The sequence below is a fragment of the Cloeon dipterum genome, chromosome 3 (genome assembly GCF_949628265.1).
Source record: "Cloeon dipterum chromosome 3, ieCloDipt1.1, whole genome shotgun sequence".
Lineage (NCBI taxonomy): Eukaryota > Metazoa > Arthropoda > Insecta > Ephemeroptera > Baetidae > Cloeon > Cloeon dipterum.
Window position 1 is genome coordinate 9855601 of NC_088788.1, and position 137788 is coordinate 9993388.

The window sequence follows — 137788 nt, forward strand, 5'->3', positions numbered from 1 at the left end:
ATTTGATTTATTGGCATTGGCAAGAAAATCGCTAGGACAGCTCTTGGTTAAAACAGTCCAAAACCGTTTTAACCCAGAAACGTACAAAAAAATCATATTTAAATTCCCACCCATTAGTTTCTTCTTATATACTTGTTAAAACTGAATAAATTAAATCAGCCATCCCAATGTACTACTTAGTTTTAAAAAGATATCGCATTTTCATATAAATTGCCGTGCTCAGCGTTTAAGAATAAATTTCAAATTAAATCTCGTTGTAGAGTGCGTCAATCAAACCCAACCCTGGAGATTTGAACGAAAGGATCTGCGGATGTATGTAATCAAGCGAGCGCAGAAGCTGGTCGGTGCGTCAAATTAAGGAGAAAAAATCAGTCGGCCGCGGAGATAATAAGAAGCGCGTCGCGCGGCGTCTCGAATAACACGTTCTCGTCGCTGTTTTTTTTTTTTTCAATTTCTCGGCAGCGCGCGCGGCACTAATTAATCAAGTCTTAATTAACGCGGTTAGAGCCTATTTGTGCCGGCAGGTGGCACAAGGCTTTCTTTTCTCCACGCCGCTGCCACCGCTGTTCTGTTCTGTGAGCAGATTGAATAGTTAATTTTTTTAACCAAAAGCACACTCGATGACAAAATTTAATAATATTACACTCCGCATATGGTGCGAAAAGCTATTTATTTTATATTTTTTACATCATACAGTCATAGTGGGAAAATATTTTACCACTCTTAAAAATCTGAAGAGCTCAATATCCCAATTTCAATTTTTGTTAGAAAGATTTACTTAATGAGAAGGAAAACACTTTTATTTATAAAATATTTTTCCTTTATAAGACGTTTAGGAACAATCTATATTAAAAATGTAGCAGGTAATTAAATTAAGTTAATTTAGCAATTGCAATAATTTAAAATATATATTAAAAAATAATAGTTAATATAAAATAAAACTTATAGTTTTTAATTGTTAATTAAATTTTGTATTATTTAACATTGTAATGGCAAACAAACATTATAATGTTAAACTTTGTTTTAGTAATTTTTAGGAATCATTTGTGCTACTTTTACAAATATTGAGTTTTTTTCCAACAATCAGTCTAATTAAAAAGTAGGGTTTCTATCATTTCATGAAACAGAAAAAAATCTTTTTTGGATGTTAAAGCGATTGTTCCTAAATTTAAATCATTAAAAAAATTGTTCAACAGTATATTCAGGGACGGACTGGACAATGTTGAAAAATCCTTACAATTCGTCCTGGTCCCGGCAAAATTGCGCAACGTTCAACAGACACCCAAATTTTCATTGTTGAATTGATTGTTGACCTTTTCTTGCAACAAGAAAACTCGCGTTTGGTTGTTGAAAGTTACGCAATTTTGCCGGGACCAGGACGAATTGCTGGATTAGAATTTTGAATTACTAAGACAAGTGCTGTAAATTTTATGGGGAAAAAAAACAAAAAATTTCAATTTTCTTTCGTTCCCCATCAGTTATTTTTTTATTAAAAAAAAAAATCAAAAAAGACCATTAAAACTACAAAAAAACCAGTTGGTGCCAAGTTTACTGGTTAATTAGATCTATTTTTTTATGAATCTAGTAAAAAATCAAAATAAAGGTCAAGAAACATGGAAGCTCAGATTTAGAAAATTTCTCGAAAATTTGCACATTATTTTTGCAACTTCCAGTAGCGTGACAGTTCCTGCCATTTGAAAAACTACGAATCTAATCTTTGAATGAATTGTGTCTCACATTTATTATTAATAGCTTTGTCTCACAATTTACAGGTGAAAATTTAAAATTTGAATTAGCCTTAAAAATAACAAATTTGAAATTTTTGAGCATCTGAGTGTTTGGTCACCGTCCGGATGCAAATAATGTGCACGGCCGGGTCGTGTTCGGCGGGCGTGCAATTCGACTTGGACGCACCGAGAGCGAGCGGACAGCAAAGAGCGAGACAGGCGGAGTCACCTAGGCGGCCCCCACTCCGCGGCGGGGCCGACTCCCTCACTTGGAGAGTCGGCGGGGCTCACGTCAGTGCGAGAGCGAGCGCGAGACATAGACCACTGCCCTGGCGAACGAGAGAGCCAGCCCGTGCTGAGAGAGTTAAAAGTTGAGAGACTCGGCGTGTCGGCCAGGCCACCCACCGGCGTCGAATGTGCTGAAGAGTCGGCGACGTCGGCCGCCGGCATAACACACCCTAACCCACCCACCCACCCCCGCCGAACGGGAGCAGAGAGTGCAAACAGAATAATTATTTTCTAATCAGTGATGTGGCTGGAGAACGCGGTGCCGGTGCTGATGCTGCTGGCGCTGCTCGGCGCCGCCGGCGCCGCCCGCGGCCCCAAGAACATGCCGCCGCTGCAGGAGGAGCCGACCAGGAAGCGGCCCGTCATCTCCACAGGTCAGTTTTTCAATTATTATTTTGTCGAAGGCGAGAGAAAGCAGCCGAGTTTGCACATTTTTCCGAGCGCGCGCACACATTTCCATGACCTGCTGACTAAAGTCGCGAGCGAGACTCGTTCTTTTTGCACTCTGCATTCGCTCTAATCCGGCGTCAGCAGCCGTGGCATTCGCCAGCGCCCGCAGTTCCTCCTCGTCCCAGCAGTTAATTTTGCAGCTGAGCCTTCCATTCGGGCTAAACTCCCTTGACAGCTGAATCAGCAAAATTTAAACTGTTTAAAACTGCCGGGAAATGTGAAAATTAAATTTATTTGCGTATAGAAACCAGTATTTTAAACAAATAGGTTTTTTCTCAGCCTCAACCATTCATTTTAAAAAAAATTAAATTCATAAAATTTTAGATGCTGAAATTTTACTTGAAGAAATTGGTATAATCCTAATTTTTGGATTCCAAGCAATTTAAATTTTTAAAATTTAATTATATCCAACGGTTAAATTGTTCCCAATTTTACGCAAACCATCAAAAGGGGCGAAAAAAAACGTCAAAAACCTATCTAAATTTGTGTTAAATGTGAGTTTTTGGTGGAAAAAGAAAATTTAAATTGTTATTCTCTATGAAAATCGTTATTATTCATTAAAAATTCTTAAAAAGGCCTTTCTTACGTACAAATTTTATTATAAAAAAATCTTCGCCTTATGAACATGACTAGGTAATTTTTTTCATATAAATTACTAACAAATTAAATGAATTCCTTTTTGAGATAACCAATCTACAATTTTATTAAAATGAGATCAAATTTAAATTTTTCACATAAATATCCGAACCGCAAGAAAATAAATTTTAAATCATAAAAATATTTTTCCTTCCACGAAACTAAGCGAGAAATATATCTGTGTCTATGTTCATTTGAACGCTGTGAAACAACAATAAAGACGGCTCCTTTGGTAGCATGAATCACCGCTCACCTTGACCCTGTGCACCGCCAAAACGCTTCACTGCTCGATCTCGCTTCTTCCAGCCGACACTCTCTGGCATTCGATCTGCACAAATTTTTGCGCGGCTGCCGTTCTCGGGCGTGAAGATGACTGGGCACTCGTCCTTGGGGAAAGTTTTTTGCGCGGAAGAAAATTTTCATTCAAACCCACCTGACGCGCGCGGCGGAATTGTGTATATGGAAATGGAAAATATAGAGGCTCAAGTCGCCGTGAAAACCGTACAAATGCATCGCTTGGGTTGATGCACCGCAATATAACCAATAAAGAGCTGCATGTGTATTTATGCTCGTGCATGTACATAAATAACAGTCGTGGTGCACCGGCAAAAAGGCGTGCTAGATCGTCACATTTCTGCCGTTAGCTTCTCGGAAAATTCATTTGGATTTATCAGCGGCTTTTGGGCAGTTGACACGATTGGTAGATAAAAACTGGCCTTTTTGAAGGCAGCCAAAATGACGAATTCACCAGTTGCATAAGCCCTTAGTGTTCGAAGCCGCCAACAGATGGCGCCATTGTATACTTTCGTAATAAATTTAATTTTAATGAACTTCCGCCGCGATTTCAGACTCAATCCTGCTACTGTCTACTCTTTACTTCATATGGATTATTTTGACGTGCTGAAAACCAAAATCAGTCCAGCAATTCGCCGTAGAAACGTTGAAAAAGATTTTATGTTTCAAAAATTATTTTTACACGATCCTATGGCGATTGGCTTAACCGATTTTAGCTTTCAGCTAGTCAAAAAAAAAATTTCAAGTGAAAAAAGCACAGCGGCAGGATTGAGTCTGGAATCGCAGCGGAAGTGCCTTAAAATTAAATTTATTACGAAAGTATACAGTGGCGCCATCTGTTAGCAACTTCAAACACTAAGAGTTTATTCAACTGGTGTAATAATGGATTTTCTGGGTAAAATGTTGTGATGGAAAAGAGTGACTATTACACAAGCTATTCTGACAGTGTGTATCTCTTATTAAGAAGCATGAGTTTTTTTTAAGTTGAAAATTTCGTTCACCAAACACAATCACAAATTTTCTATATACACAGATTTGAATTCGTGCCGGCACCACACGACTTTTTGGCAGTGTAAAAGCTCTGCGTGGAGAAGAGAAAAGAAAGACGGCCGTGCGGTTGATTACAATTCATTCGAGCTGTGCATTGATTTTTTAATTACCTGCTGCTGCGTAGCCGTAAGTGCCGGCGAGCACACTCTGCATACACGATTCGAGTGTATACATCGTATATATAATATATATACACTCGCGGCGAGAGAGTATGTTGGTTCGTACGTGCATATACGTACGGAAACTTATTAAAGAGCAGCGTAAGATGCATGTATGGCTTTTGCGTGAGTCGGCCCGCGAGCAGTCGTGATATAGCACATGTGGGAACATTCAGCATCTTCGCTCTCTTAACATGCACTCGCATTATCGTCTCTCTCTCTCTCTCTTGTTGCTTATTACTTATTACTATTATTCGGCCCACACAGCGAGAGTGAAGGTCACCGCAATCAGGCCGATCGTTGCCTCACTCGCGCGGAAAATGTGCCGGCCTCGTAAGCTGAGACCATCGGAAAATTATTTTGAGAAACGCTCAAATCAAGAAACGCTTGAGAATCAATGAAATGACATCGGAAAATGGATATTCTTTTCATCAAAATTCTTTAAAATAAAGATATTTCCAGCTCCTGTGACGTCAGGAGTTTAAGACCTAAACACAGCAATGATATTTTATTTTATTGACTGAATTGTAGCAATAATCTAACACAGCGAAAAACTCTGCTCCACTATTTCTTTGAGCAGTGACGTCATAATTATTCCATCGACAAACAACGACTATTTGAGTTTTAATGTGGATTGATTTATTGACAAAATAAGCGTAATTTCCGATGATTTTTACCCTTGATTTCAATTTTATTTCTATCTTCATGATTTACCCAATAGAAAAATTTTCTACGGGTGAAATAAATCGTGATTTTTCCATAGGGAGACAATGCTCACCGCTTTTTATTTAAACGTCAACCTGCGATTTTTTTTCTACCTAATTACTAGAGAATAATTAATGGTCGAAGAATTATCAAGAGTTTGTATATTCACTTTAGAAGACTCCCTGAAGCGCACGATCATCGCTCCTATTGAACTATCATTGTAGACAAAAACCATTATTTTTTGTTTTCACTTAGATTTTTTCTTTAAATTAGTCTTCTTGGAATTTAGATATTATTTATCTGTGTTTTAATTTTAAAAAACATTTATAAGTAAAATAATTATAGTTTATTTAGTTTTACTCTATAAAAATAAGATACTATTTAAAATTTCTTTATTTTATTGTTTAAAATTGTATTTTATTTATTATTTTTACTTGAAACTTTCTTTATATATATTAATTTTAACTTGAACTGCTGCTGTTTTTTTAATTAATTAAATATTTTATTTTTCTAAAAATATTATAATTCCCCCTGAGGCCAATATCTTAATCTTATAATCACTTGAAAGTTAATCTAAACCTCGTCTAGGAATTTGTTATTGTAATTTTAGTTCGATCATAATCATGCACTTGAAACAAGAAAAAAAGCTCGTTATGTAGTGCAGCTCCTTGTCTCGCATGAATAGGACATTTTTCCTCTATTATAAAAAGCTAGTACATGTGTTTGTGACAAGCTGCAAGTTAATCACGAATGAATTAATTTAATGGAGACTGCAGCAGCTGGCTGATTTAAAAGCAATTTTCCACTCTCGTGACAAATGAGCAAGCACTCTAAAACGTTCCATCTGATTACAAGAGTATAAATGTGTCGACTGGCGGCTGCATTAATACATATATATTCCAATCCGAGATTTTCCTCTTAAAACCAGTGTCTCATTATTGATTATTGCATCAATGTGTTCGAATTCGTGTCATCAGTCTTTTTCCTTTCTGCGTTTGTGTTTATCTCGAGCTCTATATCTAAACGCGATGCAAGTTTTCAATGCTGCCATGCAGTTTCTCGTTTTTTTGTTGATGCTTCTATTGAGCCAAGAAGCCTATCGCGAAATCTGCAGAGAGTAATGGTCTTTTCTTGTATTTCATCTGTCCCAAAGTGAGTTCCCAACTGACAATCGAGGTGAAAGCAGCAGCAGCACAGCTGCATTAATTTATTTTCCATGCGCAAAAAAGAGATACAAGGAAAACGCAAAACACACTGCAGGGCATGGACAGGGAAATTAATTTTTTTGGAGCACCAGGAAAATGCGTTGGTCGTTAATGGACTCCTTTTTTCTGTTTACGTTACAAAACAATCGATCAGAGACCAACAGGACAGATTTCCCAGCATTATTTGCTTATTTTGAGACTGTTTTTTATTAATTTTGTTGATATTTTGAGTTTATCTCCACCGAAACATTTAAAGATTGGCAAGGATATTAAATTTTTATTTCAATCACATAAAAGAACTGTTTTTAGATTGGAAGGAAGATCAAAAAATACATATTTAGAGTTGAAAAAATTAAATTGAGAAAATTTATCTTGAGAAGGACAACGGAGGTAAATTAAACGATTTTAAGGATGGTCCAAATCGCTCAAAATTGTATGATTTGTGTTCATTTATTGGTTCCGTGACGTTTGGAAGTTCAAAAAAATGTTAAAATCATTTAAATTAATCAACACCATATGTTTTGTAGGTTTTTCCACTACTTATTAGCTCAAAAACTCGGGTTTTCCAGGTGATAGAAATTTTCAGACATAATTTTAATTTTATCTCAAAACTACAAACAAGATTATCAAAAGAATAAGTTCAAAAATAAAATTTAATTTAAATCCGAAGAATAATAAATTTTATTTCCGAAGTGCGTTTAAGCGTCTACTATGCGCCTCAGGATGCTGGATTTTTCTCCGAGAAAAGCTGTTGTATGTGCGACACTTTCTACTGATTTAACTACACATTAACTCTATCGCGTTGATAAGGCAAACGCACACACACACACACACTCACTCAATGTTTGCATTTCTCCTTGGCCTATTTGAATGTCTCTGTGCTCTCGAGGGGCATGAAACTTTTTGCAATGATAAAAAGCGACTGCGAAAGAGGAGGAAAAAGGTTTGACAGCACGGGGTGCAATAAAACATAATTCCAATTTAGCGGCTGGAGGAAAGAAAAGGAGGAAAGGAGGCGCCGTGTCTGCCTCTCATTTTTTTTTGCATTTTTCGGCAGGCCAAACGGCGCGTGCTGTGTTTCTCGTTATTCTTTTGTGTTGTCCGGCGTCGGGCCAGCTCTCCATGTAGGGAGCTTTTTGCGTCGTCCGCGTCGGAAATTCCATTTTCGAGAGTAATTAGGTTCCGATTACGGTCGTAAAAATTTAGCGCCTTTTAAGGAACGGCCTTTGTCTTTTGGATTTTTTTACGGCCGCGCGGCCGAGACGCCGCGCCGGAGCAGGCGCTGTTATCGCCAATAAGCGACAGCTCATCTTATCTCGTGTGTTTACTCGCGCGCCACAGCACAGATGAGAGAGAGAGAGAGAAAAAAGAGAGAGCAGACCTGCAGGTGTAATTATATGAAATTCGTTGCCTTTTTCTGCGAGATAATAAAACGAGAGACTCAGATGATGCATCCCGAGCAAGAAAAACGGCAACTTGTTGTCAATTTTTTGGGGAATTGAGGGGAATAAACAACTGCTAAACCTTCCAGTTTACTAAGATAGGTCAAGGCGAGTTTTATGAGGGAAATTTGTCAAATTCTGAGCTCGTAAAACCCTAGATATGGTGGTGACAACAATTTAAAAATCAAAACTTTAGTAATTTTAAAAAAGATTTCCCCAAAAATAGAAGGAATTTTCACATACATTCGCATAGAGTACACTTTAAAGGAATTTTTTAATTTTTTTCTATTAGCAGTTGAATCAGAAGTTGGAAGATGTTTATACTACCACAAGAGGCAATTTTTTAATTAAATTAAATTTAGAAACTCAGTACATCCTTGACATTTTTTCTAACGAAATTGAAAAAATTGCAAATTCTAGAAATTTTCACCACCAACTTGTACAAATATTCATTTTAAAATTCGATCTTATAGACGAGTCACGGAAAATTTGGAAATTAAAAACAAAATTCACGCAAAAAAGTTGAAATCACGATTTTGCAAATTGAATTTTAGTAAAAGATTGAAAAAGGCTGGAGCCAACACCCTTTAAACCCTTCAGTCGATTAAGACTGGTCTAACAGTAACCAATAATTATTTGCCACAATTAAAAAATTCATTTTTTCCAAGTTTCAAAGTGGAATATCTCAAAAACGGAAGCGAAGATAATTCTAAGATTTTCACAATAGTTCACATAAGCCTCGGGACTTCTTATGTTTGTGCTTTACAGATTTGTGAAATAAAAAGAAGACCCAATTTCCATTTAACAACCTGACTTCTGACCTTGACCGGTGACCTTTAATGTTGTGATCATTTGACCAGACTTGATGAGAGGAACCAACGCATACCTTAATTTTTAAATTGGTCAATGAAAAGAACGAATTAAATTACGTTTATCATAGATTTTTATAAACTTCCCGTTCAGTTCGAATTTATCAATAATAATAATAATAATAATAAGATATAGACAGACAACTGGAGTCAGTTCCATTATCGTACAACAATTTAACATATATCGTATATCGCAATTATCTAATTAGCATGTCTTAATTAATTTATTCTTATTTTTATAATTTATTTTGATACAGTATAATATGACAGTAACGATTTAAAGACATAAAATAAATCAACTATATTTTTTGAAAAAAAAAATTAAAAAAGTAATAATTATTGTCTTAATAAAATATTTATGTATATATGTATAACAAAAGTTATATTGTAAAAATTTAAATTTTAAATTATTAGTTGTTTAATTTTGAAAGTCAATGGTTTTAACTTTTAAAGTAATCTTGTTGAATGAACGAGAACGGTCTCGATTTAGTTTTGGGCGCCGTGAAAGCGATTTATCTCTCGGCAGCATTTACACTTTTCAACATTGTGGTAATGGCCGCTGTTGCCAGAGCCGTAATAATGAGTAATATGCGTGTTGGGGGCCGAAATAGCCGCCCAAGTTGTCTTTTAAAATTAGGCCAGCACCGCTTAGCGCGCGCAGGATTTTCAGATTTTCAGCTAAATTCCTGCTGCGTTAGTCACGCGGGGCCAGGCATCGGCGGGCCCGCAGCTCTGGTTTTAGTTCTAGCCGGCCGAAAACCGAAAACACCGTCGTCGGCTTTCGCCAAAGCAGTCTTGTTTATTTTGCAAGTGGAATGGGCCACTTTGTGCAAAAGCAGCAGATTGTCGCGCAATTCGCCGCCGACAACGCGCGCGCCACCAGGATTAAGGCCTCTCCGCGCGCGCGGTGATGAATGGACCGGCCAGAAATTGAGCCTGTCCTTTCATTCAGCCGCGAGAGGAGCCGTTTGGGTGCAATTATCGCGCCCGAATATCACCAACTTAAATATTTTAACGTTATTTTCAGCTTTACTTGTTGCCAAAAAAAATTATTAGATTTAAACTGGGCAAAATTTTAAAATGATTAAAATTGTTACCTACAACAAACGGTTTTGATTAATTTTACATTCTTCAAACTGCAATAATCCAATAAGGACCTTGAAAAGCATGTTAACATTGCTGCCACTTTTCAAATAAAAATTAAATAAATTAATTCCTATTATGCCAATTTTGGCTTTAATTGCATGAATCCGTATATATTGCGGTGACAAGGACTATCCGAGGTTTTGGAGCAGTTTTTAGCAGTATAGTAAAATCAATAAAAACATATTTTTGTTTAATAATTATATTTTTCCTCCTTTTTAGGAACAATGTTTAGAGCCAACATTTCTACAAAATTCTTAGTATATTATTTATTTCATTAAAATCAATTTTCTTTTAAAAAAATCATCTCTTCCTGCAATGTCAACTAATTAATTCTCATCAAATAATATAATTAAAATCAACGCTTATTCTTACATGGAAAAGAAATGCAGTTATATACTTCATAATTTTAAATATATTCTTTATTTGATTTAAGCTAATTTTATAAATTGATGGGGAATGTAGTAAATATATTAATTATTCATAAATTAAATTAATAGGTAGGTATTGATGGTATTTGAGATATAATTTTCTTAGAATCAATTTAGATTTTCAATAAATCCATGTTATTCTTAAACCGATATATAAAAGCATTAAATTAAATTCGTTTTATATCCCAATGCTTTAATCCAAAAAATTAAAATAACGTTTATCACTGAATATTGAATATTTTAATACTAAAATTTAACTGGCTGAAAATAAATTTTCCCTGCTCTTTGAGCAATGTAACATAAAATTTGCTTGAATCACAAATTCTAATAATATAAAAATTTATTTCATCTGGACTGCAAATTTAAAAAAATTATTGCTGGTTATCAAGAATGTTTCCAACTGAGAAATCGAACAAAAATCCCCCTTGAAATAAATTATTTGGTGTTAAATTTTGATCTATCGAGTTTCAACCCTTTCGTCTCGTTTTCATCGCCAGATTCTTGCGGATAAACAATGAAAATAAGGGGATAAGGTCTAAAACTTTTGGTGACGCTCTAGTAGTGAAGGTTTTGGACTGAAACACAACTTTACTTGCACAAACTCATCATTTGAGCCAGATATTCAAACAAAATGCTAAATTAACTTTTCGGTGCAGGCCATGCACCAAAACAGAGAAGACGTTACAAAATATAATCGCTTAAGTTTATAGATAAATCTTTAGAAAATGATTTGAAATTAAAATAAAAATTGACCAGATCGAAAATTACAAAAGATAAATATTTTCAGCACTTTTATTTAATTTAATAATTCAAATTTTCAATTTTATTTTGGAAGACGAAATTTTAAAATATTCAAATATTTATTTCCTAATTAAATAGCATTCTAAATTTTAATTTTGTCCCAAGGTATTCATCCATCACACGCAATAGGTCAAAACCAGATTTTAATTTCGTAATTAAAAAAATAAATCCAAAAATATCAATAGAAAGAATTCTTAATACTTGTATAAAATAATACGTTGGCTGTAAATAATGCAATTAATCCTAGTGAGAAGTACACGGAAAATAACAGTCAAATTAATTACGGTGCAGAAACAGTTTAAGATTGTCTGCGCGCGACAAGTTGTCCGCGAGTGCAGAGCAGTGAGGCACAGCGAGCGAGCGAGCAAGAAAGCGCCCCTCGGTGGACAGGACAGTACAGGACAGGCCTGGCAAGCTCTACTATTTCGGTTTCAACGTCACACATGGCACTTGGCCCACTAATTCTCTCGTTATAGACGCCCGCCTCTCTCTCGCGCGCGCGTTCGAACAATAACATTCCGTCTAATACCGCACCGTAACCGCCGCCGCCACCGCCGCCGCTGACGAACCACCTTTTTTTTATTTGCACAATTAAAAGGCGTTTACCTCTCTCGACACGGAGAGAAGGAAAGCGGTATATTTTGTGCATTGCCGCCGCAGCCGCGGCTTGATTAATTGGCTAGGTGCGAACGCAGTCTCGCTCCATTCACCTGCACTATTCAAAGCAGCCAGTCGCCTTGCTGCGTGCCAAACTTTCTTGGGAAATTTCGTTTCTAGGAGGATTTACGACCGCTTCCTGCAACTTTGTTGCTAATCTTTTCGTTTTAAATTAGGAAAAATTTAAACATATTTAATTCGTTTTGAGTCGACAATCAGCATTAAATTTGTTTTGAATAAATTTATAGAAGTAGGCAAGAATTTTCAAAGATTAAACGTATTCCAGTCATTTTTATTTAGTAAAATTGAAAAAAATTTAAATTATTTGAAAATACAGCAATCTCAGCCTAGTTAAATATTGATCTGTCAATCGATTATTTTTTGCAGTAGCATTTATTTCCTTGTTTACCTTATTCAGCTTAATGGAGCTGAAAAATTACCAAGGGGTGCTAGAAGAATTGTAGAGGATTGGAAGCAACTATAAATACACAAATGTATACGTTTTAATATGTTAGATTTTTTTAATATTAACAAAATACACAGTATATTAAAATTTTAAATTTTAATTAAATAGTTTTTTTATTTTAAATATATTATAAACAATTTTAATTAAATTAGCTATTATCATATCATTCGAATTTTTAATTTATTTTTTAATTTCCTGAACTATAAACTAAATTATCAAAATAGAGATAGTTTTTTTTATTTAAATATATATTGACATTGTGTCCAGGACATACATGATAGTATAACTATAGATCCAAATCATCAAGGGATTTTCTAATAGTAGAAGCCTAAGGGACCCTTAGTAAGGGTATCATTGTGCTTCACGTACTCTAAATAAACAGCAGATCGAGCTCTTGGGCCCCCTCAGTAAGGCCCAAAGAAATGAAAATCCATTAGTTCAGAGGATTGTGGAAAACAGACCGATAAATTTTCTTGATTAGCTTATTCAGCTTATTGTAGTTGAAAAATTACCAAGGAGTAGTGCTAAGAGAATTGCAGAAAAATCTAAGTAATTATAGACAAATTGACGTAACCTTACTAATACGTTGATTTTTAATAACAATATGCACTTTATATGAAAACTCTAAATTTTAATTAAAATATTTTTGTGTATTACAAATATATTGAACAATTTTAATTACATTAACTACTATTAATACATATGAATCTTATATCTATTTAATTTACTGATATTCAAATTGTATTTACAAAAAAGAGGTAGTTTTTTTACTTAAATAAATTCACATTGTGCCCAGGAGAGAAATACTCAGAAAGTAGATATATTATGATGTGTACGTTTGTGATTTTTGAATTATAGAGGCCAAAGGATATAATTGTGCTTCACATTAAGCAATGAATTAAATGATTACTGTGACTCTCTGTCTCATACCTCTGTTACATGAAAAGTAAAATATTAAAAAACTGCCCATAGGAACGACCATTTTCATGTGCATATAAACAGATTTATATACATAAATCCAAAATAGTTTTTATCAAATAAGATGCACTTGACTGTTTAAACCGTTTTACAAGATATTATATTTGAAAATAACTCTAATTTTGCTTTTAAATTCCTTCTAAATGCATGATTCATGTCTTCCTCTGATTTTTCCTTAAAATTTTAACCCTTCTTCTGTTTTTTAACTTTGAGTTGGTCTTCCTTTCATTCAAACTCAAGCAGGTTAATTTATCTCGCAATTTTTCTAATCTCTGTAAATGTATGGGCGAATTACATTCAGAAATCAAGAACCATACAATTCTAATTAAATGAATGATTTTAAAAATAAATTAAGAAGTATTTTCAGCAAAAAACCGATTTTGACTAGAAATGAACAAAATAACCACAATTAAATCTATGATTTATGTATTGAAATCTTGATTTCCTTCTTGAAAAAAATTTAGACCCTTAAAAGCAACGTCTTCTAACCCTTTTCGCATTTCATTGCCTTGAAGATCCTTAACATTTCTGAGAACGACTATTTTAGCCGGAAACCCAACTCCAAACTCGCTACTCTAGCATAATTGGGTTCTCCAAGTCCGAATATTCTCATATTAATTGGCAATAAATCGCGGATTGCGGAACTGCAGTGACCGAGGGCGCATATGTGGTCCGATGGGAAAAATGTAAGGATCGGGGAAAGCATAAAAAGCTAGATAAATCACGGGCGGCGAGGTTGGGTCGGGGGCCTGGCGGTTGCGGTGCCGCCGGCAAGGCAGAGCGGACTTTGACATAGTGGCCGGCAATTTGCGAGGAATCCGGCGGCTCATCTCGCTCTCCGCCCCTCGCTGCATAATTGCTGCTCCCATAAATAATCATCCGGGCTATTCAAATTGGGCGAGATTTGCATAAATACCTGCGCGCCCCGTGTGTGTGTGTGTGTTGCCGGTGCCGCCGCCGTCGCAGCTTTTTCTCGGCACCAGGCGCGGCACACAGACACACACACACACGGCATTAATTGTAATTTCAGTGCAGCAGCATCAGCAGCAGCAATGCCAAGGTCTGAGCGCGCGTCTGCACGGCGCCAACGGCTCTCTCGCCTCCGCCTCTGCGCTCTCGCACACCGCAGCAGACGCACGCGTCCCGATCGCGCACCGAATGCATGCGCACCACGTGTGCCGTGGCACCGGCAACACGCCGAAGATGATAATAATTAGCCCTTTATCTCGCTGACACTCTTCAACGGGCCGGAATCAGTGTCGCTGGTCAAATCTCTAAATTTTTGCATGGCTGAAAGAGGAATATTTATTATATTTTATTAAAATTGTTTATTCTATTTAAATATTGTCTGAAGATCATCGAATTGTTCCTATTTTTCGTTTTATATTTAATTAACAAGATGGTTCATAATATGTTGGATAGTTTAATGTAACCTTAACTCTGTTTGAACGAAGGAAAAAAAATACTTTCGTAAAGTGATAATTTCCTTCCGTCAGTGTTGAGTTATTAATATACATTTTATTTAAGTATTTTTATATCAATTTGTTTCAAAATTTAAAGAAATGCAATAAATATAATTAATCACTAAGTTATACTTATTTAATAATTGTTAAAATTATTTGAAAAATAAAATTTTTAAACTAAACTATAGTTTTAAAAATAAAAATTATTTTTTTACTAGCTGCGGTATGTAATATTTATTAAAAATATACAAAATATGCTAAAAAAAATTATAAATAAAATTTTGGGAATGAGATCATTGAAGCACATAATCCTTGATCACAGACCATTGAAAACAATTGACTGCTCTCATTACAGAGCACAATTAAAAAGAAAGTAAGTGACGAAATCTCGTGAACCCCCGCATATTAACTACCAATAATTCAGCGGGGGCCAGACTCGTGCAACGCGCAGATATGGCGTCCGTTGGAGTATGGCGCGAAAAAACGGTCACGTGAAAATGCGCGAAAAGAAGCAAGTTTTCGTCAATATTAAGACATAATTAAGTTGCATTACTTTTAACTAATTGCGTCTTTTGGATCGTAAAAACAAACTTTTGACACTCGTACGGCAATCCAAAGAGAGCTTTTTGTTTCCCACATTCAGACGCCATCTTAGATCTGCGCAAAGCGAACCAATTTTATCGCACATCTGGCACCAACTGCAATAAATAATCAATTTCAAGCAGTTAAGTATGATCAGATATCTGTAAAAAGAAAATTTAAATAACTACAAAAATAACACCAAGTTTAAAGTTTCTAAATTTTTTAAAAGACACCAAAAATTCAAAATTCCAGAGTAAATAAATGAAACCAGAATTTCCAGACGAAATAAATTTGTCGGGAATGTCAACAAGAGAAGAAAGGGATCGTGCGGCAAAAGAATGAAAGCAGCGGCGGCGAACACGAGTCGTCATAAAAAGGGGCGTGCGCCGCGCGAATGTTAATTTCCTTTGTCTTGCGCGTATCTCACTTTACATTTTTACAGCAATTTCTCGGCGCGCCGCGTACACACGTACAAAAAAGGAGCGCGCGCGCACGCCTCGCTGCCGAAACATTAACGCGGCCGAGGAACTTCAACAACTGCGACCGAAAATTAAGTAAACGAGTACACACACACAATCTCTTTGTTTGAATAAATATTCTCTCGGCTATCGGCCCGGGTCACCTTGACAATGAGCAAAAATAAATACAAAATCACGGTGAAGTTTATTTTTTACACACAGGTTTTATTTTGTACGCAGAGCTGAAGGAGAAGTGAAAATAAAAAACCTTTTGATTTTAAGTACAAAAATCAAATCTTCGAATCAAAATTTTAAGAAGGTGCATGAATTTACCAAAATAAAAAATTTGGAATAAAAATCATTTTAAAATATTGCTTAAATTTCAATAATTTATGGAATGCAGACTTGATAGTCTGAAGTGTAAATCAATGCCTAGAGATAGAATTTAAATTGTAAGGCCACACGCAAATATTTAATTTTTATAAAAAAAATCTAACTGACCCACCAAGAAATTTATTTTCCTCGTTAACGTCATAACAAAAGAATTTATATTTAATGATTTTTTCCAAATAAAAAATAATTAAAAACTGATCCTTTTGAATAAAATAATAAACCCTTGAAATATTTACAACTAGAAGAGAACGATTTCAGGATAGTGAGGGCTACCCTTGTCCGACCGAAAAAGAGGCGGCAAAACGCGTGTGCTCGCGGGCTGAAATTTGATAGTGCCGGGGAGGATGACATCAGCTGAGGTGTGCAGTGACCTCTGGTAGGCGGTGCACCTTGACCTTACTACCGTAGCCTGCTTCGTTCGTGAATCGACAGCGCTCTTTTTTTCTCTCTCTCTCTTCTCTTTTCTCTCTTCTTAATCTGCACCGCGCCCAAGCTGGCTCGGACGAGGACGTGCGCGATTTGCATGACAATGTCGCGCCATTTATGAGCGACGACGACGACGACGAGCCGTGTTTGCCGGCAAATATGTGATTTATTTCGTGGCTCGGCGACTCCGTAATTTATTCCGAGCCGCTCGCATCAATGGCACTTGTGATTTATGCCAAAAACTGTGCTGTCCTCCGCTCCACTTTGGCTAAACTCACCATTTCTCGTTCCCATCAAGATTATTTGAACAAAAATTGACTATTTTTATTTTAATTTTGATATTAAAAAATTGTAAAATGAATGTGAATAGTTAATACTAATAATTAAAGTAAAACTTAATGTAATGTGTTAAGTGCAAATTTAATTTTCCTTGCATAAAATCAGATAAATATTTTTAGATAAATTATATACCCATTTTTTAATTTTAAGATTTTTAATATTTTTTAAAAATAAACAGCCAATTATTTATCTTTTACCTTATTGTTTTATAATTTTTTAATTTCGAAAACATAAAAATGTTTCTAAATAATTAATAAATAATGGTAATGAAGGTACAATTAACAACCAATTTAGAAGTAAATTCTCCTCCATGTGAACTTCTCTAGCTAGCCACAATTTTTGTATTCATAACAACAATTTGATAAAATTTAGAAGCGAGAAAAATCGTGATCATATTATGTTTGTTGAACGATTTTTAAAGAGCCAAGGCCCCGTTTAGATGATTTAAGAGAGAGCAGGATGAACGAACTGAACTTTTTAGGTTGGGAAAAGCGTCAGCAAATGCCTTGGAGACACGCTGTCTAAAACTTTTTATTGTTGCGCGTCCAATTGATGCAGAAGGTGTGTCCGCGCGCCGCGAATTATATATTATGTACTTTGCGCGCGGCTGACGTCATAGCCCGCTGGGCGTAGTGAAGCACGCCTTTGTCCTGTCACTCGGATAACCCTTTTTGACTGGCAGCAGGTCGCCCAAGTGCAGTTGCCACGCACATATTTTCACCCGTCTCACCTTCCTCCGTGCATCTTCGCAAAAATTGTTAAGACCTGACCAAAAAAGGTGATTTTTGGAGCTTCTCACTATAGCTTTTAGTTTTATTTTTCTAGACTTAATTTAAATACTGAAAATTTATTTTAGGGGGGATATTTATAGTTTATTTAAAAAGGTACATTTTTCTTAAGATGTTTATTTCAAGGAGAATTTTTTAAATTTGAATTTGAGAACAAAAACCAGCTATTGGGAGAATAGAAAATCTGGCAAGAATGTTGACTCTCATAGAATTTGGGCTTAAATGACTAAAAATCTAGAAGTTGTTATTTTTAAAATATAATTTAATTTTTATGCTCTTCAAAAACCCTTCAAAATCCATGCAGTATTTGAAACTGAAATCGGAAAAAAATAAATAATACTTTAATTGGATTTGTTAGACAAAAATTAATTCATAAAATTGACTAACACGACCATAGCTAGGTAAAAACATAAAAACAAATGAATTCTTATCAAGTTTAACCCCCTGAGGAATACTCGAGCGCCTCTAGTGGCCGATTAGAGAGTTTACAACAAACCCATGCACCAATCTGCAGCCACAACCAGCCTCTACTCCTTCTCCTCCTGCCACTAGAGGCGCTGCAGTCGTAACTCCGTCTGCCGAGGGGGGGGCCGAATGTGTTGCATCAGATTTTCCAGCATGCTTGGAGGGCAATCAGCTGACAGGTCCAGCGGCAGACAAAGACAAAGCCTGTTGTCCGCAGCGCAAACGAGCGCTTTCTAGCTCTCTTCTCTCTCGTCTGCTGCCGTGCTGGTATTTTTAGTTGACGACTAATTATACTTTTAGTAAACACAACACATAAGCCGCGGAGTGTTGCGCGCGCACGAGAGGGAACAGACTTGAAAACACACACAGCGCGTTATTACGCAGCCGGGAATATTACTTCACACATACACACACGCAGACTTGGCTACTTGGCTCTCGTCGCGAATCCTCTGCACTTTTTTCGCTCCCGCCGTCTGCTGCTCCGTTTCAAATGCAAAAGGATGAGAGAGTGACTAATTGCGTTCGGAAACGACGGCTCACACGTCCGCGATTTACGATAATTCCAGTTTAATTTTTGGCGCACACCCCTGGGACGAAAATGCTCTCGCGGCTTTTGAAATGAGAGTTAAATTTACGCGTGCGATGAAGTATCAAAATGTGAAACACGCTTGAAAAACAGCATTAATTTAGAAATTCTCGTCTTTCGGTAAGAAACAGAAAAAGGAGAGATTTTAGATTAATATTTATTTTGCTTTAAATAAAAAAAATATCACGGCTTAGTGGTCCAAACGAAATTTAATTTTAATGTAAGAATAATAACATTTCTTATAATAATAGCATTAAAAGTTTTATTTTAAATAGATGGGCAATAAATACCTTCTTAATTCTTAATGCAAAATTAATAATTCGAACATTGAACACTGTTAGCTTAATATGACTAATTAAAAATTAATGATTTCTAACAAAAAAAAATCAAAAGCAGAGATAAAGTAAAGAAGTAAACCCCGAGAGTTGGAAAAATGTTCTCACACACGTTTATGTATATTCGTGCTTTTCGCACTCGAGCGCTAATAAAGAGGAGAGCCGCTCTCTCGGTGCAATTTATCGCCCACTCTGGTGTGCAATCGAAAATAGCTAGACGGCGGTGAACAGGTCGGCGACCTCTCGCGGCTGCAATCATTTTTTACTCGAAAAATATATATACACGTACGTATAAATATGCGCGAATGGATTTGGCCATTGAGCTATCAACGGCGCGGGGCCGGGCCGGCGGCCAAGATTCGGGCGGCCGAGGACACTGCATCTGCACCAAGGGTGTAGCAATAACCCGCTTAATAGCTTCTGGACCCTTCTGTTCGAGCGAAACGGAGCATGTGCGGGTCAAAATCTTTGGCTTCTGACGAAAAATAAACTTCTTCCGCAGCAGCCGTTATAATTTTGCAGAATTTTAGAAATTAAATTGTTTTAGAATGACTTAAAAGGTAGGGGAAACAGATAAGGGACAAGTAGCAGCTCTCTGATTGGCTGCTTTCGTCTCCCTTCTCCATTTTCTGCAAGGAGAGGGGAGTCAACAGCCAATCTTAGAGCTGCACCGTCAAAGGCGGGAAAATACAAATTTTAACGGTTTTTTCTTCTAATTTTCAATATATTTTAGGAAGGATCTTTCATTTAAACGTTTTGAACTCAAAATTGAACCAGCCCGTTGGCTCGCATTGTTAAGGCACTCTCAGGAGTGTCAAAGCAATGAGAGGTATTTGAGCAGTTGGGAGATCTAATACTGGCTACCCAATGTCGAACATGGCAAAAAGTGGTTAGTTTAGTGACTCGAAATGCTCAAATTGCTCAACAGGCTGGGACTCGCTACTTGCTGGTTTGCACCTTTCCAGCATGCGTGATTTGGCTTCACGGGACGAATGTCTAGCGTTTCAATGCAGTCCTCGGTGCGGAGGCAATGGGCTGGGTCCCTGTGCGGCCTGGTGCGCCCATGTTATCCGTTCGCGGTGTTATTGGGACCCGGGTTTCAGCATTCGTGCTAGTGCAGTGCGCGCCCTTCCCGGTCCTCCGGTCCTCGGACAGGGATAAAAAGAGCAAAAAAAAAAATTAAAGCATTATTTCAGCACGAACTAAATAAATAAGAAGAATAGGAAAATTTCCAAAAAAAATACGATCTAAAAACAAAAACAGTTACATAATTGAGCCATCATAGATGTGAAACCTGAACTAATAATCAAAAGGCGTCAACCTGCATCTTTGCAGAAACATTTTTTGCTCAATTAAATTTTGCGTTGGGCGTACGTCTCGAAACGTTACGCGCGCGCCGAGCGATAAGATTTAAGAAAGGCCATTTAAATTTATAGACGTTTTATCTGTTGGGTAAGATGATAAAAGTCGGCCTCTCTCGCCCGCGTCGAGTGCACCTCTTTTCTAGCTAGGCTCGCGATTACGAGATTTAGCAACGATTTTCGCGCCGGCTCGCCGCTATCGTGGCTGCGTTTGATTGCGACTTGCGACAGCGAATTTGTGGAATTGGCATTTTGTCCCCTTATCGGTGGTTGATCTACATTTCAGAGAACAAATTATATGCATCTGTGTCAATAACAGAGAGATCAGATCAAATCGAAAGATCTTAAGTGTCATATTATATGCGTCAAGTAAAACGGCCATGAAAATGTGTTGTTGTATAGAAGCAGAAGGATCTCCAATTTCATTATTTGTAAATAAGCAACTACTAATAATATTAGGATTTTCCGGGTATTTCAAGCACCTATTAATGAAATATCTAATCATTGTTGATATTTTTGTAGTTATTTTAGAGCTATTGGGATTTTCCTTTCACTGAGATAGTTTAAAATACGACTGATACTGCAAAATCCCGGAAAATCCTTATTGCCAGTAATGCAACAACTAATCTCTTCAGGATCGATTTAAAAAAAATGTCATTGGTAGGGTTTTTTTTAAATGGCTGCAAAGTTAGAACGCTTTTTAAATGGTCAGGACTGTCTCCTTACTTTAAATCTTGTTTTATTTCACGACAAAGAGTTTCCCAAAAAGGTGTCATGCACCGTTGAATAGTTCTGGACGAAAGAAATCGAAATCTACCAAATTTTGTAAGAAAATTGGCAAATTTTGACATTTAACTGTAACAAAGTCCTCTTTTGATTGAAGTTTATCCTTAAAAAAATGTTTGAATCTAACTGATAGTAGCAAAAAAATTGTACTCTGAATTTTTAGACTTGTTTTTTCCTTTCCTTACATGTCTAAAAAATAAAAAACCTTTATTTCTTTGGTAGAAATCTCGAAATATATTCACATATGACAGGTTCCATATGCTCATACACTTTTCCTTCTTTGGATGTGCTTGCTTTTGATGAATTGTATTTTGAAATTGGTGCCGCTGGGAGTGGCCGTCGCCGCGTGATTCGCTCCCTCGCGGGTCGCGGGGCCTCCGTCGTCGATCATTTTCGCGTGTGCGAGCACCGCGCACGAAACGAACCCTTGGCGGCGCGCTTTTTGTCGCGACGTCGCTGGCGGCGCTGCTGTTTTTGGCGCTGGCCTTGCTGCCAGTTAAAAGGCCAGCACGGGTGTCAGTCAAGTCAGTCAGTTAGACCACTGCTAGACAGCCTTGGTCACCACTCAGCCGCGGCCCCAAATAAATCGACGCGCCGCTCGCCTCCCGCCAACCCCTAATTCCGCACTAAAATTTGCCAAGAATAGAAAACTTATAACAATTACAGAGTTTTAATTTTGGACTGATTTCAGTCTTTACGTAAATTGATTAATATTATTAGTTTAAAAAATGGAATACCACTTCCGATAAATTAATTTTAATTTTGGAGACAAGGAATATGATCAAAAAATATATTTAATTTAATGCTTAAATTTTTCTCTTTGCCTATAAATTAAAATAAATAATACATAAAAAGTGAATTTAAATTAAAAATAAAAATAATGTCAATAATAGTATATATTTAAAACAAAAAACATTTATAAATTTTTCTTGTTCTTTTTATAAAAAATTTTGATATTACACGTGTTACTTTTAAGTTTAAAGTAAAATTTTACAAAAGTTTCTTTTTAATTTAATTTTCTCTGTTGCTTGACGAAGTATTTATTTTTCCTCAGCGAAGCATTTTAATGCGTGCAGGAGGTTGACATAAATTTCACAAATATTCAGTTCTAATTAACTCAGTGTCCGCCTCAATCGGCTTTTCTCGCATTTTTTCACGCTGACGCTTTATGTATATTGAAATGGATGGAGTGTCGCTCGGCTGGAAGCGTTCCAGCCTTGTTTTGCGTCATTCGGACGAATCGAATGTGTCAAGAAGAAGTCATGGTGTCCGCTCTAACCTACTTCTTGCTGCCTCAAAACTGTGTGCATTTCTTCGGCTTGTTTTCAAATAGTATTTTACTCGTTAAGAATACTGATTTTTTACTAAATCTTTCTTCTAAATATAGGATTTCATGATCCAAGAAAATCCCACGGATTTGTTTCAAATTATATATTTTTTGTACGAAGACTTCGCATTTTAAAAATAAAATAAAAATGCTCATTTCAAAATTTTTATAGTTTACCAGGCTTTTGTTTAATACATTCGTATTGTAAATGCAAATAAACAAACAATTGTGCAAGGAAAGAAATAAAATTTAAAAAATACGCAGGTCGCTCATCAGGCACGGCACAAGGAAAATTTTCCGTCGCGGTTCAACGCTTTCATTGAACATATTATTGACATTCTGATGGCGAAACACACACGCTGCCGCTGTGTAAATGATAAAAAAGCGTGTGTACGCGTTGCACAAACGACAATAATATTGGAATTAATAATAAAGGCGCATACACAGTGCAGCGCGCATTCCATTCTCTGCTTATTTGCCTGCGCTGTCGTCTAATCTGCACAACAAGAGGTTGAAGTGTTCATATAATGAGTGGCGTGTTAGAACTGGAAAAAATAAATACAAATTCAAATCAGTCAACAATCTATGAATTAGGAGAGTTATTGTTTACATCACTTGTTGCGCATTACATTCTAAGTATAGACTTGAGAATTTAATTATTAATCTTAATAACATCACTTTGGTTGACAAGAATTTTCTGATCTAACACATAGCATTAATAATCATCTTTATCTGTGAGATCTTGCATTGACATTGAGCTTTAATCACATTAACAGTTTCTTGGTTAATTACTTAATTGAATTACAACATAAAGCACGTAAATTAACTTACCCCGATGGTGGGTTTTACAAAGAAAATCAAGCGAGCGATTAGCGTCGATTCATGCAGTTTGCTTGTCGACCATTACTAATGCACACGGCACAAAACACAAGATAGGCAGTGTCACACGCATGCGCCTAGAACACGCGCGAAGGGGCGCGGTACACTACAAGGTGAATTATTTGCACGATAAATCGCGCGCGCGGCACACCTCTTTGCTTTGCTCTCTCGTGTTATTTTTTCGCCGTCCAACGTGAATAATGTTGTGCGTGCCTTTGTCAGCGCAGCGCCGGTTGCTTGTTTATGTGTTTCGCGATAACGAGTGGAAAAGAGGCGCCAGCTTTTATCTTCAGATAATCGCCGGATTTGTAACTGACACTTTGCGAATCGCGCCACTTTTTTCTCCGCAGCACACAAGCAACATTATGCAAAATTCACAGCCTCCGCAGCTTCTTTAATTTTACGCCGGCTCTATGCTTAAAAACCTATTTTCTGGGAAAGGTAAAAGGAATGTTTAATTCATTATTTTGGTTTTGCAAATTTTCAATTATTTGAAATCTTTTGTAATTTTAAAAGAAGTTTGAGAGGTGAGCGAACATCCTTGTTCCCTTGACCAACGATGCGTAAATAATGCGATTCTTTTTCTGCCACAGAGAGTGAAAAGAAACTTGCTTTCAACAATCTTCGTCCATCATTTTTGTTCACTATTTCCCTACATATCTTTAAAATGTTGCTGTCGCTCTGTAAAATTTAGTTGCGTCGTGGATCGTGGATTAAATTTAAATCATTTAGCAAGTTTCCTAATAGTTACCATTCTTCATAAAAACAATTAATGTAGCCACGACCTGTGCAAGTTTAAATTTTTTAAAGCTAAACAAGTTAAACAAACAATATTTTTCTATATTTTAATTTACTTTAAAAATAAACAATAAATTATAAAACTGCTAAATAATATTTTTTTATCAAAAACATTGAAAGTATAAAATTTTGTTTAAAGAAAATTTTCATTTAAAATCATTTATTAAATTTAATTTTTGGTATTAACAATATAGTTGTTAGTAACTTTAGTATAGCTATAATATAAAGTTAATATAATTTGAATTTCTTTATCCCAATTGAACACATTTTTATTTCCGATTGGCGTGCTGGCGCACGGTCGTGTGTGACAGCGGCCGAAAAACGAGATTTGCTTTTCTAATTATACAGGAGGTTCGCTGGCGATTTATGCAAATGCGAGAGCGATCGTAAAATCAACATCGACGGCCAACAAATTGAATTAAATCAGGCGGCACCGATATTATGCAAATTGCGGTCCAGAGAGCGATTTTGCTCTATTTCGAAACGAGTTTCCGCTACGAAACAAAAATAAAAGTCACATAATATAAGGTGTTATTACTTTGATCACCGTCTGATTGGTGAAAATTTATTTGGACATCACTTGAAAGGAATCGCTGCCGCTTATTGCGGTGTTTTTTAAATTTAAAAAATAAATTAATGTTCTACAGAGAAAATAATTAATTTTTATAGGAGGACAGAGATTTGCTCATTTTTATTAACACTGAATTTAAAAAAATTAAGTAGTTGAGAGTCTAAATTTAATGTGTTCTTAAAAATAGCTTAATTTTGCCACACAACCAGGAATTTATGCGGAAAAATTTTGTTTTCGCGACCGGCTGGTGCTGGAGCGTCGGCAGATTTATTGGACAGCAAATGCGTGGTGTCGGAGGAAACAGATATTTCGGGCTATTTTTAATAGCTGGCCGCGCATGGATGATTTGCAATTCCAACCGAGCGTGACACAGATATGGCCGCGGCGGGCCGTCTCAGCGCCGCCACTGATACTCACTTGAAGATGAATGATTGGCGCGGCCATGGCGAAAAGCACGCTTAATCCTGCTCCCTTTTTAGCCACCGTATTTACTTCCCGACTTCGGTTGCACACACGTAGCCCAGAAAGTGTGTGCGCTCGAGGACTGGTCGGTCGTTTGGTCGGTCGGAGCAAAGGTTCTCTCCGCGCCTCCAATCTTTCAACTCTTAACTCTCGCCCGCAGAGAGAGAGAGTATTTATAAAAATAAGGACGGGAGGCCCGAGGGTGCGAATTTTGCATGCTGCCTAATTGGGCAGCCAACAGAATTATTCGCCAAAACATCTACTTTGCTCTAAAACTTTTAATTTTAGAACAAATTCTGTATGGTGGTTGTGTTGATTTTTTTAAACAGAGAGAAGAAGAAGAGTCCTGGTTTTGTTGGTTTAAAACATTTAGACCTTTTTAGGCAGTTTCCATTTTCATTTAGGCTAAAGAATATTTTGTTATGTACTTTTGTTCATTTTCAAATATTCACACTCCCAATCGAGCCATGTTCGTTTTGGTGGTGTTTCAAGTAGTTTAAAAAAATTAAATTTAAGTTGTGGTTTGATATTTATCAGCTTTTTGGGTTTAAAAAGCTCAAAAGAGAAGGAAGTTTGCAATGCATTTGTTTAAAAAAAAACAATTATAATTTTTTGGTTTTTTTGTCAACAAATCTTTCTGTTGCCAGAAAATAACAAACATTTTGAAATTTGGACAAACAAGATAGATTTTTCCGTTATTTTGATCAATTTTAACAATTATAAACACGTGTTAAAGAGGATTGAGACTGAAAAATCCTTGTTGCCAATAAATGAAACTTATCCCTTCGGATTCAGTTCAAGTATAGCACTGTAATTTTTTTAGAAAAGTAGTTGCAGAGTGTGTTTAAAATCACGAGAACTGTCTCCTTACTTGAAATCTAATTTTATTTCACAACAAAGAGTTTCCCTATAAGGTTTCATGCACAGTTGGACAGATCTCAAAGAGAGGAATCGAAATATGCGAAGAAAATGTGGTCAAGCGTTGTAAATTTTGGAGAAAACTTGAGATTTTTAAATTTCTAATGTAGCAAGGTTCTTTTTTGACTATTACAAATTGTAGAACAAATAATTTTTATCGATCAAGAGAACTGCTTATTCCATCAAAAAATTCAAATACTTTTCAATTGTCACCCTTTATTATGATCTACTTTAAAATTGTTCAAACAATATCGAAAACTACCATCTAAAACCATCTTACAATTAAGTAAACTATGTATTATTTTGGATAAATTTCACCACAGTGTCCTGAATTAAGAAATTTTCACTAAACACCCAAATATTAAAAATTATACAATATATTTGTAATAATAGAGTGGCACTTAGCTAGTTGTCAGGATTTCCAGCTGATCAGTTGACTAAAATATAATAATTTTTGAGTAGCACAAAAAGGCCTTATTCCCAAGTAAATTTGTTTATTTAAATTTTTAAAATTTATTTTACTAAAAATTGAAAGATAAAAAAATGATTTTTAAGCTTAGCTTTAAAATATTTCAAACAGCTTTAAATAGCCCCAAACTGTATTTAGTGAGAAAAATATCAAACTGATTGTGATGCAAAATTTTCATTCCTGCTGACGATAATAAAGATGAAAACGCGGTGATTACGCTGTTCTGTTCGATTAACGAGGCGGAATCGGACGGGCAGCGCTGTCGGTCGGTGTGCGGGGAGCAGCGAGTGGCGCCTCTAGCAGGAGGGTCCACTCGACGCACGCGTGAGTATGTGATGTTGTGCCGCCGTGTGTTTATATAATCACATCGGCGAGCGAGTGAGTGAGCGAGCGAGCGGCAAAGGATGAGCGGCGGCGAATGGCAATAATCAACACGCAGGCCGGCGTCGCATGCAATACTCGCGGCGGCGACTGTTGCCTCCCGAGGCGGCATTCCACCTTTTGCCGCCGCGCAGATATAATATTGCTGCTGCTGCACACAAGTGCTGGATTCTTCTCCAGTTTTAATTTTAATAACGCGCCTCCTTTCGGCCCTAAGGGAATCTCAAGGTCGTCACCGCGTTACCGCAGACACACACGGAGCCGCCGAGAAATTCGTTTCACGACAACAACGGGTGCAAAAAAACATTAAAAGCAGCAAGTGCTCGACCGAATATTGAGTTACGTGTGAGTGAGTGAGCGAGCGAGTGCCAGACGCTTGCTTGATGAGCTTATTCAAAAGGAAAATTGGTGTTTTTGATCAGCTGCATGGATAAGACTCAGGATTTGATTTTTAAGAGATCAGCTTTTTTGTTTCAAATAAAGCTGCATGGAAAGTAAGAATTGGGACGGAGCTAAAATTTCTGAGAAGTTTGCATGTTAATCAAAAGCAGCGAGCACTGTTTCTTTATTGCAAAATGAGGATTTATTCCGTCAGAAGGGAAATTGATTAAATTAATCTCTTAATTCGTACGCCGTGTTGGATAGATTAAAACGAGAGGAATCGTAATCAAGCGAAAAATCATTGGCAAAACCTGTTTAATTTTTCGGAAAATTTGGCAAAATCTGAAAATAAATTGTTTTTAGTTGGTCCTGCTATCATTATTGCATAATATTACAGCGATAAACTTTAACTAAATTCAACTCTCAATAGACTCAATGAACCACTAGCTTTGGCTAATCATGCAAAGTTAATGTTCTTATTTGTTGACCTTAAACAACGTGCTGATTTTAATTAAAAATAAAATAATCATTCATTATATCTGGTTGAAACTCACAGATTATAACAACGATTTTTAAGGGGTGGGTTGCGTTTAATATTTAATGCAAAAGGAGCAAACGTCACCCTTAGAACAGATTTTACTGTGATTCTCTTCCATTCTTCCACCACTTTGAATCTATTTAAATCGCTGGGTCTAAACTCTTCTCTTCAAATTTGATCCAAAATTCATCTTTTAAGCAAAATAAATAACAATTTTTTAAAAATTGGCTTAATTGATGATTTGTCTTTATTAATTTTTATTATTTTATTAATTCGGTTATTTTTCTAAGTAACAAAAAATCAAGTTTTTTTACTTTCACGTGTGTAAATTTGGCTCCAAGAATCGCCTCTCTTGATTAAATTAGAGTTGGCGTGAGTGGGGAAATCCGGAAGTTGATCGTTTTGCGTGCAATCAACTCGTGTGTCACTTCAGAAGGAGTAGTAATTTGATCCAGACTAATTAGTTCCGCTAGCGCAATTATTCACACATTACCTGCGATTATACACCAAACGGAGCGAGATGAAATAAAACAAGATTGACATCCACCGAGATCAAAAGCTTGATTATTTTTAAGTTTTTTAAAATGTCAAATTAGAAAATAAAAACTAAGTTTATTGTAATACTGAATTAAAATTATTAAACAATTTAAATATTGTTGTTTTTATTTAAGAACATAATTTTAAATTTATTAATTAAATAAATTTTAGTGTTTTTTATAACTGTGCAAAATGCATATATTTTTAAATTTAACATTATATATTTTACGATTAAAATTTTTGTTTTTGAAACATTTAAACCGGACAATAATATAAATATGTTTTAAGAATATTAATAATAATAAATAAATAACTGTCTTGATTTTCAGAGAACAACAATGATAATAATGAATTAACTCAGTGTCCGTCTATATTCTTTAACATATTACTATGCAAAGAATGTGCGTCATCCACGTGGTTCTGCCAAAAGAATAAGACCAAACGGTCGATTGGCTCAATTGGCCGAGTGTCTGCCAATATATATTGCTCTTCATTGCGGATAAGCAATTACATCCTACTTGAGAGGCGATATTTAAACGCGCCGCGTTGCGGTCGTTTCTCTTGCACGTGCAACAAAGTCGTTAGTTGGCCGAAAATAATTCATTCCGGGCAGCGAAGAGCGAGCGAAAAGCTGTCGGCAGTAAAAGGCTGGCGAGCAAGATCGAAATTAAATACGCGCGTTTAACGAGCAAAAAACGGCGCCGGGCGTGCGTGCTGAATGCGACCGAAATTGATTTATCCGCGGACGCGGCGCCGGACTCATCTCCGCCCGGGCGCCGGCACCTCCGTCGAGAAAAATATCGCACAGGAAGAGCAGGAGACGCAAAAACTCTCGCGAATGATGATCTCTTCCGCCACCACACACGAAGCAAAAACGCGCACGCACTGCCCTAGAGCTTTTATTGGCAGGCAAAGCCAGCCAAATAAAACACTGGATTTTACTGAAAAATTAGAACATTATTTTTTAAATCTAATTGTGAAAGGGAGAACTCCGAACAACACAACAAAAATGTATTCTTGAATTTATCCTTGAAATTGTTACCAATTTCAGTTAATATTTATTTTAGTAAAAGCAAGTACTCAACTCACAATAGCAAATTTTTAATTCTGGATATCACTGGAAAATAAAATGTTTAAAATTTAACGAAATAAATAAATTAATTAAAGTCAATGTTCTCAAAACGCTGAATAATTATGCAGCAAATTATTCTGGTTTATCTAATTAATTAATTATTCACGGTACACATTTTAAAATAATAGCAACCACACCATTTTTACAGTTGAAAAGATTTAAATAAATTAGAAATTTATTTAAAAAAATATAAAACTCAAGTGCTGTCGGAGGGTTCCTTAAATTATTAAAAGAAATAAATCTTTCTGCTTTCTCATCGAGAAAATTAACAAAAAATAAACGGGCCACTTATCCAGGCCGTTCAATGCGAAAATTAACCTTTGGATTGCGTCGTCGTGTGTGTCAAAGCAGCGCCGATTTCATGTATTTTATGAGTCTGGGAGCCGGCCGTGCTCGTTTCCTATCGATTAAAACTCGCGTAAAAATTTATCGCCGGCTAATGAAGGCGCCAGGGGAGGTCGGTCACTCTTTGAAACTGCTTTTTCCACAGCCGCAATCGGACGAGTTTGGCCGCCGCCACCGCTGCCCGAGCAGAATCTCGAAAAGCGTCCGAATATACAAACAATCAGGTTGCGTAATAACGGAAAGCGGCGCCTGTGAGACAATCAAAATTCCTCTGCCGTGAAACGCATCCGCAACACCATTTACGGAGCACCGGTCGCGCGAGTTAAGGTCGTTATAGATACTGTTCTTCTTCATTTTAACCCAGGAAAAGCATAGAAATTAGTGCCACGTGAGCTGCAAAATTGTTTCAAAGGTTTAATTGGTTTACAAGTAAGTGTTAACTCAATAAAATGGCATAACATGTTTCCTTCCCTTATAAGGGACAAAAATAAAAAACATTTAGTTCTAAAAACAATCTGAATAATTTTTTATAATTTATATCAAGTACATGCAGTACGTAAAATTAATTTAAGTTCAACCTTAATAGCAAATTCTGCCCAAATCCCCATTGTAAAATAAATAAAAATATTATTTAAAATAATTCAATCAATAATTAAATTACACGTTTGTTCGCTCTTTGAATGGAATGTTTTCGATCAAAATTGAGCAATATTTTATTTTATTTTGTAACTAATCTAAAAGTGTGAGCCTCAACAATTAATTTTGATGAGATTATTTATTTTAATTAATTAAAAACTTCCCAAAATTGGAAATTCAAAAAAATCTCTTTTGTAAATATTTAAACCAATAACTCTTACTTTTTGACTTGTTGCAAAACAAATTATTCAATCGATATAAGGAAAAAGAGACTCTTTCGTCTTTCGTTCAGTGGAATTTCCAAAAATTGTACGTCATAATTCAATTTTATTGTTTCTCGTAAGCAGCATTGCGATAGCATATATTTATTCTTCCTCTTGAAACCCGAGGCGCGAAACGAAACGTGCTTTTCCACGTGTACGCGACAGGCGGAAAACCCGCGGCCGGTGAATTAACACCTTGACAAGGTCGAACCAAATTCGGACCTTTGCCATAAACGCGCGCGGCAGACGCGGCGCAAATGTAATTACACTAATTAGCTATTAATTATAAAAGCGCCGGCGGCGCCGATTTGGAAATGCAACAAACAGCAAGTGACCAGCGGTCGATCGTTTCGATTAAACAAGGGCCTTGTCTCGACTCAACTCAGCGAGACGGAGAAAAACAAAGCTATCATCATTATTATTATTTTATTAATCCGACGCCACCTCCCATTAACTAGCTGCCTCTGCGTTTCCTCCGGCTGCCGCTGCCGCAGCCGCCTTTATTATATTATTAAACGATTTTCGCTCGGCCCTTGAGCTTTTTTCGCATTTTTCTCTTCCCAGCCGAGCTTCATAGATGCCTCAATCATGGGAATACAATTATCATCGACAGGCCTGTGAGTTTTATTTAAGCGGTACAGAATTTTCTTTTGGATTCCAATCGTCCCAGGATCATCAAATGAGAGCCAATCAAAATAACCACCAGACTCTCGACAGAGATAAAAGTGTCTTGACACCAAACTGTCTTAAGCGACTGAAAATCCTTGCAAAAAATAAAAAATAAATATTTGATAAGGAAAAGGAAAATTACAAACTGTGGATTTTTTTAAATTAAACTAATTCTTGCTTAGGAAAATATAAAAAATTCAAATAAATTAAATTTAAAATCAGAAATGTCCAACAATGTTGCCCTAAAATGTCGAGCAATAAAAAAGACCCAATCATCATCGACACGAGAGCCAATTTAAAAATTCTAGAATATAAAAAATCTGAAGATTAAATTTTTTCCTTAATTGTCAATAATTGTGTTAAAACATATATTTGTTTCCTTAAAATCTCAACATTATTTAGGGGACGATTGCCTCCTAAAACTTTCCCTTCTCGGTTATCGATTTTAAATTTAAAATTCAAATCCATTCTATCCTTTCATTATTCTACATTTAAATTAGAAGAGTTAGGAAGAGTCACAATAATTTGAACGCCGAAAGGACATTTTACAAAGTGTGCACACTGCGTCGGCCGGCCGCTTACTGTAGTTGAACGCGTCGGGATATTTACGGCCTAGCCCAATGGCATTATTTGCCGTGTTCAGTTCTGTGCTCCCGCGTATAATTTATCTGTTCATTGTGTGTTTCAGAATGCCAGTTCGGCAAGCAGCTTTATGAACTGGGACAGACGTGGAATGCAGACCTGGGCCCGCCGTTCGGAGTGATGTACTGCATTCGCTGTAGCTGCGTCGCCGTGAGTACACGCATTTGTATTATTGCGAGTGAGAATCAAAATCCTCTGGGCATGAATGAAACTATCTGCTAGCACGTTGACACACAGCGAGTTTTGTCGCGCACGCCACCGTGTTGGCTACTTTATGGCTGCGTTGATATCTTATTTTCGTCTATTTTCCCGCCACGTGAGCTTCAGGTCCGTTTTCCTGTTTGCTGCTTTCATCAGCAAGTGAAATTCATTTAGTTTAGTGATGGAAAATTGGGGTTAATAAGGGAGGCAGGTTGATTAAACCAATAAATCAGAATATTAATTTTCTAGGAATAATTAAAATAATTTTTCAGTAGGTTGATACATGCGGTTAAAGGACGCCATTAGTGTTCTAAGCCTGCAACAGATGGTGTCACTCTATACTTTCGTAACAAATTTAATTTTAAGGCACTTCCGCTCCGATTTTAGACTTAATCTAGCTACTGTGCACTCTTCACTTAATATGCTTTCTTTTGACGTGCTGAAACCCAAAATCGGTTAAGCCATTCACCGTAGAAACGTTTGATAAGATTTTATAATTTAAAAAAACAAATTCACGATTCTACGGCGATTGGCTTAACCGATTTTGGTTTTCAGCACGTCCAAAGAAAGCATATTGAGGGACGAATGCACAATAGCAGGATTGAGTCTGAAATCGCAGCGGAAGTACCTTAAAAATAAATTTATTCTTAAAGTATACGGTGGCGCCATCTGTTGACGGCTTCGAACACTAAGGGCTCATACAACTGGTGTATTGAAACTAATTTGAATTGGTTGACTTTAATTATTAGCTGTTGATCAAATTATTCTCGAGAAGAATCATCTCAAAATTGTGCAATGGCAAAATTTTTTATTTCCATTTCTTAATTTTAAACTCAAGTAAAAGAGTTAATTTAAAGTAAAGATCAGATTGGCTAGAGAGATTAAACGACAGCAGAGCCATCTGGACAAAATTATAGCCAATCAGAATGCTGATTTGGAGTTTTTGCCTCATTTTAAAAGTGGAAACATTATTTCTCAAATAATTTAAATTTTTAATTTCATTTAATATTTGAGTGAGCAAGCTGTCGTTGTAGTGATGTCGACGCTTTTTGGCTCCAGCTGTCAACCTTCTCAGGCCGCGCTTGGCTCGTTTTCAGGCCAAGTTCAGTTGCGCAACATTCGAAAGTTTCAAAACCGACAAGTGCACTTGCTGCTATTCAACTTGTAAATTGTTTTATTTAGTCCTTCTGGAAACGAATTAGCCATACATATTAAAATTTGAAACAGACAAAAAAAATCGTGTTCTATTCGGCCTTGATTATCACTTTCTACGCTTTTGAGCAGTTTCTGTCCGCGCCGTTGGGCAGTGACAGTAGCAAATCGGTCAGTTTTGTCGCAGATATACGCCGATGGATCGATGGCGGGCGTCGTCGCAAAGGTCAATTAATTATCGGCGAGTGTCGGCGTGCGGTCTCGGGTTACCGGCGGCGAGCGGTGTCGGAATGGCTACGGCCGGCCGTTCATTCGATCCACTGACGTCGGTCGCGGCTGCTGCCCAAACCGCATGTGTGCACCTCTCTGCACTGCACACGCGGGCGTTGATGATGATAATAATTTATTGAAACTCGATCGGCGCAGCTGAGGTCGCATATTCACCGGATAAGGTGTCTTCCGCCGAGAGTCGCAAACACGCCTGCTCTCTCAGTAAACATCTGCGGCCAATTTTCACTCCGATCCGCACATTGCTGCTGTGAATTGACTATTCAGGCGTAAATCGCAGTGCTACGTAGACAACTAGAGCAAAATTGAAAAAGGCGCATCATGTAAAATATTGCTGGCTTTTTTATACAGTTAAAATTATAAATGAAATAATTTTCTTTATTTTTTTTGTTATATATTTAAATTTTATTATTTATTTATAACGTTAATTGTTAAATTAAATATATATTTTATTTTTTTATACATTATACTTGTGTAAAATATTAAATAAATATTTTGGCACAAACTAGATTAGATAGAGTGATTAAATAATTATAATAATATTGTTTTTCATTTTGAACATTTCTACTAACAAAAATACTTACATTACATCAAGTTACGCCTTGATAGCGCTCGAAGAATTAAATTTGAATGAACTCTTGAATCTTGAAATAAAAATAGAAAAATTATTTTATGTCACAGATAAATCTAAAAATCTGGCCCTTAAACAAGGAAAAATTTAGCCGCAGATTTTAAATTACAGCCAGCGTAAAAAACAAAAATAAACTAAAAAATTATCTCACTTCAGAAGGCATAGTGCTATTTTATTTATTTATAAATATAACGAGGTTGCAAGTTCGTGATTCGCGGATTAGAGGCACAGCCGAACTCATTATCGGGTGCGCGGATTTATCGCGCTGCTCACGACGAGCCCGCGAAAAAATAATAGCATTAAAAGAAGCAGCAGCAACGGCGGGTGATCGAACTTTCCTGCAGAGATAAAATAATTAAGACGCGCGTTGTCTGCCGCAAACGTATAGCAGATGGTCCTCAATGGCGAATTCCCTCTCGTGAAACAAAGGTTCCACCAGAGGTTAATGTTTCAATCGGGCACACAATAACAAAACAAGGTGTGTGCGCGCCGCCTGCAGCCAATTTTAAAGTCGATATCACACGCCAAAAATCTTCGGAGCAAGAGAGAACGAATATTATTTATGATTTCTTCTTTGGAATTCATTGAAAAAAGGGGAGAATGGCATTGAATTTATTTTTTGCAAGAAAAATGCATTGATTTTTTTGTTAAATCATTTTAGGCAGCTTGAAATTTTATTTTTAATCCGAAACTTTGAAATTTTGAATCAATTTTAATAAACAAGTCATTTAAAACTAAAACTAATCGATTCAGCAAAATAAACTCATTAAATTTCCATTGTGTGAGGTAATTGTAATTTATTCTCGTTAAAATTAGGTTTTTAAACGGCAAGTTACATTAAACCATTTCTAATTATATTTGATCCATTAACAAAATTAAATTCAAATCCAAGACCTATGATACTGAACCTTGACGAGAGATTTTAAAAAATAAATATATTAAAAAAATAACTTACTTTAGTTTTAAATATTCAATTTAATTTAAAAAACTAAATTTTCATTGTATCTACATGTGAATTTGCACCTCAAAATGTCTATAAATAAATTCAAAATTTAATTTTTGCAGCATCTTTTATTTTGTCTGTCACAGACTCTAATTCTCAGCCCACATATTTGTTGATTTCTCAAAAAAGCAACGGTTTCCAAATCAATTTATAAATTAAAATTCCATTAAATAATTTGTCTGGCTATTTATTCTATCAGGCCAGACAGAATTCTCACCATCATAAAGAAACTAAAGAGATTATATGCACAGTCGTGCGTGCATCCTCTTTAACAAGGATGAAATTTTGCTTTTTGCTCGCCGGCCGGCGCACCCGGAGAGCAGAGAAAAAGCTCACGACATACTTAAAATTTGCATGCGAGCCCATAAACAAATAAAACTGCAAGAAAACAAACTGCTGCTGCTCTCTTTGTCGGCGGGCGAGCTCTGCACGCGCTTCACCGTCTGTATATTTATATTTACGAGTGAGTTTGTGTGTGTGTGCGAGAGAGTATATTATGTGCGTGGCCGTGCGTGCCGCGAGTTGCACGGCAGCGGCCGCCGGCGAATTTCGCGAGAGCACAAAGAACCATTTCGCGGAAAAAGGGAGGCGGCGCACTCGCTTTGCGAATAAAGATGTCAGTCTCATTATCCTATTATCGAGATCACGGCCGCCGCTGCCGCAGCCACATAGCCGCCTCAAATAAAGTGATTTCGGATTCGGAAAATGGTCCGTGCGCAATAAAAACGCCGCCGTTTAAACTTTAAAGGGACAGATATATATATTATCTTTTTGGTCGAGGCGCCGGCGACTTTCTCCGCGGCGCAATTTGCATGCATTAGCGAGAAGGGAATCCCTCGCCGGTGCTAATTGAAAAGGTCGCGAATTAGGTTGAGCTGGAGGACGAAATCTGCAGATTAATTTAACTCTTGACGGATTTCTTCAACTGGTCTGGTGATGCGCTCGATTTTAACTCACTTCTTTCGCTTGTCTTGATTTTAAAAGTGAAATAGCAAACAAAAAAATAAAAATTCGGCATTTAATCGAAGGCTTATAAACAAATTTAAAAATTTGATGGTGTTTTTAAGGAATAATAGATACTTTTCAACTTTCATTTTGTTTAGCTCCACCCAATTAACCCTTCAGCTGGTTAGAGGAGGCTGAGACGAGTCTAACGGTGTGCAGTTTTTGCAATTCTGATGATTTGAACCTGAGATTTGGTGTTGAAAAATTTGTATACCACGAAAATATCGAAAAAAACGTGCTTTTTCGAGTTTTGAAACGAAATGTCTTAAAAACAAAAGAGAACTCGACTCTGAAATTTCATAATTTCAAACATATCATGCAACAACCTTTTTCTAAACTCCAAAAATCCTGAGCTATTTCAAAAATTTAAATCAAAAGTAACAGTATTGACCTTAAATTTAACCTAGGACTTTTCAAATTTGGTTTTATTGTTTGATCGGAATTTGCTAGAAGAATCCAAAGCACTCTCCTTTTTTAAATCGTACTACGGGGAGATGAGGTACCCGAATTGTCACGTAGAACCCGTAAAAATAGCTATTAAATTGGCTATTAAATTTTATGACGCAATTTAATGGTAAATACCAATTTCTGGTGTAAATTCCGTTGAGTTCGCTTGACCTCATGCCAATTTTATCCTCTGGACTAGTTACATTTCGTCGTTATTATGTTTGTTTGTTTGTTTGTTTGTGGCAGAAAATCACTTCTCAAAAGTATTCCAAGATTACAGAGTTTGCAGTTTAGAGCTGCTATTGAAATTGCTTTAATCTTTGTATCAAATTACAAAATCAAGCAAACCAATTGGAATTGCAATGCAAGGAGGAAATAAATGCAATTTATATTATTGCATTCCGAGAATAATGCAATTTCGCTGGGCCGCACACGCGGCCGCGGCAGGGGTCGCGCGCAAGGAGAAGTAAGTGTGCGTGCCCCTCGCGGAGCCTCCTCCTCTCGGTGCTGGCTGGCGCGCGCGACTGCCGAGTAAAAACCTCCCTTCGGACCTCCCAGGTCGTATCCACACAGCACTGGCACACACGCAGTTATCCCGTTAATGTTGATCTCTCGACGGACTGGCTCGACTGGCTTTGGCTGCAGGCGGTAGTCGCCATGCTCCAAAGTGGCTAACTTAATCAGCACGTCTCACAAAATTTGACAGCAAATATAAATAGTAAACACGGCACCGCGCGCTGCTCTTTATATGCTCATGTGCTTATGAGCCGCACAGTCCGCGCCCGGCCGGCCGCCCGTCCCACCGCCCCTCTCCTCCTCATTACCGCGCGCCGCGCCGGTCTAAGTACACCGACACAGACGCGATTTCCACTGACTTTTGCATGAGTGCGTTGTCCGCCTCACGCGAATCCCTAATTTTCTTCATGACAGCTGATGGTTTCAAAGTTCCGTTGGAATTGGAACGAGGGTTTGACAAGAATGAGTCGAATGAGATACCAAATCGGATTTCCTTGTTGAATTTTCAAACATATTGTCAATAAGTTATTTGGTTCTGTATAAAGTTCTTCTTAGAGCTCTGTTACTGAGTAAAACATGCATGAGGGGCATTGCTTCAGTTTTCAACTAGTTTCACAGACAGTAGTTACTCCAGTGTCCTCCTTTTAATGATCTGAAAATCAGTGCCAAGTGTTCCAAAAATCAGGCCAGCCTTGTGTTTAAAGGCATTCGAGGAGAGACAGTTTTTGTTGCTGTTACTCACAGCATCAGACTTAAAAACCTAATAATTTTATTTTCTTTATGCAAGAAAATCTAATATGGTAGCTCCTTGAGATTTGCAACAAGTTTCACGAAGGATAGAAACAGGCTAATTGGAGCTAAGCTCTTCTGGATACCAAAATGCCCTACAAATTTTTGCTTTTTACAGCACAATGAGTGGAATAATTTTCTGCTTACCCTGCAAATTAACTACCTCTTGACTGCTCAGGTTCACTTCTTTCAGTTCAAAGATATCAAGAGAGAGAAATTCTGAGCAAGATTAGCAACTGCGTTCGTGTTCTAATAAGATTGAGATGATGATCAAGAATCTGGCGAATCTGGCAATCATGGCAATGACGTCACAATATTGTACAATGAGGAGTGTAGAAGAAGGAGTGGAAATAAGGTCGACAAATAATCGTGTTGCTGATCAAACGTGTCTTCTAGTTGACTCCCTCTTAAATCTCATTTGAAAATAAAATAATATGGGAACAAAAAGGAGCCAAAGTTCAGATGTTTCTGATTTCCTCGAACATACTTAGCTTATGGCCCTTTCGGCTATGGTTTCGAAGTTGCTATCGTTTCCTCCCGTTCTGAAGCAAATAATTATCTTATTGTAATCGTTCATGATAGACTTATTCTTCATAAATAATATTACAGATATTTAAGGTACAACTCGTAACTTAGGAAGTAGATTATTGGTAGACTAAGTCGATAAAAAAGTGAACAAAATTCTACGCATTGGTTAGAAAACTTGATCTTCCTCCCAAACTCTAAATATAAGAATTAGACGCTAAAAATTAAAAATTTTCTGACCCACCATTGAATTATATTGCCCTTGGAAGGGTTCAGGCGAAAATTACACGTGGCAGCTAAATTTTTACCCGAAGAATAGAAAAATACCATAAAAATTCGTAACAATCATCATTTTCCTCTCCGAGAACGGCTATTTAAAAGAAATCACCGGATAGTCCTCCTCCCAAACATTCGTGTTGCGGCGTCAACAGGTTTTCATACGATTTCGGACGATGGCCGCAATTTGAATTCTACAAAAGAGCCGCGTGAAGAGATTTTCTCACGAGAGAGCTGTGAGATTGGGAAACTTATAAATATATGCCATACATATATATTTGATCAATTCGTCGGTTGGCGGCCTTTCTAAAAATAAACCTTGGAACTGTATCGACACGTCTGTTCCGCTTCCTGCTGCGGATTGACGCGCGATAGATCGTCTCACAATCAGCGAGGGAAAGAAAGAAGACCTCCGCAGCGCCACGCGATTGCCCAACCGCACACAAAACGTGCACTCACTCGACATTTAATTTATTTTACTACTCAAACAAGCACTTATCCACTTATCACGTAAAAACAGCTCGCCGTGGCCGCTTCTTCGCCCTGACGTGGGTTATATTTTTTTTTTAATAATAATTCCACCGGCATTTCTTTGGCGGAACTGCCGATTTCGCCAAAAGCGAAAATCAGCCGGGCAGTAAAATGAAACACTATAGCCACCGTTTAATTGCCTCCGACTCGTTTTATCGCCGCCGAATTATGAATCGGACCGATTTGCATAAATTTTCCTCACCGCTTTCGAACCAGACTTTTTCTCGTGCCGCGCAATAAATTACTCACCATTATCTGCGAAAATTGTTCTTCAAGGAAGAAGTTTTACTGTCTATCACCATAAAATTGGTCAGCTGATTTTTCCTTTTATTTAAATTAGCGGTTAATTCCCTGATGGGCTTCAAATTTACGGAAAATTGTAGATAATTTTAACAAGTCCTAGAAGGGTGAATATTTTTTTAAAAATAAAAACATTTTAAATTCCCTACGATTAAAAGGCACTTTCAGACTCAATCCTAAAATTGTGCATCCCAAAATACCAAAAGGGATTTATTTTATTGTACTTAAAAACAAAATTCAGTCAAGCCAATCTCCGGAGAAACATTAATTAAGATTGCTTTGTGTACAAAGTATTTTTTACATTTCATCGGCATCGTGCTGGACCGATTTTTGTTTTCAGATAATCTAAATAAATCATTTTTAGCGTAGAATGTAACTGAATTGAGCCTAAAATCGTAATAAATAGGTAGTGCCATCCGTTGGCTGCTTTAAACACTAATGGCTTACGCACATGCAAATAGAAAAGCACAAAAATATCAGACAAAAAATTTCCTTTAGTCGTGACTAATCTATTTAACCTGAACAGCTCACATCCCGTTATGTAAACGTCAAAATTGAATATAGTTATATTATAAAATTCAGTAAATTTATTAAAGATAATGGATTATGAATCCAGATGTAGGTAATTGAATTTCCTTTTTAACTCGATAAGCTTAGAGAGCACACGAAATGTTTGGATGAAAATAAAACACAAATCAGCATCAAATATTACATATAAAAGTTCAGGGAAAATTATTCAAATTAATAAAATAATTATTAAACAATTGAAAATTAAAAAATAAATTTTTAAAGCGTATCATTTTGTGTCTTTTAAAGGCTGTTCGAGTGAATGAAGAAATTAAACGCGGAACAAATGTTTGATTGTCAGAGGAGCGAGCGAGCAGGCTAAAGAGAGAAAAGTATCGGCGCGGCTCTAATCTGGCTCGGCAGTTTAACGAAATAATTAAAGAAATCGCTGCTGCTCGTGCTGCAATAAAAGCCGCCCCTATAAACGGTGCTGCGCATAATTGGTTAGCCTGGAGGCGATTGTTTTTTCAACTCGCTCCTTTCATATGCAAAAACAAGAACACACACAAACAGCTCAACGAGCCGGCCACGTTTTATATTATAGGCTGCCGCCGCCGCCGCCGCTGCTCTCGACTCGTTCCTTCCAACGTTTTTTGCATCCGGCTCTCTCAATTAAACACGGCAGCCGCACACACACATACACAGCTTTATTCGGTCATTTTTTCGCCGCCAAAGTGATTCATCGGCTCGAATGTCGATCCGCAGATAACGTTTTCTCTCGTTTTATCGCGCTCTTCAATCTCCAACTGTGTGTGTGCGCGAAGCCGCGGCTTTTATTGGCACTTGCAAATTGCCAAGGTCGCGGTTTCCTTATTCCCTCGATTATTTGTCTTTTTTTTGTACTGAATAACCAAACCCGTTTTTATTGTGTGATTTGTACGGATGCCCACGGGCTTGTGTCAGAATTGAATTTTTGGGGAATGACGTGCGAATTTTCACGGAAGTCATAAACTTTTACAGTTTTTTTTACCCAAAAAAATTAGTTTCTAAAACATGAATATCGTCTCAAAAACGTGTTACACAGCAATACCATCTTTTGAAATGAAAAATTAGCGAATTTTGATCTATATTTATTATAAAATATGCCCAGAAGCTTTTAAAATGTTTCGGCACCCTGCGATGGTCTTTGGGCTTTCCACTTTTTATTTTTTTATTTTTAAACAAAACTGTTTAATTGTGATTTTATCCATTTTCTATATTTGATGCGAAAAATCAAGAGCATTGTGATTTTTCCTTTTCATTCTAAAATTCATGAAAATAATATCTTTAAATCTTGACGTGTCTGCTTGGTGACCGCACTTTGATATTTTTTTATTACAAATTGCAAACTACTAGAGCAGCTGGAGTAAAAGAAAACAATACAATTAATTTTTTAATTCTTTGTGTTTTTCTTTTTAACAATTACCAACTCTTAAAAGGCAACTAATTCACGATGTTATTCATCCAAAAAGAAATTCTCTGAGTGTTGATTTTAATTTTAATTTATGTTCGTAGATATTTCCCTGATGAAAATCGTTCAATTCAGAAGGGAGGAGGATTCAAATAAATTTTGGAAACATAAAACAACTAACAACTGGCAAAATTTATAAATTATAATATATTTTGGTAAAGTTCCCGCGGTAATAATTTATTTTTAAATTCTAATTACAGACTGCGATTTAGTTTCTGTATACAAGTTGTAATTTGATAAATAGCAAAATATTTTCTTTTAAAAACATAAAATAATTAAATATTAATTATAGTAACTGATATTTCCGAAGCACAAAAATTAGTCGATTTTTTTACTATTTGGTTAGATATTAGGTTGTTCATCTGGAATAAAATTTGTGATTTATAAAACGATCCAAAAGTGCAACCAACTCTACTAGATTTCACTTTTAAATTTATTGAGAGACTAAGGAGTTGAGATAAAATATTTAAAAAGACTCATCTAAATTTTAATATTTAATCTGTTTTTTTTCTATTTTCTTCATAAAATCTACTATTTTCGGAAAATTAACGTATAGCTAAACTCTGCTTGGACGTTAATTCTGGATTTTTAGCTATTAGTGAAATCTAGTTGTGAATCTTAAGTTAATTTGAAATCAGGCAGTTTGTTAATTTTATTATTCGTAATTAGCATTCGTTGTGTTTTTCTTATTCTGTTCTCACGGCGTTTTTCTCTTATTAAAAATAAATTTATATATGAAAAAACCCCATTTTCAGCGTCCTTTTGAAGTCTGTTTCAAACCTAGAGTAGAATTTCGCTTTCTATGAGTCATAATTTCGGGCAGCAGTGCAGCGTGGGACGAAGGCCGGCGGGCGCAGCTGTGTTGTACCTGGCGGTGGCCGCAGTGACTGCTGGGGTCAATCAAAGGCCGCTGCTGCTGTCGCAGGGATCACGAGGCGCGCTTATCGAGTCACGAGCTGCCGCTTGGCGCCAGCCTCACCTCACGATCCTCCACCGCAATAAATAAACTGGCTCACTCACTCAAGTCGCGCGCGCTGCGCTGCGGTGCCATACTCGCTCCTCTCTTTTTATATTCCCTTGCCTTCGCTTGCTTGGCATGGCCTGCACTCATTTGCAGTCTTTCTTTCTTTCTTTCTTGCTCAGCCGTCCGCCTTCATTTTTCACACTTTGTTGGCGCCGATTGATTTATTTCGGTCGTGCTCCGACGCTGCGCTGCACACATTTCTTATCTCGCGTTACATCCACGGCCGCTTGGCGCCGACAAAACGATGCAAACAACTTCCGAACGTGCAGCCACGTATACGCTCGTTCGCTCGTCTCGCCGCCGCGCGTATTGTTCCATTTTCACAGCCAGATTTATCGCTCTTTTTATTGCAGCGTACGTGCAGCAGAATGAAGCAGCCCAGATATTTTTATTGAAAAATCACTCTTGCTCTTCCACACTTGATTGTGGTCGCAACTTTCGATTTCTCTGGTTTATTTTTATTTGTTTTCACACGCTTGCCTTAATACTTTGTTCCTCGTTGGGAAAAAGTCATTTCAAGTGCGGTCTTTTTCCTTCGTTCTAAATTTTTGGCTGATCAAGACCAATATTTGCTCTTTGTAGGCACTACTAAAACAATTTATTCTTCTTGACTCTCAAAATTATGTTGATATATATTTAAAAAAAAATACTAGTCAAACTTGGTTTTTGCCAGATTATGTTTGCACACGATCCAAAATAGTGGGGCAAGTCGTTTTAAGACAAGTGACAAGTGTCGCAAAACTCCGCATTTAACCAGAAACACACTACATCGCAAATAATTATTTGTCCTGCTGGTTTATTGTAAAATTGCCGAAATACATATATTCCCTATCGCAAATAATGGATTTTTTAAAATTTAATAGAATAAAATTTCATACTTTCTGTCTTGTCAGGCTAATTTTTTTTCGAGGGGGGCTAGCAAATTTGAAAAAGTTTTAAAAAATTATGAAAACCCCAAATATGGGTGGGTTCTCCGGCAAAAATCCAGAGGTAAATTTCCCCGTATTGCAAAATCGGTGGTCTTTGGTTTTAGACCATTCAAATTTTTATTTATAGAGTGATTACAGAGCGTAGGATCATCAGTCGATCAATTAAAAATTTCAATTAAAAAAATGGCAGTATTTGAAAATTTAACAAAAATTTCATTTCACAAGATTTTTAATCGTTCAAATTTATTATAACATATTTTGAGGCAAAAAAGAACCACATTTTATTAAATTTCTCCTCACTTTGTGACTTTTTCCTCTTCAAGCCAGACTGGTTGATTTCCTTTTGGTAGTGATTTGAAAACAACTTGAGATAAAATGTCAAGTGTTTTCGCTTTTCTCACGGGCTATCAGAGAGGCTTGAATCCTTGCCAAGGGACGCAGAGGAAATCTGATTGTCTTATGTAATTTTCAAACTATATTTTTAAATAATTTATGGGGCATGGCGAGGGGATGTTTTTGGCTAGGAGGAAAATTGAAAATTTAGTACATATTACATTTATCCAATAATATTTGATGGAACAAGGTTATTTGGAAGTAAAGGTAACCGCTCAAGGTAGAAATGGGCTACACATTTGTTTTAAATTAAATACAAAATAACAAGTGTAATAATATGTGTATTAAATATATTTTAAATAAAACTAAAATATATTTTTATTTAATAAAATATTAAAATTTAAAAATTTTATACAAAGAAAAATTATTAAACAAAAGTTTTTGTTTCAATTTATTTTAGTTTTTATGTTTATTAAAATAAATTAAAAAGTATAAATATAACTTTAAAACAAAACTTTTATAAATATTTAATTAATAAAATAATGCAAGTAGTTTACTGTTTCTCTTACATCATATAATAGTATTACCAATCAAATCTACCATCTAATAAGCAAATACAATTACCAAATATGATGCAAAATATTCCTTTAAAATCAGTTGAGCGATTTGGCGCTTTCCTCCGCACTATCTGCGAAAGCAAACAGGAAATCGAATCGATTAGACACGAGAGAGACAAGTGTTTCGAAAGACAAGAGAAGCGTGGGACGGACGAGAATAGCTGCTGAATTGAGTCGGGCGAGACATGCACAACACGAATATAATGCCAAGAGACAGTTTTATCAGGCACAAATATAAATGCACAGCGCGTCCTCGACCGCAACACCAGCAGCAGCAGAGATGATGGTCCGCGCTGCTAATTAAAATGTAAAACACTGGCGACGACAACAGGAAGCACATCGTTTGGCTGACGCGAGAGGCTCGTCCGTCGATGATCGCGGCCCAAGATAAATAGGAAACGGGAAAAGGGCGATTCGAGAGCTGTGGCTGGGGCCGGGGCCGGGCGACGGCGTTAATGGCTCTCCGTGGCCCCGCCGACCCGGTCTCGTCTTTTGTAGGAAAGCAGCTGGCGCTCGAACTTTGCTTTTAATTTTTTGTTTATCTATGGATTTAAAATTTTATTAATATTATTTAGAGAATACGTTTTTTTATTTTTCTTTAAGTTCTAGAGGACAAAATTTTAACCATTTTTTGTTTTAAAATAGTCTAAGCGTTGTTAGACAAGTTTTCGACTTGAATTGAAGTCATTACGTAACGAATTTGTCTCAAAATATGAAGATTTTAGGATAAAAATGTACATGTGAAAAAACAAGTTATTAATATTTTTAACTCTCCACGGAGAAAAAATTCCTCCGTCAGTGTTTGGAATTTTTGGGACCAAAATAGCTGTCCATTTCCGCGTTTTTATTTTGACAACAATTTTAACTTTTCAAAGTCACAGTTTGCAATAAAATTTAATCTTGTGCGTGTGGAATTTGGCACATTGACGTCTTCTCTCCGCCGACCGAAAACATTCATAAAAACCTATTTTGACCGCACGCGAGACACAGCACTTAAGCGTGCGTCTCCGCTTCCATCTCGTTTTCGCGCTGAAAAAATATACATTTTACTCTCGAGCGCAGCTCTTAATTTCGGATCCGCGTCAAACACTCTCGCGTTTCACCCGATTTCAAAACAAACAGTCCCTGCTGCTCCTCGCACTTAATGCCCACCAGAAATTGACTTGGAACTCGGCCAGCCAACTTGGTAAAAAAAATCCAGTCAGTTATATAAGGTTCCTAAATTCGAATTGAAAAAAAAAGATAATTATTTTCTGGACGTTTTAACGTAATATTTGATAAAATATTTTTAAAAAGAACTTCAGGTCAATAGCTTTCACTCTCACAACAGTATTTTATAATTTCCCCTTTAAAAAAATCCTTGCAAAACCTAATAATGGCGATCATTAGCTTCTCATAATCACCGCAGCAAGTTAAATGACCACAATTGGGCCAAATCTGGCGCGGTGGGTTCGTCGGCCTCGAGGAGGCGACCTTTGCGTGCGGCTAGGTCGGCGACGACGACAACAACAAACAAGCGAGGCGCCAGGTGCCTTAACGCTGCTGTTTGCTCAAATGCTAATTGTTTGCCCTTGCAGTTTGTACGTGCGAACACACATATTTTCGGCGCTGACAGTGTGGTCCGTGTGTTGACAGGTGCAGAAGAAGCGACGCATCGTGGCCCGCAGCCAGTGCAGGAACATCAAAAACGAGTGTCCCGTGCCCAGCTGCGACGAACCAGTCCTCCTCCCCGGACGCTGCTGCAAAGTCTGCGAGGCCGACCTCAAAAATAGTGAGTGTTGTTCAGACACTTCTTTTTTTAAGATTTTCGGGACAATCTGACACCTGAGAAAAAGACTGAAATTTCTTTCGGACGGAAATTAAAATTTGTAAAATCCGATAATTAGCCAAAAAATATTACAATTTTGTTTTTTATTATATATTTTTTTTTAATTAGTTTAGAAGAATTATTTTCAATAAATCAATTCTTTTGGGCGTTCGTGCAGTGTAGGCAATTCGACTGCACGGGTGTCGCGCAGGTTGCCAAGCTTCTCCTTCCTGGGAGAGCAGGAAAAAGCGCTGGCTCATTCTGGAAAGAAAGCAGCGATTTTTCCGCCGGCCGCGGTACGAAAATAAATAATTGTTTGCACAGCACGAGCATAGCGCGACTCCTCCCAGGACAAAGCGTGCGAGCGAGAGGCGTGATTTCTGTGAATCATTCGAATTAATTCCGCGTGTCTGTCCGTCTGTCGCGCGCGCGAGCCGCGCACAATGGTCCATTTATCACGCGGCGCGGCCGATTTGTTGTTTCGCTCTTTTTCGCCAATTGATTTATCAGATCGCGTGTCACCTCGCACCGTGCTCATTTGTCATTGGCGCGGCTCGCCTCTCTCATTATCCATTTTTTGTGTTTCCTCCTTGCGTGCATCTCTGCAACCCATCGCGTTCTTTTCAGAATTGAGATTAAGTCAATATTTAACCGAATTAACAACCTCAAATTTTCGAGAAAATTGGAGGCTGTAGAGAAAAAATTTGAGAGTTTTTAACTGTTACTTTAAAACACTAAAAATTTAGTAAGAACTCATTTTTCCTGGGTTTTTGCTATTTAAATTTGCGAAAAAATTGGACCCAAAGTTTGCATGCTAATCAAGCGGTAAGCACTGTCTCCCGATTTAAAATAAGGGAGAATGGAAATGTAATTCACAATTGGATAGATCGCAACGAAAAGAAAAAAAAACGAGCGAAAAATTATTACGGATTAATTTTTTTTTGAAAACATTGGTATAAACCACCGGGGGCCAGGTTGCGTTCTTTGTTGGTTCCCGCCGGTCAGAAGCCAATATGGCGTCGAAATAATCAGGAGACAGTCCAGCAGCCAATAAGAAACGTCAAAAAAGAGGCGTGCCGACCTAATAATTTCATTCCCGCGTATTTTGTTACATTTCCATCAGCCTGATGTGCCTTCTAATGGTTCATTCACCAATGACCGGTGTTATTCAAAATTTCATTTTACGTTTGTGATTTTCCAGCCGAACTCTATCAGACGCCATGTCTGCGCGTCGCGTGAATAAACTGAAACTACTATTTGGCCCCGATTCGATTCTTGCACATTGTATACTATGTTGATTAATTCTACAAACCGTTTCCTATAGCAAACAAACTTGTTGACTTGTAAAGCTCCTTTTTATATCTCTTTGATCTCTTTTTACTCTTGCAATTTCAAGAGACTAATAACATCCAACTAAAACGTGCAATTAATCTATTCAATATTTGCTCTCCGTCATTTTCTTCGAGAGCAATATTACGTTTATGAGTTGTTCTGAATGAATTTCATTGACTCGTACTGGCTTTAGTGGAACAAAGCGAGTTGTCTCGTCTCTCGAGAGGAAAGAAAGAGCATCCATCCATCCATCCATGTGTATTATAAATATACAGTTTTGCAAGGCGTGCTGTGCTGCAACGCGAATGAACGAACGGAGTGCTGGAGCGTTGCGACAATTATCGCATGTCCATATGCTAAGAGCGTTGTCGCAGTTAATTAATTTGATCCATAAAAGTTGTGCGCAGTTGGAGGCGACGCTGCTCGATTTCCTCCTGTTTTTTGCCGGCCGCGCCGACCGACTTTGTCTTCTCCTTCTCATGAGTGAACAGACTAACTCGTATGTGCAACAATCCATCATGCAAATCGAGACTACTTGTGCCTGCAGCACAAATCCGGAATGTTTACATTGTTTTAATATTCAGTATTTTAACTTTTATGAGAAAAAAATTGTGTTTTTCCTAAACATAATTCAAATCCTTATCAGCAAATATTTTTACCAGAATTGCAAATTGTCCCTCGAGTGATTTATAGTGTTTAAATTCATTTTTCCCAGTAAAACACTAAATATCCTTTTTTTTTAATCAGCGCTCTTTTTAAAAAGTCTCGAAACAATATTCAAAGGGCGAGGGTGTCTTAATATTAATGCTAGAAGTGTCGCAGCCGTTGACCTGTGAAAACTTTTCCAACCTTACAAAAGCGGCATACCAATAAACAATCGGAGAAATTAGCTGGCACGAGGTGAAAGTGTTAAAGTTTGTTATGTGCATCATTTTTTCGCGCTTTAAAATTTATCACATCCACTTAATACGATGTGTGGCATATTTTTTTAAAGTGCAAAATCGCTTTTATATTTTACTTTGACATCATTTTACTTTAATCTCATCATCAACGAGTAGAATTTAGTTGGTAAATATAATTGAAAAACATAGAACCACGTACAAATGTTTTAAATTTTTATATTTAAAATTTAACTCACAAATAAAAACTATTTTATTGTTTAAAATATGTATTAAAAAATGTTTATAATAAAATAGTTTAAAGAAATATATTAAAATAAAGATAAACGTATATATTACAATTAAATAATTAATTTTGGTCAAATATGTGTAACATTTTGTTTTAAAAAAAAAATTAACTAAGCATAGCTTTTTACATTTTTTAATTTTATTTTAAGAATTCAACACAGTAAATGCCGCATAATTCATATTCTACATCAATGATCTTCGACCAAGAGTAAATTAAAATAAAATAAAAAACCTTCTTCGTCCTCCTTTTCGTATATATACAGCGAGAAAGAGCAGAACGCGCACGATCGGAACAAAAGAAAGAGCTTTTGACAGGTGTCAGGGTGTCCGATTATTCGAAATCGGTTCTTCGTGCGGAGCCAATGCCGAAAGAGAGAGAAAAGTAACGATTCTCCGGTTGTGATTGCAGGTCCAGACGTGGCGCAGGACATTCCGCACCACACGATGACCGAGGAGGCCGAGAGGAACCTCAAAGGTGAGTGCCGCCGCACGCCAGCGCACAATCGCGCGCCGCGGCCCCGATACCGATCGACGCCGCCTTATTGTTCGCACGCCCGTCTCGCCTCCAAGGTCGCCAGGGTCACTCCACCCACGCCCCCGACCCTCCCCCTCCCCAGGGCGGTAAAAGGCTTTCTCGGGCTGATGAATATAAGGCTTTTTGCATTGTTAAATATATTCGATTCACATCCGAAAGTTGCGTAGATGTAATTTAGTAGTGGGGCAATTTTTTAAAATTAAATACACGGATCAAAACCAGGAGTTGTATGTAATTAAATTTTGCTTCTTCAATGTTGAAAACAAACGCCACAATTACCTAAGTTTAATTTCTTTTGGCTATATTTTCTTTTTGCTCTTGTTTTTGGGGAAAAATTTCCTGACAAGAAGCAAAAAGCCATTTATTAAATTTTTCAACAGTAAATAAATAGGTAGAAGAATATCCAAGTTCAATTAAATAGTTTTTTGCAGCAATTAAATTTGCAAAGGAGGTTCTTCGTGCTCTGTAAATATTTATATTTCAAATATGGTTAAAAACAATTTAATTTCAATGTAGAATTTGGAACAAAAAGTTTCAGCCCTTGAGAAGACCAGTTTTCTTAAAATGAGAGGCCTAAATTTGCCTTAAAATTTTAATTTAAAATTTAAAAACATTGAAATTATAGTTCTAATTTTCTTCTTTGGAAGATGTAAGAGAAAAAAATCTTTTTAATGAATGGACACGTGCCGCACTTGCCTCCCGACGGGCCCTGGGCGGCCCCGTCGGCGGCCCACGCGTCCCTCGAGAGCGATATAATTATTTCCTAGCGACGAGCCGGCCGTATTTGGCTTTGCCTCGCGCTGAGCCGAGGAATTTTCGATCCGAGCGCTTATCTAGCTCCGCAATCTTTGCACTCGCGAGAGAGAGAGAGAGAGAGAGAGAGAGAGAGAGGCTGTGTGCTGCGCAAAAAGAAGCCGAGCGCATAATCGGCCGCCGACAGGATCCACATTGGCCGTCTGTCTGTCTGCGTTTTCATGCTCCGCGTGCATGTTAATTCTTTCTCACAACGCCGCCTTTTGTAACACTCCACTCGCTCGCTCGGGCCTTTCCTACTTTTTTCCTCCCGACACTCTCTTTGTCCAGCTTTTACTCAGCACATTTTTCAATAATATCTTTCTTTTCCGCAGACGGACGTGCGTTTTTGCCCTGAACAATACCATTTCAGAAGAATTTGGCGATCGTTAGTTGCTTGTAATTTAAATAATTATATACCGTGATTACAATTAATCGACTTGTTTATTTCAAAAAGGCCGTCTGTAATTTAAGGAATTTTATTTTTTTATTGTTTATTTTTTTATTTAATTTCTTTTAACTTTTAATTTTTTGTTACAAATTTTGGAAACCTGAAAAGGGTAAAATTCTCTTTGTGGTTAATTTAAAATTTTAATATTCTTCTTCCAAAAATCAGTCTAGCAAATATTGTTTCTTGAAGAAATTTTTTTGAATAATGTTGAACATAGTTTGTGTTGTGTTCTAGAAGGTGTATATCACTGAATAAATAAATAAATAAATAAATTTAACTATGGGTATTTACAGGCAAAACCGAAATAATAGAGGAGCAGAAATTTCACTTCACGATAAACTTGGAAATTTTAACAAACGGACATGAAGCAGAAATACTATTGAAAAATAGTTTCCTAGAGATGACATAATTTCCAACTTCTTAATTGGAGCACATATTATGCCTCCAAAACAAAATTAGCATCGAGTCTTTAAAATATTTTATCTCAGAGCTGCGAGCAAGAATGTTGAGAAGTGGTAGGAATGAAGCTAAAAGCATCTCCGGCGTCGTTTTGCAAGCGATTTACGTGGAAAAGAGTCGCACTCACTCATCCGCTCGCTTTTTGCATCAATGAAAAGCGTTCTGTTCGCTGCTCGCTCGCTTGTGCGGCAGCGAAGGGCGCTTTCGCAAACGCGCACCGCGTGTGCGAGAGCTGTGTGTAAGAATGCGAAAAGCGTAATCGGCTTCCGATATTATAATTCCCTTAAGCAGCGAGTGCGTGCGCGTGAAATGAGAGGAAAACGTCACCTTCGCTCTCAACCTTGCGTGCGCGAACGCTTAATTGCAATTCATCTAGCAATTCAGCTCTAACAAATCACGTTTCATTTGAACTCGGATAAGAATAATTACTTCTTGTCCTTCGAATGAGAGAAAAATGTACTGCAAAAATTAATTTATAAAACAGATTGCAATTTTTAAAAAGTATTAATTTAATCACCAAAATCCATTTATTCGTTCAAGAAGAAATTGTGACTCCAAAACAAGTCCTGAATAGTGACTAATTTAAATAGCTCCTGTCTGATGAAAAAAATATTTTAAACTTTGGACTGGAGGTTTAAAATGATTAAAGTTTAACACAAAATAATTTAGAATTCTATAAATTAGTAAATTTAAAAGCGCTATCAGCAAAATTACTATACCATCGTCATTTCTACTCAGTTCACTTACTAAAATTCCCATGATCGAATATTTAAAATAAATTTAGAAGAATTATTCTGGAGGTAAATACCAGCAAAAATTATTAAATTTCTAATTTAAAAATTATGTAAAAATATTAATAATTAAACAAAACAGAAGAAATTTAAATTTTGCTATTGGTAAACATTTTCATGAATAAAAATCAATTTAAAAAATTTTTTTCTTCCGCACAATTTGTCGTTGACCTTTTCGATGAATTTATTGATGCTAAAAAAATATTTGTTCAGCCGTCAAAGAAAAATAAACGAACGCAGATTGGGACTGGCGGGTAATTACGTTAGGCCGGGCAGCAGAACAATGCGACGTCAGTTTCTGGGCTGGTCCTGACAAATGTCATCTGCGTCATTAATAAAGAGCGCCCAAGGTCGCCGCCCATTATTCAAATTTCGGCCAGCGCGCACGTACGGCATTATTCATTGTTTGCGTTGCTCTCGGCGTCCAGCAGAGTTCTGCTTTTTCTTCCTCTTCTCCTCGGTCTCGCGCATTATTTACGGCCTTTGTCAACCTTGCCTAATTAATCGCGAGATGCCGCCGCCGCCGCAGCCGCGCGTGATTTATCTGCGCCGTGCAATTTTTCAGCCGCTTTCTCGTTTCGCGGTGCCTTAAAATGGAACTGCCTATATTTTAATATTACACGACCGCCCGAGCGAGCCAGCCAGCGAGCGAACCAGCCAGCCAGCCACCAGCGAGATTTCTCTCTGCAAACTGCATTATTATGTGCTGCTCGTTTTCAAGAAACAGTTTCATTTGCATATAAATTCCCTAGCTTAATCGAATTACACACTCGCGGCGGCGGCCAAAGAGAAAAATTCAGTCTCGTTGCACAAGCGGCGCGCCGGCAGTTTTAGGGTTGCCACACGCCAAACGAGTTCCAAGCCTATGCGAGGAAAATATTAACGTGCGGTTTGCGGTTGAGAAGAACAAATATTTGGCTTGCTTTGTAACACACTCTTGCACAAGACATTTCAATCCACGCGGTGTAAAATGAGTAATATTCAATTTCGAAATAACATATATTCAAGTTACAGTCGGTGCAAACAGAACTGTCAAGTGTAATCATTTTTCCTTTTGAAGTACAGCAATTTGATGTGGAGAAAATTAAATAAATAATTTTTTTCAACCACCAAATATGTAAGAAAGGATTTTCTTTCTGTGGCAAGCTAACAAAATTTAAAAAATAAATTGGAATGGTATAGGAAAACAAATGGAAACTATTATAATCTGTTCCTCTTTACACACTAAACCACTATTAACAAAAATACAACATTTTTCCTGCTAATAAAGCAGCTCTCCTCTTTCGTCCCTATTTCCGAAATGTCTGAATTTAATTCCAGGCTGTCGAACGAAATAATCAACCTCAATCTTAAATATTTTCCAGGCTTTGCTGCGATCCTGACGGGACGGACGTCACTGCGCGAGTTGAACACTCGTTCCGTGGCAACTGCCCGGTTCAACTTCCACAAGAAGAACCTGTACTACTCGGTGGTGTACTCGGCCGATATGGCGCGGCCCAAGGCCATCCACTTCCTGGACAGTGAGGGCGCCATCCTGGAGGAGCAGCTGCTAACCGACAACGCGTACCGCAACGCCAGCGGCAAGGTGTGCGGCGTGTGGTGGCGCGTGCCGCGCGCCTACCGACAACTCCTCCGAGACGAGAAGGTACCACTCGCTAGACTAAACAATAAACAATGCATTCGAAGCTCTAATTAAACAGTCCTATCTATTCGCTTCTTGTTTCTATTTGGTTAACTTAAATAGATAGTGTTAGGAAATGTTCTGGCTTATTTTCAAATGCTTTTTTGCTTTGTTTAATATTTTTCAAAGCGTTGAGCTAGAAAATTGCTTGACAGGAATACACGCAAAGTGATAAACATATTCAGTTTTGAATTATTCAAGGTGAGCTTTAGAGATTCAGAACTTAAATTTTGTTTAACAAGCCAAGTTAGAACACCTTTTTCCTTTTGATTTGTATGTATTTAATTTTTTAAATTGATTTCAATTTTTAAAAACATTTTTATTTGTTTGTAATTTTACAGAAGAACCCTTGAAATATTTAAATCTCAAAATTTCTTTCTTAAAAATCAAATTTCCCACGAAAAATTCTGATTGGCTGGTTTCGTGCGCAGTGGCGCTGCTGTTCCCTCTTTCCTCTTCTCTCCTCGACCAACCAGAATGCTTTTCCACAAAAATCTCCAATTTCGACTCTTTTAAATAAAATAAAACCAAATTTCAGGTGCACATCGCTCTTCTGACGGACCCACCACCGCTGCCAGGCATCGCGGACGAGCCTCGCGCCCTTGGCGGTCAGGTGGCGCGATACAAGGGCCTGAACACCGAGCTGTTCTCGGCATTGCTGCAGGCGGCACCAGAGAACCCGGCTCGCGGCGTCGGTGGCACTGCCATCGTCACCGCATCGTCCAGCGCACCCAGCATCCACCTGAGCGTCGTCTTCAGCGGCGCCTTCTCACCAGATGACGTCGCTGACGTGCCGCTCGTGGTGCGATTGGTCAACGACAAGCAACAGACGGTGCTCGATGAGGTCATCAGGATCCACAAACCTAGTCATGTGAGTGTTCAGAGCGTTAATTTAATTTATAACTAAAAAATTATATTAGTATATAATTAGAGTCATGTTTGAGAAATTCTTCCAGGCTTTTCCCGCTTTTTTATTTTAAAATAGTGATTTAATCAGATAGAACGATGAATAATTGGCTAAAGTTGGCTAATTTTAGTCACTGTTGGCACTGCTTTCTTCTCCCTTTTCCTCCTAAACACAATTAAAAAATTAATGACAGCTGAAATGAACGATTATTGCAAAGGGTTTGAAATAGCATTGAAGTACAGTATTTCAAATTAAAATTCCTACCATGGTGGTTTAATTCGTTTTTAACAAGCTACACGACTTCTGCGCAAGTTTTCGGTGAAATTTGGTAATTAGAGAGCGAATTAACAAATTAAGTGCCACGAGGCCTTGAAGCAGAATTAAATCCGTGATTTCCTGCTTAAGATTTGACTTTCAGCTTCGGTCATCGAGATTTCTCGTCATTATTAATTACAAATTCCGTTTCCTTGAGAGCCTCTCCTCTCTGGCCGAGCAATAATTATTGTAATTCTGCCGAGTGCACGCGGGCGCCAAAGGAAAAACAGCTTGACGTTTATTTTCCTGACGCGACGGCGACCCGCGTGCTCTTCGAGAACGTGTATCACTCATCTCGTCGTATGCGTTCCAAACAGACACGCACGTCGCGCGCGGAGACGTTTATGCGAAATTGCAGTCATTCAAGTCTCCGCTGCGATGCAGGAATTTTTATTCGGTTGCTTAATGGTGGCATGAGTTATGTGCGCGACGCTCGTATATCTCCCAGCTTATTTCTCTATCTCGCGCGCATTTTATTTTATACCTGGACTCGCTCACGTACACATTCAATCGCAGATCGTTAGACAAATGGATAGGAAATTTATTGGATGACGCTGATTGCTGCAATGCGGTCACACTTCGTTAATCTTATTTATAACAGCCTGATGGCGAGATAAATAAGGGATTTGTCGCAAACAGGAACGCGCTTATTCAAAGGTCGTGAACGTGCTCAAGATCGAAATTTTCAATGGGGAAAAGTTGAATGATGAAAAGAATATCCTTGACCCGTGATTATCGGAGCTATTGAGAAGGATATTTATGTTACAAATTTTTAGTCGTTAAAAAACGTAATAATATACTGAATGATGAGAGCGACCAGTAGGTTATGACGTCATCAATGTTGAGGTTGGTAAAGATTAAAGACAGTCATCATTTCTGTTGTTGTTTGATTATTCCTTTCATGAATTAAAATTAATAATTTTATTGCGTGAATTGTTGATTTGCCTTTGACACAATACCATAATGATTTTCAGGAATAGACTCAATTAAGTGTGAATTGAAGCGGTTATTCAATTATTAATAAATTTATGTTCATTTTTAAACAATAAATAAAATTCCACTCTTGAGCAGACATCTAAACCACGACGTCATACTAAAAGACGACTAGCTTTTGGTTCAACTCCATTTGCAACAATTTAAAAATGATACCAAAAAACCTTGAATCCAGCGGGGTCCAGATTCGTGCGACGCGCAGATATGGCGTCCGATGGAGTATGGCGCGAAAAAACGGTCACGTGAAAAAGAACCAAGTTTTCGTCAATATTGTGACATAATTTTCATTACTTGTACTAATTGCGTCTTTTGGATCGTAAAAATAAACTCTTGACACTCATAAGGGAATCCAAAGAGAGCCTTTTGTTTCCCAAATTCAGACGCCATCTTGGATCTGCGCAGTGCGAACTAATTTCATCGCACATCTGACCCCCGCTGCTAGAATCAGAACTAAAGTCAAGTTAAATCTTGTTGAGCCGAAAACGTAGAGATTTCTTTGCAACAAGACCAAATTAAATCCTTAGATGGTCTGTTTTTCCTCAAAATCTGAGAATCAAATTTTTATTTCGATTCTTTTTGTGGTTTTACAGGAGCTGAACACGCTGGAGGTGCGTTCGGCCGTGAAAAACGGCGATTTGCGGCTGCTGGCGCGCAGCAAGTTGCAGCTGATCGTGCAGTCGAAGCACCACCCTGAGTACAGGCTGCAGGGCGAGGTGACGGTGCGCATCGGCTGCGACATGTTCCAAGCGAGCCTGTCGGCGGCCGAGGCGGACGACGCCGAGGTGGCCGACCACGCGGCCACCACGGCCTCGGGACTGGCCTGGATGTACCTGACGCGCGATGGCTCGCTCCTCTACAACGTGCGGCTGGACGACGCGGACGCGGCCGTCACCGGGGTCCACCTGGTGGCCGGCAAGGGCCGCGGCCGCCGCCAGGAGCTCGAGGACCTGACGCCGCACTTCGCGGCCGGCTGGGCCAACGGCTCCGTCGACCGACTCACGCCCCGCGAACTCGAGCAGCTCTACGCCGGCGAACTCAGTCTCAGCGTCGCCCTCGGCACCGCTGGCGCCGTCCGCGGCCGCCTCTCGGCCCACCCGGCCGCCGACCCCCGCCTCGTCGACGCCCCCCTGCTACTCAAGCGGCCCGACCTCAAAACGCCTGCCACCTCCGTCGGCCTCGCCTGGGTCACCGTCGACAAGGACTGCAACCTGCTCTACGAGGTCAGTTTTGAGCTTTTTTCTAAAAAAAAAAATTTTTTGAACTAAAGCCAGTTTTGTAAAAATTACAATTTTGCTTGGTTTTTCTCAATTTTGATAATGTTTCAATTTTGTTTTCTAGTAATATTGAATTTCCTAACAATGATTTTTTTACACTAATAGCTCCTAAATTAGAGATTTAAAAATGACAGAAATTCTCATATTTTCCGTGTCAAAGTGCGCCATTTTTTTACGGAAAGTTGGGAAAATTCGTAAGGCCCCAAAAATTTGTGAATATTTTCTGCTTTTTTCCAACAAATCAGTTAAGGGGGAGATCAGAAACTTTCTTATCCTTTTACTTTTATCCTTTTTTTTATTCCTGCATTCCCGTACTCAAAATGTGTAGCACAAAACAGGCTCCAAATTTCAGATTTAAATATCAGATTTCACATTTACAACGGTGTTTTTCACGGGATGTGAATATTTTCCAAGCTAATATTAATAACAGATATTTTTAATTAGCCCCTAAATTAAAAATCTTAAAAGCGCGAATTCTTGTAATTAATTTATTGGTCTAAAATGTAAAAAAACTTCGAGTGAGACTCTGTATTTAAAACATTAGTTTCAGGATATAATTAAAATCACAAAAAAAAGTCGACTGCTTATTTTCTAATACTGATGCGTTGCTCATAGGTTCATAAGTCGTTATTAAATTAATTTTTTTGGTAAAAAAATATTGATATTGTATAAATTAATTTTTGCTGATTTTTTTCATGCTTATCTAATAAACGCGTATGCATATAAAAATAAAAATAAAATAATATTTTTAAATAAAATATAAATAAATTGTAAAAATTATTAAAATAATTTATTTTATTAACTTATTTAACAATTTACTTACCAAAAGTTTACTTAATAACATCAAAACAATTCCCACAAACTGCAGGCCAATTTTTTAATCTATTTGTTCTGGATGTTTTTTTTCAGATCTCTATCGTTGGGCATGGACTGGAACAGCGACCGCTGGAGCTTTACGTGGAGGACATCCCCGTGCTTGCCCCGAACGCGCCTGTTTCCAGGAAGAAGGTGGTCGAATTCTACGGGCCCGTCGTCGAGGGTTTCGCCATTGGGCTGAACGATATCGAACTTTCCAGACTGCATTCGGGCATGTCGTTCTTGAACGTGGTCGACCAGAAAACTAACACAACTGTCCTGCAAACGCGAATTGAAACGGTAAGACTATAAGATACTGGACACTGGAAGCCATTTCTAATGATTTTTTTTTAAATTAAATTATTCTTTTGACATAATAATCATTTAAAAAATGTTAACTGAATTTTCTTGAGCTCCTCTCTTGCTTTCTTTTTAGTCTCACTTTATTTTATTTAATTACAATCCCTTAAAAATTAATTTTTATCCATCGTTTTGTTGAAAAGTTTATTGGAAAATAATTTTTTTCAGTTACGCGTGCCAGAGACGTGTTTACCACACGTGTCCGACAACGACCTGCCGCGGCAGCAAGGGGAGTTTATCAGTCCACCGGACCACTCGTGCTTCTACGAGAACCGCTTCTACAAAGAGGGCGAACTCTGGAGGGCCGGCAGCGACGTGTGCACGCTATGCAGCTGCAAGAACGACCGTCCGGCGTGCGAGGCGATGCCCTGCCCGCCGACGAACTGCCCTAACCCCACCAAGAAGCGCGGCGACTGCTGCCCATCGTGCTACAGTGAGTTGAATTGTGAGGTTATGCAACCTGCTGCACGTACCGCTCGCGCCGGTTGCCTGTTTCTTATCTCTGCAGGCGCTCTGTGCAAATAGTCGGAGATTGAAAAATTAATTTTTTTCTCATTTTCCAAGGGGTATTAAATGTAGAACGAAATAATATTTGTTTCGATGACAGAACAAATATGAACTTTATTAAAAATTAGAACACTCGTACATACATACTTAACCATTTTTTTCTTCAAATAAATGCAGTGAGAACAACTGTTAAAATAGCATAAAAAATCAATTTTTGTTTAGGGTTGCCTAAAATAAAAAATAAGCAAGTGAAAACAGTTTCTTAGAATAAATATAATGTGATAAAATTTTTATAAAATTTGTTGCAATATTTTCATGCAGTTATAATCTTTCGAATACTATTTTTTTTTATTTTAGCAGCATGAAAACAAGAACAAATTTAAATTTTGGCAAAAGAGCGTATTTTTTCATCATGGCCGAAACAATAAATTTAATCTATTTTCAGATGTTTCGATGGTGAATGAGGAGAACAGAGGCTGCCAGCTAGGTGGGTTGTTCCACCACGCAGGGAGCACCTGGTACCCATTCCTGCACCCCAACGGCTTCGACAAGTGCACACTATGCACCTGTGACGTGAGTTCAAAATAATTATCTTCATTTTAGTTTTATTGTAAAATATTTAAATTAAAAAAACAAATTTTTGCTTTCTCAGGAGGTGACAAACCAAATTCGATTTGAGCGGCAGAAGTGTCCACCGCTGTCCTGCCCGGAGAGCCAGGCGTACAGACCGGACAAGAGTTCATGCTGCAAGGTGTGCCCGCCGAGCAAGGTGCCGCCGCTGATGGCCATTCCTCCCACCGAGCAGCAGGACGAGACCAAGTGCTCTCAAGAAATCCTCAAATATGGCGGCTGCTCGAACAGGAACGAGATCTACATCAACGGCGAGAGGTGGCACCCGATGTTACTGCCCTACGGCAAAGACAAATGCGTCACTTGCCAGTGCAAGGTGAGGATTACCACTTTTTTCAATTATTTTGCTCAAATTTAATAGATAAAAAAGAGGAATAACAAATGAAAGCGCGAATTTCATGTTTCAATGGGAAAGTTCTCTGATTGGATGTTAAATAGTAGAAGGGAGGCGACAGCAGCGCCACTGGGTTCTTAACGCACCAATCAGAAATCTGTCCTGGGTCTCTAACATTATAAAACGAGTAATAATCCTTTAATTCTGATACAAAATCTCACAGAAAGCATGTTTAAACCGTACTCTTTAGCTCTATCCACAATTTCCCTATAGCAAAAAGCTGTTAAATTCAAAAGAAAGTTCTTCTTCTCGCCGCAAACGCCTCAAAATTGATGACTCGGGCCACCAACTGCGTTTATCACAATCAATCATGCTATTAAATTGACTTTATTACTGATGAAATCCCCTTTCTGTTTGTTCAGGACGGCAAGGTGACCTGCTCGAGGAAGGAGTGCTCACAGTGCCGACGGAAAAGCCTATCGAAAGACGACGAGTGCTGCAAGCAGTGCCGGAGACACAAGGTGAAGAGCGGCGCGAAGAGGCACAGTTGAAGAGATGGTGCTCAGGCTGGATCTCGGCGAGCGCCAACACAAGACTGAAGGACTAAGCAAGGAGGCTATTTATTAATTAGAGGACGAGATGAGAGTGAATGCATACACGTCACACTTGATAAATATATATATATTACAAACTCACACACACACGAGTCGAGTTGCACACACACAACACACACACACACTTACACACATGCGAGAGGAGAATGCAGAATCTTCAGTTACGCTTATTACTATCCACACACCCACCACCACCACCCCCTCGGACGGTTGTTTTGATTTTTACTGTACGCGAGAATCTCTCACCCCCCGCCCAGCGCAACCAGCAGAGATGCAGTGACTCTGAGACTTATTTTTCTACGTGCGGTGATGCTACACATAATAATAGTAATTATTATTGTAATAATGTATTCTAAGTTTAAGCGTGTGCGGCCAGAAACGGCCGAGGTTGTGCCATTTTTCCTTTTTGTTGCGATCTATGTAAGCTGCAATCGACGATTTTGCGTCTCACAACGAAACAATTCAACATCCGCGGAAGTAATTTTTATTTTCTGCATTAAACATTAGTGTTCTATTGGTGCTCAATTGGAGAGACTAAAAATTGTGTTATTTAGCTAATTTATTGACCAATCCGATGATGATGATGATGATAGTCGTCCGCCACCCTCGTTTTTTTTGCAATCACTTGACCTCAATTGTCGATTTAATTAATGTATTGTGTCACTTGTGTATATTATGTACCTGCTAATCATTCTACCCGGAAGAAAAAGAAATGCGCCGTCGCCAAAGGCCAATCACGTCATGCTAGTCATGCCTAATAAAGTAGGGCGCTTCTGGTGTGTTTTTTTCTTTCGCGGCAGTGGCTTCATTTTTTTGTATCAAACACACACACACACAAACACACGCGTATATCTTTTCAGCGATATAATATGCTCTAACAAACACACTCATGCCGACTCACAAAAAATAAACGCATGCAGAGAAAAAGAACCTCTTTCGGTGTCCTCTTGTGAATTTCCTCTCAACACTTCGGACCTAATATAATGGATGTTTTAGGAAAAAAAATAAGAAATTGTAAAGCGCAAAGAAATTTTAACTGTTGTAAAATAGCCCAAAATTAAGCTGACATACTGCTGCGCTGCATATTATATAAATATATGAAAAAAGATGTGTATAATAAAGCGAACTATTAGCATGTGCACAAAGCGAGTATTACGAGAAGATAATAATGCGATGAAATATTGTTTTATCGATGTATATGCATATTACATGCGCTTGTAAGGTAAAATACAAATAATAATAATATAATAAAGCAGAAATGAGTAATAATCGCCTCAAAACGAAATTTGTTTTCTTTTTGCTCATTTTCCACCTTAAAAATAAAATATTTTACGTACTGAAATTCTCTCTATCTGGAGGAAAGGCTAAACCGACGTAAAAATGTGATAAAAAAATCTTAATTTAACCAGTTCCCCAACATTTTCGCGGTTTAAATATTAACTGGTTCTTCAAGTGGTGGCAAATACGAAAAGGAGATAAAGGTTTTCATAAAGCTTTGAATAAAATTAAGATAATTTTACAATTGTTACAATATTTAGCGCTAAAAAACCTATCAAAATCATTTTTTTCTTGATTTTGAATAAAACGAGTTCTCCAAAAGCGTCTTATTAATTCTAGAACTCATCTTCTTTTCGCACAACCCACAAGCTGCCTTTCTTCGCCCCCCTGCAAGCTACGTGAAAAAGAACTAGCTGCGACGCCATTGTTTAAGCTTTCCCGGGCAACAAATCAAACCTACGCTATATTCAATATGGCGGATGAACGCATATCTGATTCGAATCGAACAGCTGCTTGTTTGCGACTGTTGATTTTGTTGACTTCGCCTGCGTGCTCAAGGAAGTTGAATCGTCATCCGCCTGACTCGGACGATTAATGTCCGCGCCGCCCTTGGAGGAGCGCGCAGAAGTGTCCAGTGAGCAGAGCAACCCATTGTTCGAACTCTTGCAGCAATACCTGAACCTCGTGTGGGGCCTGTGCTGCCAATTCCTGGGCCTCAAACAGCCGTCGCAAACTCAGCAGCCAGTCGGTGTGCAACCGCCCGAGCCCGACCTGCTGCTGCAGCAGCTGACCGAGTGGTTCACTCCGGACGAGTTCCAGCTGAAGCTGTTCAAAGGTTTCTGCCTGGTGTTGTTCTTCAACTTCCTGTTCATCTGCCTGGCGTGGAGCTACTACGGACCCACTATTTCTGACAAGTTGATGCGCCCTGGTATGAATGTGTCGAAATAATGCATGTTGTTCTTTTCGAGAAAATTCTAAAAATTCCTGTCATTCGCAGCCACTTCCAAGTCGATCTTGGAGCTGAAGAAGAGCGTATCACAGCTGAAACTTCCCACCGAACACACTCCTCGCATTTGATTCCGTATTTAAACTAAGTCACAATGGCCGGAGGAGGTAAAAAGAACAAGGACGACGAGAAGCTTGGCAGCAAGATCCAGCGCTTCTTCAAGGGAAAGAAAAACGAGGCCAAGGTCAAACTAGGCATGACCGGCCCTGGTTACCGCCTCGGCGACGCCGCCACGAGTTCTTCGACAAGAAGCAGCAGCAGCAGCAGCTCTGGGACGTCCAGGGAGCCTGTAAAGCGGGTTGAGACGTCCCAGGAGGCCAGACAGGCTGGGGCCGCTGCCCTCGCCAGGATGGGGAAGAAAGGCAGTGATGACGCTGCCTTTGGAACGTAAGCCTGATTTTAAATTAAATATTAGCTAGAGGTCTCACAATCAGCCAGCTGGTAAATTTTGGGTCACGTGAGAAGCTGCCAGCTGCCGGGAATCTGAATCTGGCTAAACTGCGCCGGTGAAAAAGGGTCAAAAATTAAAAAGTGCTGGACAAAAAATATGGTGAAGCCGGTCCAGCCAGCCACCATTTAAAATCTCGCAGCTGAAACCTCTAATACTAGCTCATTTTAAAATGCATAAAATGTTGAGAGGTTGCTGGAAAGAATTTTGTAGCTGAATTCTGTAGGAGACTGATGAATTTCTTGCTGCATTTCATTGTTTGATGGATTCTTTGCATTTCTTGTTGGCTACAGAATTCTTTTTTTTGAATTGTGAAAAAGTTACAAAATGTTAAGCTGTGGTGGAATGTTTCGTAATTTTTCTCAAACAACTTGAAAATATTGACAAATTTTAATTACAATTAGACTAGAACAGCTTTTGAATGACTCTTGTTCACTCATTCATGAGGAAATTAAGAAAATAACAAATTCAACAAGATAATTTATCTAGCATTATCAACCAGCGGCTTTTTATCAAAGATTTTAATCGGTGTTGAGATTAAACATTTTTTAAGCTTCTCTTCTCTTTGATTTTTCTCCAGTTCAATGGCCGCAATTAGGGCTCAGGCTCGACGGGAGCTGGAGGCAGAAAAGGCGGCGGCCGCCGCTGCTGCCGCTCCCCCGAAAGAGGAGTCGCCGCCGCCACCCGTGCAGGACCCTGAGCGCATGCTCATCTCTGGAATCTACTTCGCCTGTCCGATGATAGGTGAGTACAAACACTAAAGCCGTTTTTTGCTAAATCAGGCATTTAATTCGCGAACTTGAGTTATTGGAATTTAATCAAAATATAAACTTTTAAGAAAAGGTGATTAATTACTAAGGGTTGACAAGGGACAGTGTGGTGCAACACCAAGTTCTCAGCCGTCGCGACCTAGAGCACCACCATCAGAAAGTTGTTAGGCCGCTGTTAAAATTAATTACAGATTCAGCTGTGCGCAAATTGGGGCTTGATATACACTCTATGACGTCACTAGGTGCGACGCGCAATACACGTGGGCGTCATTTCTGTTTTAGAGTAGGGTGAAGGAGCGGTAGTGACCGTCCAAAGTAGCATCTCTTCCTGCTCCTGGCTCGCGCCGTTGCTTACTATAGTGCAGCAGGGTTGGTCCGAGAACGTCCATCGGGCCGGGCAATTTTCAGGTACCCAGGAATGCCCGGGAAAATTCGGGTCCCAAGCAGATTTTATGAGAATCGGGCCGGGATCGTTTTTTTTCGGGACTGGAATCCCGATGAGCAGTTCGAATTCGACCTTCAAATTTTGGAAGTCGATTGGACGGGATTTTTTGGCGTTGAAATTTTTATATTGGCTTAGTGCATTTGTTAATAGATGGAGAAATTCTAGGAAATGGGGGACGCAGTCTAGAGTTAGAGTCCACCTTTTATTCACAGAACTCGGTTTTAGTTCAAAATTAAAATTTGTCACCTTTTACTCCAAATTAAATTTTTTCGAGACGTTTGCATGGAATGACGAGCGAGCCTGGATTTCCCAGCAAGTTTTTTTCGCGTTTCGGAGTTTCTTGAAAAAATTTATCATTTTCCCAGGACTGTGCCGAATCCAGGAAATCATTTTCGGGAAAAGGTAAAATCGGGATGAAAAATTAATCCCAATAGACGCTCTAGGCAAGTCCTGCAAGGAATTAATCAGGCTCTGATGATTTCCTAATTTAATTAAATCCCCTGTTTGTTTCATTCTCAGTTTTTGTCATAAATTATTTTCCGACACAACTACTGACATTTTTTACAAACCTTTTTTCTTTCACCAGTGTTAAGCAGTAGATTTTTATATCAACTAATATACCCCAGCTTGAAAGAATGAAAGACTGACAATAATCCTCGCTGTTGCAGGCCCAGAAGTCCTTACAAAGAAGGAGTGGGACATTAAGATCCGCGAGTTCCTCTACGAGCAGTTGGAGCACGAGCGTTCGCTGACCGCCGTGTTGATGATCCACTCGCTGACCAAGAACCGCGAAAAGGTGGAACAGTGCGTCGCGCTGCTGCAACGCATGTTCGACAATCTGATCCAGAATCCGGACGTGGAGAAGTACCGCCGCATCAAGTTGGACAGTAACGCATTCCGGGACAAGCTGAAGGACGTGGAGGGTGCGCTGGAGCTGCTGCTGGCCGTCGGCTTCGAAGAGCAGGAGATCGCGAATGATGCCGGAGTAATGGAGAAGTATCTCGTCCTGCCCGCGGACAGACTTGGAGAAGACGGCAGGGAACATCTCATGGTAAGTTCTCCAAAACCTGATTTTTTCGAAGAAAAAAAATGCATTATTTGTTAATGTTAAATCATTTTTATTAAAAATATTTCACACTAAAATATTGGTTTTTGAACATAAAATACAAATAATTTAAAATGTTTTATGTCTGTATTCACGAATTGTAGCTTTTTTGGTCAAAGTCAGAAAAATGCGAAAAATCCCAAATATGGTAGTTTCTCGTTTGGCTGTTTAGTTCGGAATGGCGCCTATGTTGAATTAAATTTTGATTGATTTTTCACTGGTATTTTATATTCAATTTCTTTGCCGTCAGAATCTTTAATTTTACGCACAGGAAACCAAAATCGGTTCAGCTATTCGCGATAAAAACCAAAAATGCATTTTTCCAAATGAAAAAGCGCTTACACTCTTTTCTACCGCCATTGGCTGAACCAGTTTTGGTTTTGAACACGTAAAATTTAATATTTTCTCGCTAAAAATGCAGAATAGCATGATTATATCTGAAATTATTAAGGAGTGAGCTCCAAACACCAAGGGTTTCCAAAATAGCCAAATAAATGCCACCAAAATAACGGTAGAGCCCACTTCTGGTGCTCTTGAACAATTGAAATGCCCTTTCAATCAATTTAAAACCCTTTAAATCAGCGTTATAACTAAGATAATTTTGCCTTTGACCCCCAGATTTTAATCATTCTAAATTTAATAAAGCAGAACAACCGAAAAATTGGAAATATTTGTTTTGTTTTCCAGGCCATGTGCGACGCCTTGTCCGAAGCGGAGCCGATCACGCTGCAGCTGGACCGCGGCATGCAGGTGATGCAACCGGTGGAAGCAAGCAGAAGGACCGAGCTGCCACCCGAGATTTACAGACTGACGCCTCAGGAGCTGAAGCGGCTGCAGCAGGCCAAGACGGAGGCCATCGAACGCGGCCAGATCCTGCGCACCAAGGCCATGCGCGAGAAGGAGGAGGCGCGAGAGATGAAAACCTACAAGTATGCCGTCATCAGGGTCCGGTTCCCTAATAATGTGTTGCTACAGGTAATTTTTTTCAAATTGGTCAAAATATTGAGCCTTTTTAACTGGAGATTGTAATATTTTTCTCTAAATAGTTGTTTTTTTCCTTTGCGTGGCTCTTTTTTTAATTTTTTTACAGCATTAAACCAAATTTAAGTATACAAATCCAAATTACTTCCAAAATTAAAAAAAAAATAATGTTCTTATCTCTTTGGTGTAGCTGTGGATAATTGTACAATGAGTTATTTTTTATGTATTTATTTTCTAGGGCACATTTAATGTTTATGAGAAGTTGGCGGAGGTGCTGGCTTTCATCAGGGAGCAGCTGCACAGCTGGGAAGGCATGGATAAGCGTCCCTTCGTGGTCACGACCCCAACCGGCGAGAAGCTGTCCGAAGGCGGACAGGAGGAGACGATGAACCTAATGGACCTCAAGCTGGTGCCGACCGCGATCTTGAACTTTGCGTGGAGCAAGCCGTTACCCGCTGGCGCCGAAGAGTCCTATTTAAAGCCAGAAGTTTTGTCTCTCCTGTCACAACTGTGAATAATTTATTCCGCACCTTATACCGACGAACTGCAACAGCTTAAAATAAATTATTCCGTTGCTGTGATTATAAAAATCAATGGGAAAATGTATTTTGGTCTACTTAGTATGAATGAAATTATCTTCAGGTCTTTTTCAGTGCTTCATTTAAAAAAAAAATATAAGTGTCAATTGTTACTCGATTTTTTTTTAATCTTTGCTTGTGGTGGCTTTTGCAAGCCACAGGAACGATTGATACTTTTTAAGATTCACTGCAAATTATGCTACTAGCTGTATCCTCCAAAATTGTGATTTCATTTCATCCAAATAAAAATTTATAACGTGTTTTTTGGAGAAAATAAATCATTTAAAGATGCATGCAAAAGAACTAAAGACTAGTCGTTTTTATTATATGGGCAAAATTTCCTTTTGAATTGTTATTTTCATTATAGTGACAAAAATAACAACAACTAACTGTTGGAAAGGGTAGAAATGGAAGCAGTACACATTTTTTTAATTTTTCCAATTAACCACATTAACAAATCAGTATATTGAACGTTTCTTTCACGTGGAGGAAAATCAACCATAATGTATTTAAGTCCTTAAGATTATATTAAGTGGAATTTTAGATAATAATACCATTCATGAATTCAAGACAAGTTTTGAAAGGGTTAAATTCCTTCTAAAGAAAAAAGAAAAACCGCCCTTCTTTCGACGGAAAAAAAGAAAAAAAATTGTTGTTTCAAAACTCGAAACCATTTGCTCTTTGTGCAAATCGGAAGTCACATAAAATTCCAAGCTAATTTAATCTGAAACTGCAAAAATATATATTTCGTGGATAAAACTCCCAACAACCACAATAATCTTACTTTATTTTGCCTGTAAAAGTTAGTAAACTTGCCGAGCGCGAAACATTCTCGATCCTATCGCAAAATTTGCCGCCACACCCGTTCAAAAAGTTCGCACAGCCATGCGCTGCAGCGGCGCAGCTGCCGCCCCCTCCCCTCCCCCGCTCTGGTGGTTGTTTTTATTCAAGAGTCGCGCATCTATCTTCATCATCATCCTCAGCTGAGCCGACAACAGCAAACCAAAAAAGCGATTTCGGCCTCCAAATTTGCGGCCGAAACCGTGTGGAAAGTGCGCATTTTTTCGAAAAGCGTTGAATTAATCTCATAGGTGAGTCTGGCTGCTGGCAAACGCCACTCCGGCACAGTCATCAGGCGAATTTCATTTTCGCAGAGCAGAGCCGCCACGAAAATGACGACGACGACGGCCATGGACTCGGCGCACCGAATGAATACGGCCGCCCTGAAGAAGGTTGATCAGCACATGGTGCAGGTAATAAAGCAATTATTTCCTTTAGGATCGCGAAACCCTCGGGTTTCAACGCGTTCCAAGCCGTTTGGGTGGGCGTGATCATGAAGAATGAAGAATGCACATTCGCATTTCAAGTTTGCTCACGAAACAAACTCGCTAGAGCCACACCAAACTCGCAATAATTTTTTTTCGTTGCTTCCGTGCAGCGTATACGGGTTTTACCTACATTCGCTTCGAATTAAGTATTGTGATTTAGAAAATTTTGTTTTAAATTGCAGCTAACATTTTGCTTTTTAAATATTTTTTACTGCTTAGTTTATTCAAGAAAGAAAAAAACGGTTAATTAGTACTAGTACAAGCCATCAAATTTTTAGATCAGGAAAAAATCTGCACATTTTGCTTTTAAATGTGACATTAAAACTGAGAAATCAATGTGGCGGCTAACTGGGATGATGCGCTTTGCCAAATTTTAACCCTTTCGGTGAATGACCATTTTTTCTCGCAGCTGGCGCGGCTGACAAATTTTTAAAAGTGAATGGTTGAAGGTCATTTTTCAATCCTTTTTGCTTCAATTATCGGATTATTGATGGCTAGCGAGGTCACGATGACTGGCGGCTGGCCACGAGACCCAAAATTTGGCGGCTTACGTTGCACAGCTGATTAATAGGTCAAGTTTTGGACGGTTTAATTCTTGACGTAAATTTTCTTTAGTCCCTTAACCATAAAGACGCAAAGAATGCTGATTTAAAAAATATGAGATTAAAATATTTAAGTTTGTGTGCAATTTCTGGCATCTTTTGCTTTAATTGTGAGAAATCGTGGTGTTTTATGCTTTAAATTTTCATTAGAAAAATAGGCAAGTTTTTCATTTTTTCATTGAATTTGGAACTGCGTAATAAAAAATTTCCTGGTTTAAAATTTCGTTTCAGAAATTTCTTTCATCCGTTGCAACTAAATAAATATAAAAAAACCCGTTTAAATTACCAAACAGAATCAAAAATATCAGATGTGCGTTTTAACTGGTTACCGCTGGTAAGATCTAGATGGCGCCAAAATGTGGACAGTCCAGAGCTGTCTTTCGATTTCTGTACGAGTGTCGCGAATATGTTTTGCTGTTAAATAATTTAATATGAACATTTTGTCAAAACCTCGCTTCTACGCCACATTTTCTTTTTCCGGGTCGGAGCGCTGTACCCCAGCCGACGCCATACCTGCGCGTCGCGCTTATCTGGCCACCACTGACAAATATGACAATTTTTTGTATTGTGTAAGAAAGGCAAACCTGGCAAATTGAACCTCATTAAACAAGCCACCGTTTGGCAACGAGCCACAATTGAGAAGAAATAAAATGGGATAGCACACGCTGTAAGGTCCTCTGAAGGACCTGAGGTCTTTGATTGAATCATTCAGACATTTTTGCCCCTCCTGTACCACTATTCCAAGAAAAATGGAATTTACCGTCTCGTCCCGTCTCTCATGGCTATAATTTCCAAATTTAATCCTGCAATTTTCCGTTTGTCAGATCCTGGACACGGCGGCCCACGTGGCGTTGTACTCGTTCAACAACGACGAGAACAAATGGGAGAAGACGGAGATCGAGGGTGCCCTGTTCTTGTACAGCCGGGACACGCAGCCGTCGCACGCGTTTATCATCATGAACAGGCTGAACACGAATAACCTCGTGGAGATAGTCAAGCCGAGCCTCGACTTCCAGATCAAGGAGCCCTTCCTGCTCTATAAGACCGGCCAGGCTAGCATTTTCGGAATTTGGTTCTACAACAAGAACGACTGTCACAGGTTCTCGCAGAACTTGGACAAGTTGGTCAAGAGTCTGAGCAAGTCGCCGCCGCAGAAGCGTGGCGACGGCGTCGGTGGGGTAGACATCTTCGGCATGCTCAGCAAGGCGCAAGAGGATTTCAACTCAAAAAAGAAGGTTTGAATATTATTTTCCTAATTTGCAGGGGTTCAAAAATGAAGTCCACTGGGTTCTCATTTTTTTTTCGATACCTCGTAGGCATTATTAGCTAAATTGTTAATTATTTTTAGTTTTTTTATAAAATAAATTCAGGGGGGCCAGTATAAACTAAGCCTCTAGAAAGCAATAGAATTTTTGCACCCGAAACCGCTAAATAATCATTGACGCCGCGGCAATTTGGCGATTGGACATATGGTTGATCTTAAAATTGTACGCATGAGGTCCCACATGATTCTGACTGCACCCAGGCCACGTGATCAAGGTTAAATTTAAATTCTGTCGAGATGATAGATCGGCCGTTGGAACGTTTTAACCGTCAGCTTTATTTCTTTCAAAATTTACAAACGAATATTGCAGGGAAGGGCTAAAAAAGAGATGTGCTTTAAGGTTAAAATAACGGAAGGCAGAAATAAACAAAATTGATAGATAGTGTTAATATGGCTGTGCTGAAAATCCAGAAACAGCGACAAATTACTCCCGATTTTTTCAGACATCAGCATTTTTTCACTCTTGAGGCCTTTCCTCTTATCCCCCTCCCTCCGTTTTAAGAATCCCCATTTAATTTTTTTTTTTAATGTAGACGAGATTTTGAAAAATTAATTTAAAATCTGCTTTACTGGCCAGGCATCAAACTATAATTATATAATTAATTTAGAAAAAAAACTACCAAAGAAGCAGAGAAGTCGTAAAATAAAATTATCTTTTGCCCTTTTCAGACCAGTTCAGACGCGCCACAGAGTGTGATGGAATTTTTCGCAAAGGCTGCACCTAAAGAGGCATTCCCGCCGCAGCCCGTGCAGCCGGTGGACGCGATCAAACCGCTGCTGATGCGCATCATGTCCAACCCGGCCAACACGCTCGAGCACATCGAGAAGCAGCAACGCTCGACGACGCCGTCCGACCTGCCCAAGCAGCAGCAGCAGCAGCAGCAACAGCAGCATCAGCCGCCGCCGCCGCAGCCACAGCAACCGGCACCAGTGACGCCGCAGCAAATGGTGGCGGCGCCGCCTCCTCCAGCGCCGCAGCCGCTCCCCCTGGTCGGAATGCCGTCGCCAGTGACGCCGTCGGCGGCCGTGTTATTCGGCACGCCACCCTCAGTGTCGTCGCTGCCCACACTGGCCGACATCGAGGCCAACCGCGTCAAGGTGGACCAGCCGGCTCTCCTGCCGCCAAATATGTTCACCAATAGATCTCAGGAGCCCGTCAGGTGGCAGGTGCGTCAAAATTTTCGCTTTCCTTACCTCAAGGTAAGGTATTTCATCTGAAATTATTTAAGGAAAATTATTGCCTTTTGGAATAATCTAGAAAATAATTTAATAATACTGATTAATTTTGTTCCAGATGGGTGACGACATTTCGCCGCTCGAGTCGACGCCCAAGGCGGAGCCGGTGGTGGTTGTAAAGCCGGAGCCGCTGACGAGGAATCAGCTGCTGCAGGCCGTGTCGTACCTGATCAAGCACGATCCCGAGTTCGTCACCAAGCTGCACGAGGCCTACGTCAAGTCGTTCAACGAGATGCTGTAGCCCTCGTACATTCCCAGACAGAGACCGAGCGACGCAGCCACAACCGGGTCATCGGCCGACTTGAAAGGACATTTTGACGACGACGACTCGGCAGCAACAATTAATCGTGCACATCCCCTCGTCATCCAGATTGTATAAATGTTTTCGGAAAGAAACGCATACTTTGTTCGCTTCAAGCAATCGGAAAATTGCTTTCGATTTATTTCCTATGTAGAAATATGACAGAACATGGATTAATAAGAGACCATGACAAGTGTTTTCTAATATTAACTTATATCATCATCATCCACATGACAAAAATATAAAATACGATTTTTGTTATTTTTTTTTCTTTGCAAGAAACCGTCGAATTTTTTCATTTTATTCATTTTCTTCCTTGGTTCTCCCCGAAACGAAAGCTGGGGCCGGCTGGCGAGTTCGGAAGTGCTAATTTTGCGCGAGCAGGCCCGCAAAAACCGAGAAACCGATTCCAACGACATCACAAAAGGCTAGCACTGATGGGGGGGCGTTGTTTCATGTGAGTGTGTGTATGTGGTATGATTGTATCGAACACAGAAAGCGAAAACAAACACCGACCGACTGACAGGCAACGGAGGAGTAAAATGCGTGTATAATCATGGCAGAGATCGACAGCACCGAACGGGGATCGAAGCAATCATCAATTGGAGGAGATTTTGTGCAGCGGCAACATGAGCAATCAATCATTCTAATTCGGGAATGCTTGGTGTTTCCTACTACTTGTGTGTGTGAGTGAGTGAGAAAAAGAGAGTGAATGACGTGTGTGTCTGTCTCGGATGCGTTTGTGCTACGTACAGTTTTGGTTTACTTAGAACCGCGGGTCACAGGCTACGGCTACGCTCTTAAATCGTAATCAACGGATGCTGACGAGGGGAGCGCGTACTTTGTCCGTTAAGATGTCCAAATTAGGTGAGATTCAGAATTTGTCACAAGGACTGAACGACTTCTCTCAAAATTTGAGAAAGATTTAACCACCAAACGTTGTAATTTGGCCAGTCATACGGAGCTGTTCTCGCAGGCGCAGGAGGATTGAATGTAAAATATTTTTCTCAATAAATATTTTTGTTTCGCGTTAAGCACATTTTATTCTTAATAGAGTTACTTAGCTACTTACGCAAGTTTCAAATTTAATGATGGCTGTTGTGGCCCTTTCGTATAGCAAAATTGTCCTTGCGCAGATTTTTTTTTTAATTTCCGGATCAGTTAGAAAAATTCCGAGTCACTTAATACGAACGAATCCCTTTTGGACAAAGTACATTACCCCCTGTCGAGGGTCGCAAGGGCTTTTCGCAAAAGCCCGTGCGACAGATCAAAAGCAAATATATACGACTTTCATTTCATAAAAGTCGCGAAAGGAAAATTTAACAGTCGATTCCCGTGAAGACGTTTTTTACAGCGCGTGAAATCAAATAAGGAAGTGAATCGCTCGACGCCGCGTCACCTCCATCCCTGTTTTGTTTTCCACCGCGGGTAAATGTATATAATATGTATATTGCACAAAATATCTCAATTTTTGTTTCGACTGGAATGGCTGCACTCGGGAGCGACAACTACAAAACCGAAGCGCTGACTATTGGGGGTGAAATGCAGCAGGGTTCGGCTCCTCTTTAGTCTATTCATCTCTGACCAGTTGGGCAAATCGCTAAAACTATATTTATTTATCGTTAAATATACACATTATAGACCGTGTCTTCGCTCGCTAATTGAAGATGTATTTTGTCTTCGCTCTTCGAAAGCTCGTTTCCGAATAATTGAGAGTCCCTGAATAAAATTGATTAAAATTATTCCGGCCGCTAGGGAGGAGAAAAAGTTGTTTAGATATGTCAGTTTGCTTGCTGGTCTCGATACCTAAACGAACCGCGTCAAATCACCTAGCGAACACTTAAAACTAAGGAAAAGGACATGCACGCGGAACAAATCTTTCAAATTTGAATGGCCGCGTCAAAATCAGTGCTTTCACCGTTGAGGAATTTTGCAACAATTCACCATTTGCGAGGGAACTCTTAGGATTTGACGTTTTAGATTTTGGTTAAACCATAGAATTCGTGTAGCTTTTTGGGTGTCTTCCACGTACATTTATATGTATAAATTTAAAACCTTTATCTAGAACCGTTATTGAGCCATTAACGAATTTCCCGGCAAGTCTAAGATGAAGTGATATTTCCGGAAAATTAAAAATAATCCACTCGATGTTCTTGTCAAGTAGGGACTACCTTAAAATATCACCACGGACTTCACAATTCGATTTTGAAGCTTAAAAAGTTGGAAACTACACGATTTGAATCATTTCGAATCCTTAGAGTTACCTTTTAGGCAAAATGGTAAATTAAGTCCAATTAACATTTTATGTCGTGAGAGCACAGAATCAAAGCCGTACAAATCTAAAGAACATCCATCACTTTCGTCCAACTCGCAAACACTGTGGTGGGAAGCGTCGAAAAGAATCTGAACAGTATCACGAGGGTTGCGAATTTCAGTATCACTTTGAGCTCGGTTCAAAACAGAGAGTGGGGCAAAAAACAGTAACCGTAAGTGTTCCGAACCCTGCTTCGATAGAGAGACTAGGCTATGGTCGAGGGGTGTGTTTGTTGAATTACACTGACGCGGTGAACGGGTCGTCTACGCTGGGCATCACAGTAGAGAAATAATCGATATATTTATATATTCATAATCATCAGAAGCACGTTCAAAACTGCACTCGGAAATGAAAAGCGACTGCGCTTGAGATGTGTGTATGTGTGGGTGTATGTGTGTGTGTTATTTTTCCTGTGTTTGTTTGTTTGTTCATGTATTGTGTGTGTGTGTGTAAGTGTAAGTGTGAGTTTGTGTGCTGGTCCACTTGATTGTTCTGGGCAAGTCCTTCACTGCTGCTTCTGCTCCTCCTGCGGCTCGCAACCGCCGCCGGCGGCCTCGTCGAGAAGGCCCTCATCGGGGTCCGGCATCCGGCTCAGTGGCTGGAACGCCGACCCCTGGCCCAGCGGCTGGAACGCTGACCCCTGGCTCGGCTTCAGTTGGAACGTGGCAGACGGCTTCAGGGTGCCGTAGTCGAGTTTGCTGATGTCGATGGCAGGTCTGCAAAGCACGACACAAGGAGAAAATTAAAATTAAATCAAACGCAAAGCTCAAGACAGGTTGTTTGAGTGCAGTTTTTACGGGAATAACCGTTTATTTTGTGAATAAACGTTAGCATTTTGACTTTAAATTTAGCATCTCGTGTTCTAAAGAATCTTGAAAACTAATAAACAAGAAAAATACCAGGGTAATTGTTAAACTGACGTTAGACTTCAAACAAAATTGAATTATTTAATGCTTTTTGGGAATTCGTCGATTTTGAAAATAAAAAAGAAAATATCAAGGCGAAGAAAAAATCCTAACTCACTTTTTGTCCTCGATGATGACTTTGGTGCTGACCTTCTCACAACCGTCTGGCGGCTCGCGGGCCAAAAACCTGTTTATGTGCGGCGAAGTTCCAAATCGGGGCGGCTCTGGTGAAGACCCGGTACTTCCTCCTGGAAATCAAAATTTAAAATTTAAATCTTAGAATTGAAACTGGCACCAACATACAAAATAAGTAAGAACTCTGTGTGGAAAAATTAAATAATAACACTACTTATTTGTACTGTTTATTTTATACACTTCCTTCTCTTTTATCAACGCAGGCCTCATCAGCAATTTTTCTTTATCTTTAAAAATATAAATTCATAACCGCAAAATTAGCTGCAGAGAATTCTTATCAGCGTTTGTCAAAAACGTCCAGCTTGACTCATTCCTGATTTAAATCGAAAAGAGGATACGGGCGAGTGACGAAATCATGGAAACCCCGCCACTCGCCCTTCCTGTGATTCAGAACCGTCCAGAAATAACTTTCCACACTGAATAGAGCCATTTCGTGTTTCTTAAATTTAAAGATTAAATCTGTGTGTAATTATTTCTTTGTTTTCACATAAATTAAGTTGAGGAAAAAGTAATATTTTTAGATTTTTTGTCCTTATAAGATATTTAAGAATGCAAAATTTTTTCCTTACCACCTCTGGCTCCGCTGGCAGGTCTCGAGAAGTCCATGCAGCCCAAGACGACTGGCGACATGGAGCCGCACGACGGCGGCCCAGACGAGGGCGTGCTGTCGTACGCTGGTGTTTGTGTGTTAACAGACCTTGTTGAGCGCAGCATCTCGGCCAGAGGGGCTTTGTGACCGTCAGGTGTAGCTTGGCAAGCCTAAATCAACAACGCAACATGAGAAAATATGCACAGTAAATAATAATTCAGCTTTATTTCTAAAATAAAAATCTAAGCTATTTTTTACGTTAAATGAAGTTTAAAAAAAACTAAATCTCTTAACGCGCGACCAAAATGGTAAAATTAATTGTCTTCTTTGAGGTTTTTCAACTCTCTCAGTTGGCAAGAAACGCACTTTGTCTTTATCTTGGTGGAGATCTTCGTCTGTCTTCAAGACCAGTCTCTCAATCTCTTGGTTTAGTCCTTCTATTGAGTTTCTCATGCGAGGCACTGCAGGTTTGGAGGCGCTTGGGATGGGGATGGCCGAGGCCGGGCTCAGGGTGGGGCTGCTTGGCAAAACGGGACTGCACACGGAGTTGAGCTGAGAGCTGGACAGCACAGAGTGGTCGGCCGCCACTGGGTTGCCTCGTTCTCTACTGCCGGAGCTCTTCTGTTGGAGCCTACCAGAGAAATATTAATGAAATGGGTTTTTATAAAACTAAAATAAAACATACAATGAAATAACTGAGAAAATTAGAAGAAATGGTTATTTCTGAAAAAAATAGCAACTGGTTAAAGGCAGTTGAATCCAAATTTTCTTATCGCTTTAATGGCTCACTCAATAAATAAAGTCTTCTCTTCCTTGAGCACATTCGAAACGGGAAAAGAAGTACGTCAAGAGTAAGATCACAGCTTCGTACTCTTTCTTTTAATTTTATTTTAAAGCAAACAAGTGAGTAGTACGTCAGCCATCGCAATTCTCGCGATAATATTTAGGTCCGTTAAAGATCTATTTTTTTTATTTATTTACGAATTTTGCAAGTGAAATTTATCTCTAGTCTGCGCGTCAGGGGTCAAGGCTGCATTTCCTTACACCAAATTTATTTTATTTGAATTCAATTGGTATTGTGTTATATACAAGTCAATTTCTAGCTAGCGTAGGAAGTGCAGAAATATTTCTTAAATATCCCTGATAAAAACAAGCAAATTTTAGGGTTGACTTTTGGCTTTGAAAAAATCCAGCATTAATTTTCTCCAATGTGAAAAATTAAAAATCTTAAAAATTGGTTACGGAGATAATTTAAATAGAGCAAAGCAGAAAATTAGCTCTTTAGCATATTTTTGCCACCCTGCGTTGTCCTTCAAACACTCTGCGGATGTCTTTTATAATACGGCCTCTAACTATTCAAATATGAGCTCTTAAGGTTAAGGTGAAGGTGACATGACAAAGCTCTCGAATTGCGCTCATTGTTTGTTTAATTCAGAAACGTTTTGTGTTTGCATTGGGCTAATCCGGCAATAAATTACAGTAACGAGACTAACAACACCGTTTTTTTCTTTTCGTTGGAGCAATCAAGGTCCGCGTGACCTCCGGAGAGTAATTAAGGTTCGTTATCAGTATCAGAGAAGATAAACCAGCTCACCTATGCCTAATGTATTTTTCTAGTTTGTCGTCGTACGAGTCAACAAAACGACTCGGCCTTCTCTGTTCACAAATCCAGTCTTCTGAAGTCTGAAAGAGGAAAAACGTGATTTTGTTTGTGTTTTTTTTATTCTGGATTCGACGAAAGCGGACCTGTGTAGCTTTGTCTACGAGGATGTGTCCGCAGTACATCCTGAGTCCCTCGGGCGGCCACTGGCCCTTGAGGTAAATGGCGTCGAGGGAGGCAGTGCGGCGCATGGCCTTGGTGGCCGTGGCCGTCTTCGGCTGGCAAGCCGAGCCGGGGCTGCGCTGTCCCGAGGACAGGGCAGCGTCCAGCGCCGCCGGAGACACCATCGCCTGCCTCCAGACGGGCGACGAGCACGGACTGCCTCCGCCGCCGCCGAGCTTGCTGTTGGTGCGCAGCAGCGACGCCATCGGCAGGGTGGCCCGCATCGGACCGTTGCTCTTGGTCGGCGACTGCTGCATCTTCGGCCGCCGACTGCGCGGCTAGCGGCCGACCATGGCGGCGCCCGCGCGGCACGTCACGAGCCCGCCGGCGTGCCCGTCGGCGCCGACAGCGCGCCCACCGACGTCACCTCTGCGCCCGCCGGCCGGCCTCACAAGCGTATGCGCCTCGGCGCGTCCACCCAGCTGCCACCCACGCGTCAAATTCGGCCCCCGAAACTCTGCATTCCGCCCCGAGTCGAACCACCGACAGGACACCACACCACAGGCCCACACAGTACACAGGATTCCCTATTCCGTTCCGTCTCTCTCACGCACTCATCTGCTGGCGCGCGTGCGGCCAATCAGCGCACGAGTCGCTGCCGGCCCTGCCCACCGCGCAGTCGATAGCTCTGTTGCCACACCGCCGAGCGCGGTGGCGCGCGAGGACAGCCAGCGACACCATGATGGATTCTTATACAATCTCGTATCCAAAGAATTCTCGGCTAAGGAGCGAAAAAATGCCTTTTAAATCTTCTTCCATGAATCCAATTGGCTGGTAAATAGATTTTTATATTCATTTCCTTAAAAGAACTTTCCAAAATATTTGCATTCTCACAGTTATTCTTTAAATATTATGGCGCTATGTTTTGACGATATTATTTTAACAATTAACCCCGGAAAACCTGTATCCACTTTAAAAAGTGGTGCGGAAGGTGAACTTTTCGCTCCGCATTATGATGAAACGAACAAAAGAAAACACAGAGTTTCTGGCACTGACTTTTCACCAAATCGTTTCGTTCGGACTTTTTATTTGCAATCTCAGAATCGGAGCACAAGATTATGTAAGCTGTAGTAGATTACAAATAATAATTTTTACGATATAATTCAGTGACGATGATGATAATAATACTAAAACGCATGAGATTTCCGTTGCACACCTTCAATAATAATACTCCAACAGCTCATTGTACCGTTTTCTTGTTGACCGCAACATTCAAAATATATATCTATGTAGTGCAACTGCAATGAACACATAACGAGGGGGAAAACTGAAAGCACAGCGTCAACTTACGCGTAGAATTTTGCTTTTCTTAAAAGTAAGAGAGAACACAATGACGAGATGAACCAAAAAATTGTGTCTGCTACGACGACCACACCCATAGTTAACGACTACAATCACCGCCTGAGGCGGGTGCTATTTCTTGTCCTTGCCCTGCACGTCCTGTTCACCACTAATTTCTTGCGCACGGGCGAAGTCTGCGTCCCCGTGACCGAGGCGGCCGCCGTCACCGCCTTGCGCGGCGACTCGGAGCGGGCCCGGCGCTTGGATGGCGACGTGGCCGCCGCGGCCTTGCCCCTGCTCGCGGCGGCCGCCGCCTGTTTCTTGGTCCTGTACACGGTTTTCACTTTGCCCTTGGTCCCCTTTTCCTTCACCACCTTGATGGTGACGCCGACAAAGTCCTCGGCGGCATCCACCGCGTCTTCGGCCGGTTTGGCCGCCTGCCGCTTCTTCGGCTTGTTCGACGGCCAGCCAGTGAGGTTTCGCTTGCGCTTCTTGAAGCGGCCGCGGCTCGACGAGTTGACGGTGCCAGTATCGGACAGCGTGTCCAGCGTCGAGCCCTCCGACACCGAGCCCAGCCGCCGCTTTGTCCGCGCCAACAGGCCCAGCAGCTCGGCCGTCTGCTGCTGGTGCTGCTGCGGCGGGACCTCCTCCTCTGGCTGCTGCACCGTATACACCGGCCTCATGTGGTGAGTGCAATCACAGTTTCGGTAGTCGTACACCAGGTGTAGCACGTCCATATCTGACCTAAGGTCCACGGCTCCGTCCAGCGTCGCTGTGGGCAAGAGATCGGAAGTCAGATATGGTTCCATAACCGCATTTTTTCGGAAAATTCCCAAAGCGAATAGAATTGAAATTTTGCTTTGTATTAGTCTAGGTTATTAATGTTGATTGATAAAATTAAAAATTTAGAGAAATTTTCAAAAATATATATTTCTTACTATCTCATTTCAATAAAGACCAATGAATAACGAAACGACTCTTTTGGTATCTTGAATAAAAATTTATTCACGTTTTATTACCATGAGCGAAAAATATGTTGAAAAAATAAAAGTTTTGCCCAGTTTTATCGAATAACTCTAAAAATTAACAGCCGAGGAAATTTGACTGCGCAAATTTGGAAATAAAAGGAAATAAATAATAACAATAATAGAACCTTCTCCCTGAGACTAACAATACATAGTACTCTCTTTAATTCTTACCCCTTTTATAAAAACACAGCCTTGCATGACTTATCAAAAAGTGCCACTGTTAGTGCAACAGTGCAAATCACAAACTAAAATTCGTTTGAGACTTGAGCGCTGTTTCACCTGCATTTGCGAGCTCAGCGGCGAGGTCGTCCGTCTCCTCAGGCAGGGTTCGGCGGGCGGACTTGCGTCTGACCCGGCCTGAGGGCGAAACTTCCGGCGTGGGCGGTGACGCCAGCATCTCGTCCAGCTCCTTGTCCACGTCTTCGACGGCCGCCGTAGCCTGCTCGGCCTCGGCGGCGGCGGCTGCTGCGGCGGCCGTCGTGCCGCGGTCGGGCGAGGCGCCGTTGCTGCGTCGGCGGCGCGTCATCAAATTTGAGAGGATGGCAAGCGTCGAGGCGTGGCAGCGCGGCGACTTGCGAGGGTTCTTTGCGTCCGCAACCAGCTGCATGGCGCGGTTGCGGGCAGAGTACTTCCGCTTGCCAGCCGCTGACGGCGACGAGGCGGCGGCCGCCGCCGCGGCCATTTTGGCGCGCATCCGCGGCCGCTTGAACTCGGGCATCTCGTAGGGCAGGAGAAAGCGCTTTCGAAAGTGGAAGTCCTCGAAACCCTCAAGGAACTCGCAGCTGCCGTCGTCCTGCCGTTGGTACGTCGCGTACCACGGCTCGCTGCGAGGCTCATGCTCAAAGCTGAAATTCAGATCATGCCACGCCGGCGATTCGGCGCCAAAAATTGGCGCCGCCGCCGCCGCGGCTGTTACGGCTGGCTTGGTCTTGGCGGGCTCGCTGCCCGTCGTTGCAGAACACGATCTCCGCTGCTTCAGACTGTCCTCCTCCTTAATGCTTGACAGCTGCTCGGCCAGTGGCGTCGACGGCACATGATTCGCGCACTCGTCATCATACTCCACCTGATTGTGAAAATAGTTTTAGAACAAGTTCTTAGTTAAATAATTAAGAGTCAGAAATTTAATTGTATAAAGTTATGCATTAAATTTTGAAAATTGAATTATGAAGCATTCATATCAATACTATTTAAACGTTTAGACTCTTTTCGGCGAGACAAATCGATCAGCGTGCCATTCTTTTACGTTACGAGACAGTCCATAATTTTTTCGATATTCACGAAGAGCTCAATAATGACTCTAAATTATTGTTTCTTTGAAATTCTTAGCTGGTTGTTGTGAGGAATTTTCTCAATAAATTAAGAGTTATTGTACAATCAATTATAAAGGTAGTACCTCTCCATAGATGGATCAAAAGGTTTAATATTGTGACAAGTACAAGATGTTTATGCCATACAATTGAATATTTATTACCTCGAAATGTGAGATTGTTTATTAACAATAGATCGGGTAACAGCCGTCTAAATTGGCTTCAAAACTTTCTAAAAACTCTAAAACACGTGAAAATGGAGACATAACGGTGTTTTAAAAGTCTGAAATTCCCAACTAGACAAATAATCACGAGACTGACCTTATTGACTTGGCATATATAGGCGCTGGAACGCAGTTTGGCACTTTTGACTTCAAGCCTGTAGTATTCCTTGTTGTCCTCGAGCAGTTTCTCCTCGACGGAGAGGCGCTTACGCTTGATGTTGAGGCTCGAGCTGCACGAAGAGTCCTCCTCGGATAAGTGGTGCGGCGCCTTGCCGTTGAGTTGCTCAGTCTTTGGCTTCGAGTCGGTGCCACCCATCTCGTCGGACACGTCCTCCGAGCCCTCCGAGTTGCGGCTGCGCAGGCGGTGCCGGCAGCAGCCGTCAGCCGACGCCGGGTAGCGTTTGCGTAGGTTGTGGATGAACTCGTCTCTTTTACCATTCGTCTGGGCCAGGGGGGTTGGCTCGGTCAGGCGGGTGCGCGTGCACCGGGCCGACAACAACGACACCTCCGCCGGACACTCTTTGCGAGCCTTGCTCTCTGCTTGACGCACGCTGCACCGCCTTAACTGGCCATTGCAAACGCCAACGGGCAGCTTGCGCATCTCACTATCGCACGGGGGCGCCAGCGGCTCGGCTACCGCGGCTCCGCGAGGGGATCTCCGCGGCTGGCTGTGGAAAAAAATAGAGAAATTATTGCTTAAATTAGTCAAGACGTTTTGACCTGAATTTGTGAAGTTAAAATTAGAAAAGAGGAAAAGTTTTTGATCTCAATTTTCAATCCAGAAGATAAATTTGCATCTTTTTTAGCATCAACAGATGGTAAATATTTATTTAAAAAGAAATTTCGTTAATTTGCGGAAATTTTTGACTACTTAATATGGTTAAAATGAATTTTTTAGGCTTCACAAGCGATTAGGACAGATTAAAAACAGTTTTGAGCTCTAAATATTGTTAAAATCGATTTGAATTAACAATAATTGCGAGATAAATGCTCTTTTGGTGTCTTAAAAATATTTTAAGATAAAAAATGAATTTCTATTTCATCTACTCTGATTTAATTTAAATTTAATGTGACAAAAAGCACTTTCACCTCAGCGTTACATTTTTTTATGAATAAAGAAGACTTAATGAATGAAAAATGAGTAATCAGTGAACAATTTATAAACAAACACAATAGCATTATCCTTTTACCTAGCCTTGACCAAGTCTTCCACCGTCGAATACTTGATCAGATTGTCTAGGTCCTCGTAATTAGTTGAGTCCTCTGTGAACTTGACGTGCGTACTGCTGATCACGTGCTGCTTCAGGTCAACGTAGTCAATTTCGCAGATTTCGCAGTAGCCTGGGTACAAGACCTCTGGCGATTTGGCTTTTTCCTCAGGTTTTGGCACTTTGGACTTGCGAGTCATTCTGTGAGCGGGATTTAAATTAATTTTTGTTCTTTGGGAGGAAAAAAGGAGGCAGTACTCACCTCTGTTCTCCCAGCTGCTGGCAATGTCCAGCAACGGGAGCATTTCTAGTCTTTCCAGGGATGAGTTTTGGTGTGCTGAACGGACAACCGTAGTCCAAGTTTATGGACGGCCACGAAGCGAGGTTTCCGTACAAGGGTTTGTACCTCCTGCGAAATTAAAATTCAGGGTCAGCATCGGCGGTGAATGATTAAACCAAAACTCACTTGTTGATATCTTCTATTTTTATGAAAGGACCTTTGAAAGGTCTGATTCGTAGGGCTGGTACGTTGTTTTGGAGGCTATTTTCAATCTTCTCCAACCACTTGGAAAGCTGCAGAAGAATGTTTTAGAAGGGGAGTGAGGAATTTATTATTTATCTCTACATTTTCTAGTGGCCAAATCGGGATTCCCCATCGGAAGGCATTTTCGAGAACGTCATATGAACTGATATTCGTCTGCTGGAGTCTGGCCTTCTCGAGCATGGCATCAGCCCGCGATTTCTGACACACACACAAATAATAATAATTAGATACAGCGTGACGTCGCACGGGAGGGGATGCAACGGGAAATTCTCACCTGAGCTCGCTTCCTGCCCTCCTGAGGCACTGCGGGAGAGGCGGCTAACCCTTGTCCTGTGGGTGCTGCAGTTCGCTCAGGCCGATCGGTGACCACGTATTTCACCTCTTTGGCCAGGAAATCGTCGACGACCTGCAATGGAGCGGCGGGTTAGCCGGGCTGCGAGAGAGCAGGCGTGCGAGAGTGTGTGTGTGTGAGTGTGTGTGACTGACAGCGGCCGCCGCGATGATCGGAAATGCTGGCTGGGGCTGCCGCCGTCAAAGCAGCAGCGGCGGCAGAAAATCCATTTCGCCAGCCGGCTAAACAGCATGCCCCCATACAAACTGATCAATAACATTTAAGGGGCGTACGAACGCCGACGGCCGGCCGCCGAGCCGAACCACCGAATTTCGGCCGGCGACGCGCACGTCGGCGCGGCTGGCGTCCGGTGCCGACTCTCGGGGCCGTGAACTTGATATCAGACGGCAAGTAAGTAAGGTTTATTTTACTAGATAATGTGCGTAAGAAGAGGGAGGGGAAACGGCCAGCGAGCGAGCAGCGGCCGAGGGGAAGCTGGACTGGTGTATGACAGGAGGGCGTTAAGCGGGAAAACGCTAGGGGAATCGAGCGAGCAGGTAGGGATAACTCTGGTGCTGCACCAACTGCTAAGTGCTAAACCGATTATTTGATCAACCGGGCGAAATAGCCGGTACTTTTTATTACACCGAGTACTTTATCTTGGTTTTTCTGCTTTTAAAAACGGTTAAAAACAGAATTTACACGGTTTAACCGGAGATTTTTACTAAAACCGGTTATTCCGATGACCAGGTTCAACGAACTCGGCAGCCGGTTGTCTCACCCGAAAATTATGTTCAAAATTCGCCCGAATTTCTGCCGAAAATTCCGGTCATTCTGATGCAAATCCAATTCCAATTCTATATTGGCATTTTTTTCATTCCTCTCGCAGATGTTTCTCTCGCCTGGGTGTCTGGTGAGGCGGCGTTGCCACTTCGCCGACACAACAAACCGACAGCCGCCGACTTGCGGCTTCTTTCGGCGGCGAGTCGGCGCGCGGCGCGACCCGGACCAGCCTGCGAACGCGCTCGGCGGCCGGGAGCGCGGTGTGCGGGCGAACATTGAACGCGGCCGCGCGGCTGCAGATGCCTGCTAGACGTGGCAACGCTGCGCTCGAGCTTAAGTGCACGAACGAACACACAACGTCCAGCTTGCTCGTGGAAAACCGAGTGTTTCACTCACAACAAAAATTACAATTTGGCTCGCTGGAGCAGAACACAACACACAGGGACCGCACTTTGGACTAGTTTTTCGGCGCACTGATACTCACGGCTCCTAATGTTTTGAGTCTGGACTCGATTTTCGCTGCGTCTGCATGATTTTTTAGGTCCAAGTAGAATCGGTAGTCAACTAGCGGCCTCGAGGTCCGTCTGATTTTTAAGTCGGCTGCGGCAAAAACATTTTAATAGATATTTTACGAATTAAAAGGCGACGCGCAAACAAACCTGTTTTGATTGTGTTTGCGATGCTGGACTTGATCAGAGTTTTGTTCTCTAATTTCCTCTTCTTCGAGGGCGATACCATAACTCGTCGCTTTACGTTTGTGGCCGACGGACAGCAACAGGGGTCATGTTGGGGTTCGTTTTGACAGCCGGCAGCGCGGCTCTCGTCCGAAAAAAAAAATGTAGCTCACTCTGGGCGAGCGTTAACTGGTTGAAAGTGCATAGGTGCAGCGTCGACGCCCTTTACGTGGCCGACCGAACGACGTCTTGCTGCTGCTGCTGCTGCTCTCGTCCGTTGCTTCGGCCGCCAGCCAGAGGCAGCCAGCCAGCGAAAATGGTCAGGCACGCCGTGTGTGAGCTGCGGCGTCGCGGGCCGTCACCTGCGTTTTTCCGAGTCTCGGGCAACGCTTTTGCCGCTAGATTGCGCGACGAGACGCACTTCCAGCCGTCGGACGCCCTATAAACGCAGGAAACTGCCGAGAACAAACATTCCACTGACACAAGCGAGATCCATTTTTCTCTCCCACCTTCTCACAACACAACCGATCGCTCACTCGCAGTGCTCGCTCGCAGGAGACCCATGGACGGTGCTGCGCCAGACGCCCTCCCGCTGAACCAGCTTGCGCTGACAGGCTGTCCGTTCGGCCGACATCTAGGGGCCTCTTATCGATTTATTGCCGTGCCGCAGCCGCGATGATGCCTGCAATGCAAGCGAGCAGAAATATTATTCATCCCAAAAAAATCCTTTTGGAAAAAATTTGTTGAGGATGCTAATATATTATCAGAGAGAGCGAGGGAATTGTTTTTTAATCTGAATGAATTATTTTAAAGGTTCTGAGCTTGCAAATAATTTTTATGCAACTAGGATTTTTAGCTAATTATTCCTTACTAAAATTCGCGCAATTTTAACAGGAGTTTTTCCGCGCAACTTTCTGATTGGCTGATAAATTCTACAGATTTCCTCATTCCTGTCAAATTATTACATTAATATTGCCCAATCAGAACAATTTCAGCATTTTCAATCAAATAAATTTCATAATATCGTCCTGGTCCCGGCAAAATTGCGCAACGTTGAACAAACACCCAAATTTTCATTGTCGAATTGATTGTTGACCTTTTCTTGCAACAAGGAAATTCGCGTTTGGTTGTTGAAAGCTACGCAATTTTGCCGGGACCAGGACGATATCAAAAAGCTATAGCTTTAAAGATCATTATTTATTCTCATAGTTCATACAAAACACTTCAAACACACGAAAATCATTTGCCCTCAAATTCATAACAATAACACCGCTTATTGCTCCTTCTTAGACTTGCTGGGTTCTTCCTTGTAATGAAGGAACACTATGCTGAAAAGAAACACGCCAACCATCATGCTGAATGCGCTGAAATAGTATGGGAAGGCGCTGGGAATGAATCTCTCGTACTGTGTGTGTTCAAGGGGCCGCACGGACACCTGGACAATTTGAAATTTTAGTCATTTTCAACTTTAAAAACCACTTAAGTATCATTTACCTGAGTGGTGCTGAACAGGTGAGTGTAGCCAATGCGGTTGTAGTCGACCTTGAGTTGGAAGACGCCATACACGTCTGGAATCGTGAAGCGCGCCTCGTACTTGCCGCCAGGCTTCTTGGCCAGATTCTTGCGGATGAATGGGTCGATGCGGACAAATTCGAGCTGTATGTCATCAGCGTCGAAAGGCACCCACTGGCCGACCTGCAGCTTCTCGATTTCGATCGTGTAAACCATGTCCTCGGTGATGGTGTATGCGGCAGGAGAGTTCTTCTCACCGGCCTTGTGGTGGCTAACACCCTTCACCCTAATCACACCCGTCTCCTTGAACGCCCACTTGCTCAGCGCGGTCGCCACCTCCTGATTGCCAGACCTCTTGTGCAGCTGGCCACCCTGAGTGAAAATTAATTAGGATGCGGGTTTGAGAAAGCTTAAATGAAAACTCACTCCTGCCTTCTGAACGGGAGAGTTGAAGGCTTCATCAGAGAAGAAGAAGAGGGAGCCAGAGAACACGACCCTGGCGCTGTTTCTCGCCTGCAAGGCGGCGATCAGAAGGGTATTCTTGCCAACAGCGTGAGGGTACTGGAAAATATTGATTTAATTTTTTTCTATCGTTGAGAAATAATTTGACTTACTTCCTTGATGGCTTGGTCGGGGTTGTAAGAGTAGGCAGAGCTGCTGGCCGTGAGGATGTGCAGCACCAGCGGGTTCTCCTTGTCCGCAACCAGTCCGGTGCCCTCAAACAGCAGGGGCGGAATATTTTTGGTTCCAACAATCACAGGTGCATTGATAAGGCTTGAGGCTTCGGCCACGATCAAAGTGTGCTGAAAATTAAATAAATTAATCAAGTTCTCACTCTTCAGTCAATTTAAACTCTACCTTTCCCTTGTCATTGTTGTCGTAGTTGAGGTGGTCGATCACAGATGCACCCTCCTCATCCACCTCGAACCCACACTCAGAGGCCAACTCTCGCAAAATATCGCTTGACGATGAGCTGCCAGCAACGAGCAAGTTGCCTGTAAAATTAAGGGTGGTTTAAATTTTGAATATAAAAAATAAATCGAAAATCAAACCTCCATCATCGACGAACTCTGTGAGGGCCTCGACGCTAAGGGTTCCGCCGAATTCCTCCACGGATGGGGCAAAGATGACGATGTGCTCGTATAAATACTCGCCGTACTTCTTGATGTTCAAATTAGCGTCGTCCGCGAGTTTGAAGTTGAGTTTGTATCCTCGGTCTGCAAATCAATTGAATATCACACATCATACCGGCTACGTGTATAAAGGGGGAGTGTCCGCCTGTCCGGCAAGCCGGCACTGAGTTTGAACCAGAAATTCTCTCACCTGAAAGCGACTTGAAGAAAATGGAATGCGTCTCTTTGATGACCAGGTTGTCCAGAAGGACGAGTGTGTTACCACCCGCGGACGCGAGCTGGACATTGGCGGCGAGAGCCAAAAAACCAGCAAGAAACAGTACAACCCCTGATCGCAACGCCGCCATGTTTACAACAAGTGACGGTGGCACTGGTTCACGATAGGGATGGGAATATCAAAGTTGATATATCAAAAAATTTTGATATTTCAAATATCATATCAATATCAAGCCTGATATTTGATATATCATATCAGGCTGATATTGATATCAAAGTCAGATATCAAGGTTGATATCAGTTGAAATTTTTGACCGACAGATGGCATTTTTCATTCCGGTTTTCGTAAATTTTTTTTGGACCGAACTGTACATTCCGTCACTAAAAGTGGGCGTTACCAATATTGAAGTTGTCGCAATGCACAAATGGCGCGAAAAATGACTGAGCAGATCGATCACAGATGGATCTGCTGTCAGCTGTGATCAGCTGGCAGTAATTGCTTGATTGAAAATTAATCTAAATTGTTTGTAAACAATGAATATGGATCTAAATGGCGGTAATTAAGATAATTAATTTTAACTGAACCAATTAAAAATTGCATTTGCATATATGATTATTGCGAACATTGCTCTTTAAAAGGCATAACCTAAATTAAAAATTTAAACACTTAAAACCAAACAGCTGCAGTTAAGTGTAATTTCATTCTGATTTCTCACAATTACGTGTATATCAATTAAACTAAACTATTTATCACTAGATAAAGGTTAGAGGGCACATTTGAGACGGAGAAACACCAATACTTTGATTTTAAGATAAATCGACGCTATTCACAGCAGCTGATATTGTCTAGTTATAAAAACTAACAAATTTAATTAACTCATCTTAAATGGCACAAATAAATTATAATATTTTATTAATTACTAACCAACTATATTTAACTAAAACTAATTAAAAACCCCTGTGGAGTAAGGGGGAAGGGAAAGCAGCTAGATGTAACTTGTGGCGCCATATGGCGGGAGCTGCCACACCCCTTATCCATAGTCCGAAGTTAAAAAGGCGCGCAAAATTTAAATTATATATAAACTCATGCCCAAACTGCAGAAAACCGCGAAATTTTCAAAATTTGTCTCAAAAAACCGATATTTATAAAATATCGGTCAAAAATACTAAAATAATCGGGTTTTAAGCCTTAAAAATGGCCATAACCGGTTTCGGTTCCTCCGGCGGCCATTTTTTGCTCATCTGGAAATATCAACGTTGACATATCAGAAGTTGATATTTTTTCGGAGATATATCAAAATTTTGATATCTGAAATATCATATCAATATCAATTATCGATATTGACTTTTTTCAAAAGTGCACATCCCTAGTTCACGAACTCGACGTTCCGCGTCCTCGTTGGCCGCGCACCCCGGCACGCTGATTGGCGGAGCCCATTCCGAGTTCCGCGCTCCGATTGGCTGCGGCTGGCGAGGATCGAGGGGATCGGAACAGCAACAGCTCGACCTGGACTCGCTGCGCCGAACACGAACAACTAAACTCAGCAGGCATAGGAGGGCCAGCGGTTGCTGCAGAAGTGCGATTTCGGGCAATGCCTGGCCCGTGACCCTGCGGAGGCCGATTATCGCGTGTGGAAATGTTCAACATGGCCAGCGGCGAGATGCCGTGCGTCACTTTTCTCGCTCTGTACATCCTCTCGTTTCACGTGCTGCACATAAACTCGAGGACCTCGACGTACTGGAGACTCTCCGAGGACGGCAAGATTGAGCCGAGTCCAGTGCAGCTTCCGGGCCTGGCCGGGGACACCGGCCTCGAGGAGGACGAGGTCTTCAACATCATCACGTCGACCGTGCGCTTCGGCACCATGTGGTCCAAGCGCGACGACGAGAACATTTGTTCCGAGTGCCAGCAGTCTTCAGCAGCGGACGCCCCTGTCCTCGCCAAGTACGGATTTTTCGGACACTCATGGCTAAATTGCAAATCTCGGGCACCTCCTCTGGCGAATCGAGATTGATTATATTTCGTTTTCTTCTTAAAATTTCTCTAGACTAAAATTGTTTAAAGTGTTGTCTAAACAGTCACGCATGGCCATTAAATTTCCTTTCAAAATAGAAAATATCTAACTGTTAACTGGGAGTATAAATATTTTCTAGCATTTTATCCAACGCATTTTACTATTTAAAGAAGAAAGAGTATTTTTATCTGCTTTTAAAAACTATTTTTCTAAATTTTTAACCTGGCCCCGCATTGGTCAATTAAAAAAAACATTAACTACATCGTTATCAATTCCGTAGAAACGAAACGGAAGGTAACTCAACCGAGTCGAAGACAGGCGGCGTTAAACTGCGCCTCGGAGGCCAGTCGGAGGGGAAAAAGGCGGACGGTGAGGAGCAACTGGACTGCGGCAAACCCGTGAATCACACCTACTACGACCACCTGGTGGGCATCGCCAACAGGCACACCCACCCTAATGTACCTGAGCCGCAGACCTCGTTGATATTTTACCAGAAGAGCGGAAAGGGTACAAAGCGCAATGATTTCGACATAGCCGCCGTTGAGAAAAGACTCCTGAAGGCCAAAAGAGAGGTGCGATGAACTTCCATTAGGGTTGATTTTTTCCCTAAATTTTATATTTGATCAGAAACCAAAGTCGGTTCAGCTGTACAACCAAATCGGCAACTTCTGGAGGGTGAAAGGCGACACACAGAAGTCGATTGAGTGCTTCAGACGCGCTCTGGCCGTCTCGCCAAACAACGCCGAGGTACGAAAGATATATTATAATTTGAATATAATTGAAATTTCAAATAATTTTCAGGTTTTGCTGAACTTGGCCAGAGTTCTCTTCAACCTGCAGTACCTGGATGACGCCATCTCCCTCACCAGGAGATCCCTAGAGGTGCAGCCGCCAGACAAGAGTCCGTGGCAACAGTACTTCACCCTTGGAGAAATTCTCAAGGTGGGCTTTTAATTGATTTTGTGGGAAGTGTACTTAAAAGCGATTTATTGCTAAGAAAAAAACCAGAAACCCTGGAAAGCGTCCTGAATAAAATTAAAATTAATAGGAAACAAGTATAAAATTAATATTTCTATTTTAAAAAAAAACTTATATTTTTTGCAGGCGTATGGGCACTACCAAGAGGCAGCGGTTCACCTGCGCAACGCACTGGAGTTAAAACCAGAGTTCGAGCCGGCCCTGGCAGCCCTGAGAGACATTGAGAATGTCCCTACGCATGCCATCCACATATACACAGTGCTGATCATCGTGTGTTTGGTGAGGTCAACCATCAAACCAAATATTTGCTCTTTTGTCATGTCCTATGGTTTATTTAATATTTAGTAAGAAATGAAGGATTTTAAATATCCGCACTTTTTACGGCTTGAATAAGTAATACATCTTGAATATTAATTGGTCAAGCCTCAGTTTAATTTTCGTTTATAATAAATGACAACCAAATAAAATCATTAACCTGGATGCATTTTAGGTACTGGGAGTGCTGTTCATCATTTTGTCACCGATGGACGGCCAACTGGAGGAGATGGGCGAGGTGAAGGGCCAGAGCAGGCACTTCAACCGGGCCATGGCCATGCGCAGCATCAAAATGGGCATTTCCTCCAAGTCACAACTGCGAGCGCGCCGCAACTAATTTAAAATTTGAATGCTTGTCGTTGTAGAAATTTAGGGTCGCAACACCCCCGGCGCGGCAAGGCTTGTTTCTATCGTAATTAAGTGATTGGTTGTTTACCGCTTTTTTACCGGCTGTGGATTTATTTCTAGTTTTCCTTTTTTATTTATTGAATGTACTTTGTAAGTTTGAGTACTTGTGTTGTACGTGGATTTGAATCTATCCGATGTGTATGTCGCCGAGCAATAAAGTGAGTCAACTGCTCTGCTGCTAACTTATCCAACAGGCCTTTCAGTGAGAAGTAAAAAACCGTTTTAACTCATACTTTAGACCTTTGCATATATTTTAAACGAAAAAACACAGTTTGTGCACCTGCTCAATGATTCACCAACAGCTATGCGCCGAATTAATCGATTACGTTGTTTATTTCTCAATACATAATCCTATCAATATAACGAGTTTATATATATATTATTCAATATTATTACAGCATCCTAGGACAGATTTTCTAAAGTCAGTGTAACATTACGATCTTTGGAGTTCTCGTTCCTCGTGGCGTATAAAACAAAAGTACAAAGGAATGTCGACGAATTCCAAAATAAAAAAGTATACAGGAAGATTTGACTTAAATTAATACAAGAAATTGGCGCATCGCGGCCAACTTAATTAAGTGCGAGCCATGGAAGTTTTTTTTAGCAGAAAACCGTCGATCGCCGGCATTCACAATACCGGGCAATATAAATTCGTTTCACGAGGAAATGCGCAAAAAAGTACATACTCTTGATGCGAACTCACACGCAAATACAGTTGAAACAACGTTGCTAGTCTTAAAAATTGAGAGATTTGACTCAACAGGCTAAGCTTTGTGAAATGCCGAGTGAATCTGTTTCTTTCTTGTTTGCAACTGAGTATGGAGACTTTAGCAGGTTGCATTTTATTCCGAGGAATCAGGGGCCAACACTAGCGCTGTCCTCAGTCTTGCTAAATTCAGAACTGCACCCAACTCGACTGGTTGGTACTCGGTGAGGCCGCTTGTGCACTGAAAACAAATATTAATGCCACTTTTAAAACGCTGCCTTTCATTAAATTCTTTTGAATATTTTTGTCTACCGTTTCTGATGTTTCTTTAGCATCAATAATTTTCAGATTTTAATATTTTTCTGACAATGAGTTTCTAATTGACATAATTACCTTATTTTCAATTAGCTTATGTAATAATTCGGTTAGTATATTTTTTATTTGTTGTTTTTAAATAATAAAACAAACAAAGCAACGTTCAAATTTCTTTGGTCAAACTATCTGATTAGATTTAGAAAAATAATAATTATCTCTATTATCTCCAAACTTATTTATGATTAGGAAACCACACAAAAAAATATTTTGGGAAAAACCAACTCTTATACTAACATACTTTTACTGCCTAAAGAGCAGGAGTAAACTAAAGTTGTTAATTATTATTAAATCGAAAAATTACCTTCGTGATTTTTTTGTTCACAATAAAATTGCATTATTGGCTTTTGAAGCCGCATTAAGTGGCCCACCCTCAGGATTTATTTAAAGCAGCCTACCTCTCCTCGTTGGCACTGGCAAACTCGCCCCAGTTATCTGCCTGGGCCGCGGGGTCAGAGCTGCTCTTGGGCTGATGACTCGGGGAAGATGTGGGCGTCAGCTTGGGTGGAGCTGGCATCTTCACGCCTCCGGGCGGGGGAGGCAGGAATCCCAAACCACCTGCTGCGCCCCCTTTCGGCTTAGGCCGGCCGCCCGTCACCTCGTTGCCGTCTTTTTTCTAGTAAAAAATTTAATTCAAATTGTGCTTTAAAATGTTTGGAAACACAAACCGTGATTTTCATGTTGATTTTGATCGTCTGGCCCTCTTTGAAGCTGAGATCAAGCTGCTGTTTCGGCGTATCCTTCTCCTTTTCAATCTCTTGGTCATTTTGAAGGCGTTTGAAGTGGTCCTGCAGCGCCACATTCAGGTCAAAGCTGTCAGAGCGGTCGGTGAACCCGATTCCAATAAATGCAGAGCGGCCTTTAAACATGAAAATTAATTTAAAAATATAAAACAGTCCTATAATACTTCTTTCGATATAAGCAAACTTAATTCGTACCATTATCGTCCTGGATTCTAAGCACAAAGTATCTAGAGGAGTCAGCAACAGCCTCGATAGCCATTCCAGGATACGTTTCAATGGGACACTTGGCAAACAGCTCGCCAGAGTTCTTGTCTTCTAGTTTAATAGTGCAGTCGTTGCCTTTGCTCACTAGCTTCATCCGTCCCGTCCATTCTGGTTCTGCAAGGTTCCAGTCAGCAGCCCTTGAAAAAAATTAATTCAATAATTAACAAATTACGCAGTTAAATGATTAAACACAATATTAATTTTATAACAGTAACAGGTGGAATTGAACTAGAATGGTCGCTTTCTATCATGCGGGCTAGGACAGGGTTATTAAATGTGTGCTATTTTGTTATGTCAAAAGCGCAAACGTCTGCAGACCATTATCAATCAATTGCCTTTCTGAGCAGTTGGAATTTTTCACAAACCTGATTTTGTCGTATTTTGATGGGGAATTAGTTAAATGATGGATTAAAATTACCTGTAACCCCTGTTTGTGGCTCTTGGAGGTATTTTAAAGACGAATACCTCGTTCTTGACAAGCAAAACACTTTCGTATGTCTCCATTTTTACTCGATCAGCAATACGGCAGGGGTACCAACCGCACAAAGCATCGTTCTCTTAATAGTTTTGTTTTAAATTGGGGGGAAATTAAAAATTCATTATGCGCATGAGCTTGTTTGAAAGCAATTTTTACAATTTCAATATTCAGTAGAGGATTGAGATTTTATTTATAGTGGTTTACTCATGTACTAATTTTAAATTTGGTTGCAATCATTGCATGAGGGGTGTAAATCAGGGCAGTGTTATCGAGAGCAATGATAGCACGCACTGCTTCCTTCGAAAAATAGGCCGATTCCGCCAAATCGGAGAAGGAGAGAACTCTGGTGTATCCTGTTTTGATCGAAGGGTTTTATTTTTTAAACAGTTAAGTTAAATAAAACAGATTTAAAATATTTTCTTTATCATTTGCAAAAATTTAATTTTTCACTTTTATGATAAAAATGATTTTTTACCCTGAATGTTGTAACAAATCTTGGCGTAATGTCATTTCCCCATGAGAGGAAATAATTCAAATAAGCAAATCGAAACCCTGCACACAAACACAAGATTTACAGTTAGTTTTTATTCACGAAAGCAACAATCATTACTTATCGTCAATATCCTGGGTTTCAACATCATTTAAAAATTCACAGCAACACAATCACGCCGGCGGATTTCAACCGGCGTACTGAAAAATCATACACTTGTAGAAAATCAGTCACTTCTCCGGAGTCGCGTACTTTGTTCATTCGAAAATAAAACCAAAATAGGAGATTTGGAGTTTGTTCAAATGTCCTAATACCTTTAAAATATTTTACATACCTCATCGTGATTTTGAGACAAAATTTGTTATTAAATAACTTTATATAAGGAGATCAATTCAAGAATCAAACACATCCAGTGCTCCAGTTGATTCTGTTAATTGATCTCCTTTCACAATTTTTAAATTTCGCTTCCTGACCTACAAGCAAATGGAAAATTTCCCCTATCAACTAGGGAATTTTTACAATTATTCAAACATTCTTACAGGTTAAGGCAAAATTCCGTAACTTCCAGTAAAATTGGAATATTATACATTATTTAACAACCAAATGGTTTGAATTAATTTTACATCTTATTTCAATCTAGTTCTTTGAACAAATTCCAAATCACCAATTTCTGAAAATCATTTGGGACAAAATCACGCAACCCACTTGTCCGCGTCCGCATGCGATCAGTGCGAAAGTGGCGGCGTGCTGAGCGAGTTGGCCACGGCCAGTGCGATCACGACCGCGTTGAACACAATGCTGCAGAGGAAGACGGTGGCCAGGCCGAAGTGCTCCTGCACCAGACAGAACACCGTCTTTTCCCCACCACCGCCAAATCCACTACCAGCGTGGGAGAGAAGGGACTCGTTGAGCAGCGTGGCTGATTGTGAGCCGGCCGAGCTGTTGAACGAGACGGAGAGCGGCGATGATGATGGCGGCGGCGCCGGACAGGCGGTGCAGAAGCTCTTGAACGAGGCCGACGGGTAGATGGGCTCGGAGAGGACGGAGAAGCGGTCAGCGTCGCCGCACACGGAGCCGCTGCGCGAGTTGGGCACGCTCGAGTAGTTGGTGCCGTTCTGCGAGATGAAGCCCGAGCTCTGGCTGGACGACCGCGACAGCGGCACCGGCCCCACGCAGTAACTGTTGTTCCACGGGTTGAACTTGGGTGGGTGCACGATCGGTTTGCGTCGACGCACCGGCTCGCAGCCCTCGAGGAACAGACTCGAGCCCCCACCGGGCGTGTACACGCGCGTCTCGAAAATGGACGCGGAGGACGAGCGCGGCGGCGACGACGACGGCCCCAGGGACAGCGAGTGCAGACTCGACTGCACCGGACGCACGGGAGAGTCCGGCACCTGGCAGGCGGTAAGAGTTTTCTCCAGTTCTGATTGAGCCTTTGCTTCTGGAGGGTCGGGAATCGGCCTAATTGAAAGAAAAAAAAAGCAGTTTGAAATTAATTTCAAAAGTCTGATTGATAATAAAATATTGAAAAAGAATATTTTGATATTTCTCCAGGGATCTAAGAGTTTGTTGCACCCTAACGTATAATTTTTTTTCACTTTAAACCACGATTTTCAAAATTTTCACTATCGCATTTTCCTCAAACCAAGGAATGAGTAAATTGTTTTAAGTAAAAACTTACAATTACTTTTAAAATGATATTTTATCAGTCGTGATGATTTTTGGAATTATAGACTCCTTGTGGCGATGAGTCAATTTTCACTTTTCGAAATTCTCTGAAATTTTACAACCTTTAAACATATGGGGATTCTGATTTCTTATGTATTTTTCGTATATTGAATTAACATTCAGTAATCTAAACTAGTTTGCGACAATTAATTGAAAATATTTGGTTTTAATTATTGATTTTATGGTTACTAACATTTAAAACAATTTAAAAAAAAATTCAGAAAACTTACTCAACAGGACGCTCCACTGGCTCCTGCAGTTTCACAATCGGTTCTGCTACTTCTAGGCTCTTCTCCGACTTGTCAAACAGATAACGAACGTGAACCAGCACAGTGGCTAGGCAGGCAACGACCGTCACAGCAATCTGCATATTATAATTCTGCTTAATCCAATTTCAAATACAAAACCAAACAAAACATACATGAGCGACGGTAAATCGCTTGACATGGCTTCCCGCAACCCTGGTGGAGGCCAGGTCAAGCACAGCCGTCAAAAACCAAAGCAACGAGGCAGCCAGGTCGCTTGTGTGCAGCTTCGACTTGGTCAGTGCTGCGGCCATCAGCGCCAGTCCCAAGTTTAAAACGCTCACCCCAAGACTCAGGTTACTCTGAAAATGAAAATTTTAGAATCAGAAACAATTCAAATGAGTCGTTAAATTGATTTACAAAATGTGTAATGAAGGGGTCCAAAACGCTGGGGACTGTCCACAATGGAGTTATCCTGTTTGCTTCAACGGCAGCTAAGAAACACGCCAGGAGCGCCGCTGCAGAGGAGAATAGGCGAACGGCACGGGACGTCCACACAATAATAGGCTGGAATTTGAAGAAAAATGGCATTTTTTAAATTGAATAAAAACAATAATTTCTAGAAAATTTTGTCATTAATCCTCCTATAATCTGGTCGTGAGTGAAGAAAATTGCATGAACACAAAAATCTACTTTTTATCTCGAGAAAAATTGAAAATGAAGAAAACATGGGCACTCACGTGTGTTTTTGAGGGTTTGTCAGTATTCAAGGTCACTTTAGGAGGGTACAAGCGACCAACCCATGCACTCAATGTATTCAATTTGTAGCTCAGTTTGGTGTCACACTCCGCACAGAGTCGGTAAGCAGTCTCAAGACGCTGTCTATTATAAAGGAATCGAATTTAAAAATTATTATCTTGGTCAATATTTCCACCAGGACTCTGTCTCTACCTGTACAATTCAATCTCTTCGTCAAAATTCGCTTTCACTATAGGAACAAAGGAAGCGAGCTGCTGCACTTTCAGCTCCTGGTTTATGTTGCACTTTCTGCAGAGCCCGTTCTGGGTTGGACAGTAGGGTTCCCACTTGACTGACTGGACAACTCGGTTCAACCCCTCGTACATTTGCGCTGGGATTGTTTTATTGTAGTCGCCAGACTGAAATGACAAATAAATTTATTTTGGTATTAATTTTGGACCTTTTTATTCACTTAAAATTTGAAAAAATTAGGCACAAAAAATATAATTATGTTTTAAAATGAAACATTCCTGATCAAGAAATTACAATTTAAGTAGGTAAGAAATTTAAACACACTGCGCTATTATTCCCAACTTGATTAAATGCCTAAAAAAGTAACAATTCCCCCTATTTTTGCAAGTTTTCCGCATCCCTTACCTGAGTGAATCCATTGTACTGCTCGCACTTTGGGCACGTCCACGAGTTGCGGCTCTTGAAGTGCACTTTGCTGTCAGAGTTGCAGAACCAGCAGTTCACTGTGACGGGGAAGCGCGGTCTGCAATTGACATTAATAATAGATACAACCGGTTAATTAATTAATTTCGGCATACCTGATCTTTGTGTACAACTGGAAGCCGCTGGACACGACCAAGCTGACGCCGGCAAGGATCAGACACACGACTGCCTTGAAGTCGATGTCCTCGCTGAGGAACCGGACAAGCCCTTCGAGCATCATGGCTGACGTCTCAGAAAAGTCGCAACACTCGAGAGGATAGCGCATCGCAGGGCTGAAAGCTCTAAATTCAAAATTCAGAACTTTTTAAGCTTCATGTTTCGGCGGCATCACGTTCATGTGCACGAATGTGGTTCTGGTTGTACGCGTGCAACGCCCCCTGGGCAGTAATGGCGGCAGCGCTTTGATTTCTGATTGGTCCGCCGGTTTGAGCGGCGAAAGCGAGAGGGGAAGATTTTATGGATTGCGTGTTGTAATAATGTTATGCACCATCCGAGAATTGAGTGCAGCCAAGGCCAAGAAAGGAAAAAATGCATCTGGATTGATTTGGAATGTGGGAATAAGCTGGAATGATCACTATTTGATTTTAAACGTCTTAGTAGTAGTACAAAGTTGTCATCATGATTGGAATTCTGGTATTCGGCTCTAGAATACTTGAGAATTGGCAGAGTTTGGTAAATTAATTCATGCATCCTAACAATTCATTCGTGAAATACTTATCAATAGAGATTTCCTGACGTTTTTAGTCACATGTTTTTGGTTTTGTAAGCCGTAGTATCTACCATTGAAATCAATTTTTCAAATTTATTTTGAAAAATTCGAAAATCTAATGTGAAGATGCCGAAGATGCAGAAGCAACCTGAGCCTGTTACACAGGTTCCACACAACTCCTTGAAGGGCTTGAAGCCAAATGGGAAGAAAGTTCCTCCGAAACCAACTGTCAGGCTTGAGAAACAGTGGGATAAAGGTAGAAATCCATTTTTTTTAATTTTCTCCTGTTAAAACGGGCATTAAAAATAAAATAAAGAAATGACAAAACAAAGGCGTTTTTAAATGTGGTTTCATTTTTTATTGCTTGAATTCACTGCGGATAAAAAGTAGCACAAATTATTAACCCCTTTTTTGGTTTTATTTAGGAGTTTTTCTTTCATGGTGCATGCCATCGCTCAACGAAGACTCCTACGAATGGATCAAAAGCTTCAAGATCTACTCATCAAACTCGCAGACATGGCAACTTGTAGGCGTCGTGACGGCAGCCAGTCTGCCGATGTCTATAGCCCTGGAACTTACCAGTGGTGCCGGCTTGGCACTCAAATATTACTTTTCCCTGCGCGCCGTCGATGTCCGCGGCCGAATGGGCCCCACCAGTGATCCAGTTTGTGTAAATTTTGTGTAATTTGAAAATGATAAACGTCTTGGAGCAGTGATTTGCTGTCAAAAGTAATTCAAAAGATGCAAAAAATAGGAAAAATAGTGTGTTCTTAAATCAACTGTATAAATTTTTAGAACCAATATTATAACACTAATGCTTAGTTTCAATAGACTTAGTTACACTGGCCTTATTCTCACCAACGCATCGATTTAATTTAAGTGTAGAAAAATCAATAATATGGTATTTTATAGGGAAAATTTCGAAAATTTAACCATCTCTGATGAGATTTCTAGAAATTTTCCCATAGTTTATTAAGATTGAAAAATAAAAGCTTCAACTTTATAAAAATTGGACTATTGTTTGGATCACATTAAATAATTGCGATAATTGCGGGAAATTCATTCAACGCTTCACACATTCGTCCTGGTCCCGGCAAAATTGCGCAACTTTCAACAACCAAACGCTAATTTCCTTGTTGCAAGAAAAGGCAACAATCAAATCGACAATGAAAATTTGGGTGTTTGTTGAACGTTGCGCAATTTTGCCGGGACCAGGACGCATTACTGATCTCTGACTTAAGTACACACCTCTATCATGAAATGAAATAGATTGTAAGCAAATATTCGCTTCAAATATATTTCCGAAAGCATTATGGCTCTTTAAAAAAAATCGACAAGAGAAAATTCCTGTTCTAGAAGTATTCTATCAAAACCTTTTCGAAAGTAAAAAAGTATAAATAATATTGAAGAATTTTGATGGTCAGAGCCGCTCACTCACGCATCACGCATCTTGTACCCTACTACGAGAGTGCGCGCCAAGCAGTTCGCCATCTGTTGGAAATCATTAGAACCGTGCGCGCATTTGACACGCCTCCTCCTTCCATTACTCTTTCGCTCAGTTCTTTGTGTACACGGTTGTCGGAACCAAACACTAGGTTAGTAATTTTATCTGAAATCATCCTGGAATCCTGAAAGTTTCCCTTTGGTTTTACATGAAATACTGCATCTTCACAATTTGGTCAGCATGTCGAAAACGAAATTGTGTGTGAAAGTCGCCAACTTGCTGCATTTTGCTAGTTGTAAATAATAGCGGTTCAACGTGTCGCACATGTTGACAGTAGCTTTTCGCATTTTAAATTTTCATCAGTATGACTGATTTTTACTAGTAATTTCAAATTATGAACTCTTGGACCAAAGGAATTTGTTTAAATTTCGCACTTTGACTTAACGGGTTTGTTATTGTTTGCAGGAAACATGGGTAAAATTATGAAGTCGGGCAAAGTCGTGCTCGTCCTGACCGGACGGTACGCAGGCAAGAAAGCTATCGTCATGAAAAATTTCGACGAGGGCATTGCGGAAAAGCCTTACGGCTGCGCCATGATCGCGGGCATCGAGAGGTACCCCCGCAAGGTGACAAAAAACATGTCGAAGGCTAAGCTACACAAGAGGTCCAAGATTAAGTCCTTCGTTCGCGTAAGTTCACGTCTGAACATGTTGGTCAGGAATTTGTTTCTATTGTTTCGTTTGCTCCACAGGTTTACAACCACAATCACCTTATGCCCACCAGATACACTGTTGGTGACATTACCTTAGATAAGGTAACCCCTAAGGATCTTAAGGATCCCATGAAGAGAAAGAAGGCAAAGTTCCAGGCTAAGCAGAAGTTTGAGGAGAGGTAACGTTTGGTTTGATTTTAATTTGTTCGATAATTGACTGGTTTTTCATTTTGCAGATACAAGTCCGGAAAGAACAAGTGGTTCTTCCAGAAGCTCAGATTTTAAACTGCTGGTTAATTGGTAATAAAAATGAGAAAATCCAGAATGCTGTTTCAGTTGAACTCTATAACATAAATCATCAAAGGTAAATATTATTAATTAACTTATAGTTTACAACTTGAAAGTTGCTGGAGTTGAAGACTTGAATAATGAACGAATGGGCAAGAGAGGCTGAAATTTCAATTAAGAAAGGAAGCAGTCGTTTCATTTTATTTAGCAGGCTCAATTTTTTGAAGTGATGGCCACGCCTTGATTTCATTTTTGTAATTTAAAATATTTGGAAAATAAAAAATTGCTCATTGATCGATTTGTCAAGTAGAGTACAGTAAATTTCTTAATAAAACGTCTACTTTATATGTAAAAAATATTAATTATCATTTTAATAATTAGACGAATAATGGATTGTGCGTATCATCCAAGGCCAAGAGAATTAAGAAATCCATTTAATTTTTGAACCAATTGATGAACTCTAGTTAAATTAGACGTTTGCTAAAACTCTAAAATTATGTAGGAATAAATTTTCTTGGCACACAGTAATTTTTTTTAAGTTTTACTACTGTTTTATTTGTTACCAATTCCTTATAAGTTAGAAATAATTTTTGTACTTTCTCTAACATGCAAATATTAACAAAGTTCTGCCGCTTTTAGAGCTATTAATTAAATAATGCATTTCCTCCAATCAATTTTTTCACCCTATTTATCAAATCGAGATCATAGGCAAATGACTTACAATTTGTAATGAACTTAATTGCAATAAATGCCTGCAGGTAGAATTTAAAAAGAGCTCTATTTTAATTCTTTTCAAGCATGAACGTGGGCCACAAATTAATCTACAATTTTTATGAGTACGAATTGCATTGAGAAAATTAGTGGTTGGTACAAGCTAAAAACAAAAAAAGATTATAAATTTCAAGCAACCAGGACAGATTTATTTCCAAATCAGCATTTATACAAGTTGCGAGTACACGCTGTTAAAAATTAACAAAGAAAAGGATGGGGCAGGGTGGTAGTTCAGTGTTCAGTTAATTCTCTTATAAAAGTAGAGATATCCGAGTTCTTTGGGCGGCTGCTCGGAGAGGGCGACCTTCTCGTCGTTGAACAGCACCCAGCGGCCGTCCTTGAGGATGTGGCACACGTAGTGGCCCACCATGGTGGAGGTGCCCATGTGCGAGATAAACGCCACCAGCTGGTACTTTTCACCGCCGTCGCGGAAGTGCGGCTCCGCAGGCTGCCTGGCGCCGCCGTCGGCTGCCTCGGGCGCGTCCAGCTCCATCAGCTCCTGATGGTGGCTGAACACCCAGTCAGCCGCCCTCTCCACACTGTTGTTGGTCTCCTTCAGGGCCTTGACCGCCTGCGCCCGCGAGAAGCCCAGGCTGATGATCATCGTCAACGCCTCGTCATCGGGAACAAATTCACCGCCTCCTGTGAAAAATTGTTTTAGATATATAAGGTGGAGAAAATTATGTTTAAAAGGTTATAAAACATTTAAAGGATGAGATGAGCTATTAAATGTAAGGACCTCTTTTAGGAAGAATAAATCAAATAATTTGAACTTTTGGTGGTCTAGACGAAGCTAAAATTAATTTTAAAAAAGGAAAATTATTAAAATTGGCAGGCCCAGAGGTCAAATAAGACCATCAGAACCTTTGAAAGTTGAACCCTTACGTCAGGGTAGCTAATATTACTGAGTAACCACTTTGACGACGCCTGCAAGGCTTTGTAAAGGTTCAATCTGCAAAATCTGCACACCGTTAGAACGGGCAAATTGAGAACTTACAGAATCTGCTCAATTTGAACCTCCAGGAGCCATCAGTGTGCCTGGGAACGAGCGACCTGATGGCTCCCAAATGCTAATCTCCGATTTCAAGGGTTCAAAATCACAGAAAATTTAAATTACCTGACGCAGAGACGCCGGGAGGAACAAACTCATCTGAGAAGTCGCTGTCGCCGACATGCTGCATGAGCCAATTAGTTGCTGGCTCAAGACCCTGGTTGTTGGTGAAGAATGTGGCCTTCTTGCAAGCCTCTAGGGGGAAGCCCATGTCGAGGAGTGTCCTGATGATGTTCTGGTCAAGCTCCACGACCGGTGGCGCGCCCTCCAGATCGGGCAGCGCCTCCTCATTTGGCTGCAGACCCTTGCCGCGGATCTGGCTCAGATCCAGCACGTCTGGCATCTCGACCGCCACGTCCAGCTTGCGCGGCGTCCAGTCTTCGTTCAGGGTGAACTTTTTCAGGTGCAGCATTAGGTAGTCGGGGAAGGTGGCAAGGCGGGTGATCCTGAAAACCATTTATATTTATTTTTTAATTGAAGAATCGCTAAATCAAATTAATCTCATGGTTAAAACTGAAAAACTTATTGAGAGAAGAGAAATATGAAAAATAATTATTTTCGAAAAGGGAAACAGGTGTTCCTTAAATTTTCGATTAATCTTCTAGCAAATTTACTTAAATTTAGGTTTACTAAATTATTCCAAGACACGAAACAGGACTAACAAATAACAAATAATACATCAGTTGCATGTAAGACAGTGTTTGAAGCTGCCAACAGATTTCGCCATAGCATACTTTCATAATAAATTTAATTTTAAGGCACTTCCACTGCGATTTCAAGACTCAATCCTGCCACTGTGAATTCTTCACTTAATTAGCTTTCATCTGACGTGCTGAAAACCAAAATCGGTTAAGCCAAACGCTGCAGAATCATGATAAACTATTTTTAAAAATAAAAAATATTTTCCAACGATTCTACGGCGAATGGCTGGACTGATTTTGGTTTTCAGAACGTCAAAAGAAATTAAATTAAGTGAAGAATGCACATTAGCTAGATTAAGTCTGAAATCGGAGCGGAAGTGCCTTAAAATTAAATTTATTACGAAAGTGTATGGTGGCAACATCTGTTAGCGGCGTCGAAGTCAAACACTAAGGGCTTATATAATACAACTGGTATATTCAATTTTATTTTTAGACCCTCATTCTTTTCGGTGCTGGTTCTTACACTAAAATTTAATCAAACCCTTGCGCAAGAATTGCTGAGAAAAATTGTTTACTTTTTGTTTTCATTTTAAAATTAGACGGCTTTTCCAATTTTATGTCTTTTAAACCTTTCTACGTTTCATTCGATTTGTTTACCTGTATCTGTACTTTTTATTAACAAAATTGAATAAAAGATCTGTGGAAAGCACAGGCAACTGATATTTTACGTACTTTGAGGCAGTAGTCTTGTCGTTGATTGCGGTGCTGTAGAATTGCTCAATGTTTTCTGCCTGCGAGAAGGTCTCCAGGCATGAGTCCAGTTTGATGTGTGGGCGGATCACATCCCCTTCGCTGAAACACAAAAGCCACCACTTTCGATCAAAATTTGCTCACATTTTCGGAATGAAAGGTGACCAGAGCATTTCTTAATGTAACTTCTTCAAAACTAATGAATTTTCAGTTTATTTTAATTATTCATGTTGAAAATAGTCTAATTAAAAGGGGAAAAGTCTCACTATCGCTGTCCAGCATCCTCAGCTGCCTTCTTCTGGGCCAAGTAAGCAGCAAGTTGCTCCTTGTTGGTTGCAGCGTCCTCGGGAATAGGCAGCGGCAGGCAGTACTCGGTGCGATATGTGTACTTGACCTTGCGCGACTGGCTGCACTCGAAACGGTCCTCCACCTTGAACTTGAAGCATTCTGTCGGGTTCACCTGATTCATGTTGGACCTCTGCAATGATAAACTCGTTAATTTCCTACAAACCGTGTAATCAAGGTGACAAACCTCGAGAACATTGACTAAGTGGAGGAAAAACTCCTGCGCATCCTGCTGCCGCTTGGAGGAGAAGTCAGCATGGCCCTTGCCGATCAGGTTTTTGAACATTTGCGGCTTGATTCCCTCGAAAATTGCGTCGTTTGTGGCCTCGTCAACCACAGGCGGCACTGCGTACTTATCAGTGAGTAGGCCTTCGGCCAGCTTGGCCCTGAAATTTTTAATTATAATTAAACCAAATGTCTAATAAACTGCAATAATTTTAGGAGAAAAACGTACATTTGGCAGTTAAAGTCTTCGACAGGGTTGGCGGTGTCTACCCTGGCCATCTCGTCGTAAATGGCTTGTCGGTTCTCAAGGAACCTGCAGAATTGATTCATCAGAACAAAAAACACTTATTTCAGCAACACGCGCATACTTGGAAACAAAGTCTGGAATCGTGAAGACGACTTGCATGACGCTGTTCATGTAGCACGAGTTGCCCAGGTTGCTCAGGCCGACCAGACCTGGTCCGCTGAGCGGCTTCAATTTCGAGCCAGACTCCAGCACCACACTCCACTCGCCAAACTTCTGGTTCGCCTCCAACTCCAGCTCGGCCATGGTTCTTTCAGTCTGAGCACAAGGAAATCAAATTTATCAAAATGTGAATGCACAAAATTGTAAATTCAAAATAATAGAGACAAAAAAAATATATATTTTTTAAATATGAAAACAATCTGTTATTAATAAAATTAGCTCAAATCATTCACCTTTTCCATGCTGCCAATGTTGATGCCAAAGTGAGCAAGATGTTTGGCAAGGTAGGGGTCAAGGATCAAGCAGTCCTCCTTGTAGCTGTGCACGTCAGCCTTTCCATCTTTTGTAATGGTGCCAAGCTTCACAGCCAAAGGATAATCTGACCAATGCCAAAATAAGCCTTGTGTTTTAGACGTCAACCTTGAAGCAAACCTTTCTCCCGAAAGTACTCAATGGCGTGGTCATTGCCGCCGGAGCCGTCGAAGTACTTTCTGCCGCAGAGAATGGAGCCGTCGGTCAGGTTGAGCCACAGGTTGTTTGTCATGTCGCATTTCTCGCACTTCCACCCAGTTGGAGGCACTTTTTTGCCATTTTCCACCTGCTCCAAATTCTCAGCATACCTGAAACATGATTCAATGTCAGCAATGGAAATTATTCTCCTGCAAAGTTTTAATACTGTGACGGGAAGATCGTTTCTCCGTCCCAGGTGTTGCTCAAGGCTTCCAGTTCCTCCAGCTTGTAAGCAGAGTCTGCTTGAAGAACAGCGTTTACAGATGATTTGACCTGCGAAAGAGTCTTGTTAGAACAAAGAAAATTTTTCGACTTTATTTGATTTACAATTTCAGGCAAATCTGGATTGGGCCAAGGACAGGACTTCCTGCTGGGGTACAAAAAGATGCTCAGGGTGTCTTCGTATTCGAACTTCTTTTTGTTTAGGTCTGGAAAGAATCCGCCCTCCACCCCGATGGCCAAGCGAGTGATTTTCTTGTCCGGGCCCTCAGGGGTCGACTCGACATTTTCCTGCGATCCGAAACAAAATCAGAGCTGCGCACAATTTTAAGAGTCGCTTCATACAATTTTCTTCTTAATCCTTTTGATGTGCAGGTAGACGGAACCCTTTCCGCTGGTCCTCTCATAGTGTCTCTGCAGGTGCTCTTCGCCAATTCCGCGAAACGTGTGGAGGCACACGTAGAGCCCGGTTTTCGACTCCTGTCGAATTGGAAATTAAATCGTCACACTCGAAACGAAACGGACCATTCATTAAACGTACCGGATTGTCGAACGAGTAGACGCACTCGTCTTTGTAGATCTTCTGGCCGTGGATAGGCACCGTGACTTTGCGCAGGTTTTCCTGCATTTCAACGGCGAAGTCCGCTGCTCCACTCATGCCGGCGGCAGTGTTATCGAGTCGTCTCTTCGTTTTGGAGGACAGGTGTTGTCGCGCGGCCTGGAAGAAGAGGCGAAACCGGACGGAAGACGCGAAAAGACACCGAAAGTGCGAAAAAGCGTTCTTCAGTAATCACGAGCGAGACACAAAACAATATTGAACAGGTAGAGCCGCGGCATGAGTCGTGTTTATAAGGCAGAACTAAAAATTGCAAGGTGTGTGAAGATAGGAGATAACAATACTTATGAGAACTTGACAGGTTTCAATGTTAAATTTGAGAAGTTGAAATAGAAATTAAATATTAAACTTTTTAATTTTATTTTTATATTGTGATTTGAAATTTTTGCCAACTATGTAATGAAAATTAATTCATAGTAATAAATTATAAACTTGTCTCCTTTCTTAAAACTCCATCCGGCTTCGATACGATTTTACAGCTGGAAGTTCCTTCACCCTGGGTTGACGCCTCTCTGCCACCAAAAATATTAAAAATTTAGTTTTTGCTCGTGCCAATTCGTGTTTTGTGACTTTCACGTCCGAAATGGCAGACTCCAAGTATGCCGATCTCCCAGGAATCGTAAATATTTATATATCTCTGATAATTAAAATTCCTAAATGCAAATATTTTGCAGGCGTATGATCAACCTGACGTTTACGAAACCGAGGACTTGCCTGAAGCAGACCAAAACCAGGACATTCAGGAGGTACATAATGATCAGATTTGTATTGAATTTGCTGATTTATTTAAAATTCAATCTTCTCTGTCTATAGGAAGAAAACGAGTTCATTGAGAAGCCCAATCTAAATGTCGATTCGGCTTTTGGTAAATTTCGAGGAAAAATTTTGTTTTCTGATCGCGTTGATTTCTCAGACAAACTGAGCAGACACCCCAGAACCGGATACGATGCAGTGTAATTTGTAAAAATAGTGCCAAAAAGGTGTAATCGAAAGTTAATCATTAAAGGTCCGTCGAGTATGAAGTGGTTGGGCGTGGAGAGAAGGAAACGCCTATTCAGAAGTTCCAGAGGCTGCAGTGCGAAATCACCGAGCTTGCCGAGGAAATAAACCAATTGAAGGTTGAATTCTTTGGTTGAATTCTTTCCAAAATACCAATTTCTTGGGTTAAAGGGATCTGCTAAGGAGGATAATCAAGCCGTACCGTCAGCCACGAACGTGCAAGGCTTATCGCAGCAGCTGACAGAACTGCGGCTGGAGGAGCAGCTCGGTTCAGAGCTCGTGGCCAGCTTGGCTGATCCTCAGGGCGCTGAGTTGAGGTGGGCATGCCATCAGTTCATCTGGACCATATCACTCTATATTATTATCTTAGGAAACTGTTGGCCCAGATAGAGCTGTCAAAATCGACAGAAACAGCTGGTGGAAAGAAGGCTGGCAGCAATTCCAAGGGCTTGGACAATTCCTCGTATGAATTGCACTTCAGACCTGAGCAGATGAAGCTGCAGCAAACGGCAAGGGTTGCGCAGCTGGAGCAGAGACTGCACGCTCTTGAGACTGCAGTTGGCGACGTCCCCAATAAGATGGTACGTTTTGGCTTCAGGGGAATTTCTTAATTTGTGTTCTCTACTGATATAGCTGATTTTGTGATTTTTAAATTGTTTTATTTAATTAATTTTTTTCAAAACGTGATTAAAAATGAACCCTCTATGTTTTTAGAGCCGACTTTCGACAGATACAAACAACATGTCCTTGTCGGCCGCTGTGCAGTTTTTGAGCAGGAAGGCAACTCTGCTCGACTCCGCACAGCTGGACCACATTGAAGGCCGCCTCACTGCCCTGTCCACCAAGATGAACCAGTTGGTCGAGCAAAGCAGCGCATCCAAGGAGGAGAACGAGCAGGACAAAAAGGCAAGTTTTCGTCTTTAAATATCCCTATGATTGTCATCATTGCGTCTGGTTGCAGGTCTCGGAAATGTACGATCTGATTGTCAAATGTGAGCAACTCACCGCAGCTCTTCCCGAAATCGCAAACCGACTGGCAGCTGTTCATTCCCTTCACGAGCAAGGTATTTTGTTAATTAATTTTCCGCTCTCAATTTCTTTTCCGCATTTTAATTATTTTTCGCTGTGTAAATTACTTAAAAATTATCTTGATTTTCTTTTCAGCTCTGACTTTCAGCAAGGCATTGGCGCAGCTGAGTGCCCTGCAGGAGCAAATCACGGCCAGCCTGAATGGCAACGAGTCGCAGCTGAAGGAGGCGCAGAAGGCGTTCGCGCAGAACATGGATGTGGTCAAGAAAAGCATGGAGGGCCTTGACGCGCGCATTGCCAGCCTCAAGAAAAAGTGATCCTTCGACATTGAAGACTTAATTTATTAAATCAGCTTTCGATATATACTATGAATTTATAATTTCATTTAATAAAATTAATATATTAGAGCACTAAATGGCCTGTTTTAATGAAAAAATTAAGGTTTTCACACTTTTAAAATAGATTTATTACTTGGAACATAATTTACATATTTAAGGCAGTTTGGTTATCATGGCATTTGCTTTTGAGCAAATTAACTAATATGGCTAAAGCATTTTTGGTAATAGGATATGTTCTGATGCCCTGTTTCACAGAGACTGGTCCAGCAGTGTCTTCTTGACTCTGGAAGATTTCCTCCTTTTCACTGGAACTAGGGTTTAAGTTAGTGTTTACACCTGAGGGGAATTTCTAACTCACCTTCAGCGCCAGGAGATTCGAAAGTCATGAAATCCATCCCTGCAGCCTCGTCAACATTTGTACGCTTCCTGCTTGACCTCCTCTTGCTCACTATACAGAAAAAAATGCATGAGAAATTAGCAGAGAAACATAACCATAATAAACCCAAGCAATGAAAATACCTTCAAGATTCAATGATTTGCAAACAAAAGAAAAAATCGAAAAAATTAATTTATATAACAGGATGAATTGAAGGTCAAAAGGAAAGAAAATATGAATAAGTTGGGGTGAGGTCCAAAAGCAGAGAAACAATAAGGTTTCAGAAGCTAATAATCATATAGATCGTTCATTCAACTCTCTTTGAACTGAAAATGAATTCCAGTAGCACTTACCGAATGAATCATCTCTGGTGGCATCAAGGCTTTCGCACTTGGAATTCGTGTGACGCGACTCTCTGCGTACAGCTGCAAAATTGATACAATGTTCAGCATGATAATTAATATGGCATTCATTAACGTACCTTCTTGAGTAGTGTTTAAAGACTCCTCACTACACGCGATCACGTTTTCAACTGAAAACAAAGAATTCAAATCGAATTGTAAAACTTGAAATTATTTGAATAAATTACCAGCTTGCTCAATGGTTTGTCCTGAAAGCCTGGAACTGCGGCGACGAGGATGGGGAGCTGCGACAGAGCAGTTTTGGTTAAATAAAAAATAATGTAAAAAAGAAACAGTTTAGAAACATAAAGCCAGCAGGAATTTTTAAAGTTTTAAATAAAGAAAACTTATAAGTGGTATGTTAACTTGTTTAATTTTTAATCAGGGCAATCAGGAAAAGAAAAATAAAATAAATAAATTGCTGTGGAATTTATGAAAAATTTGAGTTGAGTACTATCACAGGAATTTTGGCCTTCAGACTAGCAGAGCATTGCCCTCTCAACAGAAAAAGCGCACAAAAGCAACAAGAATGGCAATAAAGGCGAGTAACAGAGTGCGTGCAGCATTACACTTGGCAAAGCTGCGTTTCTTCTGAACTTCCACAACAGGAACCAGAGGAAGAGTGCTCTTTGCCACAGGGGTGGAGCTGGTTACACTGTCAAGGAGCAGATCAAACGTGTCCTTGGGCGGAGACACTGTTGACGCCTTGTTTGAGTATGTCCGCATCACTGGAGGCAGCTCAAGCGTTTCCTCTGCAAGCCAAAACGAAATAATTAAATCTCCTAGAGAGACTTAAAGATGAATAAAAATGATAAAAACACCAGATTTTCACTATCAGGAAAAATTTATTTAGAGTTTTTCTAATGTGAATTCGCTTATATTTGACAACTCTTTTGAAATCCACATGGGAAATCAGATCAGAAATATAATGAAAATTTACCTTCAGGCTCCTCAGCAATCATATCGAAGAGGACGCACTTCCTGTTTTTCTCAAGGCCTGGAGTGAGTTCTGGCTTCTTCAGGATGCTGCGTGACGGAGTCTCAGTGCGAGGTTTCTGGTGCTTAAACTCGGTTGTGGAATTGTCCAGAACACTATCATTCAAGGACTTGTTTGCTGAGCGATCCAGCTGCAAAGTCAAATATAAATTTTCTCAATAAATGGTCTTGTAGTTTCAATCTTACGCTTTTTCTCTCAGCCGACTTTGCTATCAGCGAAACTGTCACAAGAGCGTTGACATTTGGAGAGCACTTTTTCTTTCTGCCAGAGCTGGATGACTTTTTGGCTGGAAAATTAATGAGAAATTATTGAAGTTTCAAATGATCCTCGATATTTTACCTGAACTTTTAGGTGTTGCACCCTTCATTTTCATGTCTGGAGTTTTCTTTGTGGTCTGAGCCATTTTCTCAGCTGAAATTTTAAGTAATTGCAATTTTCACTATACGCCAGACATTCGTCTGTAAAGCTGCTGGAAAGGTAGTGCGCAAACCAGCAAGTGGCGAGTCGGTTGCTTGACACTCCTGAGAATGCCTTAACAATGCGAGCCAACAGGCTGGTTCAATCATTTTTTTACCCCAGAATAGCTTTTATTTCCAGGGTAAAATTCCCTTGCTTATAATTTATTTTTGGATGATATTGCTATAATAAAAAATACCTTTCTTCTGAGCCAGAAACTGTGTCATCCTGGAGCTGGCAACTGGTTTGGCTGGTGCTTTCTTCTTCCTCTTGGGTGCAGCCTTCTTGACGACCACCTGCTCTTCTTGCCAACCATTCTGCTTCAGCTTCTCCAAAGCGTCGAAACTGGCCTGGATGTTGTCAGACTGGATCTTGATCATGTCCCAGAAGCCCTGCAGGTCCGTCAGCAGGGTCCTAGTCTTTGTGTCTTCCGGGTGATCACAGTTGTCAATGAGGCCGCGGAACTGCGCAAACTTCTCGCGGATGATCAGGCGAGCCATTCCAGTGGCCAGCAGCACATTCTCCTCGGCGGTGCTTGTCATCTCGCCATTCTCGCGCATTTCTCGTTCCCACTTGACGCACAACTGTTCCAGAATGTTGATTTCGTTGTCTAGAATCTGCCGGAAGTAAGCTGTGCTCAGCTCCCCTTCCGCAGTCTCTGCAACTATTTCCTCTGGTTTGGCTATTTCCTCAACAGCGGGAGTTGGCTCAATAACAACATGTTGCTTCTTTGGTGGAGACGGTGTCTGCGTCAGAGGATAAAATTAATAACTTAAAAAGGCTTAACAATGATTTAAATTGAACTGTACACACAAAATGTGTTTTTAACCAACCAAACAACAATCCTTAAAATACTTGCCAGTGGATCTTCAGTAAGGTACTGCTTCAGTGGGGCCCTTGGTTGGCTTTTTGAAGATTTAGCAGCTTTAATGTTTTGCCCAGACTTGCTTAACGGCTTTGGCGTGACTGGAAACTGACATTAAGAATACTTAACTCATATTTCTCCTTCAAGTAAGTAAAATGCTTTACCTTTCTTTGAGGACCAGCAGGGGTAGCAGATGTGTCTGGTTTGAATTCAACGGACGGCTTTGCTTTCTTGTCCTTATAATGAATTATTATTACAAATTATGACCAAAGGTATTAATAAATTTTTACGGTTTTCTTTATGGAGCTCTTGATCAGAGGCTTAGCCTGGTTCTTTGATTGAGCTCCACCGAACTCAAAGGTGCCATTAAATTCTGAAATGAGAGCATTCTCGTCATTTCTTCTGAAGCGAAATTTGCTTGGGATGACTGTTTGCATTTGTGGTGCATTATCTCGCCTTGAAACCTTTAATAAATGCATTAGTTAAAATCTCCACACTCAAAAGAACGTCATACAATTTTTGGTGGCACGTTTTTGAAAGCAGACGCTTTCTTTGTAGAGGTGAAAATGTCACTGGCTGACTTGGTTTCCACGTGAGAAGACACTTTAAACTCAGGGCGTTTGTATTTGGCCTGCAGTTCCTTTTGCCTCTGTTTTTCCTGTCTCCATTTCTGCAGAGATTCAACCATGTTCTTTCTCTTTGGCACATTTTCCACTCCTTTCGCGGCAGACGCTGGATTCAAAATGAATTTCGTTGAGAACGATGATAAATCAATTATAAATCATGTCTCAAACCTGAGTTGGAGGAAGACGGCTTTGCAGCCTTGGCATTATTTTCCTCTGTTGTCATAATATTCCTGCTGTCCGCGAACTTGTCAGATCTGTTTTGTCGTCTCTGCTGGGCGGTCAGCAGGACTCTGCTTTGCTTCGACCCGCTTTTAGTCGGACCTACCGCCCTTTTGTAGCCCTCTCGAAGGCTCTGCATCATCTTTTTCTCTTAAAACACTAGCGAAATTCCTAAAAACTAATCGTCGTTCGTAGTAACGAGTCGGACCGTGTTTAAACTTTAACGTGTTTTCCTACAGTCGCGCCAACAATACTCCCTGTCACTTGTGATTGGTTGCTGGAGGAGGAACGTCACAAAAATCTGGCTCTCCGTCGCGCGCTCTGATTGGTCGTCATTCCCCATGTGTTCCCGCTCGATCTTCAGAAAAGACAATAAGACAAAACATTTTATCCGGCATCGTATTATGCAGTCTTGGTGAGTAATTTAAGTTCTTTTCATTTTTTTTTGACAACTGTATGGTGTTGAATAAAGATTCCAAATCATCCTTCACGATTTTCTAAATATACAAAAATTCAATTGTGCACAATCCTTTATTCAGTCTGATTAAAATGTCATTTTCAGAGTTGACGTGTGTGTTTGATTAAACGACTCCTCTGCCAGTGGTGCCCGGTGTTTCGTTCATCGAGCGACATGGTCGCAGATCGCAAGCCGATGAGTTCGTCTTACGAGGCAAATTTTTTCCAGCTCCTGGAGCGGTTCTCCAGCAATGTCGACCGGGACGAGGAACGCAATGAAGCGCTCATTTCGATGTTGGCGACGCGGGAGTTTCAGCTGTCGCCGAAAGGGCTGGAACGGTTCCGCCAGGAGTGCATAGACAAATTGAAGCCAGCCATGGAGAGACTGATGGCTGCTCAGAACAAGTCGTGGGCCGACGCCTGGGTCTTCGTGGTTGAGCAAATGGGCGTTTATCTGCACTCAGACAACAAGTTCCTCAACAGCATGCTCAGCGTGCTGGAGGCGGGCATGAAGCGCAAGGAAGAGGAGGCGATGAGGCTGTCGTTAGGCTGCTGGGTGGTGCTGATCGACAACTTCGCTCTGAGCCCTAAGATGATCATGGCGCAGCGCCGGGTGTCCCTGCTCACCATTCCCCTGAAGGCCAAGAACGTGCGCGAGGCTGAGGTGGTCGAGATCAAGTTCAAGGTGTGGTGGCGCCTGTTCCTGGCGCTCGGCGTGCACACGGACCTGCACGTCGAGTCGGCCACCAAGCCCTTCCTCATCTATGCCTTCGGACCCTTTGATCAATCAACGTCGCACCTGCTGTCCAAGTTCCCCAGCGTCGCCAAGTTGGCCCTGAATTTGTTGACGGCGCTAGTGGCCACTGGCGTTGCCGACCTTAATTTCGAGACTGAATTCAGAAGACAGATGCCGTTCATCAAGGAGGACAAGGCCTTCCTCTGCCTCGCCGAGTGGATTGTCCGCTCCATCAACGCGCTCCTCCAGCATCCAGAGCCGCTCCCTGCCAAGCCGCTGGAGGTTCTCCTCACGGCCACCTTTCACAGAATCAACTCCCTCTACAAGGACAACCCTGCCGTCGCCTCAGACGCGCTGGCCCTCCTCCTTAAGGTGCTCAGGAACTCCCTGGCACCGAGTGTCCTCACACATGAGCCGCACAGGGAGCTGCTGCTTGCGACTGTTGAAGCTGCTTTACAAAAACTTTCTGAAAAATTGTTGGACTCTAAGCTGAAGAATCTGGACAGCACCTCGCCGAGGGACTGCTTTTTCAAACTGCTGTGCTGTCCAAATCACCTGTTGATGCACGCCAAGCCTACCATTTCCAAAATTGAAGAAAAGTAAAAATTTTATTTTTAATATCTGTCTTACTATCTTGATTTTAATTAAATCTCGCTTCACAACTTGCAAATCTGCAATGCAGAAAAATGCGAAGGTAAAACATCCTTATTGGATTTAACATGGGAGTCGTTTCTAAATCGAATTTTGATGCCAGTTTGTGCCCAATCAGTATATATTTATTTATTTTTTTTGTGAGAAGTAGAATTGATTGGTGGGTATTTTTATTTATTTACGACATGTTATAAATGTTATTTCTCCATTTCCAATTAATTGTTTTGTTATTTATTTCGAACTATTTAAATTCTTAATGGCTTTATGATAATTTATTAAACTATTTAAATAATCTTTTGCAGATATATGACTAATTAAACGTGAAAAAATAATTATTTCAAGTTTATTTAATTTTTTAATTTAATCTATATTATCGATATTATAAAGAGTTAAGAAAATTCAAAGCGGTCTTCCCTTGTAAGAAATATATCAAAGTTTTCTTTAAATAAGTTTTTAGTTATCGTTCAGAGAGGATGAAAATTTTAAATCTCTAGAGATATTCAATTTATTCGTCTTATTTAGCTAAGGTAAAGGTCCCCATTTAGGTTAATATTTTACATAATCAGAAAGATAACGTCCTTAATTAAAATTCAACATTTTGTGCCAGACAATTTGTGCTGCTGGAAAAGCTGATGACGATGCAAGGCACTTTGGTGAATCAGCCAGACCGCTTGGCCAGAGTGATCCTGCTGGAAAATGCCCTCAACGAACTGCAGGAGAAGGCGTCAGATGCAGATGTGGCCCGCAAGTGTTTTCACTTGTGGGAGCAGTGCTGCAGATTCTTGCCAAAAATCCCGCGCGAGTACTCGAGTCAAGAGGCCAACCAGCTGGCGCAGAAGGCCTTCCTTGAGCTGCTATTACTTCCCTTCAGGGTCATCCTCGTCAGCGGTCTAGTCGAGGTAGGATTTTATTTCCCATACCACACACGGATCGAGTTTTTGCCAAATAACTAATCTATTAAATTAATAATATGATATTTTTTATATCTCATTTAAAATATCAAGCGAAACTTATTCAGGACAGGAAATTGAAACTGGAATTCAACAAATAAGTCCTGTAATTTAGGCAGGACAAGAAAATATTTAGTTAGAACTGGATTTTTATTTAATTGTGATGCAGTTGTTTTAACAATTTGTTCAAATCTAGGAAAAAGATAAGGAAATGTTAGGAAATTCTTTAAATGGGTAGCAGCAGCTAAATAAATAAATAATATAAAAGCATTTCTTTTGTAGAACAATTTAAAGGGGGTGATTATCCCTCTGCTACACTTATAAAAATGTACTACAAAGCTTGCTTTCCTAGGGCGCAAAATTATTTTTAAATTACTCAAAACTCCCTCTAAATCACCATCATATACCTTATTTCAGAATTTAAACAGTACATATTAAAATGAAGTGCAAGAAATATAAATTAATAGCGTTTTAAAAGGTTAAACTGTTTTCAAGGGGTTGAAATTTGACAATTTCAAAGGGGTTGGAGGGTATAAGCACTTCCTAACCCTTAGAGCTGGTCAGGGGAGGTCCAGACGAGTTAGGTTTTTGCAATTCTGATTGTTAGAACCTGAGATTTTGAGATAGCATTAATTGCAAAGCACGAAAAAGTCGAAAAAATCGCGTTTATCAAGTTTTGATGTAAACAAACATTGTATGACGAAAAATCTTAAATTTAAGATTAATTTTTGGTTTTGGTGTAAATGTCCTTGGCTTTGCTCAGCCTCAAGCCAATTATCTGACCCGTGAAATTTCGTCATTTATTACAATCAAACGCCTAAATTGTGTTTCAAGGGGGAAAGTTCGATCGTGTATGCCCTGAAGAACCTGTTCTTCAGCTACTCTGAGATCGTGCACTTGTCCCTGTCCGTGGACAAGGAGGACCCGTGCAAGCAGCTGTACGCCGAGCTGGTCCGTCTGCTCGAGCGGGACGAGTTGTCGCCTCCAGCTTTTCAGTTAACCGTCAAGATCGTGTACAAGTTCGCCCCGGCACGCACTAGCATCCACTACACAAAGTTCTTTGGGAAATCGGGTGGACACGAGGCCGAGCGCGCTGAGCTCCAGCTGCTATCGCGGCTGATCGGGCTGCTCTGCACGCTGGCGCCCAAAGACCCCGCGGCCGCTGGAAAATCGACGCCGCTCGTCGCCAAAGCCTTAGGGAAACTGGTGCTGCTGGTCAACTCGTCCGACGTCATTATTGAATCCATCAACCTCTTCCACCAGCTCTTCACGCACAGCCCCGTTAATCACTGGCCAAGCAACAGGATGGATGTAAGTGGCCATTTTAATAAAAAATATTTAAAATTCTTGCTGCGTGTGTATGATCAACATTTGATCCATTTTATTAATATTTACTTTGAACCAGACAAGCAACCAAATATTTATTATTGCCTTAAAGGTGACGGACCCGTGGTCTTCAATCGTCACTCCGTTCAAAAGAGTTTGGGCTGACGTTGCGAGGTTGCAGCCAGCTCTTGAAGAACTGAAGCCCAAGCTGGAAAGCCTCATCGAGCACAGAGACGTCAAGGTCTGCAACGCTGCCAACGAGATGCTGTCTTGCTACTCGCAATCGACAGACTCTCAGAGCTCTCAAGATTCTACGACGCCTGTACAGAGGATAAAGCCATCGAGGAAAAGGAGTTTCCTTAATGTTACTCAGCCAACCCCTCCTGCTCCTGTTAGCCAGACAGTCCAAACGCCTCCAAGTCAAAAGTATTTGCCGGGCAAACCCAGCCTTGAGGATCTGGACTCGCAGGTATTTAATTTTTAATAACTAATTTATAGCTGGGGTTGTCCTACTGATAGCTTGAACGCTGGAAAGTTTAAAATATTGTTTTCCACTAGAAATTCTGAACCCTTAAATGAAAAAAAATGCTTGTAAGTGAAACCAGAATATTAATTTTGGACAAATTAATTGGAATGGGACTGACTAAACAAATGTGAATTGTTTATTGCAAATTGTACATTTAAGTTAGTGTCAAATTTATCAATTTCTTGTAGTCTTAAAACTTAGAACCTTAGACAAATCAATATATTTTTACTTACACAATATAGTTCATTTGTGAGGTCTACATTTGTACAGAAAAATACTGAAAGCTTGTAAAAAAAACACGCAATTTTCATGCATTTTTATCCAAATCGTAAATTTTTTAATAATACAGCTCCTTTATACTAGTTTTTACGTTTAAATTTTCGGTTTAATGCATTCGATTTTTATTATTTTATATCTGCAGGACTTTGTAAAAATTCCAAGCCAACCAAAAATGAAGAAGCCGCTGACGCCCCACCAGAAGGAGGTGAAGAAGCGGCGGCGGGACGACATTCCAGCGTTGTACCAGGGTCTGTCGCAAGAGGCGGATCATTCGCAGGACACGCAGGACTCCCTCCCGATCGTTGAACCTCTGAAGGAGACGGCGGTGGTGACTGCGCCGTTCGCCCCCAGCGTGTGGGACGAGGAGGCCGTCGACATCGACCTCGTCTCCGCGCGCAACACGTCGCTCACGCCAAATGACGAGAACTCTTCCCCAGTGAAGCAGAGTGACGAGAACAAGAGCATGAACTTCCAGGAGGAGTTGCTGCTCCCGCCACCTCAGCCAGCTTCTGATGAAGAGATGAAAATTAAACCTGACTCAATTGTAAGTACTTATTAGAAGGCTTTTTTTACTTTTCAGACGGATTCGGAATTTAAGACGGTCATTGTTTATTTTTTCTTGGTGTCTGAATTACTTTTGGATGCAATATTAACTCAAATCCATAACACCCATTTTTTAACAAATTTATTATTTCTTGCAAGCATTATTTTCACCTGAGGTAGTTAGTTATTTTTAATTGACTGCGAATTAAGTTTTAATTAGATAGATATCCACGGCGAAATTCGTAAATTGACTGTTGCAGTATAAGTTTTTCTCCTTCGACAGTAAATTCTCGATTTTTATAGGAAAAAATTTAAGACGGTATTTGTTGCGCAAGGAATTGGTAGAGGTCGACTGGTATAAACGAGTGGTGGAAAAATAAACAGAAGAGGGGGCATGAAAATAAAATAAAACCCTGGTCGAGTCACTCAATCTTAGCTCTTCAAGCTGTTTTAAAGATTTTCATTTAATTTCACTCAATTAGATTTACACTTAAACTTTCCACAGTTCACAGCTCATATTTTCCACTCCCACTTCAATTAATAAACGCCACAAAATTTGTCTGTCTCGTAGGAAGACGACCTGGTGGAGAATTCTCAGACTTTCCCAACCATTCCCGTCCAGTCAGAAGCCAGGCCGGACCCAGAGCAGACTGCCCAGACGCTGAGGACGTGCAACAGGCAAGGCGTGGCCCTGCCCGCGGTCAAAGCAAGCAAAGAAGTTGAGAAGGAGGAAGAGAAAGAGGTGGTAGCTCCCACAAGCAAGAGGAAGAGCTCTACGCCAGTGCGGGGCGCGGGCCTCAAAAATCTCAAAGGTGGTCGCGCGGCCACCATGCTGGGCCTTGTAAAGACTAAAGAGACAAAGCAGCCTGAGGCAGCCAGCGTGCCGCAGCAGGTCATGTCCATCCTGAAGACGCCGTCGGACACTGTGACGGAGAAGCAGAACAACACGTCACCGGTCGGCAAGAGCGGCAATATTCTTGTGTGAGTTTTTTGCCAAATCACGAAATAATATTATTTTCCTTTGGTATGTAATTGGAAAATGTGGCTGTAGAAAGTATCTTTTAAATTTTGAAACGTAGATTCTCTGCTTGGTTTTGTTACAGACTGTAATGAACGCTAAAATTTGATTTGTAGATTTCCGCATTTTTCAAATTTGCATTAAAATTTCTCGACTCTGGTGCTGTATTTGGAAAACTCTGGTACCTATGGTTCATAAATTTTGCATGGCAGAATTAAATTACACCTTGAATTGGAAAAATTAGCCGTTTTTTTCTTTAAATCTCTTTACTGCACTTCTCAATTCCAAGGAACTTCATTGATATCGCTCAATTTACCATTCTTAGTGTACATTGACAATTTTTTAAGGCACTAATCTTGCTGCTAGAAATGTATTGAACAGTTTAAAAAATGCAGATGTTTGACAGCGATTGGTTGGACTGGTTTTTCTTTCAGCACATTAAAAATAAATCATTTAAAGAGTTGAACGCACAGTTATTGAATTCGAAGAGGAATTTCCTTAAAATCTTAGGTGGTGAACGGTGACTTTGACCTCTCTCTTTACTTCTCAAACAAGCCTTTCATGCAAGTGACAAAACAACTTATTGCTCGCACGTTCTAAAGGATTTAACTTGGGACTGGGTGCCTTCTATTAAGTTGAAATTCTTTAGCATGCGCCAAAGTGGTTTCCACTCTCTCGACATATCATGACGGTTTTGTGATCTGCAGAGAAACTCCTGTGAGTTCGAGCAGGAAGAGAAGCAATCTGAAAAAGGACAAGACGGATGAATCTCCGTCGCCAAAGGTTGCAGATTTTGTTCAAATTGTCATGCAGCCTCTAACAACGTAACTTTTACAGCGGTCGAAGCGAGTGAGTTTCGCGGAGCCGGTGGTTAGCGGCCAACAAGATAGTCCAAAAATCCTACAGGACCCGCATGTATACCAGGGATATTACCAACGCTTCTCGAAGAAACTGAAATCGTCCAGAAAGCTCTCAATGATAAACAAGCCTGGTATATTAAAAAATGCGTCGATGGAGAACAATAATTATTAATAATTTTTATCAGTTGACGATGAAGATCTGAAACCATTGCTCGATTACGAGATCTTCCGCGACGAACCACTCATCCCTGCTCTATGCGAAAGCAAGATCCCAGCCAGCAGCATTGTCGGCAAGCTGACAACCCCAGAGCTTCAGAACGAGCTCCTGCAGTGGCTGGAAGAACGGAAAATCAAAACGTTGCACGACTTTAATTTGCTCTCTGGACAAGGTGTCTCTGAGTTGCCCATTTCTGAGCCAAAAACAGTCTTGTTCGTCAACGTCCTTATGGTATGTATTTCTTAATATGATTTAATGTTAATTTCTTTGGCAGATGTGATAATAGTTGGTTGTTATAAATTCATGCTTATTAACAAAGTTTTTGTTTGTTTTGTTTTACTTTCCAGGACTTTGCTAAAGACCTACCGACTCAGTCCAACCCCAACGGAGATGATTCTGATTGGAAAGACTCGACAGAGCTGCGGGAAACGCTTATTGATAAATTAAACAATGAAGAATCTGCTCCATTGCCAAGATATTTTGACTCGATCCCGAGCATCGAGACCGTGACAACCCACCAAGACACTATTCCTGGTAAATTAAATACATTTTTTTCAATTTTTTTGCATTAACTTATGTGTTACAAAAATGAACTCTCAGTTAAAATAATTATGTTAGTGTTGTTGAGCTTCAGAGTCTAATAAAAATTTACAGAATATTTCAAATTCAATTTAAGAATCCAGGTTTTATCAATCCTGATGATTTTTTGTTTACAGATTTGGTCATTTAAAAGTTTCCAAAAAGAGAAAATATAATTTTGAAATTGTTTGTGAGGGTTGATTTGGACATATGTATGAAAAAACATATTAGTTGACACACAATATAGCTGATAGAACTTTTTAGATTTTTTAAAAGAAAATTTATAATAATTTTAATGTTTTCTATGCTATAACATTAAATAATTTAATTATAATATTTAATGGTCTGTTTTGTACACTTATTTTGTGATAAATATTATATAATATTCATACAAAATATATTAAATTAAGATTTAGTCATACTTAAAAAAATAAATAACAATCAATCAGTTTGTTTAGATGAAGGCTATTTATTGCTACTACTTTTTAGTTTTTTTTTTTAATATTTTCTGCCACCAAGGTAGGAGTCATTACTGGACCAACTTAGAAACCCTTTAAAAATTCGTTATAAAATCAAGAATTCGAATTAATGACATGTTGAACGTCTTTTCTTGAAGCGTAACGTGATCTAACCAAATTCTATCATGATTCATTAAAAAAACATTTTAAAGACAACTTTCTCTCTAAGGTTAAGCTCCAGCTCTATAACTTAATCAAGTTATTTTAATTTATTGATGTGTAGAAAAAGTTAAATTGATCCCCAATTTCTGTAATATTATGTTCTAGTGATTGAAGAAGTGGTTACACCACCGGAAATTGAATCTCCCGAAATCATAGAAAAAGTGCCAGAAGAGGCTGAAGCTCCGCCAGTCGAAGTGGCAGCCGAAGAAACGACTGACGAGGACCTGTCCCCAGATCTGATAGAGTCGTCACTAGAACAAGACTCCGAGACCAAAATTGACGTGCCTGCTGAGAGCTCTGTTGAGGCAACAGAAGAAAAAACGGAAAAAACATGCAAGTCCGCCGAAGAGCTCTTCAACATGCTCTCTGAAAGCGAAAAGGAGAAATTCAGGCTGATGTTCGCACCGATAAAGGACGAAAAACACCCCGCAGAGACGGTAAGGGAGGCGCTGAGCGACCTGCCGAGCCTGGACACCGTCTTCACGGACATTGAGGACAAGGTCTGCGAGGCCCTGCCATTGTCAACCATCGAGAATCGAGTGTGCAGCCTTTTACAGACAGACGCCAGTTTCCTTTCCGACCTTCCTGCCAGGGACCTCCTGAAGCCTGTCTCAGACAAGGCCCTGGCTGAGGAGGTGCTGCGGAGACTACAGAACGGAGTCGTCGACCCAGAGAACTCCACAGACGCCCTGAGGTCCTTCTTCTTGGGCAAAATTTCGGTTGGAGATGTGCTCTGTCGGCTCAAGCCGGGAACCCTGTCCTCCAAATTGGACTTGAAGGAGCTGCTCGTGGAGGCCAGCGACAGGGCGGAGGAGCCGCTGGTCGACCAGACGGCGTCAGACGCCTTGGAGAAACTGGCTAGCTGCCTGCCATTCTCGACCCTTGAGCGGGTGCTTTGTGAACATAAGAGTCTCGACGAGGAGACAGCCTTGCGGTGCATCAGGGTGCTGATGACGCACACCTCGGAGGACAAAGTCGTGGACCTGATGGCCGCGGTGCGCTTGATGGTGGACGAAACCGAAGGGAGGAAATTGCTGCTTGACCTGCTGCTGAAGAAGGTCGGTGTTTTTCAATCAACATTTATTTATTTTTTTAATGGCAGTTCCTGTATTTTTGCAGACTTTATTTTCCCTAATTTTGAGTTGTACAAATTTCACGAAAATTTTGCTTGTATTCGATCTGTCGATTAGAATATAATTTTGTGTGGTAACCCTGTGAGCAGGTTGAGGACGGAGAGGTGATGACCGCCTTTGGACAGAAGCGAATCACTGACCTGATGACCGTCGGCGTGCTCAGCGGCGACGTCAACGCACAGGAGGCCATCAACGACGTCTTCTGCGCCGAACATATCGTCGAGGCGGCTTGCGGACTTTTGCAGGACGGCGCCTCCGAGGCCCACCTAAATAAGTTGCTTGACGCATTCCCCAGGGACATTCTAGCCGCCTGGGTCGCGGGACTCATCCTCCAGTAGCCCGGCCGCCGTCCTGCCTGTACATTGTTAGCTTGTAATTTGGTTAAAAGCAATTTTTAATGACGTCCAGATGAAATTTAAGGTGTGAAAGAGAAACGAACCAGTGACTTTTATCTAGCAATTTTATTTTCAACTGTCAATAAAGTGTCGGTTTATTTACAATCGGTGACTCAATAGAATATAAAAGAACAAAATGACTTTTCTTTGCTTAACCCTTTCAGCAAGAAATTAAAAACAGGTAAACAAAAAATCTGCATGTGATAATTTTAAACTTGCAATTATTCGTGATTGAGAATTCAAACTTAAATTCTTTCCGTGAAGAATTAGTAAAAAACCTAAAAAAAATATATTTCTATGAGGAAACTAGATTAGCGATAGAAGCGACTAAAATGTTGCAAATAAATCCATTCGATTGATGCCGAAAAAATCATTCATAATAAAGTAGTGACAAATACCGATGAGTTCGTTCATTTACTTATTGTCCAGACCATCCTACTTGAAGCATTTTTTAAAATCAACTATCATTAAATTGAAATTTTAAGGCGAGAAAAAGAAACAACCAATAATTGTCTTTTATTGTGCAAATTTATTCGCTATTCAATAAAGTTACGGTTTATGTACAGTCGGTCACGCAATAAAACTACAACACAATGGCTTTTCTTTGCTTAATCCTACAGTTAAAAAAATTGTTTCCTTCCGATGAGTGAGCATAGAGATTTTCCGTGTTTCTTTAATAACCACCACATAAAATTTAGCTCGGGTAATCGTGGGTTTGAGCTTGCCACGGAGTCTAATGGTATAAAATATACATACAGCAGTAGCAAATTGTGAAAAAAAAATATCAAGTCATGTGCACTCCCCTTAATTGGGCACCATTAACGGGAGCCATGACACACTAGAACAAACTTTTCGGCCGTTCTCCGTCCGAGGCGAGTCTTATCCAATTGGGACAGTCAACCAAAACGGCCTCTTTTCCATCCACTGCAACGCTTTTCGAGGGAATATAATGAAAACTGTAAATGGGGATGGGAGAAGTCGATACTTAAATTACTATGAATATTTGTTTAAAATTAAAAAAAGGATGAAAATATTATTCCTTCGAGAGGTGATAAAATCTGGTGTACTATGATAGATTAACAAAGGCATTGGAAAAGGGGGAAATTATTCATGACAAGAAGATTTCAACGATCGATCGTCTCAGTATTTTTTTAAATCCTTTTTTACTTAAAAAAAATAATTTTAAATCAAAATAAAAAATCAGATTTTTTTTGCTAATATAAATTGTTTCATCTTTTAATAAAATAATTTATTGAGGTCTGCACCGATTTTTGCTCTTTTATATGCAAACTTTTCCGGTCCTTAAGCCTAGAAAATCACTGTACTGCGTGTTAAACAGTAGGGAAAATGAATTTGGCTCTATTTTCCCTTTCAATATTAAAAAAAACTTTCACACGTATACTGACAAACAAAATATGTACAATAACGTTGATATAATAAGTTCCCATTCATTTAGCTCCCAAAAAATGCAACATTTTCCCAAATAATCCCTACACAATTTCAGCAGCGAAAAAAGTCGTTGCAGCGGCGGAGAAAAGGAGCGGCTTTGGCGCATAGTCCGCGGGAATGGAAATAAAATCACTTGTGTGTGCTGACGAGTTCAGTCCGATGGGGTTGAGGGGGGTGGGTGGGTGGGAGGATGGGGGTCAGGGGGCGTTGCGTCACTTGCGGTGCCAGTTGGGCCTGCAGGGCGGCGCCGCGGGGTAGTGGAGCCCGTGGGCGAGGTGCCAGGGCGGGCGGCGCACCCCGGCGCGTCGCTCCTCGTCAGGGTCGTAGCCTGCGTTGCTGTACACCTCCATCAGCTGCAGCGGCCGGAAGCGGCGCGGCGCGTCGTCCGCACCGGCGGCCACCGGCGGCGACGACCGCTGCCGCCGCCCGCCGGCCGACTTGCCCGACTTGCTGCTCGATTGACTCGACTCCTCCTCGGCAGACGTGCCCAGACCCAGGTCCTTGTCTGCCTCCCACTGCTTCGTGCAGCCAAAGGGCAAAACCTGCGAACGCAAATCGAAAAATTCAATTGTAACTTGGGTAAAAAAATTTAAATAAAAAAAGGATTTTGAAAACATAGTGGCACTGGCTATTTTAGTGCAAAAAATATTAGGCGCCATTGTAACTTCAATTCTAAACATATCATGGCTTAAATTTTAAATATAAATAAATTCCGCAAATTTAATTAGTAAATTTTCGCAGAATATTTGAAATTTTGAAATTTAATTTTAACAAAATTCATCTATTAAATTTCTTGATTTTGGCACAATTTTAAATTTTCACTGTGTCCACTTGTTTAAAGAATGTGTAAATTGTTCAAAAGAATTTTCTAGGCTGCGTTTTAATTTTGAGTGCTTTTGAGAATTAAATTGTCGTCCCATTTTCCTTCTAAAATCAATATTAAATGAAATTGAATTTTTAATTTAAATATTTATTTATAAAAAAAATTAGTACCCCCAGGATTTAAACTGACCTGGTGAGGCTGCAGCACGCCGAGGTTGTAGGCGGCGGGGTGGGCGAGGTGGTGTACCCTGGGCACGACCTGTCTGGCCTGCTGGACGCGGATCTTGAGTTCGTCGTCGTCGGCGGGGTCGAGGGGCTCGTCGGAGGGGCAGCAGGAGCCCGGGCCGAAGAGGGAGAGCAGCACCGGCAGCAGGAGGATGCCGTGCAGCGCGCCGAAGAAGATGACGAGGAAGACGGTCTTGAAGAAGGTGAGGAAGATGTAGCTGCCGGCCCAGTAGAGCACCATGACGCCGAGGATGGTGCTCATGGCGCCCTGCATGATGGGCAGGCCGAGCGCGTAGAGGCACTCGCGGACCCGCTCCTCGGGCTCCTTCGCCTTGGACGACATGTACGCGTAGCAGATGTGCGCCGTGAAGTCGACCGAGAAGCCGATGCACATGATCAAATTGATCATGCTGATCGAGTCGAGGCTGACGCCCCAAAGGGCCATGTAGCCCACCACGCCGGTCTCGATCGAGATCACCGAGAACGCCACCCAGAAGCAGCACAGCACGTTCGGAATGAACAGCAGCGACACCACCATCATCACCAGCGCGGCCAGAACCATGCACTGGATCGACGTCGGACGCACCAGCTCAAACTGAAATAAATAAAACCGAAAATTATATTAATTTAATAATTTTGGAAATAATTTACAAGAAAGAAATTATTTCAAGCGGCAATGAAAAGACTTTCTGTTAACTTTTCCTTATTAAAACACACTTGATCCCCTTTCAGGCACCGGAAGTCGTGATTTTTAGCAATTATTAGACTTTCAACTCCAGTTAGTAGCACAAACTCGCTCTTCAGTCAGTTAAAACCCAAATTTCATACCTGATCAAAAAAGACAAAGTAGGGGTGGAAGACGGTGGCATTGAGGCTCGATTCCCTGCAGATTTTCCTCAGATCAGTGACCATTTCCTCTTCGTGATTGGCATCAGTGATGTTGACAGCCTGGATGAGGAACCGGGAGGCGATGATGTGCTTTTCGTCATCGCTGAACTTGATGTCCAGAGAGAACGGATTTGGGGAGGACAAGTAAAGCTGCAAAAACAACCAAAAACACATTCAGTAAAACTATATTAAAAAATTGCATCGATAGTAAACCGCGCAGGTTGAAGGCAAATAAATTTTCCCTCTTTTTTTCTCCATCTCGTCTGATAGGCAGTGCTAAAATTTTTCTCATTCGTTACGACCCCTTTGCAGCGGGGAGTGCGAATCCTTACCTTTTTCAGGGTCTTGATGAAGTCCTCCTCGGTGTCGATGGACATGTTGAGGTAGTCCTGGTTGCGGTCCACGTAGTTGACGAACGAGCGCAGCCACGACTCTGAGTAGATCGGCGACGTGATGTACGACGTGTTCTCCAGGGTCGTCATCAGGTTTTCAATCTCCGCTTGCACAGTCCTGTTCGAGTAGTTCAGCGGACCGTCAACCACAACCTGAAAAATAGTCCGTAAAATCCATATATTGAAAACTGTTTGAGTAAAAAATTAACTTTCAGATTTTTCAGAACGAAGAAAAATAAATACAAAAATTTTGGCTTGTGTTTTTTCTGCAAAATTGGGAAATAATTCAAATGTCTAATTTTTATTTTTAAAAATTTCTTTATTTATTGAGGCTATACATTTATGTATTTAAGATTTTCAAAACAGAAATAAACAATAAAAAAATTTGTATTAAAATTCGTACCTCTTAAAATAATTTTTTAAATTTTCCTTAAAAGTCTGTGGCTCTAATTAAAGTTTTTTAACCCTCGGGCAGTTTCAACGAGTTTTTCCAGTGTTTATTTAATTTAATTTATAATAAAATGACCCCACGCTAAACTGAAGCAATAAAATTCAAATTTTTAACTGACATAATTAACAGGAAATTCCGGTGATGAAAAATTCCAACTGACCTGAATTCTGTAGGGGAACTCCCTGTAGTACTCGTCCTCGAGGTCGTAGAACTTGATGGAGTAGGAGTCCTCCTTTGAAAGGTGGCGGCGCTCGAGGCCCTCCTTGAGGTTGGTGATGCCGTAGCAGGCGCCGGCGAGGTAGGCGGCGAACACGACGATGATGATGGCCTTGATGGGTCCGTAGTTGAGCGCCCTGGCCACATAGTCCCTGAAGAAGGCCATGGCCACGTGCTCCTTGTTGTCGCGCTCGTTGTACGCGGCGTTGCGGTTGATGCCGCCCGTGCAGAAGAGCCGGTACAGCCACGACTCGTCGTCAGACTCGGACACAGGTTTCACCTTCATCCCGGTGATCGAGTGCAGGTTGCGCTCCTCCGCGTACCCTGACAGCGCCACGCACGCCGCGAAGAACGTGATGTGCCACAGGAAGGTGAACAGAACGGCGGTTCCTGAGAAAATGGGTTGAATTATATATTTGAAATTAGTGATTGGACATTTTCCTAGGCGTTTGTGGACTTCGTCGCATTAAATTAGAATTAAGTACGTAGTTTTAATTAATAAATTCGTTTTAAATCGTTGTGAACTTTAAAAAAAATCGAAACTATTCGCTTTTAGACAGTTTTGGCGATTTCCAAAGCTACTTCTAAGCAGCTAAATTTTTCAACAGGTTAAATTTTGAAAGTTGCAAATTCCAAACGTGTTTTTGTAATTTCTAAAGAGGCAGTTCAGGTTGCAGACAGACGAATCCATTGATGAATTTGCGATCATTTTAGTTTCTCTCTCAATACCTACTTATTTTGCTTAAATAAATTATTATGTAACGCTCCTAAAGCCATAGTTTAGTAAATTTTTCATTCCAGAGATAAATCAATAACCACGTCCTATCTTTAAATTAATTTTTAAAGCCTCATCTCAATTTGAACTACTCCTTTTTAAATAATATTGGAGATCAGTATTTCGAGACACCCTAGACTAAGAAGACATTTAAAAAAGGCGTCATTATATTATGTGAAATATCCAAATAAATATAACTAAAATAAAAATATCTAAATAAATTGAAAAATAAAATTGAAATATGTATGTATTTTTCTTATCCTTTTCCTATGTGTATTATTAAATTTTGAGAATGTATGCAAAAGATGACACCAGCGGGGGACAGATGTGCGATAAAATTGGTTCCCTCTGCGCAGATCCAAAATGCGGCGTCCGAATATGGGAAACAAAAAGCTCTCTTTGGATTGCCGTACGAGTGTCAAGAGTTTGTTTTTACGATCCGAAAGACACAATTAGTTAAGAGTAATCCAAATTATGTCACAATATTGACCGAAACTTGGTTCTTTTCGCGCATTTTCACTTGACCGTTTATTCGCGTCATACTCCACCGGATGCCATATCTGCGCGTCGCACGAATCTGGTCCCCGCTGGATGACACTGACAAAATTTACTTTACAAAAACAGATAAAAATATTTTACCCAATTTTCCCTCAATATTTTTCATCCACACTAGCGGGGAATTCTAATATTTAATAAAGAATTTTCTGAACAATAGTAAATTGTAATTATCCAGTTTGTTGCTGGCAAAAAAAAAACTCAATTCTACAATATGAAAATTTCCTAAAATTCCCAATTATTTCATGATTTCAAATTCGAGTTTATTTCCTCCAGCAATATAAACTCTGATTATGACTGCTGTCCTATAAAGCAAGGTTTACGGTGGCAGATTTGTTTTATTGCTGTGCTCGATCATGCCTTCATCTAGCTGTACGATATAGATTTTATGCTTTTCACGCATCTGTAGATGCAGGTCGTTAGTTATTTTTCATTTCTTTCTTACCTGTGTAGAGGCAGAAAATCTGTACGGACGGGAAAGTGGAGGCGAGGCCGATCCAGAAGCTGAGCACGTCTGTGACCGAGGTGATGGTGATGGAGACGGCGGCCTCGGCCAACATGCGGCCCATGCGCTCCGGCACCGGCAGGGTCACCGGCGTTCTCCTCCACGCGGCCAACATCACGAACGTGTCGTCAATGCCGATTCCTGTTAAACGAATCAATCAAATCTGATTAAACAATTTTTTATTTAATTAAATTGACGCAGAAAATTTATTTTTGAAATACTTATTATTTTTAATAATGGCTGATGAAGAATTTCTATTGGGAATAAATTTCTAAATTAATATTAGTTAAAATAAACCCACGATATGCACATTATTTTATAGGTCTCAAGCCTAATGTTTTTCTTAGCTTTCCTGGTGATGTAATTTTTTTTAAATTTTTTAGTGATTTCAACGATTTTACGTCATTTGAAGAGAGCAGTGGTTGTAATTCATGTGAAAAACATGATTGATCCGATAGCGGTATATTGTGTAGTTCACTTCCCACAGGCGCGGTTTTAAATCCTTTCTCTTTAAATCTGAAACTGCACGTTCACCGCGGAAGTTTCATTGTCAGTCAGACTAAAAAGTGCAACCAACAATCATTGAAAGTAATTTTTTTTTAAAAAAAATCCCTTTATCCCTAATACTAAAAAAGTGGAGAGCCAAGCGCAAAGAGAGCATTCATAAAAATTATGCAAAAATTCATCGAGCTGAAAAGAGTTGTTTTCAATTCAGCTTTAGTTTCGCAAATCGACTGCTCGAATTTTCCAGACGCATTGAGCATTTAACGACAGTGCTCTGTGCACATTCTGAAAAGAGGCTTTCGCAAAAGTTTCGACGGCAGTTGGCCTGCGCTGGACAATTGAGCACCATCAAGAATATAAAGAGACTTTCCGCCGGGCAGAATCAGAGCGTGGACGCAACGCTGAAAATTAAAAAGCTCTTTGCGAACCGTCGCGAATGGCTGCTTATAATCATAATAAATGCAACACTCGGCGCGGCACTCGTACAATTGCAGACCATTGCACTTTTGCCTGCGATTCGAGATAGTTGCGAAAATGAAAGGGTTGCGCAAAAAAGGTAATTTTGCGTAGTCGATTCGATGGTTTGACGGCTGCGGCAGCTGCGGTTTGGCAAGACAAAAACGAGCGTGTGAAAGAATTATACATTACAGAACACCTGTTGCGTGACAAACAAATAGCAGCACGACTAAAAACTGAATTGACACAGTGGCTTATTTTTGTTTATTAAAAACGTAAATATTAGCAAAGAGAAAAACAGAGAGAACCTGGTACTGGAAAATAATATAAAAAGATAGAAAAATGACCCTACAAGTAACGTAAGTAAATTTGCATATTTTATTAATTTCTTTGAAAAATGGTGTAAAATTTTAAAGCACAATTTTTAAAATAGTAGCAAAACATTTTAAAATAAAGCTCATAAGTTTAACAAAAAGCAATATTTTAATTAATTATATTTTTAAAATTTGTACATCATTAATTAGAATTATTTGAATAATTAAATAGTTAAAGAATAATAGTTCAATATAATTTAACTTATTAAATTTTAAAAATTCACAAAGCTTTATGATATAATGTAAAACACTATTGTGCAATATAAACATCTTACATCTTACATCTATACTATAATCAATAATCAAAGGACGGGACGGAAAAATTGTAAAAATTATAATTAGTTAAAATAACAAGCAAGTAAATAAATATCATTGATATTCATCACAGCCCTATAATTAATATTTAAATTAAAAAATAAATAAAACATCGTCTTAAAAATAAAATTAGTTACGAGTTTAAAAAAATAGTGAACTGACCGACAAGGAGGAAGGGCGCGGCCAGGTTGATGCCGATGAACTTGACGCCGCAGTAGCAGATGAATCCGAAGCCGGAAAGGGTGCCCGCGATGGCGCTGACCGTGCCGAGCAGCCCGAGGATGGGCTTGGAACGCACCCAGTCACCCATCATGCACGAGGTGACCGAGAACAGCACCATGATGATGAACGTCGTGCTGAAGTAGGGCACCACGGTGCGCGTGTTTTTCTCCAGTTCGAGATCGAGGGTGCGAGACGCGAACCGCGCCACCGAGATGTGCTCCCAGATGCCGCTCTCCTCCGCCTCGCCCACCGCGTCCAGGAATGATTCTTCCCACCTTGCACCCCTGAAATACAAAGAGAAAATTTTGTTAATAAAAAAATCAAATTCAAAATATATAAGACACGATTTTTTTTTATTTAATTTCATGTTTTCTGCTTGGGGATATTTTTAAATTTAAAGTTTATGTATTTTTCATAGATTATTTTAACAGCATTAAGTTAGTTCAACATTGCTACGTAAATTTAATTTATTTTTAATTCTACTGGTAAACAAATTCTTGTTGAATGGAAAGGAATATTTTAAATTTTAAATTTCCCCGGCTAGGAATTTAAGGATTTTTATTTATATATTTTAAATAATGATAAATGAACATTTATATATTCAATTATTTCAGCTCAAGCCAATATCATTTGAATATTTTTTCAAGTTGTTTTCAATTTTAAAAATTCTTAAAAATGACAAATTAAATCTTATTGAAATCAGACGCGCAATTATTTTTGGTTTGCTGTTTTTTTTAAAAATAACAACAAGATTTAATTTAGTAATTTACTAAATCAGGTGTTTAAATGGTGATAAGTGGCCCTCAGCAGACATAATTTTTAAGCCTCCTTTGCGTTTTTGTAAACAACTGGGTTAAAGAGCGGTATTTTAACCATTATTTCCGTTTTAAAGACGCGAGAATCGTCTTCCTCCTCGCGCAAATTATCTGATTCAGCCAGCAGCTGTTCGCTTCGTACAAAAAATACGATTTAATTATAATTGTCAAGTGGCAGGCCGCCTGCATAGCTCGCGTGTGCGGCGGCGCAGTTGCAAACACTGCTGCAGGCGCTTTGCACAGTTTGCACGCATTCAAATCTAACGCTTTGTTTTTAGTGCAGTCAATATTTAATTTAAATCGTAAAATTAAATTATATTTTCATTTATTTAAACAACATCTTCTGTACCTCTCTTTGTGGAAGCAACCCCACTGCAGCCTTTGATTATTAAAAAATAAATAAAAATTTATTTCTTTGGAAAAACGATATCCTTTTCAAATTCTTTATTGCTTCAATTTAATTTTATTTTAAATTTTGGACTTCAGCCCCATTATTTCGATTTTCCGAGCATTATGAAGATAATTCTCAGTGAGTCAAGCACCAAAGTGAGGCTATAGTTGGCATGGTAACCCACATACTTGCGAGTACCGGAGCCACTCCTCTAGGCAGCGGATGAATGTGGCACGTATTAACATGCACAATGCCTCTTCTCGCTTCAGCCACGTGCAATCACGGCAGTATTACGAGTGAGCCAGGCAAAGCACCCGGCGGGTCATTTCCTCTATTAGTTGCGTCACGCACAAAGAAATTGCGCTTTGGAAAATCTCTCGTTTATTTATTTTTAACCTCGAAGAGAAAATTACTCTGCAGAGAAAATGTTCTGAAAAGGTCTTTTTGCGGTCGAAACAGTTCTGCAATTAAACAAAGTTTGCTAATCCAATACTGACCGCAGTATTCTTGTAAGAATCACGTCAAGCTTGGACCGAGCGGACGCGGGAGAGATTTTCATCAACAGAAAATAACGCGACCTTCGCCGCTTGTCCTTAACCCTGGCAGGGAACAACCGAAAGTGATCGATGAACACACACTCGAAAAATGCCTTTTTCATGACGGCATGAATGGACAAATTTGTTTGCAGGAAATGTTATTTTTTGTGATTAAAAATTCTCCATACCGAGATGTGTTAATTTGACAGCAGAGAGCGAATGGTTAAAAAATAGAAAAAAGCTGACGGATAGATTTTGTTAAAATTGAAATTTAAATGCTTTCAGTCACTCTGACAAATTTAATTCTAACAATTAAACAAAAATAAACAACCGAATAGACAATTTCTTAGTATTCAATTGTTTCCTGAAATAAATATCGATTTTGAACATTTTATCTTTACATTAATTTTTAAATTCAAAATTTTCAGTAAAAATATCGGTAAAATGAATAAATTTTAAGAGACTCAATTCTCACGTATGAGCCTTAAATAATGTTTAGCCGATGACCTAACCTGGCAACTTCTATTATAAAATACATATTTGAAAAATGGACATGGAGGAAATGAATGAGTGCGATTACATCACAGAGAGGCAGGCAGACCATTTCACCGCGACGGAGAAAGTGGTCTGGGGAAGAAAGAGCTAGTCGTAGCGTGGGACGGGTCCAGCCGCGCAGAGAAAGTCAATGAGCTGGCCGGCCGGACGATAAAATTCATAAACTCATCCACTGTGTGTGATGTAACTCTTGAAATTTCGAGCACTCAGCGCACACGCGTCTGCTTTGGGAGGGAAATCGACCGATTCATCTCGCCTTGAACACCCGCTTTAATACCGATTTGCCAGCATAATAGCCTTGTTCTTAATTTTTATAATATGTGAGTGAAAATGAGGATTAAAGCAACCATCGTCTTCGGACATTGCACAGCCGACGCCTATGGATCAGCAGATATTCAAGGAAATAACTTTTGTTTTCGCGGCTTTAATTGTTCCACTCTGATACGCTGATTGAGCAAATCCTTCATGGAGATGTCAATCAGCAGTTTTGATCTGATATAAAAAGGCTTTAAAGTACTGCAGTTAAATAATTAAGGTTTAAAATTCGGCTTTGTCCTCCAGGGCAGGGTCTTATAGTCACATGTTTTCCTGGAGTGCCGCCCTTTCTCACACGATTTCCATTTGAAAGTGACTTGTGAATGTATATTTATGAAAAGTGTGAGAGTTTACATCCAATTAATTTAAAAAAATGCATACATACAAAATCGTATTATTTAACTTTTAATTTCCCATTAAATTTTTGGTTTATTAAATTTTATTTATTGTTAGATTTAGTCATTCTTGTTTTAATATTACGCCCATCGATGATTTAATCTAAAAGAGATGCAATAAATGTTGAGCCTCACAATAATCCGTACACAAAAATAAAATTTGTCTAAATACAGCATATGCTAAAAATAGAATTAATTAATTAATTATATATCTAACCAGAAAAGGGCCGGGGTTTGCAGCAAAGTGCTGCAATAAAAGCGAATCTAGCTGCTTCCGCGAAAATTCTTCGGCTAATCTCACACTTTTATCGCAGCCTGGCGACGAGGAAGCAAATTTTTCGCGAACTGACCGACTTTTAATGATAATTATTCCAATTCCCATTCGCCTTGAGTCGAGACTTCGAGAGCAGGATGAGCTCCACAAATTAATTTCTCTTTTTCTCGATCGTCTCCGCCCAAATTTTCTGCATGCTGCTCGTCAGCAACAAAACGTTTAATTTTTATTTGTTTATCAAGGACGTCAACATTTTTGCGCCAGTCTCGGAATTGCAATCAGCATGTTCTGGAAGCTTGTTATCCTTTTTTTTCTTAAAATAAATATTTTTAATAATAATAGAATTGTCAGAAAGATTTCCTCTCGAGAGCCTAGTAATTGTAAGAAAAATGTTGAAGTAGTGCAAACAAAATCAGCTCTGGTATCAAGGGCGAAGCATTCTCTCCCTTGAAAAACTCGATTAGTTAACAAGAACAGATATAATAATAAAAAGTTGTAAGTATCACACGTCATGCCCACATTTCCCGACTCTTTTACGTCAAATGGCAGGGAAATCCTTGGACGTGATACATTTACGCAAAGAAATTGCAACGGGAGGATGACAATAGGCGCGACTATTATAACAATTTCGCATCCTAAAGTAATCGCTCGACGACCTTTTCGGGGGAGCGGTCGCCGATTGTGCCTCTCCTTTTGTTTCCACCGACACAAGGTCAAGGGTGCGAAATGCGAAATGCGATTTTAATGGGCAGGTGACTCAAGATGGCCTAGTTTCCATCTAGGACAAATTAGGTTCCTGTTCACCTACACCCGTCAATTGTAAGAAAATGATTCAAATTAACTAAATAATTTTCCTTTGATTTTGCGATGTATTACTAAGTAAATTTGAACAACAATTTCAAATGTTGGAAATTTTGAAGCAAGAAACAAATTTGTGGAAGAGGGTAGTTTTGGAGGCGGTTGCAATGGAATGCTCAGAAAACGTTATTAGTAACCCAAGCCACCTGCTTTGTGATGTGTGGAAAAATATTTTACGCGCTGAAAGGGGAAAATTTAGCTCACGGAACAAAAAGGTTCCCTACCACCTGTGAGATGTGCGTGTTATTTAACAAAGGGGTGGCTTAGAATTTGTTACATTTGGTCTTTGGAGCTTGCCTCAAGTGCCTCATGAATAGGTGGGTGTTTTTTTAAAAATTGTATGGAATTTATATGATTTTAGATGTGACATTATTGTATTGTTTGTTATTTGATTGTAATTGTAACTCATGATTAGGACGTACTTGGTGACGTCGAAACTGGTCGAGAAATAAAGAAGACGAATTTCTCTTTAATTTGACAACGAGGATGAAGCCTGGTTTTAATTATATTCAACATGAAAACAACCTCGAGTGGTCGCACTTTTCAAATATTAATTTCAAATAAATTTAGGAAAATTAAACTCAGGCAAATTTTCCCAGCAATAAGCAAGATTTTAATTTAATTTAAAAATAAATTGACTGTAATTTAAAATACACTCAATTTTAGTGGAAATGTTATCATTATATAATAACAACAGCAAAGATCAATTTTATTTTTATTATAAACCCACAGGTTAACTGATTATTTTTAACTAAATATCAATTACTTCAGTAATCCATATGGTCGGGGTTTTATTTTAAGTAGAAAAATTTGGCATACATACAGATTATCCAGACTGAAAATCAATATTCCACTCCAACCGCGCATTTAAAAATCCACGAATATAATGCAGACGTTTAAAATTCAGGCTCATTTTATTATATCTGCACATCAAAGAGAAAATCATCTTCTCAGAAGTAACAATCGCGAAACTCTACCAGCAGAATTGCAAGCGGCAACTGTCAGAGTTCATGGGACAATGTTTTATAGCCATAAATAAACGAAATATTTTCCTTTTTCATTTCGCACACCGCCCATGTCGCAAGGTGCGCTTCGAGTAACGCAAAACGCGAAAATTAAAATTCCACGCACGAGGCTCGGTGCGTTTTCTTTTACGCGTTTAATTGTTCGCATCTCTCCGCAAATCATAGGCGAGAATTTCAAGGCCCCTCAGCCGGGGCGTTCAACGCACGAAAAAAAAAACAATGCTCGTCTCACACGCGGAAAGTGATTAATCGAGGAATTAAAGTACCTCTGACACACACGTCTTAATCATGAATTACTTCAATAAAATTCAGAAAAAGATGTGCAGAAAGTGATTAAAGTTGTTTGAGTTTCAAATTGAGTAATTCAATCGATTCAAATTTCACTCGAAACTCTTTTAAAAATTACGGAACACCATTATTTGATCAGATTTTCCGCTCTGAGTCCTTTTCCGCACTTAAACAATTTATTATGTCTGCGGAAATCCAATTATCGGGAATTAAAGAACCAAATCCATCCGTAGTTTGATTTTAATGCCTCATTTCCCGAGTAAACTTTCACGCTTTCTGAGAAACTACTACGGCAGCAATTATGACCCACTGCTTGCCGCTGTTGTGTAACCTGACTGGGAGCATATACATATACTCTCGTATTATAATGTGTGAGTGTATTGGAACGGGAAAACCGTTGTCGCGCAGCACACACAATTCTATCCTAACGCAATCTTCGCGTACAAAATAACAAACCGCCGACT

The 137788-nt window shown here is 40.1% G+C and overlaps 15 protein-coding genes across 19 annotated transcripts in view; 7 read left to right on the forward strand and 8 right to left on the reverse strand.

Moving 5' to 3' along the window:
* The first annotated feature begins 1988 nt into the window (after window positions 1–1988).
* On the forward strand, window positions 1989–61923 carry sog (short gastrulation). The gene is made up of 12 exons (XM_065483267.1): window positions 1989–2389; window positions 32277–32380; window positions 46450–46585; window positions 49550–49615; window positions 53533–53813; window positions 54388–54720; window positions 56655–57284; window positions 58248–58493; window positions 58722–58986; window positions 59506–59633; window positions 59713–60006; window positions 60447–61923. Exons 1-12 carry the CDS (start codon window positions 2257–2259, stop codon window positions 60573–60575), a joined length of 2745 nt encoding a protein of 914 aa, XP_065339339.1. The 5' UTR covers window positions 1989–2256; the 3' UTR covers window positions 60576–61923.
* Window positions 61924–62455: 532 nt separating this feature from the next.
* On the forward strand, window positions 62456–67557 carry Gint3 (GDI interacting protein 3). The gene is made up of 6 exons (XM_065484392.1): window positions 62456–62844; window positions 62914–63309; window positions 63951–64114; window positions 65254–65636; window positions 66378–66665; window positions 66910–67557. The coding sequence occupies exons 2-6, from the start codon at window positions 63017–63019 to the stop codon at window positions 67183–67185; spliced, it is 1404 nt and encodes a 467-aa protein (XP_065340464.1). The 5' UTR covers window positions 62456–62844; window positions 62914–63016; the 3' UTR covers window positions 67186–67557.
* Window positions 67558–68186: 629 nt separating this feature from the next.
* DCP1 (decapping protein 1) lies at window positions 68187–72735 on the forward strand. Of its 4 annotated transcripts, none has more exons than XM_065486207.1 (5): window positions 68187–68340; window positions 68404–68502; window positions 70004–70414; window positions 71173–71703; window positions 71798–72735. In XM_065486207.1, exons 2-5 carry the CDS (start codon window positions 68422–68424, stop codon window positions 71978–71980), a joined length of 1206 nt encoding a protein of 401 aa, XP_065342279.1. In that variant the 5' UTR covers window positions 68187–68340; window positions 68404–68421; the 3' UTR covers window positions 71981–72735. The 4 variants fall into 4 exon arrangements, with proteins under 4 accessions (XP_065342279.1, XP_065342278.1, XP_065342281.1 ...); XM_065486206.1 differs by having other exon boundaries at window positions 68409–68502; XM_065486209.1 differs by having other exon boundaries at window positions 68188–68340; window positions 68409–68502; window positions 71173–71670.
* LOC135941007 (protein FAM117B-like) lies at window positions 72143–78435 on the reverse strand. The gene is made up of 6 exons (XM_065486205.1): window positions 77790–78435; window positions 77638–77726; window positions 76410–76674; window positions 76024–76213; window positions 75378–75507; window positions 72143–75070 (listed from the first exon to the last, which is right to left on the reverse strand). The coding sequence occupies exons 1-6, from the start codon at window positions 78120–78122 to the stop codon at window positions 74860–74862; spliced, it is 1218 nt and encodes a 405-aa protein (XP_065342277.1). The 5' UTR covers window positions 78123–78435; the 3' UTR covers window positions 72143–74859.
* A 412-nt stretch (window positions 78436–78847) lies between these two features.
* Window positions 78848–85786, reverse strand: LOC135941005 (uncharacterized). 2 transcript variants are annotated; one of them, XM_065486202.1, is made up of 10 exons: window positions 85231–85786; window positions 85056–85171; window positions 83732–83863; window positions 83539–83655; window positions 83380–83486; window positions 83176–83322; window positions 82896–83114; window positions 81803–82373; window positions 80454–81237; window positions 78848–79918 (listed from the first exon to the last, which is right to left on the reverse strand). In XM_065486202.1, the coding sequence occupies exons 1-10, from the start codon at window positions 85307–85309 to the stop codon at window positions 79260–79262; spliced, it is 2931 nt and encodes a 976-aa protein (XP_065342274.1). In that variant the 5' UTR covers window positions 85310–85786; the 3' UTR covers window positions 78848–79259. The 2 variants fall into 2 exon arrangements, with proteins under 2 accessions (XP_065342274.1, XP_065342275.1); XM_065486203.1 differs by lacking the exons at window positions 85056–85171; window positions 85231–85786 and adding an exon at window positions 83944–84163.
* A 637-nt stretch (window positions 85787–86423) lies between these two features.
* Window positions 86424–88265, reverse strand: Ost48 (dolichyl-diphosphooligosaccharide--protein glycosyltransferase non-catalytic subunit Ost48). The gene is made up of 7 exons (XM_065486204.1): window positions 88081–88265; window positions 87810–87974; window positions 87616–87752; window positions 87372–87560; window positions 87184–87318; window positions 86740–87129; window positions 86424–86680 (listed from the first exon to the last, which is right to left on the reverse strand). Exons 1-7 carry the CDS (start codon window positions 88235–88237, stop codon window positions 86519–86521), a joined length of 1335 nt encoding a protein of 444 aa, XP_065342276.1. The 5' UTR covers window positions 88238–88265; the 3' UTR covers window positions 86424–86518.
* A 1270-nt stretch (window positions 88266–89535) lies between these two features.
* On the forward strand, window positions 89536–92008 carry LOC135939391 (uncharacterized). Its single transcript, XM_065483726.1, has 6 exons — window positions 89536–90051; window positions 90402–90693; window positions 90749–90868; window positions 90923–91063; window positions 91226–91378; window positions 91590–92008. Exons 1-6 carry the CDS (start codon window positions 89744–89746, stop codon window positions 91749–91751), a joined length of 1176 nt encoding a protein of 391 aa, XP_065339798.1. The 5' UTR covers window positions 89536–89743; the 3' UTR covers window positions 91752–92008.
* Window positions 92009–92136: 128 nt separating this feature from the next.
* On the reverse strand, window positions 92137–94453 carry LOC135939392 (NECAP-like protein CG9132). The gene is made up of 5 exons (XM_065483727.1): window positions 94326–94453; window positions 93839–94044; window positions 93569–93759; window positions 93299–93516; window positions 92137–92769 (listed from the first exon to the last, which is right to left on the reverse strand). The coding sequence occupies exons 1-5, from the start codon at window positions 94409–94411 to the stop codon at window positions 92718–92720; spliced, it is 753 nt and encodes a 250-aa protein (XP_065339799.1). The 5' UTR covers window positions 94412–94453; the 3' UTR covers window positions 92137–92717.
* Window positions 94454–94800: 347 nt separating this feature from the next.
* Window positions 94801–98668, reverse strand: LOC135940111 (uncharacterized). The gene is made up of 8 exons (XM_065484859.1): window positions 98417–98668; window positions 98244–98361; window positions 97800–98005; window positions 97589–97730; window positions 97269–97415; window positions 97025–97210; window positions 96834–96967; window positions 94801–96336 (listed from the first exon to the last, which is right to left on the reverse strand). The coding sequence occupies exons 1-8, from the start codon at window positions 98584–98586 to the stop codon at window positions 95601–95603; spliced, it is 1839 nt and encodes a 612-aa protein (XP_065340931.1). The 5' UTR covers window positions 98587–98668; the 3' UTR covers window positions 94801–95600.
* A 1829-nt stretch (window positions 98669–100497) lies between these two features.
* Window positions 100498–101511, forward strand: RpL27 (ribosomal protein L27). Its single transcript, XM_065483052.1, has 4 exons — window positions 100498–100625; window positions 100940–101163; window positions 101226–101365; window positions 101423–101511. The coding sequence occupies exons 2-4, from the start codon at window positions 100945–100947 to the stop codon at window positions 101469–101471; spliced, it is 408 nt and encodes a 135-aa protein (XP_065339124.1). The 5' UTR covers window positions 100498–100625; window positions 100940–100944; the 3' UTR covers window positions 101472–101511.
* Window positions 101512–102365: 854 nt separating this feature from the next.
* Window positions 102366–107290, reverse strand: Usp5 (ubiquitin specific protease 5). The gene is made up of 13 exons (XM_065484152.1): window positions 106994–107290; window positions 106798–106932; window positions 106561–106743; window positions 106400–106506; window positions 106156–106343; window positions 105957–106102; window positions 105626–105819; window positions 105487–105570; window positions 105220–105418; window positions 104954–105165; window positions 104670–104789; window positions 103363–103742; window positions 102366–102887 (listed from the first exon to the last, which is right to left on the reverse strand). The coding sequence occupies exons 1-13, from the start codon at window positions 107108–107110 to the stop codon at window positions 102484–102486; spliced, it is 2469 nt and encodes an 822-aa protein (XP_065340224.1). The 5' UTR covers window positions 107111–107290; the 3' UTR covers window positions 102366–102483.
* Window positions 107291–107529: 239 nt separating this feature from the next.
* Window positions 107530–109511, forward strand: DCTN2-p50 (dynactin subunit 2). Its single transcript, XM_065485156.1, has 9 exons — window positions 107530–107687; window positions 107743–107814; window positions 107882–108021; window positions 108075–108186; window positions 108239–108384; window positions 108438–108648; window positions 108782–108973; window positions 109029–109131; window positions 109232–109511. Exons 1-9 carry the CDS (start codon window positions 107652–107654, stop codon window positions 109411–109413), a joined length of 1194 nt encoding a protein of 397 aa, XP_065341228.1. The 5' UTR covers window positions 107530–107651; the 3' UTR covers window positions 109414–109511.
* Window positions 109512–109666: 155 nt separating this feature from the next.
* Window positions 109667–113583, reverse strand: LOC135940491 (disks large-associated protein 5-like). The gene is made up of 15 exons (XM_065485398.1): window positions 113324–113583; window positions 113044–113261; window positions 112820–112993; window positions 112694–112765; window positions 112524–112637; window positions 111864–112410; window positions 111548–111619; window positions 111394–111494; window positions 111152–111338; window positions 110781–110963; window positions 110400–110456; window positions 110292–110342; window positions 110164–110235; window positions 109793–109882; window positions 109667–109745 (listed from the first exon to the last, which is right to left on the reverse strand). Exons 1-15 carry the CDS (start codon window positions 113514–113516, stop codon window positions 109684–109686), a joined length of 2193 nt encoding a protein of 730 aa, XP_065341470.1. The 5' UTR covers window positions 113517–113583; the 3' UTR covers window positions 109667–109683.
* Window positions 113584–113667: 84 nt separating this feature from the next.
* On the forward strand, window positions 113668–123860 carry LOC135938824 (uncharacterized). Its single transcript, XM_065482770.1, has 13 exons — window positions 113668–113789; window positions 113937–115165; window positions 115825–116116; window positions 117002–117478; window positions 117606–117962; window positions 118441–118842; window positions 119413–119822; window positions 120567–120642; window positions 120697–120850; window positions 120905–121167; window positions 121284–121470; window positions 122301–123253; window positions 123418–123860. The coding sequence occupies exons 2-13, from the start codon at window positions 114006–114008 to the stop codon at window positions 123664–123666; spliced, it is 4980 nt and encodes a 1659-aa protein (XP_065338842.1). The 5' UTR covers window positions 113668–113789; window positions 113937–114005; the 3' UTR covers window positions 123667–123860.
* Window positions 123861–124232: 372 nt separating this feature from the next.
* The window catches only part of Ptr (Patched-related), a 31872-nt gene continuing 18316 nt past the window's right edge, over window positions 124233–137788 (reverse strand). Inside the window, exons 3-9 of the mRNA XM_065482771.1 lie at window positions 131813–132156; window positions 129942–130142; window positions 128111–128556; window positions 127440–127652; window positions 127048–127257; window positions 126185–126814; window positions 124233–125714 (exon numbers count right to left, since the gene is read on the reverse strand). Of these exons, the coding sequence (XP_065338843.1) occupies window positions 125385–125714; window positions 126185–126814; window positions 127048–127257; window positions 127440–127652; window positions 128111–128556; window positions 129942–130142; window positions 131813–132156 (2374 nt within the window). The 3' untranslated portion in view covers window positions 124233–125384. The remainder of the gene's footprint in view (window positions 125715–126184; window positions 126815–127047; window positions 127258–127439; window positions 127653–128110; window positions 128557–129941; window positions 130143–131812; window positions 132157–137788) is intronic.

What these genes read in the sequence shown, in the direction of transcription:
- sog (XM_065483267.1), top strand. Translation starts at nt 2,257, where the DNA reads ATGTGGCTGGAGAACGCGGTGCCGGTGCTGATGCTGCTGGCGCTGCTC. An exon ending in GGCCGAGAGGAACCTCAAAG is followed by an intron (nt 49,616 to 53,532) that starts GTGAGTGCCGCC and finishes AATATTTTCCAG; the next exon opens with GCTTTGCTGCGATCCTGACG. An exon ending in AACTCCTCCGAGACGAGAAG is followed by an intron (nt 53,814 to 54,387) that starts GTACCACTCGCT and finishes ACCAAATTTCAG; the next exon opens with GTGCACATCGCTCTTCTGAC.
- Gint3 (XM_065484392.1), top strand. Translation starts at nt 63,017, where the DNA reads ATGGCCGGAGGAGGTAAAAAGAACAAGGACGACGAGAAGCTTGGCAGC. An exon ending in GATGACGCTGCCTTTGGAAC is followed by an intron (nt 63,310 to 63,950) that starts GTAAGCCTGATT and finishes ATTTTTCTCCAG; the next exon opens with TTCAATGGCCGCAATTAGGG. An exon ending in CTTCGCCTGTCCGATGATAG is followed by an intron (nt 64,115 to 65,253) that starts GTGAGTACAAAC and finishes TCGCTGTTGCAG; the next exon opens with GCCCAGAAGTCCTTACAAAG.
- DCP1 (XM_065486207.1), top strand. Translation starts at nt 68,422, where the DNA reads ATGACGACGACGACGGCCATGGACTCGGCGCACCGAATGAATACGGCC. An exon ending in ATTTCAACTCAAAAAAGAAG is followed by an intron (nt 70,415 to 71,172) that starts GTTTGAATATTA and finishes TGCCCTTTTCAG; the next exon opens with ACCAGTTCAGACGCGCCACA. An exon ending in TTCGCTTTCCTTACCTCAAG is followed by an intron (nt 71,704 to 71,797) that starts GTAAGGTATTTC and finishes ATTTTGTTCCAG; the next exon opens with ATGGGTGACGACATTTCGCC.
- LOC135941007 (XM_065486205.1), bottom strand. Translation starts at nt 78,122, where the DNA reads ATGCAGCAGTCGCCGACCAAGAGCAACGGTCCGATGCGGGCCACCCTG. An exon ending in GAAAAATACATTAGGCATAG is followed by an intron (nt 76,675 to 77,637) that starts GTGAGCTGGTTT and finishes TTTCTCTGGTAG; the next exon opens with GCTCCAACAGAAGAGCTCCG. An exon ending in TGCCAGCGGAGCCAGAGGTG is followed by an intron (nt 75,508 to 76,023) that starts GTAAGGAAAAAA and finishes TTTGATTTCCAG; the next exon opens with GAGGAAGTACCGGGTCTTCA.
- LOC135941005 (XM_065486202.1), bottom strand. Translation starts at nt 85,309, where the DNA reads ATGGTATCGCCCTCGAAGAAGAGGAAATTAGAGAACAAAACTCTGATC. An exon ending in GACTCAAAACATTAGGAGCC is followed by an intron (nt 83,864 to 85,055) that starts GTGAGTATCAGT and finishes GCTCCATTGCAG; the next exon opens with GTCGTCGACGATTTCCTGGC. An exon ending in GAAGACTTGGTCAAGGCTAG is followed by an intron (nt 82,374 to 82,895) that starts GTAAAAGGATAA and finishes TTTTTTCCACAG; the next exon opens with CCAGCCGCGGAGATCCCCTC.
- Ost48 (XM_065486204.1), bottom strand. Translation starts at nt 88,237, where the DNA reads ATGGCGGCGTTGCGATCAGGGGTTGTACTGTTTCTTGCTGGTTTTTTG. An exon ending in AGAGTTCGTCGATGATGGAG is followed by an intron (nt 87,753 to 87,809) that starts GTTTGATTTTCG and finishes TTAATTTTACAG; the next exon opens with GCAACTTGCTCGTTGCTGGC. An exon ending in ACCTGTTCAGCACCACTCAG is followed by an intron (nt 86,681 to 86,739) that starts GTAAATGATACT and finishes CAAATTGTCCAG; the next exon opens with GTGTCCGTGCGGCCCCTTGA.
- LOC135939391 (XM_065483726.1), top strand. Translation starts at nt 89,744, where the DNA reads ATGTTCAACATGGCCAGCGGCGAGATGCCGTGCGTCACTTTTCTCGCT. An exon ending in GACGCCCCTGTCCTCGCCAA is followed by an intron (nt 90,052 to 90,401) that starts GTACGGATTTTT and finishes TCAATTCCGTAG; the next exon opens with AAACGAAACGGAAGGTAACT. An exon ending in TCCTGAAGGCCAAAAGAGAG is followed by an intron (nt 90,694 to 90,748) that starts GTGCGATGAACT and finishes ATATTTGATCAG; the next exon opens with AAACCAAAGTCGGTTCAGCT.
- LOC135939392 (XM_065483727.1), bottom strand. Translation starts at nt 94,411, where the DNA reads ATGGAGACATACGAAAGTGTTTTGCTTGTCAAGAACGAGGTATTCGTC. An exon ending in GCCACAAACAGGGGTTACAG is followed by an intron (nt 94,045 to 94,325) that starts GTAATTTTAATC and finishes ATTTTTTTCAAG; the next exon opens with GGCTGCTGACTGGAACCTTG. An exon ending in AAATCAACATGAAAATCACG is followed by an intron (nt 93,517 to 93,568) that starts GTTTGTGTTTCC and finishes ATTTTTTACTAG; the next exon opens with AAAAAAGACGGCAACGAGGT.
- LOC135940111 (XM_065484859.1), bottom strand. Translation starts at nt 98,586, where the DNA reads ATGCGCTATCCTCTCGAGTGTTGCGACTTTTCTGAGACGTCAGCCATG. An exon ending in ACCCCTTCATTACACATTTT is followed by an intron (nt 97,211 to 97,268) that starts GTAAATCAATTT and finishes TTTCATTTTCAG; the next exon opens with AGTAACCTGAGTCTTGGGGT. An exon ending in CCAGTGGAGCGTCCTGTTGA is followed by an intron (nt 96,337 to 96,833) that starts GTAAGTTTTCTG and finishes TCTTTCAATTAG; the next exon opens with GCCGATTCCCGACCCTCCAG.
- RpL27 (XM_065483052.1), top strand. Translation starts at nt 100,945, where the DNA reads ATGGGTAAAATTATGAAGTCGGGCAAAGTCGTGCTCGTCCTGACCGGA. An exon ending in AGATTAAGTCCTTCGTTCGC is followed by an intron (nt 101,164 to 101,225) that starts GTAAGTTCACGT and finishes TTTGCTCCACAG; the next exon opens with GTTTACAACCACAATCACCT. An exon ending in AAGCAGAAGTTTGAGGAGAG is followed by an intron (nt 101,366 to 101,422) that starts GTAACGTTTGGT and finishes TTCATTTTGCAG; the next exon opens with ATACAAGTCCGGAAAGAACA.
- Usp5 (XM_065484152.1), bottom strand. Translation starts at nt 107,110, where the DNA reads ATGAGTGGAGCAGCGGACTTCGCCGTTGAAATGCAGGAAAACCTGCGC. An exon ending in TGAGTACTTTCGGGAGAAAG is followed by an intron (nt 106,103 to 106,155) that starts GTTTGCTTCAAG and finishes GGCATTGGTCAG; the next exon opens with ATTATCCTTTGGCTGTGAAG. An exon ending in ATTCCAGACTTTGTTTCCAA is followed by an intron (nt 105,571 to 105,625) that starts GTATGCGCGTGT and finishes TCAATTCTGCAG; the next exon opens with GTTCCTTGAGAACCGACAAG.
- DCTN2-p50 (XM_065485156.1), top strand. Translation starts at nt 107,652, where the DNA reads ATGGCAGACTCCAAGTATGCCGATCTCCCAGGAATC. An exon ending in AAAACCAGGACATTCAGGAG is followed by an intron (nt 107,815 to 107,881) that starts GTACATAATGAT and finishes CTCTGTCTATAG; the next exon opens with GAAGAAAACGAGTTCATTGA. An exon ending in TCATTCCCTTCACGAGCAAG is followed by an intron (nt 109,132 to 109,231) that starts GTATTTTGTTAA and finishes TTTTCTTTTCAG; the next exon opens with CTCTGACTTTCAGCAAGGCA.
- LOC135940491 (XM_065485398.1), bottom strand. Translation starts at nt 113,516, where the DNA reads ATGATGCAGAGCCTTCGAGAGGGCTACAAAAGGGCGGTAGGTCCGACT. An exon ending in GTTTCTGGCTCAGAAGAAAG is followed by an intron (nt 111,620 to 111,863) that starts GTATTTTTTATT and finishes TTAAAATTTCAG; the next exon opens with CTGAGAAAATGGCTCAGACC. An exon ending in AGTCGGCTGAGAGAAAAAGC is followed by an intron (nt 111,339 to 111,393) that starts GTAAGATTGAAA and finishes TTGACTTTGCAG; the next exon opens with CTGGATCGCTCAGCAAACAA.
- LOC135938824 (XM_065482770.1), top strand. Translation starts at nt 114,006, where the DNA reads ATGGTCGCAGATCGCAAGCCGATGAGTTCGTCTTACGAGGCAAATTTT. An exon ending in TCGTCAGCGGTCTAGTCGAG is followed by an intron (nt 116,117 to 117,001) that starts GTAGGATTTTAT and finishes TTGTGTTTCAAG; the next exon opens with GGGGAAAGTTCGATCGTGTA. An exon ending in AAATTAAACCTGACTCAATT is followed by an intron (nt 118,843 to 119,412) that starts GTAAGTACTTAT and finishes TCTGTCTCGTAG; the next exon opens with GAAGACGACCTGGTGGAGAA.